Source organism: Oryx dammah, unplaced genomic scaffold, assembly GCF_014754425.2.
Source record: "Oryx dammah isolate SB20612 unplaced genomic scaffold, SCBI_Odam_1.1 HiC_scaffold_17, whole genome shotgun sequence".
In the NCBI taxonomy this organism is placed as follows: domain Eukaryota; kingdom Metazoa; phylum Chordata; class Mammalia; order Artiodactyla; family Bovidae; genus Oryx; species Oryx dammah.
In genome coordinates, this window is record NW_024070201.1 from 42,311,467 (window position 1) to 42,423,166 (window position 111,700).

The window sequence follows — 111,700 nt, forward strand, 5'->3', positions numbered from 1 at the left end:
CCAGCTGAATTTGGTTTTCTATGCTGCCCCTGTAGTTCTCTAGATTTAGCTCTTATTCACTCTCTAGCCTCGTTGGTTAGGATTTCATTTCAGCCTTTCATTTTAGTCTTTCCATAGATCCCTCCCCGCCAGCCTGCTTGGCAAGCACTCTAGTCAAGATCATAACAGCAGTATCACGGGGGCTCAGCTGCAGAAATTCACCCAACTTCATAGAGGAGGAGGCTGCTAGGTCCTTCCTGGCCCTCTCTGGACACCAATGAGTAAGAAAGGAAAAGAAGCAGCCGCCCTTGCCAAAGGGGAGGAGATGCTTATTTCCAGAGTACAGGCCTGCCCTCCGCCACCTGCTCCAAGTCTTGTCTCTGCTGGAATGGCTCAGTATTCAGGGACCAGGAGCTAGGAAGGGGCATGTGGGTGGTAATGCCTGAGCTCAGGCATATGTTCTGGGCACAGAGGAGGCAGCACCAAGAGCACTGGAGGCAGGAGGATGATACAGAGGACCGGAGAAACGGTGCCTACAGCTGGCCCGCTCCTGGAGCGGACAGCAGGACCATTGTCACAGCAGAAGCAGACCCTCCAGGTCCTTGCCAGAGGAGGGGGATCGGGAGAGGCTGAGGCTGCAACAGTGATCAAAGCTCTTCTCTTCTTTTCCTCCCACAGTTGTTGTGGCTCATATTCCTTGACTGACAAGACCTAGGACCTATTATTTATTTTTCTTTCATTTTTTCATTTATCATTATTTTCAACTCTTCTGTACAAGAATAAACAGAAATCCATATTTCTTAGCAGTTTGTCATGGAACTGAAAACCAGAAAAGGAAAATATTGGCAGGTGGATTCTTTACCACTGAGCCACCAGGGAAGCCCCCTGGTTTCTATCTCCAATTTCTTCATTCAAAAATAGCATATTTGGAACTTCTCTGGTGGTCCAGTGGTTAAGACTGTGTGTTCCCAATGCAGGAAGCACTAGTTTGATCCTTGGTGGGGAAACTGGTATCCTGCATGCTGCACATTGAAGTAAAAACAAACAAACAAAAAAGCATTTGTGACATAGCAATAGTGTATGGCAGACAGGAAAACAAACTGCACAGTCTAATTATTGTCTAAAGACTTACCAGGCTAAATCTCTTGAGCTGTTAATAAAACTACGTGATATCTAATCATGTTCAGCAGAATTCTTTCTGGAACTGTTGTGCATGGTGCTTAGCACAAAATAACCACTAGAAAATTGATGCTATAACCACATGTAACCAGAAAAAACACGGCAGGCCAGGAGAGGTTGCTGAGGAGTCTGCTGGTGTCAGACAGGAGTCTTGACACAACAGGAGCCTTAACGAAGGGATTTATTAGGAACCCTAGGATCTTTAGGATACACTCAAAGGAGTGGGTTTATTATCAGAAATTTTAGGGCCCACAGATATGATCACTGGGTAAGTCTGCAATTCAGCTGACTAAGCCCCATTTGTACTGGCTACAAATGTTAAAAACATCAAACATTTTTACACTTTATTTTTTCTGATTACAAAATAAAGGCTCATTGTTTAAAATATAAAAGGTTAAGAAGTGGGAAATATGCATAATCTCACCACTCAAATGACAGCCATTGTTAGGCCTCATTCTTTTAGTGCTTAAAAAAAAAATCCCTTACACCCAATTTTGCTTCCTTTTTTTTTTTCACTTTAACATTATAACTCATGCATTTCCCTCAATCTTAAAAATTCCTTGAAATTGGTGGTGGTTTAGTCACTAAATTGTGCCCAGCTCTGGAGACCCCATTGACTGTAGCCTTATAGTATACTCTTTACATATTTCCCTCATTTAGAAAGAATGCAGTGGAGTGGGTCAGTATTCCTCCCACGTATGTTTATTTGTCCACAGGCATTTTCAGTTCATGGGATTCTACTACGGAGACTTCAAACTGGAATTCTCCTCTCCCATTTCCTGCATTCCCCCCATCACTTCCAAACTTGTCTCATCCACATTTTCACTCTGCTCGAAGGAACTGCTATGAATTCGGCTAGTAGTTCAGCCAAACACTTGAGGCTTGAACACTGAAGCTTTGAGGCTATGTCATCTGGGATTTTTGCTTTACCTCTCTAAACGTCATGTATAAAGTGGGGATTTTGTGTAGAATTCTTATGAGGATCAATGACATTTTGTATGGAAAACATTTAGCACATACCAGGTGATCAGTACATGATAGCACAACAAGACCCAAAGATTCCTCTCTTAACTATTCGGCCCCCTCCTCCCTTGCCATGCATTTTCAGCCATGTTTCTTAAAAGGAATTTATGCTTGCTGTCTCTACTTGTCCATCTCCCATTTATACCCCACTGTAATCGCTTCTGCTCCCCCTCTACTGACACTGCTTACCAAAGATTGAATAAATTTCAGATGCATTCATAGAGCTTCAAGTTGTTTCTTAATCTTTTCTGCATATAGGCACAGTCAACCAATTTTTCCTTCAAAGTTCTCTCTTGGTCTCCATGACACTAGCTGCGGCTGCCAAGTCGCTTCAGTTGTGTCCGACTCTGTGCGACTCCATAGACGGCAGCCCACCAGGCTCCGCAGTCCCTGGGCTTCTCCAGGCAAGAACAATGGAGTGGGTTGCCATTTCCTTCTCCAATGCATGAAAGTGAAAAGTGAAAGTGAAGTTGCTCAGTCATGTCCGACTCTTCGCGACCCCATGGACTGCAGCCCACCAGGCTCCTCTGTCCATGGGATTTTCCAGGCAAGAGTACTGGAGTGGGGTGCCATTGCCTTCTCCACCATGACACTAGTCTTCCCAATTTTTCTAATTCTAATACTGATCCTTCCTACTCTCCTTTGCTGCCTCACTCTGCCCTTTAATTAGTGTTGCTCTCAACTTTCATGTGTCTGGAAAAAAAGCACAATTCTTTGCTATGAGGTCTAAGTTGGAATTCTGGCTCTCCTACTTACCAAACTGAGTTCCTGTTACTTAACCACCTGAGCCTCCATACTCTAGTCTGTGGAAAGGTAACTTCTCTCCTAGATAATCAGTCCAAATGGAGTCATTGTACACTGAGCCTACATTTCCCATGGGTGTAATGAATCAGTAGGCTTAAACTGGAATTCCAGACTTAGAAACTCATTTCCTACCTTAAGAATGTCAAAACTCAAAACAAAGAATGTGCTCTTCAAAATATTTATTAACCGTATAAAACTAAACAATATGAACTATGATATAAATGTTCCTTTGAGGCATTTTTCTTCATAGGCTGGACTGGTCCAGGTTTCTTAGACTCTTAGTTTAATGAAGTTTGGACAGAACATGCACTCTTTTGCTAGTTAACTCTTCCTAGGGCATACACAGATATTTTTCCTTACTCTAGACTTCTGAACTACATTGAAAATTAGGGTCATCTGCCACAAAGAAAAAAAGAAGAGGCCTGCCTCTCAAAGTTTCTGAAAGCTAAATGTTGGAAGAGGGGCAGTTTCAATGATGTCTTGTGTGCGTGCGTGCTCAGTCATGTCTGACTCTGCAACCTCATGGACTGTAGTCCACCAGGCTCCTCTGTCCATGGGATTACCCAGGCAAGAATACTGGAGTGGGTTGCCATTTCCTCCTCCAGATCCTCCTGACCCAGAAATCAAAACTGCATCTCATAAAAATCTACTTTGCTGAGCCTCTGGGAAACACCTAACAGTACAACCAGGTTTGCAGGACAAACGTCTAGATTCACTCACTCTGCAATGTCGACCAGTTTCAGTGATTTTTTTAGTTATACAAACGCCTTCAAAACACTGAGGCAGTTTCCTCCAAATTTCTAGTTCCAAGGCTTCAATTAAGATTTTCGGTGTCCAAAACAAACAAATAAATAATAAATTTAAAAAACCAATATCTAAAACACTTCCACAGTTCCTTTTGATCCATCCTCTTTGCTAATTGCTTTAATTGACCTTTAATAATTTCACAAATATAAATCTCTTAAGGAGGCAACAACTCTGATCTGTTGGCTACAGTCAGTGAGACGCTTTGTGGATCTGAATTAGAGAGGAAGAAAAACTGTCAGGCAGGATGCTGCTGCTTAAGAATTGGGAGACAGTCAAAGCATTATCCAAACCCAGCTGTTATCAATTAAGTACCATTTCTTGCCCTCTGGAACAGAGTAAAAACCAAAGTTTGAGAACTGGCTCTTCAAAAGGCATTAATTTAAGGGGATTGCCTTGGATCCTTGGCAAGATAAAGGTAAGGCAACGATGTCAGTTTGTAGTCAACTGAAATATATGATTCCTCCTACCCAACTGCATAGTCAATATCTTAAAATTTTCTTCCTCACTAAAGTTAGCTTTCAAAAAAAGTAACTTTATCATTGTTAAATATCTGTCTCAAACAATAACAGACCTCTGCATTTTAAGTGATTTTTCTGGGAAGTTTCTTTAATGCTTCCATATTAGCACTTGCAGTTTTCCCCAATCCTGATGTTATGTAACAAATTCTCATTCTATTATAAAAACAGTGTTCAACATACAGTGCTCCTAATGAAATCCCATCCCCTTGTTTTCTTCCATAGGCCTCCTAGTTCAGGCCCTCAATCTTACCCTGACTTAGTACAATGGCTTTGAAATCAAGCCAAACATAATTGCCATGGTCCATTCTCTAATCTGCCACTAGCATTTTCCCAACAACTGCGTATCTTGCAGTTGTCCTTTGAACCATCCCTCCAACATAGCACTAAACAAATTTTATTGTCATTTTGTGTTTACATGAGTCTTCTGTATTTTATCTTGAGTATCTGGTGGACAAAGACCATTTCTTTGGTCTACCAGTTAGCACAAAAAAGGCACTTAACGTTAAGTATCTTATACTGAATATGAGCCCAACTCTTTTATCAGCTTTCAGATAGCCTAAGAACTCTTTGAAAATCAGACTTTTCTCCTACTCAATCAACTACTCTTAAACAATGAGAAAAATTTACCACAAATCTTGATGAAAAACATGATTTTTTCTTTGAAGCTAGTGCACTAGAAAAATGCACCTTAATGACTTAGTGATGCTAATAAACACCAATTATTATACTTTATCTTCGTCCTCAGTGGCTAAAACGTTATTACCTGCTCCAGCCTATGTAACTTTATTTCCTGTCTCCCACACCTATCAACTTTAATATATCTACTTTTTCCTGTCTCTATCAACTCCTCTCACACCTCTAAATTGCGCTTAAAAGCTAATCAAGGTTTTTAGAAACGCTAATAGCAGAAATAAATGGACCCTAATGAAGAAATGATGTACCCATGATGAAAAAGCACAAGGATCTTCTGACATCTATTTTTACCTGCTAAACGGCCTTCACTACTAATTGTCATAAAAATGTGTAGAATTAGCACTGTTAATCACTTAAATTTGCACTATCAATTCTAAAATCTATTCCAGTTTAGTGAGTTAAAACCCTCTCCACTTCAAAACTCTCTTTTGGCACTCAGTTCAAATTAAAGTTATAAGTCCTATCCATTATATTAACTTAAGAGTTATTTCAAATCACATTATACATTTCTAGCAGATCAAATGCATAATATGCAATGTGATATAAAGATGTTATCTATGACAAAAAACATTCAAAGTTGACGGGTAAATTTTTCTTAAATCTCAAAATGTACGTGTGGAGTAAAATGAAAGTGAAAGTCACTCAGTTGTGTCCAACTCTTTGTGATCCCATTGACTATACAGTCCATGGAATTCTCCAGGCCAGAATACTGGAGTGGGTAGCCGTTCCCTTCTCCAAAGGATCTTCTCAACCAAGGATAGAACCCATCTCCCGCACTGGAGGCAGATTCTTTACCAGCTGACACGAGGGGAGCCCAAGAATACTGGAATGGGTAGCCTATCCCTTTCTCCAGGGCATCTTCCTGACCCAGGAATTGAACTGGGGTTTCCTGCATTGCAGGTGGAGTCTTTAACAACTGAGCGACAAGGGAAGCCCAATGTGAACTAAAGCTCATCATTAAATCATGTTTCATACTCTATCAAAAATGTGTCCTCTGGGACTTCCCTGGTGGTCCAGTGGTTAAGACTCCACCTCTCAATGTGAGGGACACAGGTTTGATCCCTGGTTGGAAAACTAAGATCCCACATGCCACGGGGCCAAAAAAAAAAAAAAGTGTCCTCTGTCTTTAGTACTTTAAATACATTATATTCAACATTTTAAAATGTAGTGTTAAAAAAAAATGTAGTGATAATGGAGATAAAATAGAAAACAGGCACCACAAAGATTCACACAATGAAGGTAAGCTCAGAGTGACTTTTAATATGCCAATCAATGTTAATAAAACACAAGTCAAACAGACAAGTGCAAACCTGTTTTAAAAGAAAATTAATAGAAAAACAAGACAAATTCTTTTTTTTTTTTTCCAATATCTGTTAGCCAGTATTATTAGTCAAATGGCTAATCACAGATAAAATATATTTTGTGAAAAGCTTGGGATAGTCAGAAATCATTCTGGCATTTCAAACAGCTATGTACAGTATTACCAAGATTAGTTTATATACACAAATACTGAAGAGAAACCGGGCAAAACATTTAAAAACAGACTAACAATACAATCAGGTACAAAACTTGGGTGGAAGGAGAAAACATTTTTTAAAGAGTCAGAGAAGGGTATTATCAGGAAAAAAGTACAAAACCAGTAATAATTATACTACATTAATACAGCATTCCAAAGGAGGGGAGGGAGGTGCATTTCTCCAATGCACTAGCTTCAAAGTTCAAAGGAAAAAAAAGGCAAATAGCTACTTTCATCAAGAGTAGCTATATATTTCACATAATTGTTTTAAAAAGAAAGCCTATTAACAACAATGATTGTTTAATGCTACAATTTTACAGCAAAGACAAAACTAAAATAGCAGCAAATTCACAAGGCAGTACTTCCACAGAATTATCATTCCATGGTTCATGCAATGCCTACAAAGTGCTCCCAGTTGGATATACAAGTATAATTCACAATTTAGGAAAAAAAAGAAATATAAGATTGACACACAGGTACACTGAAAGCTGAGGAGTAATGAGTCTCTTAGCACTTCCCTTTTCAAAGGGAGAACAGGTATGTAATAAAGCCCTTGAGTCCTTTTTTTACAGGTCACTACAGGAAAAGATACCTTTTATTACAATGCAACAGCAAACCATAAGCAGCACACCACCACAGTGGTTAACCCTGGAAAGGTTGGTGTAACATCCAACAGTGACTGACATCCTACAGAAGACAGACTGGTAAGACTAGACAAAAGCCTGATAAAGCACTGGTCAAAATACAGCTTTCAAATGTAATTCACAAATAAGTCCTAAAAGGTATTTCAGTAAAACTACTGACACCAATTGAAAAAGGAATTGCTAACTGGATTCTAGCAGTGATTTCAACCTAGCTTCCTCTTGTCACAGTTTTTTTGGGGGGAGGTGGGTAATGAGTAGTTCAGTATATGGTAAGGCTGACAGAGCGGTTCATTTTCTTTCCAATAAGTCGAGATGTTCTATTACTCTGGGTGGTGGACCTGGTGGCCATCCGATCAGTGAAGAGTGCTCTTTCCTCAGCTGCAGCTTTTGCCATCTGGGCTTTCTTGAGTTCTCTAACAACATAAAAATAGGAAACAAGACTTTTCACCTACTATATTAATCCCAGAAAGGGATCCTAAGAGGCCAAATACAAACTACATTATCATTTTTGTGTGCCATCATTACTCCAAGATACAATTAAGGAGAGAAAAAAGATAATATTGTGAAAATCTATTTACATAAGAGACAAAAGGAGAATTCTATTTCCTCTTTATATGAACTATGCTAGCTATCAAACTAATAGCAAAAGAACCTTTAAGTATTTCAAGTCAGTTTTATTAGGTTAGTATAAAAATGGTAGGAATAAAGCAAATGAATTAGATAAACACTCCAACCAGTTTTCCAAAAATGTCAAAGGTCATTCAGATCAAATGTGAAAATCATCTAACCTAATTGACATTAATTTCATCCTTTCATAAAAGCAAACAACGTTTCGAGGAGAATGTCATTTATGACAAAAGTTTGGAGAGAAAAAACTGATACCTGTTCAGTTTAGCTTTTGGGACAATTTGGGCATAAGGATTATCACTACTTTCAAATATATGCAGGTTTAAAAATCTTTTAAGTCCATAATTTCAAAGTTTAGAAACAATGCCAATGTATAGGTCAAATGTCAAGACAGAAGTCCCCAAACTTTAACCATATAACATGCCAAGCCACTTTATTCTTCACTGATGGAAAGTATAAATCATTTCCAATTAAAATCTGAGAATAAAAATGAGAAAGTAAAAACAAAACAAAAACCCCATCACTTACTTCTGCAAAAGTGAATTTTTGAACTTTTCAGCATTCAATTCTATTCGTAATTGTTCTGCACTCTTCCTTGAAGCAGACAGCAATACTGAATGCTTTACCAGTGCCATTGCTGAAGGTCTTCTCTCTGGATCTGGATGAATCATAACCTTAAAAAGAGAAGTAAAATTAACACAAAGATATGCAATTTAATAAAATATTGAACTGTGTCAATAAAGTGCTTCACATATAAAATACTCACTTTTAGCAACTCTGTAAATTCTTGGGAAAGCACTTGTGGAATCCGAGGTAATCTACCCTGTCTAATTTCATGCCATTGGTCTCCATTTCTGGGAAGAGGCTCAGCACCAGCAGCACATACCACCGTGAGGGCAAGGGCAAAAATATCTGCTTTTGGTAGGTGAGTATAGTTCTATAAAATTAAAGGAAAAAAAAAGTTAAGGGAATATAAAGATGGTCAAAATTAAGTAAGATTATACCTCAATGATTATTTGGGTGAGAAATAAGACAAAATTAAAATGTCCAGTGATACATTTAAATTTAGGACATATTCAGAGAACAAGCTAAATTTGGGGAGATTATAATTTTTTTAATGACGAAGTTATATACATTGTGGGGCTTTCCTGGTAACTCAGTGGTACAGAATCCACCTGACAGTGTAGGAGACACAGGTTTAACCCCTGGGCTGGGATGATCCCCCAGAGAAGGAAATGGTAACCCCCCGCAGTATTCCTGCCTGGGAAATTCCATGGACAGAGGAGCCTGGTGAGCTACAGACCATGGGGTTGCAAAGAGTAGGACACGACTTAGCGACTAAACAATACACTTTGGGGTGGGATGGTAAATACATTTCTGAAAGTATTCAGGTTATTTCTAAAAGGCCTCCTCTTTATCACCAGCCTCATTCAACTCTCAGAAGAAACTTTACCTCTAGGGGCATTCATATGAAACTACAAACATCAACAAGTTAGAAATATCCACATACATATACAACACAAATATACATAAACAGAATAGTGTCATACAATTCCTTTGTTCTAGTTATTCTATTTCCATTCAAAATGCTTATCAAGAAATATTTTATAACAGTTTTTGAAATAGTATCATTAACTATGGGGCTTCCCAGATGGCTCAGATGGTAAACAATCTGCCTGCAATCCAGGAGACCTGGGTTCGATCCCTGGGTCAGGAAGTTGTCCCCTGGAGAAGGAAATGGCAACCCACTCCAGTATTCTCGCCTGGAGAATTCTATAGACAGAGGAGCCTGGCAGGCTACAGTCTATGGGATCGCAAAGAGGTGGACACAGCTAAGTGACTAACACACACTTTCACATTATTAACTGTATGCCATACTTTATTTAATCATTCCTTTATTGCTAAATATTAACATCATTCTCAACTTATTTGTATATGAATATGTCTTTAAGAGAGACTCCTAGAAATGGAAATTCTGGGTCAAAGGAAATGTGACTTTAAAATGTTGACATATGTTAACACTTTGATCTCCGAAAGGACACTGTCATTTTAAAGTTTCACCAGTAATGCGTGGAAACTTCTTTTTTATTGCAACCCCACCACTGTTGAATATGATAAATCTTTGCCTTTATTGACTTTTGCTAGATTAAATACCCCAACAAGCTAATAGTTTACACTTTCTATTCTGTATTACCTTTCTACTGGTTATTAGCTTAAAATTTCAGTACATCTGCATTTATAGTTTTCTAGCAGCTGATAATAAGTGTTACAAAGCAAATGGCTTAAAGAAGAAAAACTACCTCCTGTAAAACTTCATTTGCAAGAAACCGGCTATCACCCTCTTCAACTTGTGGACTAGAGATCCTTGTTACATGCCCAAGGTCACCTAGAAGTATTACAAAAAATACAGTCAAGAATTAAAACAAAACAGCCTCTATTTTAAGGAAATAATTTGGTTACTTTTCTTTCTTACCTATTTTAAACATAACTTTGTTGGATGCCCAGTCATCTTCATCTCCTTCTTCAGAGGCAGCATTTGGGATTGAAGTTCGAGATATGAAAATATTACCTGTCAAACAGTTATTTAGGTAAGCCATACTAACAATTAATAGAATCAAAGTTCACAAACAAGTCATATAATTAATCATTCAGAAAGTGCTTAAATATATAGACTATGTGTTCAATCCCAAATCCAGTGAGAATGAAAGGGGACTGTATTTTCTAGAAATATATTTTCTGGTCTAGCACTGGTCCTTTAACACTTGAAAACCACTGCATTAGACTCTTGTCAGCTGCACATTGATCTTCAGCAGTTCTAATTACTTAGAAATAACACAAAGGGCAATTAACATACTAATTTGTGATGCTATTGAAGCACAAATTTTAATCTAATGCTACAAGGCTAGTGTGAAAACAAGTCATGCTGGTAGTTTGGCTGACCATACAGCATTTACATCCCAAAGAGGTTTTGTGGTTCACTATTTCGACTGTACACAAACTTTTTCTTCATCTAATTCAGGTAAGTTTATATAAATATAAGCTTCAGCAGCAAACTTTATTTTAGTAGTTTTATCAATGTTTCATTCACTAGCGTCTTTTCAATTTTACTTACAAGATAACTTATTTTATGGGGATATTTGTAAATTTAAAATTTCACATGCCTTAATATTTTCAATTTTTGTACCTGTAATGTAATGGTCCCCTATGTTTGCATAACATTTAATACAAGCTATGAGTATGGGGGAACCTCAATGATCTACATTAATTACAACCAGTTCAAACAATTTCTCCTTTTTGAAAATAAATGTTTTAATAAGTTGCATACAAAAATTCTTCATATAATTCATATAGTTAAGTTGTGAAAAATTATTTAAATCACACAGTCCATGGGGTTACAAAGAGTAGGACACGACTTAGCGTAGATTAAAAAAAGAAAAGAACCTCAGTAATTCAATTTAAAAACACTTAGCCTAAAATGTGTACTTAAATCCATCAACCTTTTAGCTGGGTTTCCCTGGTGGCTCAAACGGTAAAGAATCCACCTGACAATGCCTAAAAACACCTAGCCTAAAATGTTTAAGTTAAATCCATCAACCTTTTAGTTATAACTTCTAAATTAAAGGTTAGAAAAAGGAATTAGCTAAATGATGCAAAGAAGCAACCAGTTGAACCCAGAAGAAAGGAAATCTGGCAAGACAAGGTCTGTATTATTATTATTTAAGTAGGGGAAGAGTAAAACCTAAAAAAGAAAATGGATTTACCCTGATGTAATGCATGGTTCTGAAATGGACACTAGTTTGGATGAAGCAACTGCTAAGGACTTTGGTCAACTAGGAAAAATTTTAATATGATCTGGCAAGTAGATAATTACTGAAATGGAAAGGTAGAGACAGTGTCTTTTAAAAAAAAGTTCTAAAACAGCATGTATCTTACGATGTTACTTTTGACAAGAGGGATTTGCACTAAAATGTTAGCGTAGGATTCACTTGCATCCTTTTTTAAACGCAAGATAATAAAAATGCATGTATCATTTTGTTTTCTGAACGAAACAGTAATAACAATAACCCTCTTAGCCACACCAGCATTAATTTAAAAGTACAGATCTATATAGCCTAGTACAAGAGACAGGCTTTAAACATGAGTTCTTTTAGTCTCCCCATCAGTCCCCCTCTAAGACTGTGGTTCCTATAAGATACAGAACATTTTTTTTCAGCTTTTAGTAAAAATGGGAGTATTATTTCAGATCTTTTGGGGTAACAAGGGAAGAGGTGATGTGAAATGAAACAGTACTACTAAGTGGGTCAAAAATCTTTTAAAACTAAAATGAAATGTACACACTGCTGTATTTAAAATGGATAACCAACAAGGTCCTACTGTACAGTACAGGGAACTCTGCTCAATGTGGCAGCGTAGATGGGAGGGGAGTTTGGGCAAGAATGGATACATGTATGGCTGAGCCCCTTTGCCATCCACCTGAAACTATTACAAATTGTTAATCAGCTATACTCCAGTATAAAATAAAAAGTTAAAAAAAAAAAAGTAAAATGTTTATGTTTCCATATTGTTTTAATGAAGTCATTTATTCTATAAAACCCTAAAGTATAACATAGGTCAGATGATCTGTAATACTTACTAGGCTTTATATCCATGTGAACTAAAGACATTGAATGAATATACCTCAAGCCCCGGCCAACTTGTAAAAGGAGATCCTTCAACTCTGCTTCTGTAAAGTAACTCATACTTCTGTAGTTTTCACTTATGGCATCAGCTAAACTGCCACCTAACAAACACAAGAAAAGTTAGAATTTTCTTCTTTCTGAATATCATTTTTCTTTCATCTTTACTGTATGACTAGATGCAACCAAGAAAATGACATTTTACAGGACCTATTCTCTTCAACCTGCTTGTGAAGTCAAAATTGTATTTATTCTTTCAATAGCTAAAACACTCACACGTGTACAAACTATAATATAGTCTCTGTCTTATTAATACATACTCTAGTAACCCACCTGGTTCTCTTTCCCAGAGTAATGTTATGAATTCTTTCCCAGAGTAATGTTATGAATTCTTTTCAACTCCTTTTTTACAAGCAATAACACATTTTCATTATCTTGAAGATCATTCTTTATAATATACAAAGACACTCCTTTCTTAGGTATACAGAATTCCATTGCATAACTGAATGGTAATGCACTAACCAATCCCCTAATTGATGGACATTTAAAAATGATTTCCAAGCCTTTAATACTCTTGCCTGGAGAATCCAATGGAGGGAAGAGCCTGGTAGGCTACAGTCCATGGGGTTGCAAAGAGTCGGAGACGACTGAGCGACTTCACTTTCACTTTTCAATACTACAAATTAATAGTCTCAGGAATTCACATATATTTTATCTCCTACAAACAAACTGCTGGGTCAAATGGTATATACAGTGTAATATACACATTCATTGTGTGTATGAGACACTATTTTATTACATATAGGATAAATTCCTATAGCTGAGAGTGCCATTTCTATTTACCCTACAAAACAGCTTTAGGCTGGTTTTCACACTATCAATGCCAAGACTTGATTACCTCTGAAAGCTCACATAAAAAACACTCAGTTCCTGATTTCAAAATGGCTAATACTTAAAATCTGCTAGCATAAGGTTATGTAAATCTGGGGGTTTGGAAGACAAATCTGGACGATTACACACACACAGAGTCCCCTTTAGAGAAGGCTGTACCAAATCACACTTCCATGCTTAATGTACGAGAATACCTATTTTCCCACACACATAACAACAGAGTCTACAAATTTTATAAGTAAAATCCAGTATCTTAGTATAGTTTTAATTTATACCACTCTTACTATGAATAAGAACAAACCTGCTTTTATAGAATCAAACCAATCAGCTAATTTGTTTATACTTTAAAAAACTTTAAGCTTATACTTCATAAGTTTTATTAAAAACTTTGTTTATACTCTGTCTCAGAGGATATGAGGAATTATGTTTAAAAAATAAACAAACCACTTCTGTTTAAAGCTTAGTTGGGAATAATAAAACCAGAAGCAAGGTAATAAAATCTAGGTCGATGATATACTACTCAGAAAAGGAGGTCCTATAATTTGAACAAGTCTAAACAGCAAAAACATCAAATGTGCGGTAAAAATAAGTAAATCACACACCTGAATAGTTTAGGATAAGTATTTAGTAATAGTTTAGTTAAGTATGTTCTCCGAACTTAATTTGTACAAATCTTGAACTGTGGGAAAAAGAGAGCTCTAGAAGCGAGCAGGTCAATAAGCTTTTTGGGATATGTGAATTTGAAGTCCTAGATTAAGTTTACCCAGAAATAATATGGCTGCTTTTTAATGGGTCTAGCTACTACAGCTGGGCCAGTTTCTTCTATCTTGCTGCTGAAAGGGTAAGAAAGGTGAGAAGAGCAAACCATTCATCTGATATTTCTGGTTCTCCTCCGCTATCAATTAACATTTTTCTACACCTGCTTATCAAGAGTAGAAATTTCGTCTATCACCAAATCAAGAAAACAGGCTCAAAATGCAAACAACTGTTTTCAATAAAAAATCAGTTAAGATAAAGGCTATCAGTTAATCAACACTACAAATGAATGATAACAGAATCCATCCCTGTGAAACTACAGAAAAGGATCTAGCTAGGTCTATTAGGACATTCAAAGGTTTATGTGGAGAAAATGGTGGAAAACAGAAACAGAAGAGCTCACAAATATATCTAGACAGCCTCATTCTCTTTCATCTAACCAAAAACACCATACAAAGAGGCTGTTCTATTTTACACAAGTCTATTTATTTAAAGTGCTTAAGACTGCTCCAAAATAATAAACTATTTCAAAAGATTATTTTATAATCTAACTTTATTATAGGACAGGGTCTTTGTAATCTGAGAGGGTAGCAAAACGGCTCATCCCCCTCACCCAAATCCCAGGCCCAAGCCAGTTATCTCAAAATCAACCAAATAACACAACCACGTATTTGGTAGGTTGTTACAAACTTGTGATTTCTGGACTGTGGCTGACAGCAAGTCACATCAACAAGGTGAGAGGTAGAAAGAAACTAGAAGGAGATGGTGTCTAGCAAATATGGAGGAAAGAAGGTATTATGATCAAGTTATACTATGAGTAAGTGCAGTAACTAAAAAATGGAGGTTAAGCAACAGAATAGTCCTCAAAGCCATAGGTGACAGCTACATAAATATTTTGATGATATGAATAGAAACATTTCAAGAAATGTGTGAAACCAGCAGCAATGCTGCATACTGAGCAATTATATTTTTTCAAGGGTGTAGAATAACATGACAACTCAGCGAGAAGTCAGGTATGAGAAATGGATCTTCTACATCTGTTTTCCAAAACAGAAAACTTGATCTACTACTTATACCACCTTTTTATTCACAAGCTATGAAATGGCTAGTCTTAGGGAAAAAAATGAGAATCAACAAAAATAATCTTCGCTACTCAAATGTTCAATAAATTCTAAATTCTCTAATATTCACTGAAGATGTACAGAAATAAAAATCCATCATATACAAAATTTTAGGTGTTTAATAACAGATCTGTAAGAATCAGAAGTGAGGCCAGGACTTTGGTAAAGATTTAGTGAAAAAGGAAGGACCCAGGATGACTGTTGAAGGACCTGCTGAAATTCAAAACCATATAAAGGTCCAAAGTTAAACCTCTATAAATGCTTTTTTGGGGGAGGCAGGGAGGAAGAAAGGAGGCAAGCACAGTTAGGGAACTAAAGAGAATAACTCTCTCTTTACAGAAACATTTCAGTGGATTAGAGTGGTAAACGAAGGGTGGATAGATGGTAGGGGGAGCAAGATTCAAAAATGGCTGAATTTATATCAATGGAGAGTCACTGTCATTTTACAAGTAGCCATTATCAGTTTCAGCAGCACATAAAATGAAATGCAAAGGGAAGGCTACATACAGGGAGCTTGGCTTATTAACTATTATATCCCTCCCACAAACTATGCTAAGTGCTCAGTTCAGTTCAGTCGCTCAGTTGTGTTCGACTCTTTGCGACCCCATGAATCGCAGCACACCAGGCCTCCCTGTCCATCACCAACTCAACACCAAAATATACATGGCAAGGCTGCTATCCTCTCAAGAAAATCAGTTTAATCTGAGTAACAGATATACAAATAATATGCATGGTTCTACTGTCTAGGTAGAAAGAACAAGGTTTTCAATCTTATATTCCAGGTAAGAATAACTTGCACTTCAAATTCATGTCAGGCTTTTGACCTTTGAATTTATAACAGGTAAAAGATATATAGAATTAGAGCAAGACTTTAGATAAAAAATAAATTATTTCCTTGGTGTTCGTTTTCTTGAGCTTACACATTTACAGGGGAACCATTACTCACCGTTACAATATTCATTCTGTATAAGCATATGATCATCTTCTGCCCATGCAGAGAAGTATCGAACTACATGAGAATGTTGCCCAAGCACTGCATGAGCGTATACTTCTCTCAAAGCATTCTGCCTAGAAGTTTGAGATTAAGAGAATCGTAAATCATTTTTATTTAAGATAAACTGAGTTAATTTATCTGAAAGTTCACAAAAGATTCTTGACTTCTGGATCTATCATTCATTATGCTGAAGAACAACTTGCTTAAGAAAGAGGATTAAAAGTCTGTATGAGATTTTCCCAAAAGTTTCCATTAAAAAATCTGGAGTAGGAAATGGCAACCCACTCCAGTATTCTTGCCTGGCAACTTCCACACAGAGGAGCCTGGTGGGCTACGGTACATGGAGTTGCAAAGAATCAGACACGACTAAGCAAACATCATGCCATTTAAGAATGTCAGAAAGAAGGAATCTTTGATTCAGGAAAAGATGAAATTCTACTCTACTGTGAATTCATGGATGCTACTAGAAATAGAAAATTTAAATTAGGCTCCAAGATCAGACTTCTCATATTACTCTACCAAAACCAATAAAAACGAATGGCACAAAATGAAATGGATCTGATTTAAATCATTATAACTTCTCAAACATTAGAGATTAAATTCAGTGACTGACCACCTAAAACCTTAACATTTCTAACACCATACTGATGAACAAAAGAGCAAAAGACAAAATCTTTAATACATACTCATCAACAGAGCCAGCCAATGGCTTTTTTGATCGCTTTATGGCATAAACGCATCCATCCAGCCTCTTCACACACTTAAACACAGAACCAAATTCTCCAGAACCAATCTTCTCTAGCTCATGAAATTCTGTTGTATATCGAGACTTCATATTGCTTTCAGTAATTGTAATTCTCTGTAATAAAAAGTGTATCCATATATATATATATATATATAAAGGTATGAAAGTGATTTTTTCGCTAAGGTGATAACACTATGAAATTCAAAAATTTTATCTTATATTCTAATGCTTATTTAACATGTATATATGGGCTTTCCTTGTGGCTCAGTTGGCAGAGAATCTGCCTGCAATGCAGGAGACCTGGGTTCAATCCCTGGGGCAGGAAGATCCTCCGGAGAAGGAAATGGCAACCCACTCCAGTACTCTTTCCTGGAGAATTCCATGGATAGAAGAGCCGGGCTGTCTATAGTCCATGGGGTCGCAAAAAGTCAGACATGACTGAGTGGCTTTCAATTTCAACATGTATATATGATAGCTTGTTAAGTAGAAACAAATATCAAAAACAATAAATTTTTTTTAAAAATAAAAAGGAAATCAAAAGCTACTGACTTTAGCAGGTCTTGTTTCATCTTCAAACTCATAATCACTGGCTTCCATGTCTTCACCACAGGAACTGAAAAATATTATTTTTTCTATCAATATATTTGACAGCTCCATCAACTAGAGATCCAAAACTATCTGACAAGACATATAGCAAAATGAAAATTTAATGAATGAAAACTGAAAAGAAAGCATTTACTTTTGTAATGACAAGATACAGCCCAAGTGATGGAAATGTTGTTCCTGTTTAGATATACCAACACCACCGCACAGATCAAAATTAAAGCCTTTCTAAACCAACTTTCTCTGCTTGCCTCATTTCGACACCAGCAGATTTACTAGAATTTATCTAGACCTTTTCTTTCTTCCTTTCCCACACCACTTTCCCATAGCTGATTACTGAAAATTGCTAGTAATGGAGAAAATTCTCAGCCCATAAACTTCCAAATCATTTGGTTGAAATTAAATTTTAATTATGACAAACCAGTCTTGGTTGGTTGAGGAACCAAACTGTTGAAAAATAAATAACTTACTCATTCCAATATGCTCTCTTTCTTCTACGACACTGTCCTGAGGAATGCAGTAACAGAGAATCTGGAGTAAATGGATTAATATTCACTTGAGGAGTCTGTCGAACATCAAATTCCCTTTTTCCTGATTTTTCTGTATCCATGAATAGAGAGCAACCTCGGAGTTTAACAGAACTGGAATCGATTCCTCGAGCTTTGGAGAGCAAACTCTAGGAGAGGAAAAGAAATGCTTAGGATACAAGTGCTATAGATAGCCTTCTCAACCTAATTTTCAACAAGTCTTTATCCTGGCTGAATGTGTAGATCAAAGCAACACACCAACCCTTGTTAATCTTTCAAGCAAAATAGACAGTGGTTTACTTAGGAGGCTGAAGCTGGATACTAACCACCTTTCCTGAAAAAGTCAAGTAAAACAGGCCTCTAACCCTAAAAAGAATATGAATGAAAACTAAAATTAAGTTCACTCTAGGAGCTAAAAGTTAAGAAAACTTTCAATCCATCTAAAAATAGAAAGCATTCTGGGAGTCACATAAAAGCTCCCCTCCCCCATCCAAGTAGGGCTTTGGAAGCCACCACCACAGAGCTCCTCCCCTCACTTCCAGACTTGCCTTGGGCAAGTTGGCCAATAAACAGTAAGGCATAACAAGCACACATCTCCCGAGGTTTATGACTAGTAACCGGGCTGAAAATCACTTTAAAAGGTACATTTTCCACATTAATCTTTTAAGTTCGATACTGTCTGAATTTCGGCAAGTGTCTGCTTTAAAATCTGCTGTTACTTCTAAAGCTTTACAAGTGGTAATCTGCATACTCACTTGCCACTCAACACACAGGTGCTGAATACCTACTTCTTTTAAGAGACATTATCAATGGTATGAAAGCCTGAGGGTCCAGGCGACAATATCCACGCTGGTTTTTAACAGTTGGACGTTCCTAATCCAGACACTTCGGCTGATCAAACTTGGGAACTGCAAACCCAAGAGTGTAAACAAACGCTTACCAAATAAAATATTCTTTCCGGAAAGAGGCTTAAACGCTACCCCGAGTTATTTACAAGCCTTTTTAAGACTGTAAATACTTGGAAGGCCAGCCTTTTCTCCCAAGTCGAAGCGCAGTCTCCCTCCGTATCTCAAACTTTCCCCCAAAAGGCCACCTGATACGAAACGATAAGTGCATTTTTTTTAACCGAACTCCTGCGTGCGCCGCCCAAATTACAGGACTGATCACCGCATTTAAAAGGCACCAGATGGCTGCGGCGCTGAGGAGTGTCAGGCGGCCGGGCCAGCACCAATGGAGCATCCTTCCAAACCGCGTTATCGGTGCCATACTCCCGCCTGCCCCGCTCGGGGCCGCCCCGACTCGGCGGGCGTTAAATCGTCAGCCACCTGGACGGCGCCGATCCGCCCCTTTGAAAGATGAAGAAGTTCCAGACGAGGCCCATTGTTCAGTTACATAATCTTAACGGACAACTGCTGGGCAGGGCCCCAAAAAAGGGCTGCCAACTTTTTTGTTACGGCGCCGGAGAGCGAGCTGGGGTGAGGCCGGGCGGTTATGTAACCGAACCCGGGCAGCGCCGCGCTCCGCTCCCGGCGCCGCGGCCTTTTTAAAAGGCTGGGCCGGCGCGGGCTCTGGGCGCCCCGGCGGCCGCGTCCTCTCACCTTGGGGGTGTGCGGCGTGTCGAAGAGCCGCAGCTTGCGGAAGGTCTTGTGGGGCGGGGTGCCCGGGTAGTCTGGCAGCGGCGAGCAGGCGCCCTCGCCGGCCCCGCGCGCCCCGCAGCCCCGCAGCGACGCATCCCCCGGGCCGCCGCAGCGCACTGGCGAGAACGAGCTGCCTAGAAAGTAGGGAGCCGCCGGCGACTTGACCGGTGACGAGGAGCCGAAGCCCTCCTCCTCCCACGAGTCGCCCTCGGCCCCGCCGCCCGCCGCGTCCGCGCCGGGGCAGGCGCCCCGCAGCAGCATGTCCTCCTCTAGCTCCCCCGGGCTGCCGGGGATTGTGCCCGGAGAGCGACGGCCCTCGGGCCCGGGCTCTGTGGGGCTCCTCGCGGGCGGCAGCGGCGAGTCGGGCTCCTGAAAGGCCGAGTCCTCCCCGGTGCTGTGGCCGCTGCCTTCTTCCTCCTCTTCCTCCTCCTCTTCACAGTCGCTGCAGGGCGAGAAGATCAGCTTCTGCCGCAAGGTGCAGGAGGCCGCGGCGCGGCGGGGCGGCGGCGGCTGTTGCCGGCTCAGGAAGCTCATCGCGCCCCTGGGGCCGGGGCGGAGGACCGGAGAACCAGAGCCCGCGGAGTCCAGGTCTCGGCCGGCCCAGGGGGCGGGTCCGCCACGTGCGACTGGGCGCGCCCGGTGGCCGCGGCTGCGGCGGGCCTGCGCGGCGGCGGCGGCGAACGGCGGCTCCGCGACGCTCTGGGCGGCGGCCGACGGTGGAAGCGGCAGCGCGGGCTGTCCGGCAGAGGCGGGGCGGCCCGGGCGCTGAGTCTGGGGTCTCCGCAGGTCCACCGCAGGTTCGGGTTCCGCGGCTTCCCGCGACCGTTAACCACGTGAGTGCCCAGTCCACCAATCCCCGCCCAGCTTAGGGTTTGAAAAAAATGGAGGGCGCGACGTAGCCCGCTGGGGAGGGATCGGCTACGCGATTTTGGCGCGAACTCGCTGGCTCCGCCCCTCCCTCTCGGCGCCGGGCCTGGCCAGGGCAGGCGCGGCGCCGCGGGCCTATGAGCGAGCGGGCTGCATGGGAGCTGGGTCTGGCGCCTCCCGGACTGGGCCGGGCAGGGGACCCTAGGCGGCTCTCTGGGAGGGGCGAAGGTTGAGGGCTGAACTCGGCCGAGCCGAGCGCCAACCTGGACACTGCATCCTCGGCGCCCTTCCGACTCCTCGGAGGTGGAGCTGGACTGGCGGCTGGAGAGCGCCTCAGAGTCCCTGCGGGTCAGGGCGAGCAAGAGACCGCCGTGGCCCTTGGTTGCTCCCGGAGGAGACTGACCTTAAAGTCCTGCATCCCTTTGGTTCCGGCCCCTGGGGCGCATGGGCGTGGCTAAGGGGAGTTAAGTTCCCGAGAAGAGGTCTGAGCCGGGAATGGTAACTCCTGCCTCTGGACCGAAGTGTGTGCAAATGGGTTGCTGCTGCTGCTGCTAAGTCGCTTCAGTCGTGTCCGACTCTGTGCGACCCCATAGACGGCAGCCCATCAGGCTCCCCCATCCCTGGGGTTCTCCAGGCAAGAACACTGGAGTGGGTTGCCATTTCCTTCTCCAACGCATGAAAGTGAAAGTGAAGTCGCTCAGTTGTGCCCGACTCTTAGCGACCCCATGGACTGCAGCCTACCAGGCTCCTCCATCCATGAGATTTTCCAGGCAAGAGTACTGGAGTGGGCTGCCATTGCCTTCTCCGCAAATGGGTTAGGCTGACACAAAGTCAGAGGAGATGGACACGACTAAGCGACTGAACTGTCTGAAATTCAGAAGGAGGAGACTCGAGTTCTCAGGCGAGGTCCCTGGCTGCAGGGCTGTCTGAGCCTCTTGTTTACCTCCAGAGAGGCTGTTATGGGCCGGGGTGTCTGCAGCGAGGGGAGCGCCCCCAGACCGTGGTTTTCTTTGCCATCCCCGCTCCCCCCTCATCCCCCACAACTCGTTCACGGTAAATAAAGCAGCTCCACACTCGGCCCTAAGCACAAAACCAAGTGCCCACCACGCGGCCACGGTGTTTATATTTGTTTGCCAGCACGTGGGCAAGTGTTGGCAAAACAGATCGGCTTAGCTTGCTGCAAACTTCAAAGCAACTTGAGAAAGAATTTCTCTAGTACTCCCGTCAAACTGTGATTTATCCCTCCGCTATTGTCGAAGACAGAAGTTTCTGACAATTTTTTCACTTGTAACACCCTAATGAATCTTCTTCCTTCTCGTGTTGTTTTTTTTTTCCGTTTTGTTTTTTATTCTTTAGGATACATTCAAAGAAGTAGGAATTACTGTGTCAAAGCATATAAACTGCCCAATTGCCCTCCAGAAAAAAAAAAAAATTACGTTCTCACTGGCAGTGGATTACAGTACACTCTTTGAGAATTGAACATCAGTGGGTATTTAATGTTTGTTGATGTAATTTTGTTGTTTTGATTCATATCACTGGACAGTTTTCATGGGCTTGTGGCACTTCATGAATATTAACACTTGACCATATATGCTGTTCTAACACTTTTCAAAAGTTAAAACTTAAGCTGGATTTTTAGTAATGGAAACACATCTTAGTATTTATCACATGGGAAATTCCCTGAGAATACATAACTGAAGATGCAGTGAAGAGTAAACAGTCATTTTCTCCAGATATTTGCTAACTGATATTTCTTTTTTGTGTGTGTTAATCCAAACTTAATTTTAAACTCAGAAGACAGGAACTCTACTATTTTGTATGTTTCAAGGAGTGCCATTCTCTGAAAAGCCAAGGAGTGGTTTTTAGCATCCTCCCCAATGGCAACCCACTCCAGTATTCTTGCCTGGAGAATTCCATGGACAGAGGAGCCTCGTGGGCTACAGTCCATGGGGTCGAAAAGAGTTGGACATGCCTGAAGTGATTTAACACTCCAACACCTCTTCTCTCCTAGTGAGAAATATAAATTCTTTGATATGGATAGTTGATATTTTCTAAATTTCATGTGAAGTATAAATAAAAATAACTCTGTAAAACTCCTACTCTTTGTTGATCTGTAACATGAGTTGTATGTAAAGCAGTATGCTTCCTAAACACCTCTGGCCCCTAATTTTTTGCCCCAAGCTTCTCCTATATAAAGAATTCTATATCTGCTGTTTCTAAGTAGGCAAACTCATGCTGCCTCCCACCCCCTTCACTCTTTCACAACATCCTGCTTCATTTCCTTGACAGGCTCTTGTCTATCTCAGAGTGTGTTGATTGTTAACTACTCTTCCGTTCTAGAAAATGAGGTCCTTGAGTATAGGGACCTTTCCTTTTGTTTATTGCAGTATTCTGATATGGTTTCAGTTCAGTCACTCAGTCGTGTCCAACTATTTGCTACCCCATGGACTGCAGCACGCCAGGCTTCCCTGTCCATCGCCAACTCCCAGAGCTTGCTCAAACTCATGTCCATCGAGTTGGTGATGCCATCTGATCATCTCATCCTCTGTCGTCCTCTTCTCCTCCTGTCTTCAATCTTTCCCAGCATCAGGGTCTTTTCCAATGAGTCAGTTCTTCGCATCACGTGGCCAAAGTGGAGCTTCAGCTTCAGCATCAGTCCTTCCAATGAATATTCATGACTGATTTCCTTTAGGATGGATGGTTAGATCTCCTTGCAGCCCAAGGGACTCTCAAGAGTCATCTCCAATGACATAATTCAAAAGCATCGATTCTTTGGCGCTCAGCTTTCTTTATGGTCCAACTCTCACATCCATACATGACTATTGGAAAAACCATAGCTTTGACTATGTGGACGTTTGTTGGCAAAGTAAATGATATGGCTTAGGTGCTCAGTATCTTCTGAGTGATAATAGGACCCTTACTTACATATTTATTGATTGGATTATTTTATCTCTAAATATTATTAGTTCAAATGGTACAGAAGTCTCCCACTTAACCTTGCAACCCCCTGCCCAAGTCCCCTTCCTGGAGGTGAAAACTCTTCTAATATTCTTTGTTCATCAGCTCTTAACCTTGCCACCTCTCTGCTTCCCTAAACTGGGATGTTCTTAAAATCAGCTGGGGCAAAAAGGGTGTGGATTCCCAATGGAAAGGGAAGATTTCTTGGTTCACACCCAGGTCCTCATACAGAATAGGAGAGGTAAATTCCCACCAGACGTATAGAATGACTGGGAGAAAGACAGAATTTTTTTGTTTGTTTTTTTAAGTATCGTTAAAAGTGATACTCAGGGCAAGAACCCTTTGACTTTCTCCACTTCCATGTAAAATAGATGTTCCCTGCTCCAGACTTTTCACCACACCCTGTGTGGACTATGTAACACCCTTTGTTTACTTGTCTGGCTTCTCTCCCAACCAGGGCTGAGATCAAGTTTTATTTATCTTTAGAGCTGCAGAAAACAGCAATATGCCTTAGCTCCAAAGAAGGTGCTTAATGTTTCTGGAATAATTAAAATGTAGTGTTCTTTAAAAAACAAAAGCGCCAAAATGAGTAAGAAACCCAGGCCCTGCCTCCTGCAGTTGAGAACGTGGCACAACGTTATGGATTTAACTGCAGCAATATCCTAAATGAAATTCTAAACTATTGTTCTGATTTTTCAAATTGCATGCTCTTCAGAGCACAGCACTCACTGTACTGAGAGAAGGGGTTACGCCCACCGGCCCTGGGGCATATCTAATTCAAATTTCCTGCTCTTTCCCTACCCTGTGTTGTTTTTAACTAATGTTACTAGGCAGCTTTTGTGGTAATGTTGTAATAACTGAGTAAAAATCATGCCTCTGGGAGAACAAACTTAACCTGTTTCTCTCCTTTACAATGATGATTTACCAAGTAAAAGACTTTCATTCCACTCTTTTTGACCCATTCACTTGTCCTAGCAGCAAAATAAGTCTCCTGCCCTGAAAATATATAATTGAGTCCTAAATCACCTTCTCAAATACTTTTTATACAGCACATAAATATATGTGCATATTCTTGTAAACATAAGCCGTGAACTTTTGAATGAAAGGTCCTTGAGAACTAGGAACTAATTTTTCAGTGATGTAAAGCCTCTAGGAATGTTTCTTAAGACTAGCCTGCTTTTACCCACAGCTGAATCCTTTCTAGCTTATGCTTTTTATTCTGGAGAAATAACTTTTTCTAAAGATAAGCCTACTCTAATAGATATCTAATTTTTTTTTTAAGTCATCTTGGTCAAATCTGTTTTTCACTTAAAAACCAAATAATATGCTTGAAAAATTCAACTGTTTTTCTTCATCTTCCTGGTGTCTTTACCGATTCTCTTCTATTGGTTCTCTCAGCAAACCTCACCTCACCTTCAACCCAGCTCTAACTGTTACCAACTGCCGTTTGGCTCCAGAATCCAGTTCTCAGGCTAGAATGTGATAACCCCTACCACTGCTCCCATTTTACTTCTCAGGGGTAGTTTAGATTTCTGTACTTTGTCACTTGCCTTTAGTATTGCTTGGAAAATCCCATGGACAGAGGAGCCTGGTAGGCTATGGTCCATTCAGTAGCAAAGAGTTGGACACGACTGATCGACTTCACTTTCACTTTCACTTTCACTTTAATACCCTCTGATGGATGACATTGTTTGACCATTTCACCACGTGTTCATCAGCTCACTCTGATACAGAATAATCAAATCCAGTTCCTCCTTAGTTGTTCAATAGATTAAATGGGAGACTAGCATTGTCCCTTACAAATAGTGTTCAATAAATCTTGTGTGTACTTTTAATTATAGCAATTTTTTTAGATATTTTTTTTTTATGTGGACCATTTTTTATTCTCTTTATTGGCTTTGTTACAGTATTGCTTCTGTTTTTATGTTTTGATGTTTTGGCCACAAGGCATGTGGGATCTTAGCTCCCCAACTGGGAACTGAATCTGTGCCCCCTGCATTGGAAGGCAAGGTCTTAACTACTGGACTGCCAGGGAAGTCCTTAATTACAGCAGTGTTATTTGAGAATAATCATACTTTTTAATGGCTTTAATCAGTAAATGCAGCCTGTGATTCCTGGTGTCCTCAAAACAAGTTTGCCTAATGTGAAACTTAGGACTTCCCTGGTGGCTCAGAGGGTAAAAAATCTGCCTGCAACGTGGGCGACCTGGGTTCAATCCCTGGGTTGGGAAGGTCCCCTGGCAGCAACCTGGGCATGGCAACCCACTCAAGTATTCTTACCTGGAGAATCCCCGTGGACAGAGAAACCTGCCAGGCTACAGTCCATGGGGTCGAAAAGAGTCAGACATGACTGAGCGACTAAACACACAATGTAATAAACAGTTAAGCCTGTGTATAGCCAGTGAGGATGATCAAACCAGAACAGAGATAGTATTGATAAGAACTTGAAAAGTATAGCTAGGAAAGAGTGACCAGTTGAAAGCTTGTATTTTAATGGAATGAACATACTTTATTTTCATGCCTAATTAATCTTTAAGGATTACCAACATACTCTTTCCATTTATCCTTCTAACATTTATGTAAGATCAACAGCAGATTCCATTACATACAATTGTATCAATTATATAGATTATGTACAAAAAGTTTGAAGATCTAAAATTCTCATTCAGTTTATCTTTGGGGATTTCAACACTGAAAGACCATGCTAGAGTACTTAAGAGTTGTATCTGGGGAATTCCCTGGTGGTCCAGTGGTTAAGACTCCAAGCTTCCACTACAGGAGGCACAATCCTTGACCAGGGAACTAAAATCCCACATGCCTTGCAGCACACCCAAAACAAAAAGGGAAAAAAACAATTGTGTGTGTACATACACAAAACCTCTGCTATAACCAGTTTTGTTAGTGAAAGAAGGCTTCAGGGCCTACTCCCAGTTATCTAAGCCTTTACGTAGCCCCTCTAATCTTCAAAGACTTGATAGTCCACTGCACTCAGTAAGGCCTGTGGCAATAATACTAACTTTAAGACTTTTCCCAAGAGTCAATACTGGCCACTGGACATATCATTCCTAGATAAGAGAGGAGTTCTCAACCAACATTTAAAATTATAGCTCTGTGAGGCAGCCAAAACATCACACTTCCTATTTGCTATTTTAAAATTCCTTTTTAGCGGAATGGAACTAAGTAGTCCCATTTTCTCCAGTATCATTAATTCTTGCAAAGAGCTGCTTTTCTCTAAATTCTTAATGAGTTTCAGTAACTGAAAATGTCACGTCGCAGGAATCTATTTATAAACAGGAGGAGTCATGAGCCAGTGACCAACAGAACAGCAGTGCTAAACACACAGTCGGGTAATTGATTGATTGCCTCTCCTCCTGGGTTAGTGACACATGCAGGAAATGATCCGGAGGACTACAGGACCGCCAGTCTCTACGGCCACGCTGTGATTAGCTGAACCAGCTTTGTTCAGATTACTGCAGCACAAAAGATGTGATGACGCCTCTCCAGTGAAACAAGGGGCCCTGTCTCAGTAGGAGAGGGAAAGGAGATGAGGCAGACACCCCTTGCTGGTCTTTTGTGTGGCAACAGGGGTGTGTTTGGGTATTGCTATGTTTTGATGACTCAGTGGTGAGTCAGTTTTAAAGTTCTATAAAAATCCAGCTCAGACTGGATTGAGAGATGAGCTCATCCAGTAGCTAACTGGGTGGAGAGTACCCAGTAGTACTAGGTATGATCAGCTGATTGGTGGGCATAAATATGTACATGGAAAAAAAATACCCATGAGAGTGAATTATTTCCTGAATGCAGAAATCACCTCTACCTGGCATCTTTTATTGGGTGTGTGCCATGTTCAAGCATGATCCATGTCCTACCTACTGCCCTTTACCTTTGTACGAGCCAGGGTATAAGAAATATCCTAAGTGCCACAAAAAGCTGGGGTGCTTTGGAGGGAGCTGGAAAGACTATAGTGCTGGCTATATATGGCAGGCACTGAGCCAGATGCTTTCCATATTTATCTAATCTTTATAGGAATGCTCCGAGAGAGGTATTTTAATTCATGTTTTTACAAATGAAGAAAATGAAAAAAATGAAAGAAAATGAAACTCAACTAAGTTAGCCTATATCACATAGTCATACAGCCGGTATTACTGAGACTGTCACTACTGACTTCAAGGCTAGCTCTTTCGCATGTGAGGGTGATCTGGCTGTGACATCTATCACCCCATTAATCACCAGGGTTGACTCAGCTGATCTGGCTGGGTAGACCAGTGTCCCCTTCCTGCATCAGCCCTTCATGTGTGTCCCTCCTCAAGCTGCAAGCTCAAGCTCGTCGAAAACGGTATTGGAATAGCTGCACTCCTTTGCTAGAACCTTCAAACAAGCTCTCAAGACTAGCTCTTTTTTTTTTTCCAAGACTAGCTCTTTCTACCCCGACAAGGAATGGATAACGTGAGGGTGAGAACTAACTGGGAGACTTGCTGAAGACAGGGTCACAGGACCCCACCATGGGCAGCATGCTGCTAGAGTTTGGGTAGCAGGACACAGTAGAGGGTCATGGGTGTCAAAGACAGTCATACTTGGCACCTCTGCCTTTTTGTTATACCGTAAAACCCATGTGTATTTTAAATTCTAAAATCAAGAGGAAAAATTGCAAAGATTGATACTATGTTGTGTTGCAAAGGGTTTGCTGCTACTGCTGCTAAGTCACTTCTTGGAGAAACGTATTCCTGTCCACTATGGCGGTGGGTATACATTGGTACCATTTTAAAAGATCATTTTGACTGTTTCTTCTGCAATTTAAATATTGATCATCTTTGATTCAGCAATGCTACTGAACCTTTCTTCAGTTCAGTTCAGTTCAGTCGCTCAGTCTGGAGAAATATACAGATTTATCAAAAAAATCTCACTTCCAAAAAATCTGGGTACCAACTAAAGAAAGAGACAAGAGAAAATCTGTAACATTGCTCTAAAACAAGATGAGGCCGGTGGAATATGGCAGAGGTCCTGGAGACCCATACCCTCCTTTTTCTGACATCTTGTAGCTCTCTACTCTTTCTGGTCACTGCTGCCCCAGCCCTCCTTCCATTTTCTCGTGTCCCTGCCTCCCTGTCTCCCTTCTCTGGCTCTGCTCTTGGGATAGGAGCCTGTGCTCCGGTTCTCTCATCCTGGTTATTTCATGTGGACTGGTCTTCCGGCCGGTCTCAGACAAGAGGCTCTGTGTTCCGCCGTCGTCTATGGTGAGTGCTGATAAGGAGGGGACTTCCAGGATCCCTCTTGATTTATTACAGGCTCACTTCTAAGTGCAGAATAAAAGACTTTGTTCCTAGTAACCAGCTTCAGAATTTAACTGATCCAGGAACTCAGTTTGGGGCAAAGGATAGCTCACACATGCTCCTGTCACTTCTGACTAGATCACCCGCTTTGCCGTCAAAGCAGGTTTGACATCAAAGGTTTTTGAAGCAGCCAAGTCTTGTGTTTGATGACTGTCCCCACTCCCACCCATCACGACTAAGCTGTGCTAACTTTCCAGGGCTCTGTGTGTCTGTTTGCATGTTTATCAACCAGTAGTTAGAAACAACAAGAGCACAGAAATATGGCAAAGATGAAATAAATACACAAACTATGTTCTATGCTTTTCCGGTCCTATGGCCATTGCTGAGTTTTCCAAATTTGCTGACATACTGAGTGCAGCACTTTCACAGCATCATCTTTTAGGATTTGAAATAGCTCAACTGGAATTCCATCATCTCCACTAGCTTTGTTTATAGTGATGCTTCCTAAGGCCCACTTGACTTCACATTCTAGGATGTCTGGCTCTAGGTGAGTATGAGTGATCACACCATCGTGGTTATCTGGGTCTTGAAGATCTTTTTTGTACAGTTCTGTGTATTCTTGCCACCTCATCTTATTATCTTCTGCTTCTGTTAGGTCCATACCATTTCTGTTCTTTATTGAGCCCATATTTGCATGAAATCTTCCTTTGATATCTCTAATTTTCTTGAAGAGATCTCTAGTCTTTCCCATGCTATTGTTTTCCTCTATTACTTTGCATTGATCACTGAGGAAGGCTTTCTCCTTCTCTGAAAGAGATGGAAATACCAGACCACCTGACCTGCCTCTTGAGAAACCTGTATGCAGGTCAGGAAGCAACAGTAAAAACTGGACATGGAACAACAGACTGGTTCCAAATAGGAAAAGGACTACGTCAAACATGTATATTGTCATCCTGCTTATTTAACTTATATGCAGAGTACATCATGAGAAATGCTGGGCTGGAGGAAGCACAAGCTGAAATCAAGATTGCCGGGAGAAATATCAATCAACTCAGATATGCAGATGACACCACCCTTATGGCAGAAAGTGAAGAAAAACTAAAAAGCCTCTTGATGAAAGTGAAAGAAGAGAGTAAAAAATTTGGCTTAAAGCTCAACATTCAGAAAACGAAGATCATGGCATCTGGTCCCATCACTTCATGGCAAATAGATGGGGAAACAGTGGAAACAGTGGCTGAGTTTATTTTTTTAGGCTCCAAATCACTGCAGATGGTGACTGCAGCCATGAAATTAAAAGACGCTTACTCCTTGGAAGGAAAGTTATGACCAACCTAGACAGCATATTCAAAGGCAGAGACATTACTTTGTCAACAAAGGTCCGTCTACTCAAGGCTATGGTTTTTCCAGTGGTCATGTATGGATGTGAGAGTTGGATAAAGAAAGCTGAGTGCCAAAGAATTGATGCTTTTGAACTGTGGTGTTGGAGAAGACTCTTGAGAGTCCCTTGGACTACAAGGAGATCCAACCTGTCCATCCTAAAGCAGATCAGTCCTGGGTGTTCATTGGAAGGACTGATGTTGAAGCTGAAACTCGAATACTTTGGCCACCTGATGTGAAGAGCTGACTCATTTGAAAAGACCCTGATGCTGGGAAAGATTGAGGACAGAAGGAGAAGGGGACAACAGAGGATAGATGGTTGTATGGCATCAGTGACTCAATGGACATGGGTTTGGGTGGACTCTGGGAGTTGGTGATGAACAGGGAGGCCTGGCGTGCTGTGGTTCATGGGGTCACAAAGAGTTAGACATGACTGAGCAACTGAACTGAACTGATGTTCTATGTTCCTATATTACTTCTTCTTTTTTTTTTTTCCTATATTACTTCTAACAATTTTTCAGTTGATTGTTTTGGATTTCTAGGTAGACAATCATGTATTTGATCATTCTGTCCTTCTTGCTGGTATTTTTTTGTGTGTGTCTAATTGCATTAACTAGCACTTCCAGCAGAGAAGGCACTGGCACCCCACTCCAATACTCTTGCCTGGAAAATCCCATGGACGGAGGAGCCTGGTAGGCTGCAGTCCATGGGGTCGCTAAGAGTCAGACACGACTGAGCGACTTCACTTTCATTTTTCTCTTTCATGCATTGGAGAAGGAAATGGCAACCCACCCCAATATTCTTGCCTGGAGAATCCCAGGGATGGGGGAGCCTGGTGGGTTGCTGTCTGTGGGGTTGCACAGAGTCGGACACAACTGAAGCAACTTAGCAACAGCAGCAGCAGCAGCAGCACTTCCAGGACAGTATTAAGTAACAGGACAGGTGTTCAATGGCTCGTTAGCTCAGTTAGAGTACAGTGCTAATTATTAGGAGAGGTAGAGAGTATCCCTGTCTTGCTCCTGACTTTGATGGGACTATTAAGAATAATATTTCCAATTTGCCTTGATTCATGGACCTAACATTCCAGGTTTCTATGCAATATTGCTCTTTACAGCATCGGATCTTGCTTCCATCACCAGTCACATCCACAACTGGGTGTTGTTTTTGCTTTGGCTCCATCTCTTCATTGTTTCTGGAGTAATTTCTCCACTGATCTCCATTAGCATATTGGGCACCTACCAACCTGGGAATTCATCTTTCAGTGTCCTCTTTTTGCCTTTTCATACTTTTCATGGGGTTCTCAAGGCAAGCATACTGAAGTGGTTTGCCATTCCCTTCTCCAATGGACCACATTGGTGACTGCAGCCATGAAATTAAAAGACACTTAGTCCTTGGAAGGAAAGTTATAACCAAACTAGACAGCATATTAAAAAGCAGAGGCATTACTTTGCCAACAAAGGTCCATCTAGTCAAGGCTATGGTTTTTCCAGTAGTCATGTATGGATGTGAGAGTTGGACTATAAAGAAAGCTGAGCACAGAAGAATTGATGCTTTTGAACTGTGGTGTTGGAGAAGACTCTTGAGAGTCCCTTGGACTGCAAGGAGATCCAACCAGTCCATTCTAAAGGAGATCAGTCCTGGGTGTTCATTGGAAGGACTGATGTTGAAGCTGAAACTCCAATACTTTGGCCACTTCATGCAAAGAGCTGACTTGTTTGAAAAGACCCTGATGTTAGGAAAGATTGAAAGCAGGAGGAGAGGGGATGACAGAGGATGAGATGGTTGGATGGCATCACTGACTCAATGGACATGAGCTTGAGTAAACTCTGGGAGTTGGTGATGGACAGGGAGGCCTGGCCTGCTGCAGTCCATGGGATCACAAAGAGTCAGACATGACTGAGTGACTGAACTGAACTGAACTGAACTGAATAATATTGGGTGATAAGATGTTTATATATGTACATGTGGACTTGATTTATATCTACCATATTGGAGAAATATTCTTTCATCAGAATATTTGAGGAATGAATATTCCATTATACCTCCTTTTTACCATTTCTCTTAGTCTTTTTTTCTGTTTTTAATTATGTATGTGGTGAATTAGATTAATGGGTTTCCTTCTATTATACCACTCTATCCTTCCTGAAATATAGTCAAGCTGCTTTCAAAGTATACTGCAAAATTATGTTCATTTAGGCATTTTCCATCTATATTTATAAATGGAACTGAGCCATAGTTTTTCTGTTGTACAATCTCTATAAGATTTTGGCTTCATAAAATAGTGGAATGTTTGCTTCTTTCTCTGTGCTTTTGAACAAGTTTAATAGTATAAGAATGGTTGATTCTGTGAAAATTTGAAAGAAGTTGCTCATTAATGTGTCTGGGTTCAGCATTTTTTCTTTGAGGTATAGCTTTTGACAGCTTCTGTCCATGGTTATTTGTGTATTTAGATTTTCTACTGTCTCTGAGTCCCTGTTGGTAATGTATATTTCCTTGAGTATTATCCATTTCTTTCAGATTTTAAATTGTAATAGGGCCAAGTTTTCTCTGTATTTCTCATTATTTCCTCTTATCCATGCTTATAAGTCCTTTCTCATTCCTAATTTGTATATTTATATCTTGTCGTGTTTTTTTTTTTGGCTGCACCCCAAGACTTGTGGAATCTTAGCTCCCCAACCAGGAATTGAACCTGGGCCCTTGACAGTGAAAGCACAGAGTCCTAACCACTGGACCACCAGGGAATTCCCTCTTTAGTCTTTTTTCATCATGTTAGCTAGTGGTTTATCAGTTTTATTGTTTGCTTTCCTCCAACCTCAAAGAACTAGATCTTAGATTTATTAACCAATTGCTTTTCTGCTATTGAAATAATTCATTTTGCTTTTATCTTTATTAATTTCTTCCTTTTGCTTTCTTTAAATTTTGCTTTGCTGTGACTTTTTTCCTCTTCTAATTTCCTTTTTCATCTGCTTCGTTAATGAAATTTTATTTTTTCTTATTTAGCAATAAAAATGTGTAAGAAAATACACAAAAATGTGTATTTTCTTGTGAATACAACTTTGGCTGTGTTCCATAAGTAATGTTTTGCTGATTTAGTTTTTAAATAATCTATATTCAGTTTTTAAAACTATACTGAAGTATAATACACACCCAGAAAAGCAAACATATCAAGGTATGTACAGTTTGATGAATATTCAGAAATTCAACACCCAGATTTAAAGAACATTGACTTCCCTGGTAATCCCATGGTTGAATCTACCTTGCAATGCAGGGAACAAGGGTTCAATCCTTGGCCCAGGAAGATCCCACATGACACGGAGCAAATAAGCTTGTGCACCACAGCTACTGAGGCTGGGCTCTAGAGCCTATGCCCCGCAGCAAGGGAAGCCACTGCAGTGAGAAGCCCGTGCACCACGACTAGAGAGTAGCCCCTGCTTGCTGCACCTGGAGAAAACTCTTGCGCAGTGATGAAGACACAGTGCAGCCAAAAATAGCTAAAATAGATACATAAAATTATAAACAAAATAAAGAAAACATCACCAAATACCCAGAAGCAGTTATATAATTTACAGGGCCCAAAGAGAAATGAAGATGCAATGTTCCAGTTTTATTGAGAACTTTAAGATGGTGACCGCAGAGCTTGAAGTCAACTGTGGGGTCTTTCAAAGCACAGGGCCCTATACACATGCCCCTGAAGCTGGCTCTTCGACTCCCCTCTTGGCTCTCTTCTCATCCTCAGCCCCCCTCCCTACCAGAGATAGTCAGTGTCCTGACTTCAAATAAAGAGAATAGTTTGGTCTATACTCTTGCATCCAGCTTCTTTTGCTCAACTTTAGATTTATGAGGGTCATTCATACTTTCACATGCAGTTGAAGATCATACGTTCACACAGCTATATGCTTAAAACTAGTTTATAATTCAGTTTTGGTTTGTGTGTCATTTAGGAAAGCTTGAAAAATTTTCCTAGGGATTGAGTGCTAAGTTCTAACTTCCTAGTTTCAGAGGTGGAGCTAGAAACAGGCTTTTCTTCCTCTGAATGAGTAAATCTTCGTCATTGCACGTACAGTATGAGTAAGCTCCTCCTTTTCTTCTGATACCCAGTAAGGAAGAAAAAGGAAGAAAGCTAGCCAAAGAAGGTAGTTAAAGGCAACAGTTTTTTTTTTGTTTGTTTTTTTTAAACACTTTTTAAATTATCTCCAGAGAAGTAGCATCTGCAAACCCTGGCAACAAGGTTAGAGCCTACTTTTTAAAAAAATTATGTTTGTTTATTTTCTTTGTCTATGCAGAGTGTGGGATATTTTTAGTGGTGGTATGCAAGATCTTTAGTTGCAGCATTTGAACTCTTAGTTATGGCATGTGGGATCTAGTTCCCTGATCAGAGATCGAACACAGGCCCCCTGCAGAGTCTTAGCCACTGGACCATCAGGGAAGTCCCCAGTCAGAGCCTACTTGTTAGACTCAAATCCAAGGGTAGGCCAGCAAAGGGCATTCATCCCAGTGGTTGCTAAGAACGTTTGGTAGGAGCTTCAGCACCCTATTGCATCCTGTCATGGTTGACTCTGGGGCCCTGAACTGGGGTCTGCGTTTGAGTGAGCAAGTGGCTTTTTCTGTTAAGATGGAGGAAAGTGGCCCTATAGACCTTCCCCTGAGACTGCAGAGTGATAGTGGTGGTGGTGGTTTAGTTGCTGTCGTATCTGACTCTTTGCAACCCCATGAACTGTAGCCTGCCAGGCTTCTCTGTCCATGGGATTCTCCGGGCAAGAATACTGGAGTGGGTAGCCATTTCCTTCTTCAGGGGATCTTCAAAACCTAGGGATCGGATCTGTGTCTCTTGCATTACAAGTGGCCTCCTGCATTGCATGCAGATTCTTTCTTTTTTAAAAAAATATTTACTTATTTATTTTAATTGGAGGCTAATTACTTTACAATATTGTAGTGGTTTTTGCCATACATTGACATAAATCAGCCATGGGAGTACATGTGTTCCCCATCCTGAAAAAATATGGAATTTTTCATGAGTTTTCTTGTCATCCTTGCATAGGGGCCATGCTAATTTTCTCTGTATCATTGGAGTTTTAGTATATGTGCTGCTGAAGTGAGCACTGCAAGGAGATTCTTTACTGCTGAGCCACCAGGGACGCCCCTGCAGGGATGCAGGATGCCACTAATAAATACTGCCAACAACCTGCCTGTACATTAACTAGGACTGGGCTGAGGAGTGTTGAACGTTGGTAGAATAAGTGACTAGTACTTGGGACCCATTAGGCTTGGCAGAGATTTGCTCTGTAAGTGCAGGCTTGAAAACAATATTTAGTCCTCAGCACTTTCTAGTCACAAGAATTGCAACTGGCATCAGGACTAAATCTCAGATGTGCTCAGAAGTATTTCCTTGGTCAACACTGGTTAATCTCACAGTGGTTGTGAGATTGAGCCAAGAGACAAAGCTAGTCTCCTAAGTCTGGTGTGGGCATTTCCTTCTAATGCAGTGGTCCCCAACATTTTTGGCACCAGGGGCCAGTTTCACAGAAGACAATTTTTCCACAGACTGGGGTGGGGTACGGGTGGTTTCTAGATGATTCAGGAGAATTACATTTATTGTGCACTTTATTTCTAATCTAATGCCACCACTGATCTGAAAGGACATAGTGGTCCATAGCCCAGAGGTCAGGGACCCCTGTCCTAATATCAAACGCCATGACCTGAGGAGGCAGTCAGGGTTCTTCTCTTCCTATCACTAACCCTGTTTTCTCCTAGCATGAAATGACTTCCTTTGAGATTAGAGAAAAGACTGACCTCATCCAGCCACAGCCGGTTGATTCCTTCCAGAAGGAAGTGGTGAAGCCCTGTGTAGCTGTCAATTGCTCCCTGAACCTACTTAGTGCCTCCTGCTGGTGGCTGACCCCAAGGCTGACCAGAGCCTTTCATCTCTTAGCTAATTGCTTTCTTTTTGACTTTAATACACCCACAAGGTTTCACCAGCTTCACAATAGTGAAGATCACCTTTGCACACCAAAAATGGTCCACTTTTCTGTTGTTCCTGATTTTCTGTTTCAAAGAACATTCAGTAGTTTCATAATGTTCAGTTCAGTTCAGTCGCTCAGTCGTGTCCGACTCTTTGAGACCCCATGAATCGAACGCCAAGCCTCCCTGTACATCACCAACTCCCAGAGTTTATTCAAACTCATGTCCAACGAGTCGATGATGCCATCCAGCCATCTCATCTTCTGACATCCCCTTCTCCTCCTGCCCGCAATCCCTCCCAGCATCAGAGTCTTTTCCAATGAGTCACCTCTTCACATGAGGTGGCCAAAGTATTGGAGTTTCAGCTTCAACCTCAGTCCTTCCAATGAACACCCAGGACTGATCTCCTTTAGAATGGACTGGTTGGATCTCCTTGCAGTCCAAGGGACTCTCAAGAGTCTTCTGCAACACCACGGTTCAAAAGCATCAATTCTTCAGCGCTCAGCTTTCTTCACAGTCCAACTCTCACATCCATACATGACTACTGGAAAAACCCATAGCCTTGACTAGACGGACCTTTGTTGGCAAAGTAATGTCTCTGCTTTTGAATATGCTATCTAGGTTGGTCATAACTTTCCTTCCAAGGAGTAAGCGTCTTTTAATTTCATGGCTGCAGCCACCATCTGCAATGATTTTGGAGCCCCCAAAAATAAAGTCTGACACTGTTTCCACTGTTTCCCCATCTATTTGCCATGAAGTGATGGGACCAGATGCCATGATCTTCGTTTTCTGAATGTTGAGCTTTAAGCCAACTTTTTCACTCTCCTCTTTTACTTTCATCAAGAGGCTTTTTAGTTCCTCTTTACTTTCTGCCATAAGGGTGGTGTCATCTGCATATCTAAGTTTATTGATATTTCTCCTGGCACTCTTGATTCCAGCTTGTGTTTCTTCCAGTCCAGTGTTTCTCATGATGTACTCTGCATATAAGTTAAATAAGCAGGGTGACAATATATAGCCTTGACGTACTCCTTTTCCTATTTGGACCAGTCTGTTGTTCCATGTCCAGTTCTAACTGTTGCTTCCTGACCTGCATACAGATTTCTCAAGAGGCAGGTCAGGTGGTCTGTTATTCCCATCTCTTTCAGAATTTTCCAGTTTATTGTGATCCACACAGTCAAAGGCTTTGGCACAGTCAATAAAGCAGAAATAGATGTTTTTCTGGAACTCTCTTGCTTTTTCCATGATCCAGAGAATGTTGGCAATTTGATCTCTGGTTCCTCTGCCTTTTCTAAAACCAGCTTGAACATCTGGAAGTTCATGGTTCACATATTGCTGAAGCCTAGCTTGGAGAATTTTGAGCATTACTTTACTAGTTAGAGAAGCTCTAAGGCAGTGGGGAAACTGCTTAGCTGATGAGTTCTGTCTGGGTAAAAGGTCTGGTGAGTATAACAGCTGCTCCCATCTGGGACCTACTGCCCTCCCAGGGTCCTCATCAGCACAAAAGTGCCATCACTTGCTTGGAGCAAAAGTTCCCTATTTAAAAAGATAAGACAACTCCCTTGTGGCAGCAGAGATTTTACCTTTTTTCTTAGAAATTGCAGAATTTATCCAGAGGGCTCTGGGACTGAGTCTGCAACTCAGATTAGACCTGTGTTTCCACATCCTGTCTTATGCAGATGGCCTTCTGGACAGATTAGTGAAGGTGCTCTGTCTTTGTGGATGCCTCCTGTGTGTCCAGGGAAACTGCAGAAAGGAAGCAATCTAGGAGAAATTTGGGATTAACATTAGAGCAAGAATCCTATTCTCTGTCATTCAGAAGCAGAAAAGTGAAAAGAAAAAGCTTTTGCCAGCTAATTTTCTTCTTAACTATTCATGCAATTATCCTGATTTTTGAGTATGCTTTATTTTCACAAGACTTGCCTTCTGTCTTTCAATTTTAGCCAAGTTCTGGAAGCAACATGAAATTTCTGCATGCATGAAGGATTGAGGACTCTTTGTGTCTCTCAAAGCAGGTGAGTTTAGAAGCTAGAGGTGACCTGCTTTGCAGGATGTCTAGAATTCCGTGGAAGTAGAAATTCCCAGTTACCCTATGGGAGCCCATAACCTAAAAAGTAGAAGCGTATGATATATTCCCCAAACACGAGTCACACCTCTTGTGTGACAGCATAAAGAGAACTGAAGAGCTTTCCTAGGCAGTGCAGGCTACATAATCTGTGGGGCTTAGTGTAAAAAGAAAAAGAAAATAATGGGGATTCTTGGTCAAAAAGCAGGAGAAAAAGGGCTGTCAAAGGTATACATAAAGCCAGACACAGAAGGACGAAGAGCATGTGATTCCGTTTCTGTGAAGTACCAAGTGTAGTTAGAGTCATAGAAAGAGAAAGAATGGTGGTTGCCAGGGGGCTGGAGGGAGTGGGGAGGTGGAGTTTTTAATGGGTAAAATTTCAGTTTTGGAAGATGAGAAGGTTTTGCAGATAGTGGTGATGTGTACACAACAGAGTGAAGGTACTTAATGAACTGCACACTCAAAAATATTTAAAATGGTAAATTTTCTATTATGTATATTTCAGCCTCTACCTCTCACCCACATATGCATAAGAAATAAATTTTTTCCTTCTTTTCACAGACTCTTTTATGACTTGTCATGGTGTTTTTTTATTTGCTACTTAATGACATCCTAAGTAAAGAAAAATTAAAGACTTAAATTTTTAGCATCAGTTTTACTCTTCATTTTCATTTTATGCAATATCAATTTAAATCAAAATGTCTAAAAGTATTTAGCTTGTATTTGGAATCACTGAAATTATACAACTTGAATTTTGTGTAATTCCAGGAGGTTACCTTGAGCTGGCTAGAAGAGAAAAACAAGAGCCAAGGTCTGGAAAAGTGGAAGGAGGTGAGGATCCCCATGGCACAGAACCTGGAGAAAGAGCCCTCCAGGGCATAGGACCTCATGGGTGCCTGAGGGGGTGGTCTCTTTGGCCTAAAAACTGCCAGCTTCCCCTTCCCACAGGCCTGTCACCCCAGCCCACAGCACATAGGCTACTGCCAAGCATCATTAGAACTCAGAGCTGGGATGAGCTCAGTAGGTGGGAATGGCCACCACCATGCCCCCAACACCCACCTTCCTGCACTGGCACCAGACCCTGCCAGGCAGGGGAGCGGCAGTGAGAACCCATCCGTGGAGGCTGTAGGGAATGTGACTGTGTACGGTCAGGCTCCAAGGACCCCCGCCCCCTCCACCACCGTGCCTGCCTGCTCCATTGTTGGTTCCATGAGACTCCCCTTGACACAAAATCAAAGATAAAATGACTAAGAATTTTAAGACTACAACCACAGTGCATTCAGCCCCAAGTGCAGGGCCTTCAACGGTACTAGTCTCACACCCTGTTCCTCAGGCCAAAGAAAAGAGTGTTTGGCTGAAATATTCTTTGAAAGACCCACTCATCCCTGAAGGAAGTTTACACTTAACTTAAACCTAGTTAAGTTTAGAAGTGTTTACAGTGGAGGGGCTGAGGCAGCCTTGCCTCCTGTCCCTCCTGTTCCCTTTCCTTTCTTTCTGACAACAGATTCCAGCTCTGCCCCTTTCCTTTCACCCTCCCACTCTCCACCCACTCTTGCTCCACTGGTCTACAACTTGTCGGAGCTAGGAAACACTGGGATGTAAATTCCTTGGGTTGAGACATAGAATCCAGCCCATGTCAGCCCTGAGTGCACGGTTTCCCAAGTTCCCTAGTCCCAGGGCTGCCATACAGGTGGGCAGGATGTGAGACTGGCCATTAGTTTGCCCCTAATGACCTGGGGGTGCAGTGCAGGGCACAGGGGGAAGTGTGGCCCTCTGGGTAGCTGCCACCTGTAGAGGATTAAGGAAGCCAAATCCTTCTATTTCCTAAATTGGAGTGCAGACTGTAGCCAATGTACTTTCTCTTTGTAGTGGCTTCAAATTGTGTCTGGGATAGAGGGTGGGGGGGGCGGGGTTTCTTGGACTGAAAGGCTTGCCTTGAGCATTGTCTGGATCATATTGCAGAGAGTTATGCTCCAACTAGCTACATCTGCTAAGATGTACCCTGGGGGAGTTCCCTGGCGGTCCAGTGGGTAGGACTTGGTGCTTTCAACACCATGGCCCTGGGTTCAATACCGGGTTGGAGAACTAAGATTCTGCGACTCCTGGAACAGCTGGGGAAGAAAAAAAAAGATGTACTCTAGTTTCATCAAGTATCTTAGGGAGATTCTTCAACTTTCTCCGGCTAAGAAGAAACCCCACACCAGCTTTACTGACAACTGTCAGTGCATCAGCTGGAGTCTTCCCTTGGGGGAATACACTATCTATGCTCCTGAGTTCCCTTCCCAGGAAGTCAGGGGACAAACCAGCAACACCCCCTGCCCTCTTCTCTGGTGCTATTAGGAAGGCATTTTTTTTTTGAGCTGAGGGACAATCAGGCCCACCAGCAGCATCCAGCTCAGCTCTGCCCAATCCAGGCAGAGGAGCTGGGGTGAGGGATGAACACCGATTCTAAACAAAGGCAGGTGAAAGGCAAAGCCTAGAGAGGCTTGGGTATTGGTTCACAGCAGACCCAGCTGGGCTCAGCAGAGCAGCTCTGGGTTGGCAGCCAGTCCCCAGAGGAGGAATGGAAAGCGGGAGCACAGTTCAAGATCCTGTTCTTCCTCTATCCCGCCCCTACCCCAGCCCCTGCCCCATGCTGACCCCTTTCTGAGCCTCAGCTGGGAGTTGTGTATTTAAATGTCTCTGTCAATAATGGAGACTGAGACTGTGGGTGACTAAGACCTTTCTAATGTTATATATCTTTGAAGAGCTTTGAAGGGAAGCAGCCAATCAGCCCTGCCCAACCCTGCCGGGTTTCCCATTTCAAATGACTAAGTCATGACTCTTCTTAGCAAGACTTCAAAGAACCTGATCAAAGATAACATTTATATTAAATAACACAGCACATTTTTTCCTTTTTACTGTAAAGCTTGAAATGAGAAACAGCCCTGCTTCAGCTCTCTGGCCAACAAAGCATGGTGAAAACAGCAGAGAAGTGATTCTTACAGGACAACCCTCACCCACCCTCCCCCCACCTTTTTTTGGAACTCTGTGGCCCCTACACTGAATTTCTAACATTAGAGATGGGTTTTCAGGTGCTTATCAGGTCACTGGGCAATCATAAATCCCCACCAAAGCTTGGGACTTCCCTGAAGATCCAGTGGTTAAGACTCTGCCCTTCTACTGCAGCGGGCATGGGTTCAATCCCTGTTTAGGGAACTGAGATTCGGCATGCCACCAGAAATTTAAAAAAAAGAAATCACCAAAGCTCATATACATAATCTCTGCCACAAGTTATCATCTGAGGAGGCGGCTGTGGTATGGTGAAAAAAAACCACCCTGGATGTGGGAGTCAGTCTGGCTTCTCAAGTCTTTGCCTTGCCTCACCACAGTCCTGGGCAGACACAACTTCTTTGAACCTTCAGCTTTCTCATGTACAAAGGTATTAAATCTCATATATCTCACAAAATCCTGTTATGAGCAGATAAATATGTATGGAAAAGTACTTATTGTGCTTGATACATAATATACTCTAAATATATATATATTGTATTTTAACCTATTACATTAGTGGTGTTTTCTACAACTCTTCCCCCCACCCCATACCAATTTAATGAAACAAATATAAAGGTAACATTTTAAAAATTGCTGTATTCAAAATTAATAACAAACTTTAGGGTAAATAAGCTTTAAAACAAAAGTACATAAGCAAAAATAAATAATTTACACCAACCCACTAACCTAATTTTCAGAATAAAGCCATTTCCAATTACAGCACTATTATCCCGGGCTCCAGCCTGTGGTCAAGCTTTGATAGTTCATTATTTTTAAGAAATAGTAACAAAAAACTGAAGACTCAGGAAATCATCTTTAACAAAACCGAAGTACTGGATTTAACTTTTTAATTTTAAATAACCAAACTTTGTAATTTTATACATAATCCAATGTAATGCTAATATAATTAGCACTTCAGCTTGCAGAGCTGGTATTTAACAGGGGTGGAAAACTGTAATGAATAGTCTTCAAACCGTGAGATATTTAATACAAATAAAAATGGACAAGTATACAGTAGAACAAAAACTGCAGACACACTACTAGCTGAGGGAAATATCTGAAGGCTTTACATCCTTTATTATCCATGATGGCTTTTGGAATTATGATTGTTTGACGTATAGAACCTTTGACATTTTCAATACAGCCTTTATTTTTTTTTTTTCATAGTAAGTTAAAAATCCATCATAAGACTCCGTAAGACTTCACTGGTCTTGCACGTAGACTCTAGGAGTTTGCAATCTGATAAAAGAGTAACATAAAAAATTACTGTATTGCCCTAATTTCATACTTCCTTGTACACAATACATCAGTTTGGGAAATCTATTCCAAGGGTTATATACACAAAAGTGTCAAGAATAAAATGTTCTCCACTCTTGCATAAAAATGTGTACAGTGTTTCGGGAATGGAAAATTTCTAGTTTTCCTGGGCCCGGGCTTCATGGATCTCTGCTGCCTGAAGATGAAAGGCTTCTCTGGCTTTATTGCTCATTGTTCTGAGGGTTAATCATCCAACCCTGGCGTTTCTCCTTGCTGGATCCTGGATGCTATTCTGATGGCTTCTTCCAGAGATGGCTGTTCTCCAAGCTGCAACAGGAACATACACAAAGCCACAGTCAAGATAATGCCAAGGAAATATAATATGCCAGAAGTAAAATTTCTCTCTATAATTCTAACACCTGGGCTTGTTAAAGCACTAACGCTCATCCACAAAACACAAAAATTCCTGCTGGGGAGAATAATGCAGTTTCTTTATACAGGATTTTGATAAATCTTCACACATGCAAGGAACAAAAAGATGCTTATCTTTTCTGTTGGAGATAGAGAGCTTCATGAGCCTTTAGCTTCATGCCCATAAACTAAATTAAAACCAACAGCTGGCATTTTCCTGAGTGCATTCTAACCCTTTCCAAGTAAATATGTTAAAACAAAACAAACTTCCCAAGGAAAGGTAATCTACACCTCATATTCTAGATTCTCTGAGTGCAGTGACTTCCCAGAGAATGTATTCTTCATAGTCTTCTGACATTCCCCACCGTACATACAGCTGCTGTGCGGGGACTTTTTTGAGGACTAACTTGGGAGTCTACGTTTACAGGCGGTTCATTTCCAAGGAGTAACTCTTAAATGCTTTATAGAATCCTGCCTAATTAAACTTTTATTCTGGCAGTAAAGATGGCTGGTCAGGTACACACAGGGATGTGTATACCAGGAGCTTTATACTTCTTGTTATAAATTCCCTTATAACACACAAAGATAGTAGCAAACAAAGTTTTAGTCTCTTTGAGTTTATTTCAAACATAGCTATTTCCGTAAAGGAGCTAAGCACTACGTATTATTCTGTGCCCTGCCTCTGTGAATGTTATGCATCAGAGTACGGTGACAAGGCTGAGGGCTGAACAGCACTGCTGTCGACAGAGGACAGCTGCCATTGTACTCACCTGAACTGCAATCTGGGTGCCGTTGGATGTTGCCACTAAGGTCAAAGGTCTGGTTTCTGTGGTTACTAAGTGATGGCTATGCTGTTGGTGCCCCATTTCTGATGATGCAGTGTGGAATGCTGCCAAGTCCTGAGCCACAATTGCAACCTTAAAAAATACACAGAAGAATTAAAACTATGATTTCAATAGGATAAAATCCATTTAATGCAAGGGACTATCTTCAAATTCAAAAAGAAATCCTCCCTTCTGACCATAGACTTGTAGAAGCTGAAAGCTGGAAAAGACCTTACATATTGTCTATTCTGAACTCTTTTTTTCCTTTTTTGTTTTGACTGCACTTCCCAGACTGTGGGATTTCAGTTCCCCTACGAGGGAGTGAACCTGGGACCTCAACAGTGAGAGCAGAGTCCTAACTACTGGACTGCCAGGGAATTCCCATGGACTCCTCTTTTTTGAGGAAGTTGACACTCAGAAAGAAGGGACTGATCTAAAGTTATGAAGCAAGCCGATAGGGAAACAGGATAGAGGACACTGAGAAAGTAGATTCGCTAGGTCAGATTTCATTAAACAGAAGTGACGTGACAGTGCCTAGATTCTAATATTCCTAAGCAGCTGCCTGGGAAGTTACACACATGGATTAGTTTATATATCAAATGTCTATTTATTCCTGAGTTTGGATCAGTGGTAGATACACTATTTTCTCCTGTTTATCTGCTGCACTAAAAATTAGATTTCCATTAACCAAAAAGGACCTACTATATAACACAGGGAACTCTGCTCAATGTTATGTGGCAGCCTGGATGCGAGGGGAGTTTAGCGGAGAATGGATACATGTATAGGTATGGCTGAGTCCCTTTGCGGTTCACCTGAAACTATCACAACATCATTTGTTAATCAGCCATTCCCCAATACAAAATAAAATGTTTTTAAAAATTAGATTTCTATTAAATGCTTAAAATTAAACAAAAAATTAAAAATAAAATAATTTTAAATAATAAAAATATTTTAAAATTAAAAACAAAATTAGATTTCCACAGGGAATTCCCTGGTGATCCAGTGGTTAGGACTCAGCTCTTTCACTGCCAGGAGTCTGGGTTCCAGCCCTGGTCAGGGAATTAAACTAAGATCCCAGCAAGCTGCACAGTATGGCGGAAAAAAAAGATTTCCATTAACTGGGAAAACAAAGTACCAGGAACATTACTACACGGCATGAGGGATCTTAGTTTTCCAACCAAGGACTGAACCCATGACCCCTGCAGTAAAAGCATGGAATCCTAACCACTGGATTACCAGGGGATTAATTCCCAGCAACACATTCTGTCACAGTCACTTCCTCTTTTAGATCCCACGGAATCTTTCCAACCTGCTCCTGAAGCACCTAGTCAGAGTGGTTAAAAGTGCTTTTCTGGCTCTTAAACTACGAATGCAGCTTTTTCTATGTAGATAATAACGTAGAAAATAGCATCAACTACATGTCATATGGTATTTAAGAATTCTGTTCAGCCAAACTTAGAGAAAGAATAGGTTAATAACTGAAATTACTATTAAATGCTTAAATGCATTTTACTTGGCCATTAATCCAGTAAGAATGCTGGATTTTAGTGCTAATAGATACTTAGCTTGGATCAATCCCAGTATTGGTCCATAGTCCAGCAACAGATTTTAGTCCAGCAATAGGCGAATAGCTTATATGGGACTAACCTTTCCTGCAGGTAACAATCATAAAGTGTCAAAAAAATATGAAAAAGCAACCATCTGAAGGCACTGGTGAATGGTGAAGAGCAGGCAGGAAATGGCGGGGATTCTCAATAGAAGGGAACCACACTGGATCACACCGGTTTCACCAGCTTTTCCACTTGAGGGCAGTCACCAATCTGCAGCATAAGGCAACTTATGGCATCAGATAATGAAGTCCAGGGCTGCCAGAATGGCTATATAGTGAAAGGGATATCCTAGAAAGGAGAAAACCAGAGGGAGGGGGACCCCCCAAACCTGTATATAAGTTCCTCTCAATTCTTTAAGACCTGAGAATTGCAAATGTGTTGGGGAGGTATCAGTAAATCTGGAACAAAGCAGCAGCTAGAAGGCTAAAAAGCTGAGAAGAGGATTCAGTGATACTCACCACAGGGCACACAGAATTTAGAATTTCAACCCCACCAAGTTTAGAAGGGCTTGGAAAACACCTTAGGCCTTCCACTGAAACCTTAAGAGTTACATTTTAGGAGTAAAGACTATGTCCCAGGACTAAAGATTCACCTTGAAACCAAATGGCAAAACCAAAACAAACCTACCTTAATAAAAGTACAAAACCCAGCCTCCATAAGTAACTTAACTACTTGATAAAATTAATATTCTTCAGAGGAAGATAACCAAATTAAAAGTCCCCATACTGTATCATCCACAATATCCAGAATACAATAAAAAACTACAACACATGAGAAGAGGAAAATGTAACCCAGAGTCAAGAGAATATGAAGTTAACAGAAACAGACCTTGAGATGACCAATATGTTGTGATTAGCAAACTAGGACTTTGAGACAGTTATTATATGTTAAAAGGCTTATGGAATTCACACAAGGGGAAATCTCAGTAAATAAATAAAAACTGTAAAAAATTAAATTCTACAGTCAAAAATGACGATATCTAAAATTATCTAAATGGGCCTAATAAAAGATGGGTAAAGTAGGTGATGTCAAAAGAAAAGATCAGTGAACTCGAAGACAGAGCAATAAGAATTATCTATCTGAAGAACTAAAAAAAAAATGCACCCCCAGAAACTTGTGGGAAAACACCAAGTTAATATACATATACTTTAGAGACCCAGAAGTAAAAGGGAAACGATAAGGCAGAATAAAAACTTCTGATGAAATAATGGCCTAACTTTTCCTAAATTTGATAAAAACACAAACACCCTCCCCTACAAAAAACATGACTATATAATGTTTCATAATATTATATATGTTGTCTTATAATTACATATAAGAAACCTGTGAGATAAATACAAAGAAGACCACACCATAATTACATTGCTAAAAAGCAAATATAAAGAGTCTAGAAAATAGCCAGAGGAAAAACTGGTGTATCATATACAGGGGAACAATGATATGAAGATGGCTGATTTCTCATCAGAAACAATGAAGGACAGAGACAATTTAAAGTGCAGAAAAAAAAAAAAAAAACCCACCAATTCTATATCTAACAAAAATATTCTTCAAGACAAAAACAGAAAGGCGACATAACATGTTTTCAAATAAGCAAAACCAGAGAATTTGTCACTGTAGATCTGCACTACAAACAATGCTAACGTATATCCTTCAGGGGACTTTCCTAGTGGCCCAGTGATAAAGAATCTGCCTTGCAAAGCAGGGGACACAGGTCTGGTCTCTGGTTGGGGAACTAAGATCCCACAGGTTGCAGAGCAACTAAGCCTGAGTGCCGCAGTCACTGAACCCACATGCTGCACCTCCTGAGGCCTGCTCACTCTGGAGCCTGGACCACAACCATGCCCTGTGTGGGAAGACCCCGTCTGCCACAACTAAGACCTGACACAGCCAAAATGAGTTAGCTAACTTAAAAACCAAAATACATCCTTCAGGCCAAATGGATGTCATATAGACACTCAACTCTACAGAAAGGCATAAGAGGCACTGGAAATTATAAACCAGCAGATAAGTATAAAATACTATGTTTCCCATCATCTTGTAACTTACTTAAAAGATGAACTGCTTATGCTAAAAAATAATATTGCACTGCGGGGGTTTTAATATCTGTAAATATAAAATAAATCACAGCAGCACAAAAGTAGGGGCATAAATGAAAATACACTGTTTCAAGGTTTTATGTAAAGTAGTAACAATCTTAAGTCTAAGTAGACCGCAATAACTTAAGGATGCACATTTTAATCCCTGGGCAACCTCAAAAAAGTAACAGAGAAGTGTATAATTATGAAGTCATTTGAGGAATTAAAATGAAATATGTACACACCTAATAACAGCGTTTCAAAAACCTAGAAGTAAAAAAAGAAACAACTAAAAGGGAGACAAATCCATAATCCTAGTTGAAGATATCAATTACTTTTTCTTAGTAACTGACAGAACAAATATATATAAGATTAATAAGGTTATAGAATATTTGAACCACACTTAAAGTGTAACCACCTTAACTTAAAGTGTAACATGCTGTACCAACAAGTGCAGAACACACATTCTTTTCAAATACATATGAAATACAATAGGAAATCAATGAAAGACAAAGGAAAACAAGTCTCAAATTTCAAAATAGTAATATCTTACCATATGGTTCTCTAACCATAACAGACTTAAATTAAAAATCAAGAAAAACAAGTATTTAGAAAAGTACCAGATATTAAGAAATTATCAGGGCTTCCCTGGTGGCTCAGATGGTAAAGAATCTACCCACAATGTGGAAGACCCAGGTTCGATCCCTGGGTCAGCAAGATCCTCTGGAAAAGGAAAGGCAACCCACTCCAGTATCCTTGCCTGGAGAATCCATGGACAGAGGAGCCCGGCAGGCTACAGTCTAGAGTCGCCGAGTCAAACACGACTGAGCAACTAACATTTTCTTTTTCAAAAAATTAAACAACCTACGTGCAAATTAAAACCACAATGATATACCATTTTACATCCACTAGATGGCTAAACTTTTAAACAGCAACAACTCAAAATGCTGATGATATAAAACAAACAGAACTATTGTGAGTGGGAGTGTGAGTGGGGTCAAACCACTTTGAAGAACTGCTTGACACTTTTATATAAAGTTAAATATACCTCTACCCTATGACTCAGAAATTCCACTAACAGGTTATTAATCAGAGAATGACAATATGTGTCTACAAATATACTTGTACTAGAATTTTTACCACCATCTTAATTCATAATAGAAAAAAAAAAAAACTGGAAGCATCTCAAATATTTGTTCATCAAGGGGAGATTCTATCAATAAATTGTGATATACTCCTAACCACAGAATACTGCTTAGCAATAAAAATGAAGGAACTCATGTTATAAACAATAACATGGATAAATCTCCAAAATGTTATGTTGAACAAAAAAACACAAAACAAGAGAGTTCATACTCTGGCATCACTATGCAAAATTCAAGAATAGACAAGATAATACAATCAGGACAACTAGATGGAGACTGACTGGATGGGGTCCAAGAGAACTTTCTGGGGTGATAGAAACGTTCTAGGTCTTGTTTGGGATGAGATGGGTCTGTATGTTTAACAACTCACTAAACTGTAAACTTAAGATCTGTGCAGGTGGTGGTCCGGTGATTAGGATTCTGTGCTTCTATTGCCAGGAGCCCAGGTGTGGATCCTTGGTTGGGGAACTAAGATCCTGCAAACCACATGATGTGGGGGAAAAAAAAAAATCTATGCACTTCACTGTATATAAATTTTACCTCAATGAAGAAAAAAACAATTGCAGGCTAATAGGAAAAACATGTTCAACCTCACTAACAGACAAGTTAAAGTAAAAATATAACTTTTGCTTGTGAATAATGCAAATGTAAAAAACAAAATCCTCAGTGCTACCAAGAGTACAGTGAAATAAGAATACTATTAGATCCAAGGCATAATTATTAAAACTCTCGAGAAAGGAATTTGGCAATATTCCTTTTAGAAGAAGGTTAAAATGGTTCTTCAGTTCAGTTCAGTCTCTCAGTTGTGTCCGACTCTTTGTGACCCCATGAATCGCAGCACACCAGGCCTCGCTGTCCATCACCAACTCCCGGAGTTTATTCAAACTCATGTCCAACGAGTCGGTGATGCCATCTAGCCATCTCATCCTTTGTTGATCCCTTCTCCTCCTGCCCTCAATCCCTCCCAGCATCAGAGTCTTTTCCAAGGCGTCAACTCTTTGCACGAGGTGGCCAAAGTATTCGAGTTTCAGCTTCAACATCAGTTCTTTCAATGAACACCCAGGACTGATCTCCTTTAGAATGAACTGGTTGGATCTCCTTGCAATCCAAGGGACTCTTTAGAGTCTTCTGCAACACCACAGTTCAAAAGCATCAATTCTTTGGCGCTCAGCTTTCTTCCCAGTCCAATTCTCACATCCATACATGACCACTGGAAAAACCATAGCCTTGACTAGATGGACTTTTGTTGGCAAAGTAACGTCTCTGCATTTTAATATGCTGTCTAGGTTGGTTATAACTTTCCTTCTAAGGAGTGTCTTTTAATTTCATGGCTGCAGTCACCATCTGCAGTGATTTTGGAGCCCCCAAAAATAAAGTTTGACACTGTTTCCACTGTTTCCCCATCTATTTCCCATGAAGTGATGGGTTGAGCTTAAAGCCAACTCTTTCACTTTCATCAAGAGGCTTTCTAGTTCCTCTTCATTATCTGCCATAAGGGTGTGTCATCTGCATATCTGAGGTTATTGATATTTCTCTTGGCAATCTTGATTCCAGCTTGTGTTTCTTCCAGGCCAGCATTTCTCATGATGTACTCTGCATATAAGTTAAATAAGCAGGGTGACAATATACAGCCTTGACGTACTCCTTTTCCTATTTGGAACCAGTCTGTTGTTCCATGTCCAGTTCTAACTGTTGCTTCCTGACCCGCATACAAGTTTCTCAAGATGCAGGTCAAGTGGTCTGGTATTTCCATCTCTTTCAGAATTTTCCAGTTTATTGCGTTCCACACGGTCAAAGGCTTTGGCATAGTCAATAAAGCAGAAATAGATGTTTTTTGGAAACTCTCTTGCTTTTTCCATGATCCAGAGAATGTTGGCAACTTGATCTCTGGTTCCTCTGCCTTTTCTAAAACCAGCTTGAACATCTGGAAGATCACGGTTCATGTATTGCTGAAGCCTGGCTTGGAGAATTTTGAGCATTACTTTACTAGCGTGTGAGATGAGCACAATTGTGCGGTAGTTTGAGCATTCTTTGGCATTGCCTTTCTTTGGGACTGGAATGAAAACTGACATTTTCCAGTCCTGTGGCCACTGCTGAGTTTTCCAAATGTGCTGTCATATGGAGTGAAGCACTTTCATAGTATCATCTTTCAGGATTTGAAATAGCTCAACTGGAATTCTATCACCTGCACTAGCTTTGTTCATAGTGATGCTTCCTAAGGCCCACTTGACTTCACATTCCAGGATGTCTGGCTCTAGGTGGTTTGTGAAGATCTTTTTTGTACAGTGCTATGTATTCTTCCCACCTCTTCTTAATATCTTCTGCTTCTGTTAGGTCCACACCATTTCTGTCCTTTATTGAGCCCATCTTTGCATGAAATATTCCCCTGGTATCTCTAATTTTCTTGAAGAGCTTTCTAGTCTTTCCCATTCTATTGTTTTGCTCTATTTCTTTGCACTGATCACTGAGGAAGGCTTTCATCTCTCTCCTTGCTATTCTTTGGAACTCTGCATTCAAATGGGTATATCTTTCCTTTTCTCCTTTGCTTTTCACTTCTCTTATTTTCACAGTTATTTGTAAGGCCTCCTCAGACCGCCATTTTGCTTTTTTGCATTTCTTTTTCTTGGGGATGGTCTTGATTCCTGTCTCCTGTACAATGTCATGAACCTCTGTCCATAGTTCATCAGGCACCCTGTCTATCATTGACTTTTAAGCAAAAGTAGTTTTGAAGAAGTCCAATTTATCCAAAAAGAAAAAATTTTATTGTTGGTGCATTTTGTATCCTGTCTATGAAATTTTTATCCTAAGGTTACAAAACCATTCACTTTTCTTCTAGAAGCTTTTTGATTCTGATTCCTGTATTTCAAGGTGCAGAAGACTTTCAACTTTGTTCTTTTTTTCAGGACTTTGCATGTTCTTTTTAGGTCCTTTGCATTTTCATATAAATTATTGGAATTGGGTTATGTATATCTTAAAAAATGCCTTCTGAAATTTTGATTGTGATAATACTGAATCTATAAATGAATTTAGGAAGAGTAATAGCTATGAACTTTGACAGACCCTTTCACTGAACAGGGTACAGTAGCTGAAGTGAAACTCAGCGTTGTCTTCAGCACAGCACAGCAACAATGTGTGTGTGTTGTGTTGTTGTCATGTCTTCAACTTTATTTACTGATTTATTTGGCTGTGCTGGGTCTCAGTTGCAGCATGCAGGATCTTTTTTTTTTTTTTTTCAGTTATGGCATTCCGAATCTTTAAGTTTCAGCATGTGGGATCTAGTTCCCCAACCAGGCGCCCTCTGCATTGCGAGCACAGAGTACTAGCCACTGGACCACCAGGGAAGACCCTATAAGAACAGTTTTCAAATGTATTAACCAAAATCATTCAAGATAAATGAAAAATAAAAGTACAAAGAGATACATAAGATTTGGTACCACTGTGCTACCATCAAAAGGGGAGGAGGCACTCTCAAAGGCTACGGGTAAGAATGTAAATGTGTACAACCCTAGAAAGGAAGTTTGGCAATGCTTATCACAGTTACAAATGTGTATGTCCTTTCAGCCAGCAGTTTCACTCTAGGGATTTATCTAGTAGCAGATATATTCACACACATAAAAAATCCCACGTGCACAAGATTATGTGTTGTCTGAAACAGCAAAAGACTTTAAATAAATTATGGCATGTCCATACAGTGGAATATGATATAGCTTAGAAAAAGAATGAGAGAGAATTCCCTGGCAATCCAGTGGTTAGGACTCTTCACTTTCACTTGCAGCACCCAGGTTTAATTCCCAGTTGGGAACTAAGATCCTGCAAACCATGTGGTGCCACCAGAATTACCAAAAAAAAAAAAAAGACAGGAAAATTCTCTATATAAAGAAACAGAAAGATGTCCTAGATATATTATTAAGATTAAAAAAAACAAGGAGGTGAAAAACAGTATAGTGTTTACTGCCGTATAAAGGGTGGGGGGAGATGACTGTGTGTGTGTCTGCTCAGTGGCTCAGCTGTATCTAACTCTTGTGATCCCAGGAGCTGTTATGGGGTATATGCAAAAATCAATCCTATTTTACACATGAAAAAAAAAAACTGAGACTCAGAGGGCTGTGTAACTAAGAAGCTTTAAAACTGAGATTCAATCTGAGGTTTATGTGCTTAACTGCTGGACTTCCCAGGGAGCGCAAGTGGTAAAGAACCATCTGCCAATGTGGAACACCTAAGAGACATGGGTTTGAGCCCTGGAGGAGGGCATGGCAACCCACTGCAGTACTCTTGCCTGGAGAATCCCATGGACAGAGGAGCTTGGTGGGTTACAGTCAACAGTGTTGCAAAGAGGCACCCACAACTGAAGTGATTTAGCATGCATGATACCACACTGTATATCTATGACGAACAATTTTGATACTGATATTTGTACCAATTATAGAAAAGAAAAAAGCAATTACCTGCTGCCCTTCTGTACCCTCGGCAGTAACCATAGCAACAGAATGTGTTCCTGCTGAGGAAATGACTGCATCATGAGCAGGTACTGTGATGGGCGTTCCGTCCTGTGTTACCATTGTAATGGTGTTGCCAATGGCCTGCATGTCGGCTTGAGATATGTTGACCTGCAACACAATGCATTTTAGAATCAGGCAATGTTTCTTGCTTTATCTGGTCAATTTTATTAAGGACTGGGCCTAAGCCTCCTATGGCTTCCCAGGTGGCTTGGTGGTTAAGAATCCGCCTGCCAGTGCAAGAGATGCAGGGTTGATCCCTGGGTCGGGAAGATCCTCTGGAGGAGGAAATGGCAACCCACTCCAGTATTCTTGCCTGGAAAATTCCACGGACAGAGGAGCCTGGCAGGCTGCAGTCCATGGGGCTGCAAAGAGTCAGACACGACTGAGCACACACACATGCAAGTCTTGTGTAAGTCTACTCTGGGAGCAAATAACCATTTTACAATGGAATAAACTCTTTTTAGAGAGAGATCATCAGAAAAACTGAGTGTTTCTTAAATACATTTTCCTCCTCTCCATCTCTACTGCCAATTTAGATTTCTATTTTTCTTTCATCTAATTTTTGCCAATAATACAACTTCTTTCTAGATATTTAACCCCTCCCTAATCATCCTCTACCTTGTCACCTTGCTAAAAACAAACAAATTTCATTATGCTCCCTGCTCAAATCCCCAGTGACACCCTATCTGTCCAGAATAAAACTGTTAGTAAATTTGTTTAATCTTATGTGCCAATCAGTGGACAAAGAGTACTGTGTGGAATCAGTGATGTCAAAAGTGAGGAGGAGAGGGATGAATGGGATGGTCCAAGTGCTCTGTATGTTTCTATCCTGAATATATTCTGCTTCTAGCTAACACTGGCACATTAAGAGTTATCTATTCAAAGGGCAGATTAATCATGGGAGGTAAAGTTCTAAAAGAGATGGCTAAAAAGACAGTTCTCCATGGAAGAGGCAGTATTGGAGGATAAAGAACCCCATGCATCTATTTCCATGGGTATTAAGACAACCTTAGCGAGGGCTTAAAAATGAAATCAAGTCTGAATTAGGATAGTGGCATCTAGAAAACAATGACTGTCAAACAGCAACTCTTACATTGCTTTTCCTGGGGAAATCAAGACAGCTTCCTATTAATTCTGAAGCTAGTTAAGTGAACTCCCATGATTCCAAGTAGGGAGAAAGTCACACCCTGGAAATTTTACAGGTTTCCCCATCACTGACTTGCCCAGATCTTTTAACGATGTCCTCGTCACCTCAGCCAAACTTCTGCTGATTTCTCAGTCTTATCTCCTGGATCTAATTTGCCACCCAATCTATCCCTTCCAAGTTTCATGTGGACCCATTACTTCTCACTGTGTTCCTGACCTCCATCACCTTACCTTTGAAAGATACCCATACCACCACCTGAATTCTAGAGTGACAAACCTCTCTTTACGGACCTCCTTGCATGTGGTCTCTTTCAGCAAGAGAGTCTCTTTTTTCAGGAGATCTAGCACTGCCCACAAGCTAAACTCCCAAACTTTGTGACCCAGTTCAAGGCTTTCTTCAACTGGGACCCAACCTGCCTTTTGAGCCCAGGCTCAGAGAAATAATATTTAATGTGTCTGGCTTTTGGTGGGTACTTACATGTTGAGTCCCATCCTGGGATATGAGTGTAACCTGCTGACTCAACCCAGACTGGGTTACTGTGGCTACTTGGGTAGATACAACATCATCCCCTTCTACACCTGTAACATATGTGATCTGGGACCCTTTAAGAACATCTTCACCTTGACCTGTTTAAAACAAATAAATCATTTATTTGATCAACCTACCAAGCTGTTTAGAAAACAGAATATTTTAAATGTTATGGAGAAGCTGACAAAAATGAAAGAGCATATGTGCTGAATTCTAAATCATGAAAATGATTTCTAACACCTCCTGCTGATCTCTCTGCTTGCTCTTTTGCAAAGCCAAACCAAATCCAAGCAGACTGAACTAAACTTTCCCACATAAAGAGTAACTGTTCAAATTTTCAGAGACTTTGCTTACTCTGTTAGTTGGCATGATTATATAACAGTGTGCATGTGTGTTGGGGTGAGGAGTGGGGGAACTGCACAGGGAGACTAACTAGCAAGTAACCCTTCTAACATGGCAAATATGTGCTAAGTTCTTGCAGTCACTTAAGAAGCTGTTAAAAATGATAAGACAATCTTCATAAATATTAACCCCAAAACCAGAGTGGTGTGTAAACACAATGTGCTAACACTAAGTCACTTACTCTTTAACAAGAGTGACTGATTGCAAGTCATCAGTACACAATGACATCACTGTGTAAAGACAGTATTATCTGGGGTAAGGTTAATAATTTCATAAGTGACTGAACAGGAACTCCCACCCACTTTTTTATTTCACAAAACTGAACAGGAACTCCCACCCACTTTTTTATTTCACAAAAAATCAGCAAGTAAACAGCAATTTCAACCATCCATTACTGCCATACTTGGCAACCAGTAAGATTCCTTATCCCTCTCTTCTACTGCTTTCCACATCTCATGAGGCCAGAAAAAGGGTAATTTTCTTTTTTTAATTCAAAGGACTTTCTATGCTAATTTAAGAGTACTTCTCAAAGTTATGGTTGATGCCTGCACTCATACAGCTATGGTCATCATGGTGTAATCCCTATGACACTCATTATTTCATTTCTTTTTGTGCTGTTCCATGGCTTCCAAGGTGGTTCAGTGGTAAAGAATCCACCTGCCAGTGCAGGAGATGTGGATTTGATCTCTGGGTCAAGAAGATCTCCTAGAGGAGGAAATGGCAACTCACTCCAGTATTCTTGCCTGCAAAATCCCATGGACAGAGGAGCCTAGTGGTCTACAGTCCAAAGGGTCGCAAAGAGTCGGACACGACTGAGCACACACACAAGACACAGGCAGATGAGCTTCTGAGGTGGCAGTAGTGGTAAAGAACCCGCCTGCCAGTGCAGAAGACTAAGAGATGCAGGTTCAATCCCTGGGAAGGGCATGGCAACCCACTCCAGTATTCCTGCCTGGAGAATTCCCATGGACAGAGGATTCCTGCAGGCTACAGTCCATAGGGTCACAAAGAGTTAGACACAACTGATATGACTTAGCATGCATGCACGGCCATTTATTATACTTATTATTATACCATTACTCCAATGAGGTTCAAAACGTAGGGGATCATATGGGAGAAAAGGGACACAAACCCATTCTTATTCTTAGAAAAACAACCTTAATTTTTTTAATAAAATGTATTTCATAGGTTATCTTCTAGAACACAAGAAATTCTGACAATCTTAAATGTTAACATTTAAAGAAGAGACTGAGGAAGATTAAAAAGGGAACAGTCTTAAACCCAAGTTTGATATCATTAAAGTCTACTTTATAATTGCAAGGATTTAGCAGCAATTGTTAACACCTAACCAAGCACACTTACAGTGCTTTGGCTAGAAAACAGCATAGCATTTGAGAGTAAAGGAATTGTTGGGAAGTTCCTGGTGGTCCAGTGGCTAGCGCTTGGTGCTTTCACTGATGGAGCCTGGGTTCAATCCCTGGTCAGGGAACTAAGATCCTGCAAACCTTGCGATATGGACAAAATATTTTTAAAAGAGTGAAGGAAATGTTACTTTCTTACTGCTGCTGCTGCTACTGCTATGTTGCTTTAGTTGTGTCCGACTCTGTGTGACCCCATAGACAGCAGCCCACCAGGCTCCTCTGTCCCTGGGACTCTCCAGGCAAGAATATGGGAGTGGGTTGCCATTTCCTTCTCCAATGCATGCATGCATGCAAAGTCGCTTCAGTCGTGTCCGACTCTGTGCAACCCTATGGACAGCAGCCTACCAGGCTCCTCTGTCCACAGGATTCTCCAGGCAAGAATACTGGAGTGGGTTGCCATTTCCTTCTCCGTATTTTCTTACTATCACACGACTAATATCTGAAAAGATAAATTAGAATTACAGGGAATTATTTTGAGTAGATAGTGGATGATCTGTTCTTTTCCTTATTCTTCATTTTTTTTCCTACCTACATGTTTTTCAATCCTTTAATATTAGTTGTAAGATTAGGTAAGAATGTTTTAATTTTAAAACTTACTTCATTTAGGAACTACTCAATGAAACAGGACAATATATATGTTTTGTTCTGTTTCAGAAAAACCTATTTCATGTTACCTATTTAACTATGCTGTGTTATTTAACTGAAATCATAGAATCTAATTCTATTTTTCTCAAGAGTTTATCCTTACTGAAATGAATGTTTTTGTCTCCCACAACACTACTGAACAGACATGAATCAACTAAGAGTTATTTGAGAATGCTTCACCACTCTTGATTAAGACCAACATTCTAATACACCCAAACAGTCTAGCTGCCCCTGCCCTGCTGTGCAGCCTCATCTCACACCACCCTCCCAGGCAGAGAAATGCCATCCTGGCCAGGCTTCTTTCAGTCTCTCCAATTTACTTGGCTCTCTCCAACCTCAGGGCTTTTTGCATGTTCCATTCCCTCCATTTGGAACATTCTCCTGCCTCTGCTCCCTGTTTACCACCCTACCCCCCAAACCTTGTACATCCCTGCCTGTACAGCGAGTGAACCCATGATCTCTCCAAAAATCACTTCTTTAGGGGAGTTGTCTCTGACCTTCGAGACTAGGTTAATGTCCCCTCTTATACATCCCAAAGCATTAAGTACTTTACTTTGATAGCAATTATTGCAGTTGTGAAGGGTATTTTTGTGTGACTATTTGAATGAAACTTCACGGTTAGAGACAATGCTTTCAATCATACATTATGCTCCTAACTACTGATTTTCAAACACAGACATAAAAATACTGGAAGAAGCCCTTACCTGGGGGAGGCTCAAAGAAGGCTTCCTGCTCCTCCTCGATGGGCTCAGTGTCATTGTGCGCTGTTCGTTTGTGCATGGCCAGTGTGGAGATCTGCTTGTATGTCTTCCCACAGTGATTACAGTTGTATGGTTTGGAGTGAGTGTGAACAACATGATGTTTATACAAACTGGAATATTCTGTAAACCTTTTGTCACACCCAGGGACTGTACAAACATATGGCTTTTCCCCTAAGAAAAGAATGGCACCGGGGAAAAAAAATCAATTTTCAGTTATGAAGGCATAATCATTCCATACCTTCCATACCATTCTAGGGGAATGAAGAGGGAGGGAAACCACTAGTAGCAAAAATAAACAGCTGTCAAATCCCTTTCTATCCTGCTGTAAGACACAGCATAAGAAAAGACTCTCTGACTATGGTTTCAACTTGGCTCAAAAGGTGGTCTGCAACCTGAGTCATACCCCACACTTGAATACCACTTTTTGTTTAATTTCAAGAGATGTGAAAAATAAGGATGGAGATAGTTACTGCCCAGCTACAAGCTTTGATGAGGACTTTCCAGGCAATCGGCACTTATACTGCAGGGGGCACGGGTTCGATCCTTGGTTGGAGAACTACGATCTCACAGGCCACACAGAGCAGCCAAAAAAAAAGCATTGATGAAACTGTTGTTACTTATAACTAGATAATCTAGATATTAGTGATACTATATTAATAATGGAAATAATAAATGTAGGGAATTCCCTGGCTTTCACTGCAGAGGACCTGGGGTCAATCCCACAAGCCACTTGGTACAGCCCAAAATAATAATAAAAATAAATGTAATTATTAGTATAATGTATGTAGCTTACCCAAAGGGTTTTATAAGGATAAAAAACAAACATTTTCTAAAACGTGTATGAGATGTAGTCTGGACACATATTTCATATTAACTTCACTTGACTTCTTGCAACCAATCAAAAGCTATTAAATATTCACTAAAAACAATTCAATGCAAAGCAATTCTTTTTCCATGAAACAGTTTGAGAATAATACAGGCACTGCACATATTTTTAGAACTTTTCATTATAGAAAATTTCAAACATATACAAAAGTATAGAGAGTGCAATAAACCAATCATTTAGCTTCAACTATCAATTCATGGCCAATACAGTTTCGGTTATTAGCCACACGTTTACCCTCTCTGAAACAACTCCATGTACATTCCATCTCATCCATGAGTATTTCTGACTGTATAAAAGATGGATGCTTTTTATAAAGAACAAAATTACCAATAATTATTTAATATCACAATATCTAGACACTGTTTGTATGTAGTGGGAGGGTGCCACACCCTGGGAATCTAACACTGTGGGGGAAACCAAACTGGAACAAATTACCCTAACTGTAGTTTAAATGAACACTTTTAACCAGTATGGGGGCCAGGGTGGGGGAGAAGAAGCGACAGTAACTCATATACACACTATTTGATAGTCTCAGTCTTGGACTACCTGGAATAGGGAAAACTACAAAGATTTAACTCTTCTTGTTAATTCTAGTACTATGCTTGTTTATTCTAGTACTATGGGCAAGACGGGGCTTCCTTGGTGCCTCAGACAATAAAGAATCTGCCTGCAATGCGGGAGACCAGGGTTTGATTCCTGGGTTGGGAAGAACTCCTGGACAAGGGGATGGCTACTCACTCCAGTCTTCTTGTCTAGAAAATTCCATGGACAGAGGAGCCTGGCAAGCTACAGTCCACGGGCTCGCAAAGAGTCCGACATCACTGAGCAACTAACATTTTGAAAGGCAAAACAACTTGGAAACTATTTTAGACATAATAAAAGACTGAATAATGAATAAATGTATAAATGCTGTTGGAAGCCAGAGCTCTGACTATGGAACAAGGAAAATGCAAATATGGAATGTGAGAAGGAAAGAAAGAGCTCTGTGGAATGAACTGGAATTGGAGGTACTGGTGTGAACTCAGTCTCTAAAATGTGCTTATGTGTGTAAACATATGCATATCCTACTCTGTTCTCATTTTATACCTTCCTACGGTAACTCCATCTTTTTCACGGTAAACATGGTAAAACCACCCACAAATAGTAAAGTCACTACGGTAATCTGTAATATACATCTTAGACATTAAGTATTTGAGACTGCGTCTTGTCCTCTGCCCAGCCCACATTCTCAAAACAGGGCAGGGTGAAGTTTTTACCTTGGGGAATGGTTGTGGAGGAGACATGATGAGGGCAAGGCGAGGCAGGACAATGTCGGGCAACTCCAGTTCAGAGAACCAACCCTACTCATATTCAGGCTTGAGCAATGACCGCCACTATGTGGTACCAAACCACAGTCAAGATATAAATACACTGGTGGGGGGAGGATGGCATTGTTTTTTTTTTTTTTTTTTTGTCTTGAAACTATAGTTTTTACAATTGAGGTATAACTGATTTACAATATTATATTAGTTTCAGGTGTAGAACACTGTGACTCAATATCATGTATTACAAAATCATCACCATGATAAGTCTGTCAACATACCAAGTTACTCCAATATTATTGACTCTATTCTCTATGCTGCATATCGTATAACTCATTTATTTTATAATTGCAAGTTTGTACCTATTAATCTCCCTCATCTATTTTATTCATCCACCAATCCCCTGCCCTCTGGCAACTACCAGTTTTGTTTTCTTTATCTATGAGTCTGTCTTTATGTTTGTTTATTCATTTGGTTTGTTAAAGTTCCATTTAAGTGAAATCATACAGTATTTGTCTTCCTCTGTCTGACATTTCACATAATACCCTCTAGGTCCATACATGTTGTCACAAATGGCAAGACTTCATTCTGTTTTATGGCTAATACTCCACTGTATGTTTGTATGTAAATGTTTTGTACTTATCCATTCACCTATCAATGGATACTTAGGTTGCCTGCATATCCTGGATATTGCAAATAATGCTGTAATAAACACAGGGGTGTATATATCTTTTTAAATTAGTGTCTTGTTTTCTTCATTCAAATACCCAGAAGTGGAATTGCTGGATTGTATGGTAGTTCTATGTTTCATTTTTGAGGAAACTCCAAACTGCCTTCTGTAGTGGCTGTACCAATTTACATTCCTACCAACAGTGCAACAGGGTTTCCTTTTCTTCACATTGTTATGAACCCTTGTTACTATCTTTTTGATAATAGCCATTCTGACAGGTGTGAGGTGCTATCTCACTGTGGTTGTTTACCATTTCCTGGGTGACAGCGATGTTGAACATCTTTTCATGGAGACCTAAATGGATCTGAGTTGCACTTTAGAGCTTCCTAACAGCTAGCTGCAGTCTCAGCTGGGTCGGTCATCCGATCATCCTTCCAAAATAGACCGCATTTTACACAGCTGAGTCTTATGCTCCACTTATACATAATGTGGGCTTTTATTGTTTTACCTACTTGATGATCATCAGCCAATCTTTTCTTCCAACCCAGACCTACTTCCTGGGTCAGGCCAACATTTACAATGACCTACTGGATATCCTTGAGGGGGTTTCCCTGATAGCTCAATAGATAAAAGAATTTGCCTGCAGTGCTAGAGACCTGGGTTTGATCCCTGAGTTTTAAAGATTCCCTGGAGAAGGAAATGGCAACCTACTCCAACATTCTTGCCTGGAAAATCCTATGGACAGAGGAGCCTTGCGGGCTACAGTCCATGGGGTGGCAAGAGTCGAACACGACTTAGCAACTAAACCACCACTGGATAGCCTTACTTTAGTGACTTTTAACCATGTATGCATTTAAGAGACCTGGAGGATTTTTAATATATACTGATACCTGGGTCTCACCTCAGTAAAACTATGTCAGAATCTTTGCAGACAGGATCTGTGCAATCAGTCTATTTTAAAAAGGTGAATCCGATGTACAGCCACATTTGAAAGCACTACTCTACCTGCATATTCCAAAGATCATAATGGCCATACTTAACGTAGGCATCCCTCTTTGTGGTTGTTTAGTTGCTGTGTCTGACTCTCTTGCAACCCCATGGACTGTAGGGTCCTCTGTCCATGGGATTTTCCAGGCAAGAATACTGGAGTGGGTTGCCATGTCCTTCTCTAGCGGATCTTCCCAATCAGGGATTGAACCAGCATCTCTTGCATTGCAGGCAGATTCTTTCCCACTGAGCCACTTGGGAAGCAGGCATCCCTCTGACTGTAATCTAATTTGCCCATAAAACATGCTGAATGGCTAACTTTCAGGTAATGAGTCTATATTCCATTACTTTAGATGGGAAAAATAGTTTTCCCAATCCATCTAAAAAACCCCAACCATTTCCCCCAAATATTACAAAAAGGCTCTTAACCCACCAAGAATGTCTGCATAATATGAAGAACTTAAAATACCATTTATGTAATTACTAACACTCTGAACTCAATAGCATGTATAAGTTTGTGCATAATACACAATAATATCAGAGTATAGAATAGGAATTTTGTTTTCTTTCTACACCACAAACATGTACTATAAGTTTAAAATGAAATATCTTAAAAATATTTGGCCATGTGATGCAAAGAGCCAACTCACTGGAAAAGACTCTGATACTGGGAAAGACTGAAGGGAAAAGGAGAAGGGCAGGGCAGAGGATGAAACGGTTCAATAGTATCACTGGCTCAATGGACATGAATTTGAGCAAACTCTGGGAGATAGTGGAGGACAGGGGAGCCTGGCGTGCTGCAGTCCAAGGGATTGCAAAGAGTCAGACACAACTTAGCAACTGAACAACAAATCTTAAAGATAGAAAGCAATGCAGATTATATCAGCATAAGACAATTTTTTTTTTTCCTAATCTACAGCCTTCTTTTCCAGGCCTCTGAGGTTTTCACAGGATATTCCACTTTCTTAGGAAACACAAATAATGTAGGCAAGATGATGGCAGTAATGTATAATAAAAAAGTAATGTATAATATACAATGTGAGTATAAGATATGACTGCATTAGAAATATGACTACAGTGTATTCTATGTTCTCTCATTTAGATTCATATGCAACTTAAAATCTTTTCCTTTTATAGAAAAATGCATGTATCAAGTGGATTCATTATAGTGGGGTTTCAATTTGAATCAAATTATGAGTAAAAATTTTACAAACCATTACAGTAAATATACAGATGGTGAGAGTTCAGGTGGTGAGGGAAACCCAGAGAACTATATATTGCAAACCCACACTATTACCTTCCCTTCGCAACCTGGTCTTCCTCATGTTAGCATTATCACTGAACCCATCACACAAGCGAGAATGACAAGCTGTTCTCATTCCTCATGACTAAGTTGGTCATCAGGTCCTCTGCTGATACCTCTCAATGTCTCATTTTTATCCTCCTCCATCTCACTCACTTCACATATTCCAATGGCCCTTCATCAGTCTCCTTGCCTGTGGCCTCATCTCCCTTTAACTTCTTTCTGTAGCACTGACAGAGTAAGGTTTTTCCAAAAAAGTACATTTTCTTTAAATCTTCCTTCCTCACTAGCGACAGCAGTATCCGAACTTATTAATGTACCATTCCCAAGCAGTATCCAAACTTATTAATGAACCATTCCCAAGCAGTATCCAAACTTATTAATGTACCTTTCTCAAAGTAAAGCAACTGCTATAGATGCCTGAAAATATTTCCAGAGATATCTAGGGTCTATAGAATGTAGCCTCAGAAATACTACCTTACACAATTAACATTCCATTCTAAGTGTCTTTTAATTTTGAATTATCAGAAGTTTACTCTTAATATGAGTAATAAAAATAATACACTAAAAATTTCTTATAAAACTAATATATCCTCTAATGCTTCTCTCCATTCCCATCAAAAATACAACCACCATACCAAAAAAAAAAAAACCAACCACCTGAAACTAATACAAAATTGTAAATCAACTATATGTCAACTATAAAAAAATACATCCACAAAGCAGAGCATCAAATTAAAAGCTTTTGTGCTGTAAATGGCACCATCAAAAAAGTAAAAAAAAAAAAAAAAGAAAGAAAATATCTATAAAAATTGGATTGTGGTGATGGTTGTACAACCTTGTGAGTAAGTGAGTGAAGTTGCTCAGTCGTGTCCAACTCTTTGCGACCCCATGGACTGGAGCCTACCAGGCTCCTCCATCCATGGGATTCTCCGGGCAAGAGTACTGGAGTGGGTTGCCATTTCCTTCTCCAGGAGATCTTCCCAACCCAGGGATCGAACCCAGGTCTCCCGCATTGCAGGCAGATGCTTTACCATCTGAGCCACCAGGGAAGACTCTCACAACCTTGTGAATATACCAAAAAAACAATGAATCATATTGTTTAATGGATGAATTGCACAGTGTATGAATTATATCTCAATAAAGCTGGTAAAAAATATATACATAGATACTCTGCAACAATTATGTCTATTACCCCTCCCTAAATCAACTGCCCTTGACAATGTTTTGTCTATCTCTGCACTTCTGATGCCTAGCAGGGGAACACACAGCAGACATGCAGTAACTATTGCATAAATAAATGTATAAATGCTAAAGTGAAGTTTGTTCAAGTTATGTAATCCACTGCTGTGGTGGGAAGGAGGAAAGAGATTGCTGCAAATGGTTTATGGGAGAGGCAGGAGTTAAAACTGAGCCTTGAAAGATAGAAGACCAAGAACTAGAGACTGTTACCTGTGTGTATTCTCACGTGGTTTTTATAATTGGTTGCACTGGCAAACGCCCTCCCACATCCTGGTTCTGTGCAGTAATAAGGTCTTTCTCCTGTATGTGTCCTAATATGCACTTTTCTAATATTTGATGTTGTAAAAGACCGACCACAGCCTTCAAAGTGACATTTAAAGGGCCTTTCTCCTGAAAACACAAAGGGAAATACATTAAATGGTACAAAAATACACAGATAATTAAAATGTCTTATACTTCAATTCTGCTTAGGATCATTCATGCTCAGACTCTACAGCCTTTCTGTATCGAGCTTCCCTTTGTTTTTCTTGTTTTATTTTTTTCTGCAAACAGTATTGTCTACTCCAAACATAAATTTACATAGGAAAACCTGAATAGTATTCAAAACTAATCACTGATTACATGACTTTCCAAGACGGGAGTCATCCAGAAAGGCATACTAAAAAATGAACTGAGATAAGCGACAAAGAACTACATACCACAAAGAAATACAAAAGAAAAACAGAGTCAAGCATAAGGATTAAGTTAGAAATAGCCCTGGAATCCCCTAAAAGCTTATCTCCTCCTTTATTTATTCTATAACACTTAAAGAAAAAAATTTTTGGTCTTTTTAAAATCTAGTGTCTCATACATAATATACATTAAAAATACTCACTGAATATATTATTATTCTCAGGATCTTAGAAACACCTGCCTTTCATATAACAACAAGAGCATGAATGAAATAGAAGCAGGGACCTACAGCTTTGTTCCTGAACACTGTAAAGCCGATCTGGAATCATATTTGAACTAAAAGTTAAACACTAATGACAGGAAGAATCCTCCATGAAAATTTGCTAAATTATCTCAGAATACTTAGAAATACCTGGGGACAAAGTGGTAAGATTATGTTTAAAACATCTGTAGTAAAATCTCAAACTAAATGACCTTATGCTATCAATATATTACTTAGTCAATAGCTTATAACAGCATCTCTTATCAACAGTTTCTGAAAGTCTTCCAACTCTAATCCAAAGCAAATAATTACCTTTATAACACCAATCTGCAAATAATCAAATACAAGGAGAGGAGGGGAGGGGAAGGAAGATTTGAACAAAGTACCCCTTAGGAAAAGGAGAGAAGGAATTTAAAGGGTAGGAAAGATGATCACAAGAAAGGAACAAGCCTTTCTTTCTGTGAGGCTGTAAGGACATCAGATTTTTTTCTTTTTTTAGGAGCAGCTTAAAGCAGGTGCTTCCCTGGTGGCTCAGACGATATAGCGTCTGCCTAAAATGCGAGAGACCCGGGTTCGATCCCTGAGTCGGGAAGATCTTTTGGAGAAGGAAATGGCAACCCACTTCAGTATTCTTGCCTGGAAAATTCCATGGACAGAGGAGTCTGGTAGGCTACAGTCCATGGGGTCGCAAAGAGTCGGACACAACTGAGTGACTTCAATGTAACGTCAAAGCAGGAGAAGCCAGGCTAAACTGAGAAGAAACTGGGTGCCTTAGGTTCTGGTCTCAGTTGGGCTACTAAGTGGACATATAATCCTAGGTAAATAAGCCTGTTGCTCAGATAATGCCTGAAAACAGAGTTGGCGGTCTAGGGCCACTGCTAATCTTTTGGAACACGGAACCCACTGAGAATCTAACAATGTTACAGGCCCTCATCCTGGAAAAAAACAGACCTGCACAAATGGCAAACTACATGGAGTTTCATGAGTTTAAGCGAAGCCCTTGATACTGACTCCCTGAAGTGCTTCCAGAAACCACTTCCCCAAGTCCCTCCCTGCAGATGAAGAACTCCTCGCCTAGATAGAGTATTTCTTCACACCAGTACCTGTATGAGTTCTGATATGTTTTTGTAGATCTCCTGAAGTTTTGAAAGATTTGGTACAATTATCTTCTGAACACCGATATGGCTTCTCTCCTGTATGAGTTCTGACATGACTTTTTAATCCATAACCTTTAAGAAAAATTTAAAAGAAACTTAGTTATACAAGATTCCTGTAAGCATGCCCACTGAGATTAAGCTATTGAAAAGTACAGTAAACACCAAGGATATAATAGGCACACACAACAGAATAACTATTAAACAGGTACTAGAGCATGACAGATCGGGACTGTCCTGCTGAAAATTCAACAGTTTCATCTCTGACTAGAAGAGACTGTGTGTTTCTTTTTTTAAAGTGTCCCCATGGGGAGCCTGGTGGGCTGCCGTCTATGGGGTCACACAGAGTCAGACACGACTGAAGCGACTTAGCAGCAGCAGCCATCTTATTACATGTGCATTACTCATACTCCAAAATCTTGAAGCAGAATGGAGGCATGGAGTGAAGAACAGGGCAGAATTCAGGAGGCCTGGCACCAGTCCTGGCCCTGATGCGTGTGTCCCAGGGCAGGACCCATCCTACTGCTAAGCCCCAGATCATGGCTCCCCCCTGAGTCTGTCCTAATGTTAAACTCTGAGTCAGTGTTAATGCTCAGCTTTTGTGTTTCTTACTAAAAGAAAGTAGTGTGTGGAGTGAAATATGAACACAGTAGGCAGAAACAGGTCTGAGGAGAAAAATGACAACACAAAGAGAACAGATCAAGTGGAACAAAAGGAAGAAAGGGAGAGACTGGAAAACTAGTCACTGCATGCCCACTAATTCAGACCAAGGCAGGCGGTCAGTTCCTTCTTCTGACCTGTCTCTGCTTGACTCCCGAGTGGAACCAAGAAACATAACTCGAGGTTTTACCTGTTGCAAATGCTTTCCCACAGCCTGCATGCTCACACTGGTAAGGCCGGTCTCCTGTGTGTGACCGCTCATGGACCTGTTATTAAAACAAAAGCATAAGTCTGCTTCCTCGAGGCATTCTGCAGGTAGATGGTCTCCACAAAGACTTCCTCCTTGCCCCCAGCTGCTGAATTATTTTGTTGCTTGTACATTATTTTTGAAAGATAGAAGATAACTTTTCTCAAAAACTACTAATTCTCAATATAAACCAGGTGCTTTATGTTAAGATGTACTCATTTTAAGTAAGGAATAGGAATACTGGAGGTGTGAGCTTTTCTAGACTGCTCAAAGGTGTTTGTACAGAACATGTACCTGTTGGGAGCTAGGAGTACAAGGAGACTCTACACAACATAAGGTTAGGAGTGTGGAGCCTGCTGCCAAAGGGGCCTTGATCTGAAGCAAGGCTTCACCACTGACTGGTGGTGTGACTGTGGCATCTGCCTTCTCTCAGCCTCAAAGTTCTATCTGTAAAATGGGGGCATAATAGTACCTACCACAGAGGGCTGCTGTGACAAATGAATACTCATGACAATGTCTGATATTTACTGAACTTTTACCACTTGCCAGGCCATTCTCTTCAGTACTTTACAGGCACAGAATTAACTTACTTAATTCTCACAGCTACTCATTGAGGGAGGTATATAAACTTTATGGTCTAATATTACAGATAAGGAAGATGAAGTACTAAGAGGTCAAGTAATATGTCAAGGGAGAAGGCAATGGCAACCCACTCCAGTACTCTTGCCTGGAAAACCCCATGGACGGAGGAGCCTGGTAGGCTGCAGTCCATGGGGTCGCTAAGAGTCGGACACGACTGAGCGACTTCACTTTCACTTTTCACTTTCATGCACTGAAGGAAATGGCAACCCACTCCAGTGTTCTTGCCTCGAGAATCCCAGGAATGGTGGAGCCTGGTGGGCTGCCCTCTATGGGGTCACACAGAGTCGGACACGACTGAAGCGACTTAGCAGCAGCAGCAGCAGCATTGGAGAGGGAGATGGCAACCCACTCCAGTATTCCTGCCTGGAGAATCCCGGGAATGGAGGAGCCTGGTGGGCCGGCGTCTATGGGGTCGCACAGGGTCGGACACGACTGAAGCAACTTAGCAGCAGCAGCAACATGTCAAGGTTACATACTGACAGGCAGCAGAGATGGGCTCTGGGGCTGCTATTCCAAATATGCTAAATGCATACTTCCTAACACACTGTAAGTTATTCAATAAAAGTTAGCTATTATTTTTAATGAGTGATGGTATATTGTATTTAGCTTCCATCAAAATACTTGGCCTATGTATTTGACAGACAGGACAATCAACACCACCTTTTGCTGGACTGCAGCAAATCACTGTTAACAGAGTGATTATATCCACATCTCTCATATAATTACATAAATTTCACATTTGAAAAAAATTTATTCAACTATGTAGAGGACCTATAAATGCTCTGACATATGCTGGACACAAGGGAGACAAAGATGAAGAAAGCAGAGTCCTAGTCCTCAAAGAGTTTATTTCTAAAATCTGCACAGATTTTTGTGTGTATATGAGTGTGAGCATTTGTATCTTGATAGGTGGGGGAGAACAATGGTATCTGAATACTACATCAAGTTGGCGTTTAATGTCCTAGGTATCCTCATGACTAGACACAGCATTCCTTCGTATATACCTTAAGATGGTGAGCTGTTGTATATAATTTTCCACATCCGTCATAGCCACATCGAAAGGCCTTCTCTCCACTCTGTTGAGATTTAGCAGTTACTCTTGTTGCATGTCCTTGTAAGACAATCTAGATGAAACAAAAAGTACAATTTTAAGTATTTACACAGAAATAAAGTAGATGAAGTTACAATTTTCAGAAAAAAAAAAAAAGATAAAATGTGGGTTTCCAGACTCAGGTCATCATTTTATGAAGATTCTATCATCCTGAGCCAGTCGGGTTAGTTCTGTTATGTGGCTGAAGTCAGGAGCTCTGGAAGAAGTCAACAGGAGATCCACAAGGGGGCATAATCAGCACTCAGATTGGAAACTGAAACTTAAGCCAGGCAGCATACACTGGTCCGCTGTATGCAGCTGTTCCTTGACATATTCCAGTAACTGTGTGCGTGTATTTTTTTTAATATTTAAAAATTCCGAAATTTAAAAAATGATATAATATGTATATATAATAATATTTTTGGAAATATAATGTGCTAAGTCACTTCAGTCATGTCTGACTCTTTGCAACTCCATGGACTGTAGTCCGCCAAGCTCCTATGTCTATGGGATTCCTGAGGCAAGAATACTGGAATGGAGTACCATTTCCTTCTCCATTAAAATACAGTATATATAAAATAATGCTTTTAAATATATATATGTACATATGTTCTAAAAACAATGTAAAAGTCATTTTCAATTTCAAAAGCAATGAAAAAGAAGGGGTTAGGCCATCTGAGTCACCTGTGGGAGACATCAGGATCCATATGATGCTATTCTGTGGGGAAAAAAGTGACTCAGATGGTAAAGAATCTGCCTGAAATGCAGGAGAGAGACCCGGGTTCGATCTCTGGGTCAGGAAGATCCCCTGGAGAAGAGAATGGCTACCCACTCCAGTATTCTTGCCTAGAGAATTCCATGGACAGAGGAGACTGGCAGGCTACAGTCCATGGGGTTGCAAAGAGCTGGACACGACTAAGCGACTAACACTTTCACACTATCACTTTCGAAGATCCCTTCTGTGGAACTGAACACCATAAGACTTTAAACAACTGCACTGATGTTAGAGGTCTTTTTTGGAGAAGGAAATGGCAACCCACTCCAGTATTCTTGCCTGGGAAATCCCATGGACAGAGGAACCTGGTGGGCTACAGTCCATGGGGTTGTTAAGAGTCAGACACAAATTGGTAACTAAATTGCCACAGAGGTTTTTTTAAAGATGATGATTTAGAAATTAAGTTACCATGAAACTTGAAAAATTACTTTCTACTTTGTGGGCATGTGGTGATGGTGCTACCATGTCCTATCTGTGCAGACTGTTGTACTTGGCTCAAAAATAGCTCTGCCAAAAGCTGTTTTATATTGTAAAGATTTCAAAATAATGGAGCAAATATCATCATGACTGATGAGATACAACAGATGCTAAAAGCTGAGAGAGAAATCTGAAAATAAAAGACACAACAAAGTGAAACAGATGACTCTACTGGAACTTTTTTCAAAGAGCTGTTAGAATCTCTTTTGTTTCTATTAAAGAGAACTCTCAGTTCCAAAAGAGGTTCTGTCACACCCCCTATCACTTGAACATCAACATGGAGTTTTTGGTAAATAAAAATTTCATAAATATATTTTCAATTGCCTGGTGCTTTTTATTCCTATTCTTTTTTCTTTTTTTTCATATTTATAAACCCTGCGTTGAAGGAAATGACTATGCTTCATGGAATCTGATTCTGGTATCAGAACTGATAAAAATTAATTTTATTTCTATTGCTAAATATTTAAGCTTCTAAATAATGAATGTTCCCTCCATCTTCAGGTTTCACCTAGATATTTTTAAAAATCTGCACAACACTATGATTTAATATATTTCATTTACTCACAGGATATATTTAGATTAAATAAAGTTTTCTAGGGTAGATAATTTAAAATTTTTATTTACCATACTGTAAGGGAAGGCTGAGTGCTGAAGAATTGATGCTTCTGAACTGTGGTATTGGAGAAGACTCTCGAGAGTCCCTTGGACTACAAGCAGATCCAACCAGTCCATTCTGAAGGAGATCAACCCTGGGATTTCTTTGGAAGGAATGATGCTAAAGCTGAAACTCCAGTATTTTGGCCACCTGATGCGAAGAGTTGACTCATTGGAAAAGACTCTGATGCTGGGAGGGATTGGGGGCAGGAGGAAAAGGGGACAACCGAGGATGAGATGGCTGGATGGCATCACAGACTGGATGGACGTGAGTCTGAGTGAACTCCGGGAGATGGTGATGGACAGGGAGGCCTGGCGTGCTGTGATTCATGGGGTCGCAAAGAGTCGGACACGACTGAGCGACTGAACTGAACTGAAGGGACAAAACAACTTTTAAAAATCATTCTGTTGTTTTGGAATGGAGCTGTCTAAACTTTGGGAATGGTCAGATCCTCATCATTCTAAGTGGGAATGGCAGGTCTTCATCATTCTGAGCAATGATCTACTACAGCAATACACACTTAAATGGTGGCGGGTGGGAGGTGAGGGTGTGGAGGAGTTACAGGGTTGGGGGGAGGGAGTGTGGAGGAGCTACAAGCGTTGGGGGGACAGAGAGAGCCCCGCATTAGAGGATAACAGTACAGAAGGTGTGGTACAGTCTTCACAAAACGGACACGGATGGCTATACAGAGTCTGTCCTAGGCTTTTCCTTGTAACCGTTAAATCAATTAAAAAACAAGCAGTGGGACAGGGAAGGAGAGGGTGAGATGTATGGAAAGAGTAACATGGAAACTTACATTACCATATGTAAAATAGACAGCCAACAGGAATTTGCTGCTGTATGGCTCAGGAAACTCAAACAGGGGCTCTGTATCAACCTAGAGGGGTGGGATGGGAAGGGAGACGGGAGGGAGGCTCAAAAGGGAGGGGATATATGGATACCTATGGCTGATTCATGCTGAGGTTTGACAGAAAACAGCAAAATTCTGTAAAGTAATTATCCTTCAATAAAAAATAAAAAATCAGGAAATAAAAGGAAAAACAAGCAGTGGATCTCAGTGTCATTGCTGAATTACAAGCTAGTAATTATCTATGTTCATGTATGATGGTATATTAATAAATGTTGCAGGGCACAATTTTCTAAGTAACGATAGGCTTATGTTGTTAAAATATCTAGATAAAATATGGGCACACTTCCTAATGGGTGAAGCTTGAAAGTATCTTTACAAGAAAAAAAGATATAACTCCACATCTTCTCTGCCTAGGAAATTCCATCCTTCTAAATCCATGATGCCTGTTCTCATCATTCTAAACAGAGCAGATTCCTCAAACCCTCAGCATCTCTGTAATATTTAGCTTGTATCATGGACTTGGCACTTGATGCTGCTGTCTTATTTTAAAGAATTTGTATTTCCTTTTCTTCCCCATTAGCCTAGCAGTTCCTCAAAGTCAAAGTCTATATCATATATGCCGTAATACCTCACAGTGCTAGGGTAAAGGGTTTATACCACTAACTATACAAGCATAATTCAAAGGAACTAAAAATCTTTTGGGGGGTGTTAAAAAAGTTCTAGAATTAAAACTGTGGTGATCACTGTTCATCTCTGTGAATCTGCTAAAACCACTGAGTTGCACATGTTAAACTGGTGAATTGTATAGTACATGAAATATATATTAGTAAAATTAAAAGGAAATAAATGGTAATTTGAATAAGAAAATTTCTCTTATTTCCAAGAACCAGAAGAGTCTCTATGATTCCCTTAAAAAGTAACTATTATTTTAAAAATTTCACTGTGATTTTTTTCTGATTATAACAGTAACACATATACATTGGGCGAATTTGGTTACCACAGCAAAGAGTAAAGTTCAAGTGAGCTGTAATTCCAGCATCCCAAAAATAACTGTTAATATCTTTTTTTAGCATTTTATATATATATTATATATATATTAGTGTATAAGTTTTATTTTAGCAGAACTGGAATTAAGCTTTACACAAATTTTAAAGGCAAAAATTAATTGAACATGGGACTCCAAATCAGGAGAAAAGAGTTCTTGCTGTTTCCTCCTCTTCCTTTCTAAAAGCACCAAGAAGTTTATCATCTCCCAGGTCTGAAAGATTAAGCCCAACAGCCCACACCTTCAGACCAGGTGGTGGCAGCACTTTATACTGGAAAGGCCCACACCTGAATCTTTTCTGTTATTCTCTCCTAGGACAAGTTTTATTTCTGGCATGAAACAAATTATCAGAGGTTTGGCATTTAATTTAATTAAGCCAAAACAATGAAGTTAAGACTGAATTTAAAACCTGTTAGGAGGATTCAAAATGTTTTCCAAAAATGTACTTGTTTCTGCTCTTATCCTAACGTCCACAGCTCAGGGATGGTGACATAAGGGGCAGAAGCTCCAGTTTTGGAAGAACTACTGAGGACTTCAAGTCTCTGTCAGCATGGCAGAAGTGAGGCTGGTAACAGAGTTTTTTTATTTCTAAACCAACTGAAGTCACTAGCACTGACGTATTATGAGAATTACTAGTAAGCACTATTTGCAACAGAACTATTTCCACTAGTAGCTCTAATTATCCAAAACAGACCCGGCATAAAGGCATTCTTGCAAAATACAATAGGATGAGTACCCATAGCAACACCAACTAGCAAAAGGAACCTCTTAAAAGAAAACCATTGAAATAGCAATGCAATAAAACACACAACGGGCTTCCTAGGTAGCTCAGTGGTAAAGAATCTGCCTGCCAAGCAGGAAACTTGGGTTCGATCCTGGGGTCAGGAAGATCTCCTGGAGAATGGCAACCCACTCCAGTATTTTTGTCTGGAGAATTCCATAGACAGAGAAGACTGGCCAGTTATGGTCCATGGGGTTGCAAAGAGTTAGACATGACTCAGAGACTAAACAACATCTGGAAAAATCTCCAAACAGCCAAGGGACACACAGTCAAAAACCTTTTCTATCTCCATGTATAGAATGTTTGAATGGAATGGGAAGCCTCTCCTTTTTTACTGGAAATGTTTCCTTATAAAACCCTTTATCTCTCAATCCCAAGCAACATTTATCTTTTCAGTTCTCAAACTATTTTATTCTTTTTGGAACTTGCTTTATGTCTACCACTCTCTTATCCTATTTCCATACTAACTTCCCTTTCTACCCACCTCTGACTCTACCATGGCTGAAGTTCTGAAATAATAAATGTCTGACAAATGACTGGTTAAGTACCTACTTCAACAATAATAAGTGATATGGCCCCTGCCTTGGTAGGGTTCTCAGTCTAGCTAGTTAAACTGTCCTATAAATCAAGGACAATAATAGAATATAATAATTGCTATCACGGCAGCCCACGCAAAGTTCTAGAGGGACAAAATTCAAAAGTTGGGAGAACTGTAGGTTAGGGCAAGCTGTCTACAGAAAAAATCTGGAGGTTGAAAAAAAGGGGTGGGAAGAGCAGTCCAGGCAGTAGGAATAGTATCACCAAAAGTATGAAAGTGTGTCTGGAAGAAATGGAAACTTAATATAAGAACGTTATATCTATATAATAGAATTAATGCCATAAAAAAGAAAGGGAAGTTTAAGCCCACATTTGGGAAGAGTTTTAGGTGTCATTCTGGAGTGCAAACCTAGATAATGAAAGTAAATGATACTAAAAAATTTAAAGCAAGGGATTGACCAAGATCAGCTCTGTGTTTCAAAAGAGAAAACTGGTAATGGTGCAGAACACAGTCAAAGAAAGAAGAGGCTAGTTTGCATTCCCACCAACAGTGTAAGAGGGTTAAAAAAAATAAATAAATAAAAAATAAACAAACAAACAAACAAATAAATAAATAAATAAATAAAAAGAAGAGGCAAGGAGGCTAACGCAAGCTTGCAAAAGCCCAACCATGCAGTGATGAAACCACTCCTAATTCATGACTCCCAACCATGCAGTGATGAAGCCAACCCAGGCCAACTGACTAATGGGACAGAACACAACATGTGATTCTGCGGATACTTTAAGGACAAAAATGGGCAGAATTCAAAATTCGAAAGCTAAATTAATAAACTAGGCCTAGGTATTTAACTGGTCCTTGTAAAAAAAAAAAAACCACCTGGTGTGTTATCACAAGGGAAATGTCTCAAGGGCCATTCAGAAGCTATTACCAGTGAATACTAATTAGCTTCTAAAACCATTTACAGAAAATGACTTCATTACTATTTTATGCTTAATGTATGTTCTGAGAATTAAGAGATAACCTTAGCTCTGTCATAAATTCACTATGTGACCTTGTGCAAGTTATGCAGGGCCTATTTGCCTATCTGTATAAAGAATATATTATGGCTGATTCATGTCGATGTATGGCAGAAACCAATATAACACTGTAAAGTAATCATCCTCCAATTAAAAATAAGTAAGTTTTTAAAAGGAACATATTATGTGAAATCAGTGGTATTTTTCCTTTCTTAAACTTTAAGGAGTCAAACTCCTTTGTCAGATGAAATCTCACACAGCATTCATTTACACAGTGTAAATCAGCTAAATGCATTCTGGCTGCTGCCAGCAGAGTTTATGCAGTTGTAGAGTGATAGACATAGGACAGAGGATAACTGGTACCTTTTGCTGCCTCATTCAGTAAAATTCAATTTACAATAATGGCCTAATGCACATGGCAGATACAGTTTTTATTTTTTGCTGTATATAAACTTGCATATTAGGATGTAAATATATTCCTTGGGAGAACAAAATGAAAGCAATGGGAAACATTTCTTAAAGTATGTTCTCTTTCAAAAGGAATACTAGAAGTATGGCAACAGAGGGACCTTTAGGGAACCATGGGACATGTCAACATTGCCAGGAAGAGTTTAAAAAACAAAAAAATCTTCACTGGTTTTATACAGTGAATACTACAAGGTAGTGGTCCTTCAGTTTTTAAAAAAATTTATTGAAAGACAGTTGATTTACAATGCTGTGTTAATTTCTGCTGTACAGCAAAAGTGATTCAGTTATACATACTGGGTTGGCCAAAAAACTTGTTCAGTTTTTTCCATACACTGTAACTAAAAACCTGAATGAACTTTCTGGCCAACCCTATATCTATATACATATTTTTTCCATTATGATTTATCACAGGATAATGAACATAGTTTCCCATGCTAAAGCAGGACCTTGTTTATCCAGGTCCTTCACTTTTTATTTTATGTCTCTTTATTTTTGGATTTCTAAATATAAACATGAAACCATGATTACTTAAAAAAAAAGTATACAATAGCTATCTGTAGAGTAAGATATGGTCTTTGTTTTTTTTCTTTATATGTCTCTGATTAAAAAAAGACACTAAAAATAATGTATATATATTTTAAAATCCTGGGTTCCATCCCAGACCTACCAATAGAATCTCTGGAAGTTGGTCTTGGGTTATTTTGCAAAAGTCCCACAGCTCAAACTCATGCTGGCCTTTGCTTAATAACCAGTGATATAATACAGTCCTTTAGGAATGAAAAAAAGAGCCTAAGAAAAGCAAGGTTTGCTTGCTCAAGATCACATAGCTAGATAAAAGTACTGAACATACTTTTTTTTTTTTTTTTTTGCTGCTCTGCACAGCATATGGGATCTTAGATTCCCAACCAGGAATCACTTCTGTGCCCTTGCCCTGAAAGTGCAGAGTCTTAACCACTGGACCACCAGGGAAGTCCCCAGAAAATATATATGAAATGTGATCCACATTCAAAATGTCTATACTGAATGAGTTTTGCGATAATTATCCAACCCATGTTCTGGGAGAATCTGCCACCCTAGCCATAGACCTTGATAATCAGGGAAGATGGCATATGAGGTATACCTTATATGGCCTGGCTTAAAAAGTCAAGCTGAGTCCACAAATTCTCCAGGGAAATCTTGACTTGCTTGTGGGTAGTAAACCTGAGAAAGCATGGCTATGGTGAAACCAAATGCACACTCAATGAAGATGCAGAGGAAGCCTGTCTGCAGAGAAAAAAAGGGAGCAGAGATGCCATGGAAGAGGGCAGAAGAAGGAAAAAGGAGGAGTGATATCAGCCTCCAGTCCTGATTCCTTTGCAGTTCTGGTTCCTGTGATGTATAGCTGTTCCAATTCTTAGTTTCTTACAAGATACATTCTTACAACATACCTCTTTTTTTTCTTGAGCTAGATTGATGGGCTTTCTGTGTTATCTAGTTATTAGAGCTTTGATTGATTAAAACCACCAAGTCAGGGAATTTCCTGGCAGTCCAGTGGTTATGACTTGGCTCTCTCACTGCAGGGGCCCTGGGTTCAATCTCTGGTAGGGAACTAAGATTCCACAAGTTCCATGGTGTGGCTTAAAACAAACAAATAGCTGCCAAGCCAAAGGACTTTGATCTCCAATATAAATAAAACTGGTTTTTAATGAAGTCAAAACTGATGGAAACCATGAACAAGGGCCTTGGGTTCTTATAGAACATGTAAAGGCATCAACAATGTTTCATAATGCTTGCTGCTGCTAAGTTGCTTCAGTTGTGTCCGACTCTGTGCGACCCCAGAGATGGCAGCCTACCAGGCTCTTCTGTCCCTGGGATTCTCCAGGCAAGAACACTGGAGTGGGTTGCCATTTCCTTCTCCAATGCATGAGAGTGAAAAGTGAAAGTGAAGTTGCTTAGTCGTGTCCAACTTCGAGATCGCATGGACTACAGCCCACCAGGCTCCTCCATCCATGGGATTTTCCAAGCAAGAATACTGGAGTGGGGTGCCATTGCCTTCTCTTATGTATTACCTAAAATACTAATCAAATGAAACTCTCATTTGGTCTTCATAACCCTATGAGATGAGTAAAGCAAAGGCTATTATTCTCATTTAGCTAATAAGAAATCTCAGATACAAAGAAATTAAGTCATTTGCTCACAGTCACACAGCTACTACACAGCAGGATGGAAGCTTGACTCAGACCTTTTTTTTTTAACAAATCACATGCTACTTTAATACCATATTGTTTTCTGCTTAACTAAGGGTGGTGCATCATGAGGGTAATCACAACAGTTATAGCCTCCTCAAAACACATACATCCCATCATCCTTACAGTTCTTACAACTGAACACGTGGACATCTTTAAATAGATGAGTGTTTTCACATTGAGTTCTACTGACATTGTGAACAGAATAATTCTTTATTGAGGTGGGCTGTCCTATGCCTTGCAGGACATCTACCCACCAGATGCCCGACACCTGTAACAACCAAAACTGTCTTCAGACACTGCCAAACGTCCCCTAGGGGCAAAACCACCTTCCCTTGAGTGCAGATGCTTTTAATACTCTAGGTCTTTGCTGTCCTATGAAATCTGATTTCAAGTAAGATGTCAGCTCAGCAGCACAACAAGTATGCTTATGTTATAGGTGAAAGAGAAAGCTCTACACTATAAACATCACAATAGAAAAAAAACTAAAGCTTTAAAACAAGACTATAAAAAAAATTTATTGTGTTAGGTACAGACCTCTTTAAAGTTCAGCCAGGCACAGAGTTACAACCTCTTAAGCAACTGTGGCAGAATGACTATAGGACATTTTGACCTTTTAACACCATGTACTTGGCCCTCAACCTTAACTACGGTACACAATTTTTTAGAGGATGGAAGATTCAGGAACTTCTTGTCCAGCTCTTAACAGACATATGAGTCACAAATACAAACCACATATATAATTTAAAATGTTCTAGTAGCTACATTTAAAAATGAAAAGAAATAGGTGAAATTAATTTCAGTAATTATTTATCTAATATATCCAAAATATTATCATTTCAACATGTTGTCAATAGGAGACATTATTAAGAGATATTTTATATTCTTTTTTCATTAGAAGTCTTTGAAATCTGGTATTATTTTAGATTCATAGCACATGCCAGTTGTGACTAGCTACATTTCAGTAGCAGCAACATGCTCAAGTTAAAAAGTGTGGCCCTCACAACTACTGAGCCTGTGTGACGTGACTACTGAAGCCCAATCACCTAGAGCCAGTGCTCCGCAACAAAAGAACCCACCACAATGAGAAGCCTGTGCACTGCAACAGAGTAGGCCCCGCTCACTGCAACTTGTGAAAGTCCACGTGCAGCAATGAAGACCCAGAGCAACCAAAAATAAATAAGTAAATTTTTAAAAAGTGTGGTCCTGAAGCAATAACTTTAGGAATTAAATACGATAAAAACTCTTGGAAGAATGAAAAAAAAAAAAAAATCTGCCAAGAGAGAACAGTCAACAAAACATTAGAACTAATCGCCAAGAACAAAAAGAAGCAGCATTAAAGCAAGAATACACTACAATGATTATATAAAATCCAAGAACGCCCACTCATACAAACACCTACCCTCAAACACATTTATGTTTTTTCACATAAATTCAAAACATAATCTTGAATTTTGAATTGTTCAGTTCTGTTCAGTAGGGCTTCCAAAATGCTTCTGTGACTACTCTGTACTTAACTACAGTACTTGCGGAGGCACTGACTCTGCTCTAGGCTATTAACTTGGTAAGGGACAGACAATGACTGGACCCAAGGTGAGCGTCTGAATCAAGGGCAGCCGACCGTGGCCATCAGCAGCCCAGGAAGGTGTCTGCTAGAAGAGGTTAGAAACAGCTTTGACCAGAAGGAACAATGATAATTAGCTAAGCTGGACCCTCTTTCTAGAAGTTGAAAAGGGAAGTATTGAAGGAATCAATTATAAGCAAAAGAAACAATAAGACGTAACAACCAAAGTAGCAAAGTTTAATCACAGTAAGGGTTAAAGGCCCAGAAAAAGGATTCACAGACTGCCATGTGTGGGGCAGACAGAAGACCACCTGGTCTCCAAAACTGCCTTGGACTCCAGAACACAGGCTTCATCTGGATTTCTGTGATCTCTCTACTTCTTTAGTGCCACTTTCAACCAGATCATGAATTCTGAGACCTGAGGTAGCTGGAGAAAGCTGTTGCCGAAGGCACACTGTTTTTCTGAACTGGTAAAAATTTCTCTAAAGAGGTAGTAAGTTTCCAATTCTTGCTTTCATCCCTAGAAGGGTCCAGAAATGCTAAAAGAAAGAGATTCAAATATAAAAAAGTAGCCTTACACACCTGCATTTTTTTCTCTTGCTCATTTTCTCCGATTATTCCTGAACCTGTTACACCTTCACTTCCATCAATGGACACCTATAAGAATAAAATAAAGTTAAAAAATTTTTTACATATTGATAACTGTTTAGGCTGGGAGATAAGTACACGGGGATTCTTATTTATTTTTGTGTATGTTTAAAAATTTTCATGATAAAAATTAGGGGGGACTTTTAAACTATAAATGATATAATTTCAATGCAAGGAGAAATCACAGCCCCTCTGATATAAAACTTAAGATGTTCCTTCACCTTTTCCAATCTCTAATGTCTACTTCATAATTCATAAGCAATTCCATCTGTATACCTCATTGTTTCTTTCATGGCACTCATCCTTGAATTTTTGTGTGTGTGAATTACTTGCTACCCATTTCCCTTCTATAAGCTCTTACTTCATTCTTTTATTTTTATTCAAATATTTCTTTCTACCCTTACTTCTTTTAGGATAAATGCTGACCTTCTCTTTGATGCTGTCTCATTTTGACTTTGAGATTTCTAGTTTCTTATTTTTTTTCTTTTAAAGAAAGATAAAGAAGCTGAAGCTCCAGTATTTTGGCCACCTGATATGAAGAGTCAACTCACTGGAAAAGATCCTGATGCTGGGAAAAATTGAGGGCAGGAGGAGAAGGGGGCAACAGAAGATGAAATGGTTGGATGGCATCACCGACTCAATGGACTTGAGTTTGAGCAAACTTCAGGAGATGGTGAAGGACAGTGAAGCCTGATGTGCTGCAGTCCAGGGGGTTGCAGAGTTGGACATGACTTGGTGAATGAACAACAACAAAAGCGGCTCTACCTGGGATGTTCTTGACATTGTAAAATGCTATACCTTTGCTGCGTACTGTTCCAAAGCACTGATGGTGTCGGGGTCAATGGCGGCATCCCCAGTGTGCAGACCTGCCACTGTCCCATCAGCTTGAATTGCCAAGATGGTGTCAGACTGTGGGACTTGCACTGCATGGTGGATGTAAGCTGTGGTGCCATCTTCCAACTGAACTGCCTGTAATGCACTCTGGTCATAACTATCTGAGGGAGTGGAAGAGAATGGCATTAAATTAAAGGTAGTGTGATAAACAATTACATGTTTAAAGGAAGCAGGGAATGAAGTTTTATTGAGCAGCTACTATGAGCAGGGCCCATGTGCTTTATGTGTGTATTTCACTCAATCTTCATAATTATTCTATAAGGTGGGTAAACTTATCACCCTATTGTACAAATGGCAAACTGAGGCTTGAGGAAGTAAAGATACTTTCTTAAGACCCAGGAAATAAAAAACTAACAATTAACAGTCAAAAGCATTATGCAGAGAAACTAGGATGTGAACTTATGTCAGTATGACTCCATGTTTTTTTTCCCTCTAAATAACTGTACCAAGATGCACACAACATTGTTAAATAATAAACCTAGCCAATTACAGTGAACCTGTGATCAACTTCCACTGCTAAAGAAAAAAAAGTCAGTTTACTTTTCCTCATCTTTAATAAATTTACTTACAAATTAAAATATTCTAAATTTTTAAAAGTTTCTTTCTTTGGTTTCACAACTAAACAGTCTTTTAAAACATTTACAATCATTCTATAATAAAATATTTTATAAAATAATAATAATATTTATTGAGCATTTACTTGGTGACAAATATTGCTCCAAGTGCTTTAGATGTTTGTATATTTTGTCTTTACAACTACCCTATGATGGGGATGTATATTATAATTTTCATTTCAGATGATGAAACTGAAGTATAAGAAGGGTAAATAATTTGCTCAAGGGCACACAGCTAAAAGATAGCAGATCCAGACTGGAACCCAGATAGTCTGGCTGCAGAGCTGTGCTCATTGCTCCTATGCATTTCATCTCAATCCCCTAATCTCCCCTACACAAAGTTAATACTCATGAACATTTTGCCATATTTACTTTAGATAGTTTTAAAATTTTTATTTAGTTTTAAGGACCAACCCAAGTGGCAAAGGACCTTGCTAAAGACAGTACATTTAAAAGGAAAAAGAATCCACAATTTAGCTTTCAAATGTTTTAATTTCATATTTTAAAAGCAGCCTCTATTTGAAGTTTTCCCAGGAATCAGGGTTTTGCTAGTCTGAACTGCTACTGGACAACTCAAATCATTATGAGAGTTTTATTAGACTGTGCCCAAATCTGCCATCTTATATTTGAGAGAAGAATTCTTCTTTTACATAACACCATTTCAGCAACTAAATAAAGGTCTTATTTTTCCTACACCCCACTTCTCCCTTGTTTTATTCAAATGTTCAGAGCTAATTTACCTTTGGAGGTATGGTGAATAAATGCTGTAGTTCCATCTTCTAACTGCACTGCTTGCCCATCCTCTAAACGCAAACTGTCCCCTGCTCAAAAACAATGCTTACATTTAGATCCCATGTTATCCAAGTATATGCTGATAACTCAGCAGCAACAGAGTCAATAAACCGATAAGCACATCATACAAACCTACGCTTGCTTTAAGGATCCTTGAATATAAAAATAATTTCAGCAAAGCTGCTCTGAATAAGTGTTTAAAGGTAAAAAGATATTTATAATACCTGAGGAATATATACCAGGGGATAAGGAGAATTGAAAGACGGGAAAAGAAAGAAGAAAATAAGAAGACATGTAGCATTTAGCTCAAATAATAGAAATGTTCACTTAAAACTGTTGCCCATTTATCTCCAGAGTACAGTCTAGTAACTTCTATTATGTCTGAGAGAAAGTCTCAAGTTAAAATAGTCTTTAGATTCTCTCTTTGACATCTGCCCATCTCTCCTTTCAGAAGGAGGACTAGAGATCAGGACCAAGTTAAAGTAGTAAGAGGCAGCTAGAGGCAGAAAATACTGAAGTTTGAGAATCAGGAAGGTGAGTGAGTATCAGATACTTACTAGTTTTAGGTATGGGTACATGTTGAACATAGGCAGCAGAACCATCCTCCAACTGAATGACCTGACCATCTATGAGTTTTCCATCTAGAAACAAAAGATTTAAGCCAATAAATTAGCACAAGCAAAAAACTTAAACTTCATACAATTTCAAAATGATATCAACTATAAAAACATACACTACTTAAGATCATGTTCATCTTGCTTCTTCCCTCAATGTTCTGAGGCAATTCAATAACACATCCAGTGATCCTACAGAAAGCAGAAAAGCCTCCCTCAGCCATCCTTCCTCCCCTCCAATTTTCAATTAGTTTAAGAGGAAGAGTGGCTCATCATAGCAAGCTACATGAGTCAAACCTCCATATACCTTTCAGAACCACTTAGGAATAGGGACCCTGATCACAGCAAAGCTGAAACTGGGAAGATAGAAAGATATATCAGTGCATGCAAGGCTAGTTGTCATTCTTATCCTTGGGGGCTACAAGTCCCTTGATTATGCATACATATGCTCATCAGGTTTCCATAAAAACAAGAAATTTGAGAACTAGGCTATTTCTTGGCGCAAAGTAAACACTGATTTAGAAACAATGTTATAAAAGCAAAACCAAATGTCTATTTCTATGCATATTTTGTAAAAACATTAAATAGTAATTTAAAGTGATAAAGGTCTCACTGATAATAGGTCAAGGACACTAACCCCCTCTCCTTTTCCTCACTACTTCTGATAGAGTATGTTCCAAATATCTCAAAAGGTTTCCTCAAATTATCAAAACAAAATTTAAGTTAAACTGAAATGACTTAAAATTACCACATGCAATATACACACATGCAATATACAGTGTCTTTAGGAGGGGTTAGGAAAAAGTGTAATTGCTAGGTATTCCAACTCTGAGGTTATGAATTGCTAGTAATAACCAATGGGCTGTGTATGAAGCACATACCTTTAGAATTGTGCTGTATATAAGCAGTAGAACCATCAGCAAGTGTTACTGCTTGTAGGCTTACACCTTCCATGTTTTCTAAATTGTCACCATCTATTACAAAACGAAAGTTATTTTCTTTAAATAACTATCATATGTGCATGCTGTTTAAGTTTTTAAGTAAAAATGAATCAAAAGGCAGATTGCTTAACTTAGACTCAAGTGGACTTTCTTAAAGCATTTACAAAAAAATATTTCTACAGCCTACTGTACCCAGCATCTACACCAAGGTAAAAATGCTCATTAAAAGGCTTAGCTTTGCATTGCCTTTAGCTAAGGGAGGAGGAACAAAGTAATTACAGTTGTGAGTTTCCATTTTCCCTTAAGATAAATATTTCCAAACCCACACGATCCCTTCAAATGAAACTGCTCACCTGCCACAGTTACTGCCTCTGTCAGGCACAGGGTGACATGTTGAGCCTCCATTCCTCCTCCAGGAAACTCTGTCATTCCCTGAGAATCTCGATTTATCTGGGCTAACAACATTTTCTACCTTGAAGAGAAATGCAGGCATTGAGAACAAAAAACAATGTATTTACAAAATAAAATCTACAGAGAATATTTATGAACTATAAAAAACTGCTAGGGAAGTTAAGAGTGTTTTGAAATAAGCTGAAATTTCACTTAATATGCAGGGTAAGAGTATTAGCCCAAAGTCCAGAGCATGCTTTTAATAATTCATCAGAAAATTACTGAGCACACTGACAAGTCTTGCCCATCAGTTCTGTACCATGTCTAAAATTCCTGTCTAAAATTTCTGTAATTAACATTCTTTGGGTTTAACATGGCTGAATATTCCCACTTAGAATCCATGAATGTACTGAGTCCATTCTGTTGACATTCTTCAGAAATCTATCCTGAATCTGGCCACTTCTCACAAGCTTCACCATTACCTCCCTGATCCAGGCCACTACCATCTTACCCCGAGATGTTACTGCAACAGCACAGTAATTGGTCTTCCTGCTTCTACTGCGACCTCCTTCACAGTCTCCTATCAACACTGCAATCAGACTGCCCTTTTTGAAGGGAAAAGTTAGATCTTGTCTCTCTTCTCAAAACTCTCTGATGATTTCTCATCAAAGTAAAGTCAAAAGTCCTTATGCTAGCCTGTGAGGCCAATGGTCTTGCCCCCACTTTCTACTGCTCTACGTCTCACTCATTCCATTTCAGCCACGCTGGTGCCCTTGCTCTTCCTCTAACATAGTGGAGGCTTTACTGCCTCAGGACCTTTACATTTGATGTTCCTTCTGCTTGAAACAGTCTTCCTGGTATCTTCATTGCTACTCTCTCGTCTTCTTCCAGTCTTGTTCAATGGCACCTCAGTGAGAGCTTCCTTATTTACCTCACTGCAAACTGTATCACAAGCCCTCAATGATGATACACTCTATCCTTCTTCCTTCCTTTATATTTCCGCACAGTACTAATAAATGGACATTACACGTATTTACTTATTTTGTTTGTTTCTTATCTATTTCTCCCTCTACTAGAATGGACAGGATTTTTATCTGCTCTCTGCTGACTCAAGTGCCTACAAAGTGCCTGGCACATAGTACACAATAGGTGCTGAATAAATGGATGCATGAATGGCTCTTCAACCAATCTTTACCATAACCCCCTGTCTCCCTTTTCCCACCTCCAGGTCTCATAACTTCTGTGGGCCTTGAGTTGTCTCTAACAGAAGTTGGGATAATTTAACTGCCTTAAGCCAGGGAACTGGACCAGAGCATCTCTTGAGGACCTTTTCAGATCTAAAGATCTAACTTCAGCTGTCAATATTTAAAAGGGAAATATACAGATATTAGTAATATTTTACAATTATATTTATGTTTAGGACTAGAAGATTTTCATTTTATAAACACTATAAACTGTACCTTCTTTGGATTAAAGCCAAAGAATATGGTTTAGACTCACAGAAAGCCAGTCAAGGGCTGACTTCTCAGGGATTCCTGAAGTATTTATAATCTATATCTGTTTATAAAGCAGATGGAAACTTCAGTTACTTCCTTGCTACTTCTAAGGACTAACAGAGAAGACTTAAAGTAATAATGGTACTCTGCTCCCTGAGTTTAAGACTGGGACAGGCTCATTTTCAGAACAAGTACTGTGACTATATAACAGAAATAAGACAAGGAAATGGAAGGGAAAGCACCTATAAAAATGTAGTAAGTACTGCATGATTTTTACAGTATACATCTAGAAAGAGAATTTTGAAAAAGGCAGATTACAAGTTAATTTGGGTCATGATATCAAAAAATATCCATTTGACCATAACTCAAGCATTTGTCCTTTTCAATTATTTATAAATCTCCAAATAACTACATCAACAGGTAACTGATAAAGTTCTTTCTTGTCTGAAAGCTGGTCAAGTGTTAAATTTCTTTAGGAAGGCTTCGGCACCTATAGTTTCTGTCCTAATTGAAAAAAATCTACATTAACTCAGAGATGAAGAGTCAGCTGATTCCTGGACACAAATTGCTGGCAAATACACTTGGTGGTAAAGGATTCAGAAAAGATCAAATGTGCACTACAACTGCCAGAGGTAATAAGTGATGTCAGGTCACAGCCCATCTTATTCTCAAAAAGACTCCATGATACAACTAATGCCCTTTGTTAGAAAATGATCAAGTGGGGGAAAATATGATAATGAATAAATGAAATAAGCTAGAGTTAAAACACTCTATATTTACTCACACCATATTCACATTCATGTCATGATTGTGCATCAACAATTTCAGATAGCGTGTAAATAAGCACGTGAGAAGGGCTTCCCAGGTGGCTCGGTGGTAAAGAATCCACTTACCAATGCAGGAGACGTGGGCTTGATCCCTAGGTTGGCAAGATTCCCTGGGGAAGAAAATGGCAACCCACTCCAGTATTCTTGCCCAGGAAATCCCGTGGACAGAGGAGCCTGGCAGGGTTGCAAAGAGTTGGGCACAACTGAGCACGCACACACAAGCATGTGAGATATACACGATATCTTCAGAGAGAGCCACCTTGTGAAAAGTAGTCAATTTCCTGTGCTTTAATAATGAAACACGGACCAAAATCAGACAAAGGGAGGCTGTGATGGGGCACAAGAGGAATCTCAAAGGAAGACATACGTAAAGTAATAAGTTCCTGCCTTTCTGGAAGATGATGATGAGTACTGCCATAAGAAAAGAGAAAAAAAAAACACATTTATGAAGTGCAGCAAATGTTATATCCAGAATAAAGAATTTCTACAACTCAACATCAAAAAACAATAACCCAAATAAATACTGGACAAAGGACTTAACAGAAATTTCTTCAAAGAAGATAAATAAATGGCCAACAAAGATGAAAATATGTTCAACATCACTAATCATTGAGGAAACGCAAATCGAAACCACGATGAGATATCACCTCACGCCTATAAGAATGTCCACTACCAAAACACAAGGTAAGTTTGGCAAGGACATGAAGAAATTAGAACCTCTGTGCACTACTGGTGCAGAGAAGGCAATAGCACCCCACTCCATTACTTTTGCCTGGAAAATCCCATGGATGGAGGAGCCTGGTGGGCTACAGTCCATGGAGTCGCACAGAGTCGGACACGACTGAAGCGACTTAGCAGCAGCAGCACTTTGGTGGGAATGCCGAACGGTGCACGCGTGAATGCTCAGTCATGCACGCTTATCACAGTACACTTTAATTACCTGTTTTTCTCCAGAGTAGAAGCAGTGTATTTATAGCATGCGCACATGTGCTCAGGCTCTTCAGTTGTGTCTGACTCTTTGAGACCCTATGGATTATAGCCTGCTAGGCTCCTTTGTCCATGGGATTCTCCAGACAAGAGTGCTGGGGTAGACTGCCATTTCCTACTCCAGGGGATCTTCCCGACCCAGGAATCAAACCCAAGTTTCTGGCATCTCCTGCACTGGCGGGCAGATTCTTTACTACTAGCAGCTGCTATTAAAAACAGTATGGAGGAAATTCCCTAGCAGTCCAGTGGTTGGGACACTTTGCTTTCACCGCCAAAGGCACAGGTTCAATCCCTGGTCAGGGAACTAAGATTGCCACTCCATAAAAAAATAATAATAATAATGAAATAAGATAACAACAACAACAACAAACAAAAAAGACTGTTACTCCACAAGCTGAGTGGCATGGCCAAACAAATTAAAACAAAATAAATCAGTATGGAGATTCCTCAAAAAGTTACAAATAGAATTTTACCATATGATCGAGCAATCCCACTTCTGGGCATATATCCAAAGGGATTAAAAACAGACTCTCAGGAACTTCTCTGGTGGTGCAGCTGTTAAGAATCTGTCTGCCAATGCATGGGACAAGGGTTTGATCTCTGGTCTGGGAAGATCCCACATGTGGTGGAGCAACTAAGCCAGTGCACCACAACTACTGAGCCTGTGCTCTAGAGCCCGGGAGCCCCAACTGCTGAGCCCACATGCCCCAACTGCTGAAGCCCAAGCACCCTACAGCCATGCTCCACAACAAGAGAAGCCACCGTAACACGGAGCCACACAACTAGAGAGTAGTCCCCACTCATTGCAACTCGAGAAGAGCCCTCATAACAACAAAGACCCAGTACAACCAAAAATAAAACAATAAAGATAATCATGCTTCCCACATTAAAGAAAATTAGTAGTTGAAAAACACCAATACAGTATACTGACACATATATACGGAATTTAGAAAGATGGTAATGATGACCCTTTATGCAAGACAGCAAAAGAGACACAAATGTATAGAACGGACTTTTGGACTCTGAGGGAGAGGGAGAGGGTGGGATGATTTGGGAGAATGGCTTTGAAACATGTATACTATCATGTAAGAAAAGAAGTGCCAGTCTATGTTCGATACAGGATACAGGATGCTTGGGGCTGGTGCATGGGGATGATCCAGAGAGATGATATGAGGTGGGAGGTGGGAGGGGGACTCAGGATTGGGAGCTTGTATACACCCGTGGTGGATTCATGTCAATGTATAGCAAAACTAATACAGTATTGTAAAGTAAAATAAAGTAAAAATAAAATTAAAAAAAATAAAATAAATTACAAAATACTAAACAAACAAACAAAAAAATACTAGCTGACTTCATCCCCTAAAAAAAAAAAAAAAAATCAGAGTTTCCTCAGTGGTTTGAGTCTACATCACACCAATACTTTAAAATGTGAAGCCCTTAGTTATCTCAAATTTGGTGTAAATTGTGAGATACAATTATCATCATGAATTATTATGAAAATATAAATCTTAATGGTTCAGGTATAAGAGTAAGGACTTCAACTACAAGTAATCTTTATCACAGTAAGAAATGATATAAAAAGAAATCTAGATTAACAAATCCTAAAGACTTTTTGCATGAAGCTACAGAAACCAGACTCATTTGAAAAGACCCTGATGCTGGGAAAGATTGAAGGCAGGAGGAGAAGAGGACGACAGAGGATGAGATGGTTGGATGGCATCACCGACTCAATGGACATGAATTTGAGTAAACTCTGGGAGTTGGCGATGGACCAGGGAGGCCTAGTGTGCTGCAGACCATGGGTTCACAAAGAGTCAGACACGACTGAGCGACTGAACTAACAAAAACCAGACCTTCAGAAATTGTCAAACTCCGGTTCTAACCTCAGGCTGGGTCCACCTACACACTTTCTATTACCTGGTCTCAATTACAAATTTTCCTTATAAATTCATTAATATACAAAGTGCTTCTTCATTTAAGCATAGTCGTTTGTGCTGCATTTAATGACATCTCCTATCCTGGAATGAGGAATTTCTTAGTATAGCAACATAAAAATAGGCTATTCCGTAACTTTGTAGTTTGCTGATTCAGTTACACTGCTTTGATTAACCTTTGTGGAAAACTGTCTTTAAATCTCTTCAGTTTTATTTAAATATTAATATACCCAGGGAGTAAGCATGTTTCATGAATGCAATGTAATTCAGTTAAGCACAGAGTAGTTAGAACATGCTAATAAATGAGGTAGTTTTCATAGGCTGTACAGAATGCTAAAGGGTAAGATGGAGGGACAGAGTTTATACTACCAATTTTAAAGAACTAGGATATTCTAGTGCGTGGGTAAAATGTTGAAACGTGAAGGCTTTACCAAGTTCCAGAAACATTCAGAAATGAAAGATTAACAACAGACTGGCAGGAAGTTGAGATGAGGCCTGGAGAGGTAAAACTAAAATATGTGTGAGAAGAAGCTGTGAGAACAGAGACAAGAATTTAGAAATGGACATCTAGGTCTAGTCATCAGAAACATCAATGTTGGCAATGGTCTGTTCTTAACTGAACCACTGATACGAAAAAGAACCTAAAAAAAAACTCTCTCTCAAACCTCAACAATGCGGTACTAACAGCAGAGCTTGATTAAGGGCATTCCTGCATAGTTCAGTTTACTAAGCATGCTCTGGCCTGCCTGCACTGAGTCTAGGGAGTTTGAGGAAGTCTAAGTAGCAGGAGAGAGGTTCTGATATATTCAAACTCCACTTCTGACTGTGATCCTGCATTGTACTTTATTTCCCTCAAGATAAACACTGTTTATGTTAATATTTTATTATCCAAATTGCTCATCTTGTCATGTAAGGGAAGCAAAACATTGTGAGACAATTATGAAAATTACAGAGCACTCCTGACATACAACTGCAACAAAATAGATCCTTTGTACAAAGAGTACACAGACTAGGTAGTAAAAACATACACCTCTAGTCAGAAATAACTTTGTATAGGTCTCATATTTACAAAGCATTTTTCAGATCGAAAAACTTATTTGATGGAATAGTCCTGAAGGACATGAAAGATCTTGGGCTCTTCCAGCCTCTTCTGAATCCCCAAACCTGTCCCGAAAACTTACATTTCCTTGTTTCCTCATGGCAACTATTTAAATATTTTCCGTTTGTCTCAAACCTCCATCCCCTCTTCTGCTATCCCCCCACTCTTCTCCTTCAGGACTTCAATTAATCAGCTCTCAATTTCACAGAAAATAAGTCATCAAAGGAATTACCTGCCAATAAACCTCACTTGACTGCATTTCTGCATGTTTCTTCCTTCTCTCCTACCATATTACTTTCCTATAAGGTAAGACCAATTCTTCAACCTGTACTCTCCATTTCATTTGTCTTTCCTCCACAGGGATTTCATGGACCTCTTCTGTAAACAATTTCCCTCTCTCCCCCAGTTTCTTCCCAACAATAACTTAAAAAACACAACAAAAACAAAACAAAACAAAAAAACTCACCTCTGACTCAGCTACTTGTTATCTCTTTCCTATCACAGCTAGATTTCCTTAACAGTTGTTACTAACAATGCCTCCTGATTTCCCATTGCCATCCATCTGATTTCGGTCCCTAAGAACGGAAACTCTCTGGTTGGTCACTGATCTCCATTTTAACATGAAGTTCAATGGCCATTCCTAGGCATGAATGAGAAATGAAAATATTCATCCATCCACAAAGAGATTTATACAAGAATGTCCATAGCAGCTTTATTCATAATAGTTCCAAGCTAGAATGAACTCAAATAAAAGAAAGGATTAAAAACAAAGTTGTGATAAATTCATACAATAGATTATTACCTAGCAATAAAGAGAAACAAACAATCAGTTCGGTTCAGTCACTCAGTCGTGTCAGATTCTTTGCGACCCCATGAATCGCAGCATGCCAGGCCTCCCTGTCCATTACCAACTCCTGGAGTTTACCCAAACTCATGTCCATCGAGTCCGTGATGCCTTCCAGCCATCTCATCCTCTGTCATCCCCTTCTTCTCCTGCCCCCAGTCCCTCCCAGCATGAGGATCTTTTCCAATGAGTCAACTCTTGGCATGAGGTGGCCAAAGTATTGGAGTTTCAGCTTCAGCATCAGTCCTTCCAATGAACACCAGGGCTGATCTCCTTTAGGATGGACTGGTTGGATCTCCTTGCAGTCCAAGGGACTCTCAAGAGTCTTCTCCAATAACACAGTTCTAAAGCATCAATTCTTCGGAGCTCAGCTTTCTTCATAGTTCAACTCTCACATCCATACAGGACCACTGGAAAAACCATAGCCTTGACTAGATGGACCTTTGTTGGCAAAGTAATGTCTCTGCTTTTGAATATGCTATCTAGTTTGATCATAACTTTCCTTCCAAGGAGTAAGCATCTTTTAATTTCATGGCTGCAATCACCATCTGCAGTGACCTTGGAGCCCCCAAAAATAAAGTCTGACACTGTTTACCCATCTATTTCCCGTGAAGTGATGGGACCAGATGCCATGATCTTAGTTTTCTGAATGTTGAGCTTTAAGCCAACTTTTTCACTCTCTTCTTTCACTTTCATCAAGAGGTTTTTTATTTCCTCTTCACTTTCTGCCATAAGGGTGGTGTCATCTGCATATATGAGGTTATTGATATTTCTCCTGGCAATCTTGATTCCAGCTTGTGTTTCTTCCAGCCCACCGTTTCTCATGATGTACTCTGCATATAAGTTAAATAAGCAGGGTGACAATATACAGCCTTGACGTACTCCTTTTCCTATTTGGAACCAGTCTGTTGTTCCATGTCCAGTTCTAACTGTTGCTTCCTGACCTGCATACAGATTTCGCAACAGGCAGGTTTGGTGGTCTGGTATTCCCATCTCTTTCAGAATTTTCCACAGTTTATTGTGATCCACACAGTCAAAGGCTTTGGCATAGTCAATAAGCAGAAATAGATGTTTTTCTGGAACTCTTTTGCTTTTTTTGATGATCCAGCGGATGTTGGCAATTTGATCTCTGGTTCCTCTGCCTTTTCTAAAACCAGCTTGAACATCTGGAAGTTCACGGTTCACGTATTGCTGAAGCCTGGCTTGGAGAATTTTGAGCATTACTTTACTAGCATGAGAGATGAGTGCAATTGTACGGTAGTTTGAACATTCTTTGGCATCACAAACTATATACACATACATAACACTGTATAACAATAACAGTGAGGAATCTCAAAATTATTATGCTGAGGGAAGTAAGATAGACACAGAGCAATACATATTGTATTATTCCATTAATATAACTTCCCAGAACACCAAAATTAATCTACAGTGTTAGAATAAAATGTGATTGCAAGGTTAGGGGACTGATTGGAAAGGAAAACAAGGGAATTTTCTATGGTGATGGATATGTCCTATTATCTCTCGAGTGATGATCATCTGGACGTATACAATTGCCAAAACTCATCAAACTGAACATAGATGATTATACCCCAAATTTTCAAAAAGTTTTAAATGACCAGCCATTATAATACTGACAGTTAAACATTAAAAAACAGTGTGATGGATACTTTTCTGTCTTTGATACCACTGACCTTTATCTCTTTCTTAGAATATTCTCTTGCCTTGGCATCTATGACATCTACATGCTCCTGGTTTCCTCCAACTTCCTAGCCAATCCTTTTCCATTTCTCCAATGTATTCCTAAATGTTGAGAACCTGCAAGTTTGCATCCTCATTTGTTTTTTCATTTTATGCACTTTTCCTCTTGGAATATCATATCCATTCCCATGGTTTCAAAGATCTCTAGAATTTATAAGCTTTTTAAAACTATCAAGTCTTTCCTCTTAATGGCTCCTGATCTATTTATCTAGCTGCTTATTGGCCTTGATGACATTCATGGTCCACAGCCACCTCCATCTCAAAACTGTATGCCATAAAATTCTACTTTTGATTTTCTACCTCAATGATAAATGAATCACTTACCCAGTAGTCCAATCCCCCTTTATCTCCAACTGATCACGAAAAATGATCACTTTATCTCCTAAATATCTCTCAAATGCATTCACTTCTCTTATTAGGCAGTCTTAATTCAGGAGAGCATCACCACTTGGGTTATTACATCAACCTCCCGAAATCCACTTTTACCCTCCTCCAACCTGATCTCCACAGCACAGTCCAAGTGCTTTCAAACCCAATCAGAGCATTTCTTTGTCATAAAAACCTTCAAAACTTTCCCACTTACCCATAAAGTCCAAATACCATGATTGGGGTTCTACTAACTTCTCTAATACAATCATCCTGGTTTGCCCAACACTGACAAGCTTCCTAGGTCATCGAACTTTCATTTCTGTTTTATTTCTCTGGGGGAAATTTGTTTTAAAATTTGGATAGTTTCCAGTTCAAGACAGCGGAGTAGTAGGCGTGTGCTCATCTCTCCTGTGAGAGCACCAAGACTGCAACCAGCTGTTGAACAACCATGAACAGGAGGACGCTGGAATCCACCAAAAAGATACCCCACATCCAAAGACAAAGAACCCACAGTGATATGGTAGGAAGGGCATAATCACGATAAAATCAAATCCCATACCCACCAGGTGGGTGATCCACAGACTGGAGACAAGTAATACCAAAGAAGTTCTCACACTGTTGTGAAGGTTCTGAACCCCACATCAGGTTTCCCAGCCTGGGGATCCAACAAAGGGACTGGAAATCTCCAGGGAATCTGGCCTTGAGGGCCAGCAGGATTTGATTACAGGCCTTCCAGAGGACTGAGAGAAACAGAGACTCCAAGCTTGGGAGGCACAAACAAAATTTTGCATGCACCAAGACCCAGAGGAGAGGAGCAGTGACCACACAGGAGACTGAACTAAAACTACCTGCTAGCGTTGGAGGGCCTTGTGGAAGCATGGATCGGCAGGGGCTCGCCACAGGAACGGAGGCACTGCAAGGTCCCCCTTGGCATAAAGCCTCTTGAAGTTCACCATTAAGTCTACCACAGAGCCCACAAACCCCAGGGCTGGATCGCCTCAGGTCAAACAACTATCAGGGAGAGAGTGCAACCCCACCCATCAGCAGATAATTTGATTAAAGCTTTACTGAGCAAAGCCCTGTCCACCAGAGCAAGACCCAGTTTTTCCCATTCATCAAGAAGCTGACATAAACCTCTTAGCCTCATCCATCAGAGGGCAAACAGAAGAAGCAAGAAGAAGCACAGTCTCACAGCAGATATAACCAAAACCATTATTACAGAAAATTAATCATGATGCAAAAGCAGAAAGTTTTATCCCAGATGAAGGGACAAGAAAAAATCTCAGAAGAACTAAATGAGGGGGAGACAGGCACCTTCCAGAAAAAGAATTCAGAATAATGATAGTGAAGATGATCCAGGAAATTGGGGAAAGAATGGAGGCAAAGATTGAGAAGATGCAAGAAATGTTTACCAAAGATCTAGAAGAACTAAAGAATAAACAAACAGAGATGAATAATACACTAGAAGGAATCAATAGCAGAATAACTGAGGCAGAAGAACAGGTAAATGAACTGGAGGACAGAACAGTGGAAATCACTGCCACAGAACAGAATATAGAAAAAAGAATGAAAAGAAATGAAGACAGCCTAAGATACCTCTGGGACAACATTAAACACACCAACACTCAATATACCAATATTTGCATTACAGGGGTCCCAGAAAGAGAAGACTTCCCTGGTGGCTCAGACAGTAAAGCATCTGCCTACAATGCAGCAGACCTGGGTTCAATCCCTGGGTCAGGAAGATCTCCTGGAGAGGGGAATGGCACCCCACTCCAGTACTCTTGCCTGGAAAATCCCATGGATGGAGGAACCTGGCATCCAGGCTGCAGTCCATGGGGTCACTAAGAGTTGGACATGACTGGGCAACTTCACTTTCACTTTTCACTTTCATGCATTGGAGAAGGAAATGGCAACCCACTCCATTGTTCTTGCCTGGAGAATCCCAGGGACAGCGGAGCCTGGTGGGCTGCCGTCTATGGGGTCGCACAGAGTTGGACATGACTGAAGCGACTTAGCAGCAGCAGCAGAAGGAGAAGAGATAGAGAAAGGACCTGAGAAAATATTTGAAGAGGTAATAGCTGAAAACTTTCCGAACATGGGAAAGGAAATAGTCAACCATGTCCAGAAGCACAGAGTATCCCAGAAAGGATAAACCCAAGGAGGAACACACAGAGACACACAGTAATCAACTGACAAAAATTAACAACAGAGATAAAATATTAAAAATAACAAATAACATACAAGGGAATTCCCACCAGGCTATCAGCTGATTTATCAACAGAAACTCTACTAGCCAGAAGGGAATGATGGCATGATATATTTAAAGCAATGAATGGGAAGAACCTACAACCAAGAATACTCTACCCAAAAAGACTCTCCCTCACATCTGATAGAGAAATCAGAAGTTTCCAGACAAGCAAAAGTTAAGAGAATTCAGCAGCACCAAACCAGCTATCCAAAAAATGCTAAAGGAACTTCTCTAGGCAGGAAACACAAATGAAGGAAAAGACCTACAGAAAATAAACCCTAAATAATTAAGAAAACAGTAACAGGATCATAATATAATCTTAAATGTAAATGGATTAAATGAACCAGCCAAAATGCATAGACTGGCTGGGTGGATGAAAACATGTGCATATGTGCACTTCCACTTACCATATTACCCAAACTAGGATCTAACAGAAAAGTCTGTAATCACTTTTTAAAATCCAGATACATATCAGAATTATCTTGAAATTTTTTGAAAAATACAAATGCTCAGGTATTGCTTTTACCTCCATAGCTCCATGTTTCTAATGAGCAGTCATGTTTAAATACTGGACTACATGATGGACTTTTATCTAGTTTGTTTCACTTTTTATATTTCTTATTCAGTGTTCCCATTTCATTTAGTTTATGTTCTCCATCTCCTTTTTTTTGATGTTCTTTCTTAAGTCTTTATCAAGTGTAGTAGAAAAGCTTTTGTATACATATATATATAAATATGTATACTTTATATATATATACTTAAATGTATGCATTTTTGCCTAACTAAAAAAATTATATTTTTATTCCACTTGTTTGACTTATGAATAGAATACTAGATTTCTAATTAAAAAATAGATATGCAACAAAGGTTTAATGCATAGCATAGGGAACCATAGTCAATATCATGTAATACCCTATGGTGGAAAATAATTTCAAAAATAGTATATGTATATTTGTATAACTGAATCACCTTGCTGTGCATCTGAAACACTGCAAGTCAACTACACTTCAATTAAAAAAAAATTATATATATATATATATGCTGCCAAGTCGCTTCAGTCGTGTCCGACTCTGTGCGACCCCATAGATGGCAGCCCACCAGGCTCCCCTATCCCTGGGATTCTCTAGGCAAGAATACTGGAGTGGGTTGCCATTTCCTTCTCCAATGCATGAAACTGAAAAGTCAAAGTGAAGTTGCTCAGTTGTGTCCGACCAGGCTCCTCTGTCCACGGGATTTTCCAGGCAAGAGTATTGGAGTGGGGTGCCATTGCCTTCTCCATATATATATATAAGAATAAATAATTAAAAAGAAAAACAAATTGGAATGGTCTTGGGCAAGGGCTTCTCTGGTAACTCAGACAGTAAAGAATCTGCCTGCAATGAATGCAGGAGACCCAGGTTCCATTCTTGGGTTGGGAAGATCCCCTGGAGAAGGGAATGGCTACTCACTCCAGTATTCTTGCCTGGAGACTTTCAGGGACAGAGTAGCCTTCGGGCTACAGTCCTTGGGGTCACAAGAATCAGACTAACTGAGAGACTAACACTTTCAAAGGCAAAACAACTTGGAAACTATTTTAGACATAATAAAAGACTGAGCATTGAATAAATGTGTAAATGCTGTTGGAAGCCAGAGCTCTCATTAAGAAGGGAAATGCAAATATGGAATAAGGGAAGAAAAGAAAGAGCTCTGTGGAATGAGCTGGAATTGGAGGTACTAGTGTGAACTCAGTCTCTAAAATGTGCTTATGTGTGTATACACAGGCATATCCTACTTTGTTCTCATTTTGCTCCTTTCTAAGGTAACTATTTTTCTCCATGGTTCTAAACCCAGTAAAACCACCCACAAACTGGCATGACTGAACAACTAACACTTTTACTTTCAGCAAATCAAGACAAGTTGGTCACTCTATCCTCCAGTCTTATTCTAGTACAATCTTACATTCTATATTCCAGGAACACTGATTAAAATTCTAGTAGTCAATGATACTAGTATCATTTAATAATATTAATAAATTAATAATTTAAACATTTAATAATGACAACTTATCCTTCCAAAATATTATGTGCCAGGCATTACTACTAATTCATTTAATCCTTCTAGTAATCCTATGAATTAAGTATCATTTAATCACAATTTTGCAGATGAAGAAAGTGAAACTCAGGTTAAATGATGTCCTTAACTTCACAACATAAATGGTAAAATCACCTTCTAACCATTTGACTCAACAACTTTTACATGAGCCACTCTGGCCCAAGATGTCTCTTGCATCTGGGCTCTGAACACTGCCATTCATTCCCTCTAGAATACTCTTCCTTCTCTCTTTGCTGCTGCTGCTAAGTCACTTCAGTCGTGTCCAACTCTGTGCGACCCCATAGACAGAAACCCGCCAGGCTCCCCTGTCCCTGGGATTCTCCAGGCAAGAACACTGGAGTGGGTTGCCATTTCCTTCTCCAATGCATGAAAGCGAAAAGTGAAAGGGAAGTCGCTCAGTCGTGTCCAACTCCTAGCGACCCCATGGACTGCAGCCTGGTTACCAGCTTCCTCCATCCATGGGATTTTCCAGGCAAGAGTACTGGAGTGGGTTGCCATTGCCTTCTCAGCCTTCTCTCTTTACTTGGCTAAATTCTTCAGATTCCACCAGAAAGTTTTATCTCAGCTCCCCAAACTGGTTCTGAATGCGTCACCTGTATTTCCCAAGACACTCTGTCCATACCCTTATCATAACACTTACCACAGTACACTTTAATTGCCTGGTTTTCTCCAGAGCAGAAGCAGTGTATTTAGACCATGTGCGTGCGTGCTCAGTCGCTTCAGTCACGTCTGACTCTTTGTGACCCTATGGACTGCTTCTCTGTCTATGGGATTCTCCAGGCAAGAATACTGGAGTGGGTTGCCATCTATGCCCTCCTCCAGGGGATCTTCCCGACCCAGAGACCATACCTGGGTTTTCTGCACAGCAGGCGGATTCTTCACCGCTGAGCCACCACCAGAGAAGCCTGTATTTATAGCAACTAGCTACTAAAACATACAATAATATCTAAGAAGGATTCCCCTATTGATAGATTAGAAAATATGGGTTATACCTAGGAAGGAATACTTACAAGACGTGGTATATAGCATTATACTTAAGAATAAGGACTCCTGAGCCAGTCTGCTTCAAACTCTCATTGACCACATATTATCTGTGTGACCTTGGGCAAGTTACTTAAGCACACTGTGCCACAGTTTCCCTATCTGTAAAAGGCAGGTACTTCACAGAGGTACTGCAAATAAAAATAGCTTGTAACAGCATATGGCATGACATGTGTGTTTGCTATTAATGAGCTTCCCTGGTGGCTCAGAGAGTAAAAGAATCCACTTGCAACGTGGGAGACCTGGGTTCGATCCCTGGGCATAGCAAAGCACCCCAGTATTCTTGCTTGGAGAATCCCCATTGACAGAGGAGCCTGGTGGGTTACAGTCCATGAGGGTCCCAAAGATTTGGAGATGACTGAGTGACTAAGCTGCTTATCAGCAGTTTAAAGCTAAATGAGAAGCTAAATGTCTCTGTCTTATTTACTATTTTCACCTACTACGTGCAGGATCTTAGTTCCCTGACCAGGGACTGAACTCAGGCTCCCAGGCAGTGAAAGAATTAAGTCCTAACCACTGGACTGCTAGGGAATTTCCATCAAGTGGTATTGCCAGAGGACGAAAAAAACAAAAAAAATTTTCAGAGATGTGTTATTCAAGAGAAACTTTCCTCTTGTTCATAGTTTTCCTTTTTGAAAATACCATTATTGAGATACAATTCACACACCATAAAATTTATCCATTTAAGGTGTACAAGTCAATGACTTAAGTATATTTAGAGTGTACAAATATTACCACAACCTGAATTCAGAATATTTTTATCACCAGCAAAAGAAAAGCCTATCTCCCCTTTCCCAAACCCATAGGTAACCCCAATCTACTTTCTATTTCTACAGATTTGCTTATTCTGGACACTTCATATAAATGGAATCATAGCATATGGTCTTTCGTGACTGTCTTCTTTCACTTAAACTAAATAATGTTTTCAAGGTTCCTCCAATAAAAAAAATTTTTTAAGTTAAAAATAAAAAATGTCAATCTATAAAAATGCTGAATCACTGTTATACACTCTAAACAAGTAAAATGTAAATCAACTACACTTCAATTTAAAAAGAGAAAAAAATTTCCTTATCCTTATGAAAGTTTTTTCCCTGAAAAAAAGACAAAAAATAATTTCTAAAGGTGATTTTAAATAATTGACTTTAAAAAATATATATTTACTTATTTTGGCAGAGGTGCCACATGTGGAATCTTAGTTCCCCGCACCAAGAATTGAACTCAGGCCCCCAGCAGTGAAAGTACCAAGTCCTAATCACTGGACCACCGGGAAATTTCCATAAAGTGGTATTTTAACTACAAAAAAAATGTAGTTTGGAGTTAAAGGCCTGTGTCTACACATTAATGGATAAGTTATTTCCACAGAGTACAGAGTTCCCACAGTGGCACGGTTTTAAAACAGGATCAAATTTATCGGAAACTATGAAGATTTTTTACTTCTCTGAGAGGGAGGGAGATTTTCAGTAAGATCCATCTTAAAAACAAAATCATTTTGATAGTATAATACACTGTCTTAAAGCTATCCTTAAAATGTAAATTAAGCATAGAGATCAGCAATGACACAAACAACTCAACTCTAAATAATCACTATGTCCTGAAATAAAGCCAAGTGCAAAAAGACTAAGAACTGGGTAAAATTTCAAATTAAAAATAAAAACAAGGGCTGCCCTAGTGGTAGAGAGGCTGACTCTGAGTTCCCAATGCAGGGGCCCTGCGTTTGATTCCTGATGAGGAAACTAGATCCCACATGTTGAAACTAAAGCCCAGGGCAGCCAAATAACTAACACATACATAAAAACAAAAACTATATAAGAACTTCAAAATTAAGTAATGATAAGAACATCAGGACTCAGAAAGTTCTCCTCATGTAATCATAAACTGTACCTACATTATAAATATTTAATAACAACTAAACTAACAGTAGAGGGGACTTCCCAGTGGTCCACTGGCTAAGACTGCACACCCACAATGATGGGGACCCTGGTTAGCTCCCTGGTCAGAGAAATCAATTTCACATGTTCATGATGTAACTAAAAGATTCCACATGCCACAACTAAGACCCAGAGGAGCCAAAGGAATAGATAAATAATAAATATATGTGATTGTTATAGCAGCATTATGCATAATAGTCAAGACAGAAGCAACCTGAAAGTCCACATCAACAGATGAACAGACAAATAAAAGGTGTTATGTCCCCACAATTAAATATTTGGCAATAAAAAGAAATGAAGTACTCATACATGCTCTAACATGAATGAACCTTGCAAACATGCTAAGTGAAAGAAGCACATACTGTGTGATTCCGAAACTCTGGGAACAGACAAACTTGTCGATTAGTGGTTGGTGAAAGAGGTGTGTTATGGGGAAATCAGGAGAAACTCAGTGGGTACCGACTTTCTTGGGGGGTGATGAACATGTTTTAAAATTTTGGTAATGGTTGCACAACTCCGTGAAAACATTAAACCTACCTAATTACATACTTTAACGGGGTGAATTGTAAAGGTCTGTAGTCTGCCAATAAAGCTGTTATTTTTAAAAACTAAAAGGTGGCTATGGAAAAAATAGGCAAAGTATTTGTACACTAAATAATTTCCGAAGTAATCAAAATACACTTGGGTAAAATTCCTTACTATCTTACCGGAACTTTTGGATGATTTCATTACCTAGTCTCTAATTTATTAAACACTTAATAACGAACTGAAACTACGCCATCAGCAAGGGAAAATATTAAATATTGCACAGATTTTTGTTAACTACAGCAAAACTACTGGACGCTTACAGCTTCTAGTAAAATTCAGGACAAAGGCGACAACCTCGAAATTACAATTTTTCACATCTTCACTAGATTATACCAGCTGACTACAGACACACTTTCAAAAGCTTAAATTGATCTTAAACTTATCATCAGTTTGGCAATCATTTTATCACTTTTAACTTCTTTAATGAGTAAACAATGTTAAAAAGACCAAAAGGGGAGAGAATATTGATGGACGTTCCACAATAAATGTTACAAAACAACGAAAGGACTCGTTCACTCTTTTCACCAAAATCGAGAAAACAGAACGATAAAATCAGTAATTTCCAATATTCGATATTAGGCTCAACGACCCCAATTTTTTTTTTTTTTTTCCAAGTGAGGGAAACAAGAAATGTGTGCATGGTCTGAGCAGGAGGAAATATTGGGGGCGATCTGCAGGCGGGAACCCAATCGGGCTCTCGGCCAGTTCTGCCGCCGGCGCCCCAGCCGGGGCCTGGTGGGGACCAGGGCCCAGCGTCTCAGCCCGAGAAGCTTCGCCGCGGCGGCGCCTGGGGACTCGCTCCGCGCTGAGGTCAAGCCGAGAAGCGCCGCCAGGCTCCCGAGGGCTCCACCCTCCCCTCTTTCACTCCCTCCCCTCGGCGGTCCCCTGAGGGGAACAGGCGGGGCGCTACGCGACGAGACTGGGGGGAGGGGGGGTGGTTTGCGTCCTCACAGAGAAAAGCTCCGCCGCCCTAGAGTGGCGGCCGCGGGTTATTAATAAACTCCGCTTCTGCCCAGACGCAACTACCACTACCGCGACCGGCCGTAGGATCGGCAAGGCCTGAGGTGGAGGCTGACCAGCCGGAGCCAGAGCCCGGGCCCAAGCGGGCCCGCGCCGCCGCGCTAAGGGCGGCGGCCGGGCGGAGAATAATGCACACTGGGTAAAAACACATTTATATACGAACCTCCGAGAAAATTTTCCAACAATTCCTTCGTCCGACCACCATGCACCAGGACAGGAAACAGCCGCCCGGCCCCCAAGCCCCGCAACCCGCATAGTAGCTCTGAGGCCCGCCCCCAGCCTCCATTGGATTGTCATTACGTCACTCACTAGACGCTTCCTGCTTGCCATTGGCTCAAATTTAGGCGACGCGAAAGAAGACTGCCTTATCCACGCCCCCTTACCTGACGTCAGCCTCGCCTGGCCTTACAGCCAGCGACTGAGTGGCTTACCCAAAGTGAGGAACCAAAGTTCCTGCTTCTGACTGGTTGACAGAACCGCTCATCCCAGCGCGACAACGCCTCTCTGACAAGTGAATTATGCCTATTCTGGGGCCCCAGCAGGAGGCGCCATTTTGTAGCGAGGGAGGGAGGCTGGTCCTTGTGACTAGCCGGGAGGGAGAAGAGTTCACAGGCGCCATTTTCCCCACAGGGGCTAGGAGGTGGCTTTGGCTCTCCCGGTGGGCTTGCTGGAGCGCGTTCTGGAGATCGGTTGCGCTTTGCCTAGCAATTGCTGAGTGTTGCCCCGTCGGTAGGGTGGGGTGAGACGGGATGCGACTGCTCACAGTTCCCTGGGGGCTCTTGGTGCCAGCTGAGGCCTTTGCTCTTGGATGGAGGTTCTGGTTTTTGAGAGCTGCCGTATCCTTGTCACTGGCTGCCAAGACTACCTTTGCTTTTCCAGTCGCCGGGTTATCATCATTGGTAGGAGGATGAACCTCCTGCCTGAGCCGAAGCTCAGGCGAAACTCGACAACGAGGCGGTGGTCTTGGACTCTGCTAGGAGACATTGCGGATGCTTTGCGTTTTCACGTTGCTTAAGTTCAAATTTTGAAATCGTCTCTAATGGTGTCGCTAACTTTTTTACTTTCCCTCTTGTGTGTGTCGCGAATTTAAAGTCAAAAAGGGTGGGGAAAGCATTGAGTGGGTCTCCCTGTACCTATTAAGATTGTATACAAGTTAGTTGTGAAGTTTAGGTAACGTTTCTCTAGCTCTTAACCCAAATTTTTTAAAGCTATTGGAAATACAAGTCTCATTTGAGGAGTATTCAGTATGTATTCATGTGTTTTGGCAACGAAGCTGAATAAAGATGAGATAAAGTGTGTAGACTCAAGATTTGTTAAATCGGGCGTTCCAAGTGTAGATTTGAGTTACTAAGAATGAAGAGGATGGTCCCGCTGTAACTGGAGATTTGTGTAATGCTTACAAAAATTGGAGAAAGCTGGATAATGTTTGATTTAGTGTCTTTCAGGTGATTATAGACTGTCTTTCGGATAATTACAGTGTTTTTATTTACACTTGAGTCTAGTGTGAGATTTTAGCGTTACCTTGGTTTTGGTAGGAAGTGAGGGGCGCACAGACCCTAACGAAGGTATAGCTGCCTAATTGGTGCCCAAACGCCATTGGAAGGAAGAGACTTGTCGTTTGAATACATGATCTTTAGAAGTTTAGTTACTATCTTTTATTCCCTTATAAGAATAAAAAATGGGACACATAAGAATGGATTAAGTTGCTTGAAACTGGAGGAATTGGCTCATTCCAAATAGTCTTGTTCTCGATGGATAGACTCCTTTTTTCACAGAGTAGAGGGTTCAGACAAGTGTTCTAATTTATACTTATGTACCTTCCAGATGTTACATCTATATTTTGTAATCAGAAATGTTATTAATCAAAATATTTTTATGGTAGTCATTTATTACTAAGTCACTAACCTTTAGTGTGTTTGTTAAAACATTGTAATACAGAATCTCAAAAAGGAAGTTAAAAATCACCCTGTAATTGTGGATCTTGGTTACAGGACATCTTTCTATCCTTGGGACCAAGTGGTTGTAAACATTGAATGATAATGGTGAATAGGATGCTATAATTCTACTTTAATTCACAAAGATACACTAATGATATTGTCACAGGTAATAGAACTTTGTGTTACAATGTTTACCACTGACTACAGAACAGAGTTCAAATGTCCGTAATATTTAGGGCCACCCATAATCCAGATTTTCCCTGAATCACCTATTCCTCATCTTATTACATCTTAACAAATTAATGGCTTGAAAACATTTAACTGCCAATCATTGTTAGTCCAGGCTTTTCCACAAAGCTGAACTTTTTCACCAGTTTTCTAAACAGGCTAACTTAATTCTCAGTTCAGTTCAGTCGCTTATTCGTGTCTGACTCTTTGCGACCCCGTGAATCACAGCACGCCAGACCTCCCTGTCCATCACCAACTCCTGGAGTTTACCCAAACTAATGTCCATTGAGTCGGTGATGCCATCCAGCCATCTCATTCTCTGTTGTCCCCTTTTCCTGCCCCTGATCCCTCCCAGCATCAGGGTCTTTTTCAATAAGTCAACACTTCCCTTGTGGCTCAGCAGGTAACAGATCCAAATGCAATGTGGGAGACCTGGGTTCGATCCCTGGGTTTGATCCCTGTGTTTGGAAGATCCCCCTGGAGAAGAGAAAGGCTACCCACTCCAGTATTCTGGCCTGGAGAATTCTATGGACTGTATAGTCCATGGGATCGCAAAGAGTTGGACACGACTGAGCAACTTTCACACTTTCAACTCTTCGCATGAGGTGGCCAGAATATTGGAGTTTCAGGTTCAGCATCAGTCCTTCCAAACACCAGGACTGATCTCCTTTAGGATGGATTGGTTGGATCTCCTTGCAGTCCAAGGGACTCTCAAGAGTCTTCTCCAACAACACAGTTCTAAAGCATCAATTCTTCGGAGCTCAGCTTTCTTCACAGTCCAACTCACATCCATACGTGACCACTGGAAAAACCATAGCCTTGACTAGATGGACCTTGGTTGGCAAAGTAAGGTCTCTGCTTTTCAATATGCTATCTAGGTTGGTCATAACTTTCCTTCCAAGGAGTAAGCATCTTTTACTTTCATGGCTGCAGTCACCATCTGCAGTGACCTTGGAGCCCAAAATATAGTCTGACACTGTTTACCCATCTATTTCCCGTGAAGTGATGGGACCAGATGCCATGATCTTCGTTTTCTGAATGCTGAGCTTTAAGCCAACTTTTTCACTCTCCTCTTTCACTTTCGAGGCTTTTTATTTCCTCTTCACTTTCTGCCATAAGGGTGGTGTCATCTGCATATCTGAAGTTATTGCTATTTCTCCTGGCAATCTTGATTCCAGCTTGTGCTTCTTCCAGCCCAGCGTTTCTCATGATCTATTCTGCATATAAGTTAAGTAAGCAGGGTGACAGTATGCAGCCTTGACATACTCCTTTTCCTGTTTGGATCCAGTCTTGTTCCATGTCCAGTTCTAACTGTTGCTTCCTGACCTGCATATTTCTCAAGAGGCAAGTGAGGTGGTCTGGTTCTAGCCTCCTTCAAAAACTGTTACTATTATGTTTTTAAAAACATTTAACTCAGAATTTTCTGGAGAATTGGTTGATTTGGGCATATTTGCACACTGATATGACTACTAAAGTATTCTGTGTATAGAAGAAACGTGAAAGGAATGCCCTGGCAGTCCAGTGGTTAGGACTCCGTGCTTTCATTGCTGAGGGATAGGTGGGGAAATGAAGATCCCATAAGTCTGGTGGTTTGGCAAAAAAATCAATGCATTCAACTCTTAAAAGTAACTATGTCTAGGAGAAGGTGACTGAGTTACCAAATTATTTCTGTAATAGGTTTATTAATACATTTTTCCCCTAAATTTGTAGAATTTTAAAAACACTGAAAAAAATCTACAATTCTTACACTGGGCTTCTCTGGTGGCTCAGTGGGTGGAGAATCTGCTTGCAATGCGGGAGACCTGGGTTTCATCCCTGGGTTGGAAAGATCCCCTGGAGAAGGGAAAGGCTACCGGTCGGTATTCTGGTATTTTCGTCTTCTGGCCTGGAAAATTCCACAGACTGTATAGACCATGGGGTGGCAAAGAGTCCAACACAACTGAATGACTTTCATTTTCAAACACTGAAGAATTTTTGTCTTTTTTTCTTAAAATGCTAAAGAATTTAAAAACAAGCTAGTCATTTGCTCTTTATTGGATGCTGTGGCTGTTAGATGTGCCACTTGTCTTAGAAACTCGTCTTGCCCCATTTGTAAAATAAAAACTTACTTCAGGTACTTTCCTGGTGGTCCACTGGTTAAGACTCTGCTCCCAATGCAGGGGGCCTGGGTTCGATTTCTGACCAGGGAACTAGATCTCACATGCTACAACTAAGACCCAGAGCAAATAAATAAAAACTTCACAAGTGTTGATTGGGAAGATACATGAGAATGTAGAAGGTAGCACAGTGCCTATCAGAGGTATTTTTCAAATGCTTGATGTTGCCTCTCTCTCCAAGTCTCACTTTAATGCTCAACAGCAGTGGTTTCTAAGCACTTTGAAAACTCCTTTGAGATTCAGATAAAAGCTATGAAAAATATACTAAAGGCATCGCAGTTTCATAGGGCTCATGGACCCAGAATCCTTGGTCTGTAGTATAAACCCACTCAGTTAATCTCACTCAGCTTCTACACTGAAAACATTAATCAGAGCTTTATTAGAATATACTTTTAGAAGTATATGTTACTTAAAACATTTCTTTCCAATCTCAGATATAGTTCTCAGTATGTATGCTGACTTAAGCATAGTGCTGATAAAAAACTGGTAATGTTTTGTTAGTGGCTAACTGCAGGACTCCAGTCATTTCAAGTTATTGATAGTAACTCCAGTATGTGCAGTTTTCAATTTTGCCAACTCTACCCATGGACCACTTGTCAACCCAATTCATTCATTCGTTGTTGAATGAATCGCTAAATCGTGTCCAACTTTTGCCACCTCAGGTCTATTCTGCCAGGCTCCTCTGTCCATGGGATTTCCCAGGCAAGATTCCTGGAGTGGCTGGCCATTACCTTCTCCAGGGGATCTTCCCTACCCAGCGATGGAACCTGCACCTCCTGTGTTGACTGGCAGATTCACTACTGCTGAGCCGCCAGAGAAGCCCATTCATTTGTTACATCTTTGAAAATAGCACCTGACAACTGAGCTCCAAGATTATTAGTTGTGGTTAATGTGTTTGGTTTATTTTAATGGAAAGCTAAGAGAAAATGAACTCTATTTACAAAATTTTATCAATTAAAGCCCTTGAAGATTCCAGGTGTTCCTTTGAAACTGGCTTCCTCCGTAAGATTCTAGCAGTCATTTTTGGCTTCTAATTATATTTGCTTAAATATGACATTCCAGACAAAAGGAAAATCAAGTTTCACTAATATACATAGTAAGTAGGTAGTACTTCAGCAGTAAAGAATAGTCTAGAAATGAAACCATTGTTTTTAAAATGATTTTTATTTTTCTGAAAAGACATACTCAAGTCAAAGTGAGGCTTTTTTTTTTTTTAAGGTGAAGCTTTTGTCTCCAAATAAACGGTAAGATTGATACCATTTTATAGAAAAGCACTAGGTGCTGTAATTTTGGGAGGAGACGGAAAAAAAGATGGCTCAGTCTTAAATTTCTAATGCTGTATTACACTGAAATATATAACAAAGATGCAGCATTTACAGGAAAAAAAAATTTTTTTAAGAATTCTTCCTCCTGCTATCTACCCTGCCAAAGTGTGGTGCCAGCTAGGGCTGTTTGATGGGGTGATGTGATTAAAAAAAAAAAAAAAAAAAAGAGCAGCTAGCTCAAATAACTAAATATTGGCAGAATACAATCTCTAAGACAGTTTTCCCTATATATGAGGATAGCTAGCTCTTACTTTATACTTAATGAATAAACATTATTACTTTTTAGAGAACTTTAAGAAACTTAAAACTGAAAATTGAGATTCTCATATACCAGAAAACTCAACCATTTTAAAGTATACATGCACTTCAGTAGTTTTTAGTATATTCACCAGGCTGTTCAACTATCACCAGTACCTAATGGAAAACACTTTAATCATGCCCAGGAGAAAACCTACACCCATTACACTCATTCCATTCTGTCCTCCCTCCCCACCCCCATCCCAGTGACCACTAATCCACTGATCTGCTTATTCTTGACATTTCATATATATGGACTCGTGTCTGACTTGTTTTCAAAGCTCATCCACACTGCAGTGTGTAATTGCACATCATTCCTTTTTACTGCCAAATATCTGACTGTATGGATATTTCACCTTTTGTTTATCCACTCACCAGTGGCTATTTGGGTTGTTTCCTGCTCTTGGCTATAATAATGCTAGTATGAACAACGGTGCACCAAGTTCTTGTGTGGACAGGCTTCATTTCTCTCAGATTTTATATATACATGTGTGGATACATATATATATACACACACACACACATATATGGGAGTGGAGTTGTTAGGTGACACTTTTCAACCTTTTAAGGAACCGTCAAACTTTTATACAACAGGTAAGTATTTTATATTGTACCAACACTGTACAGGGGTACAATTTCTCTTCCTCCTCACCAATACATGTGATTGTGCACCTTTCTGATTAAACAGGCTAGTAGATAAGGAATACTGCATCATGAATTCTGATCTGCATTTCCCTAATGACTAACATATTAAAAAGCAAAGACATCACTTTGCCGACAAAGGTTCATCTAGTCAAAGCTATGGTTTTTCCAGTAGTCAAATACGGACTTGAGAGTTGGACTATAAAGCTGAGGCTGAAGAATTGATGCTTCTGAACTGTGGTGTTGGAAAAGACTCTTGAGGGTCCCTTGGACTGCTCGGAGATCCAAGCATTCCCTCCTAAAGGAAAACAGTCCTGAATATTCACTGGAAGGACTGATGCTGAAGCTGAAACTCCAATACTTTGGCCACCTGATGCGAAGAACTGACTCATTGGAAAAGACCCTGATGCTGGGAAAGACTGAAGGCAGGAGGAGACGATAGAGGATGAGATGGATGGAAGGCACAACTCTATGGACATGAGCTTGAGCAGGCTCCAGGAGTTGGTAATGGACAGGGAAACCTACCGTGCTGCTGTGCATGGGGTCGCAAAAGTTGGACACGACTGAGTGACTGAACTGAATGACTAGAGATGTTAAGCATTTCCTAAGATAACTGGCCATTTATTTCTTTGGAGAAAGGTCTAACTGGATTCTTTACCATTCTTACATTGGGGTTTTCTTGTTGAATTCTGAATATACTCAAGATTAGCAGATACTTTTTCCCATCCTGTGGAGTCTTTTCACTTTTCCAAAGTAACCTTTGAACCAAAGTTTTGATGAAATCTAAATCATGTTTTTGTTTCTTGGTCTTTGGTGTTATATCGAAGAAACTAGCTCAGTCACCACAATTTACACCTGTATTTTTTCCTAAGAATATGCCCAGCTGTCCCAGAGCCATTTTTAAAAGATTCTTTCCTACATTGGTTTTGGGACCCTTGTTGAAAATTGTGCATAAGTATGTGCTCAGTGACTTCAGTCATGTCCAGTTTGTGATACTATGGACTATAGCGCACCAGGCACCTCTGTCCATGGTATTCCCCAGCAAGAACACTGGAGTGGGTTGCCATGCCCTCCTCCAGGGGATCTTCGCAAACCAGGGATAGAACCTGACTCCCCTATGTCTCCTGCATTGGCAGGTGGACACTTTACCACTAGTGCCACCTAGGAATATGAGAGTTGCTCAGTCGTGTCCGACTCTTTGTGACCCCATGAAATTCTCCAAGCCAGAATACTGGAGTGGGTAGCCTTTCTCCTTTCCAGCAGATCTTCCCAACCCAGGGATCAAATTGGAGGTGGATTCTTTACTGGCTAAGCCACAAGGGAACCCCAAGAATACTGGAGTGGGTAGCCTATCCCTTCTCCATCAGATCTTCCCAACCCAAGAATAGATCTCCATCAGATCTTCCCGACCCAAGAATAGAACTGGGGTCTCCTGCATTGCAGGCAGATTCTTTACCAACTGAGCTATGAGGGAAGACCCTATTGAAAATCAATTGACAATAAACTTAAAGGTTTATTTCTAGACTCTCAATTCTATTCCTTTGGTCAGTAGAAGGTATCTATCCTTGGGAATTCCCTGGTGGTCAGTGGTTACGAATCTGTACTTTAACTGCCAAGGGCATGTGTTCAATCCCTGATTGGGGAACTAAAATCCCAGAAGCCAGAAGTTACAGCAAAAAAAGGGAAAAAAAAGGTTACCTATTCTTACTGGGTGGTGGCTCAGTGGTAAAGAACCTGCCAGCCAAGCAGCAGACTTCAATCCCTGTGTTGGGAAGATCCCCTGGAGAAGGAAATGACAGCCCACTGCACTGCAGTATGCTTGCCTGGGAAATCCTATTGACTGAGGAGCCTGACGGGTTACAGTCCATGGGGTGGCAAGAGTTGAACACAATTTAGTGACTAAACACCACCATAAATGTAATTTTCTTAATTTCACTCCTGCTGTATAGAAATACAACTGTATATTTGTATATAAACCTTATGCCTTGCAAACTTGAAGTCATTAGCTCTTTGTGTGTGGATTCTTCAGGGTTTTCTGTGACATCAGTCATCTGAGAATACATTTTACTTCTTCCTTTCCCACTGGATGTCTTATTTCTTCCTGCCTAACTGGCCTGGCTAAACCCTTATTGAAAGATTGAAGGCAAAAGGAGAGGATGAAATAGTTAGATAGCATCACTGACTCAATGGACATGAACTTGAGCAAACTCGGGGAGAAAGAGAAGGACAGAGGAGAGGAGCCTAGCGTTCTGCAGATCATGGGGTCAGAGTCGGACACAGTAGCAACTGAACAACAACAATGAACAAAACCCTATGTGCAATGCTAAACAGAAGTGGCAACAGGAGGCATTTTTGATCTTAGGGGGAAGGGTTTTACTCTTTCATTATTAAGTCCATTAATTTTAGCCTTTCTTTCAGATTGAGGAAATTCCTTTTTGAGTTTATTAAAAGGATGTTAAAAGGAACTTTTAAAAAAGACTCTGGTAG

The 111,700-nt window shown here is 40.2% G+C and overlaps 2 protein-coding genes and 2 non-coding genes across 6 annotated transcripts; all 4 read right to left on the minus strand.

Annotated features, from left to right (window-relative positions):
* Positions 1-6,237: 6,237 nt before the first annotated feature.
* WEE1 (WEE1 G2 checkpoint kinase) lies at positions 6,238-20,274 on the minus strand. Its single transcript, XM_040258404.1, has 11 exons — positions 19,702-20,274; positions 18,047-18,252; positions 17,523-17,586; positions 16,915-17,087; positions 16,181-16,302; positions 12,424-12,570; positions 10,264-10,359; positions 10,091-10,176; positions 8,557-8,727; positions 8,319-8,464; positions 6,238-7,576 (listed from the first exon to the last, which is right to left on the minus strand). The coding sequence occupies exons 1-11, from the start codon at positions 20,272-20,274 to the stop codon at positions 7,423-7,425; spliced, it is 1,938 nt and encodes a 645-aa protein (XP_040114338.1). The 3' UTR covers positions 6,238-7,422.
* Positions 20,275-32,879: 12,605 nt separating this feature from the next.
* Positions 32,880-32,952, minus strand: TRNAE-UUC. The gene has a single exon. It is a non-coding gene; the product is annotated as a tRNA-Glu (tRNA).
* A 2,252-nt stretch (positions 32,953-35,204) lies between these two features.
* Positions 35,205-35,311, minus strand: LOC120877153. The gene has a single exon (XR_005724278.1). It is a non-coding gene; the product is annotated as a U6 spliceosomal RNA (small nuclear RNA).
* Positions 35,312-42,074: 6,763 nt separating this feature from the next.
* ZNF143 (zinc finger protein 143) lies at positions 42,075-102,878 on the minus strand. 3 transcript variants are annotated; one of them, XM_040258406.1, is made up of 16 exons: positions 102,792-102,875; positions 84,356-84,470; positions 83,943-84,035; positions 83,005-83,088; positions 82,396-82,476; positions 80,946-81,142; positions 80,082-80,156; positions 69,020-69,139; positions 67,317-67,392; positions 66,416-66,541; positions 64,589-64,768; positions 57,933-58,160; positions 54,710-54,858; positions 53,032-53,193; positions 43,703-43,849; positions 42,075-42,848 (listed from the first exon to the last, which is right to left on the minus strand). In XM_040258406.1, exons 1-16 carry the CDS (start codon positions 102,831-102,833, stop codon positions 42,765-42,767), a joined length of 1,959 nt encoding a protein of 652 aa, XP_040114340.1. In that variant the 5' UTR covers positions 102,834-102,875; the 3' UTR covers positions 42,075-42,764. The 3 variants fall into 3 exon arrangements, with proteins under 3 accessions (XP_040114340.1, XP_040114339.1, XP_040114341.1); XM_040258405.1 differs by having other exon boundaries at positions 82,396-82,479; positions 102,792-102,872; XM_040258407.1 differs by having other exon boundaries at positions 42,096-42,848; positions 82,396-82,479; positions 84,356-84,474; positions 102,792-102,878.
* Between the last annotated feature and the right edge of the window lie 8,822 nt (positions 102,879-111,700).

Excerpts from the sequence above, each read along its gene's own strand:
- WEE1 (XM_040258404.1), bottom strand. The coding sequence starts at position 20,274 with ATGAGCTTCCTGAGCCGGCAACAGCCGCCGCCGCCCCGCCGCGCCGCG. Across the intron at positions 8,728-10,090 it reads CAAATGAAGTTTTACAGGAG|AACTATACTCACCTACCAAA; the intron begins GTAGTTTTTCTT and ends TTAATTTTATAG. Across the intron at positions 8,465-8,556 it reads AATTTACAGAGTTGCTAAAA|GTTATGATTCATCCAGATCC; the intron begins GTGAGTATTTTA and ends TCTCTTTTTAAG.
- ZNF143 (XM_040258405.1), bottom strand. The coding sequence starts at position 102,833 with ATGGTGGTCGGACGAAGGAATTGTTGGAAAATTTTCTCGGAG. Across the intron at positions 84,036-84,355 it reads AGAGGCAGTAACTGTGGCAG|ATGGTGACAATTTAGAAAAC; the intron begins GTGAGCAGTTTC and ends GTTTTGTAATAG. Across the intron at positions 69,140-80,081 it reads AGCAAGAGAAAAAAATGCAG|ATTGTCTTACAAGGACATGC; the intron begins GTGTGTAAGGCT and ends TGTTTCATCTAG.